Source organism: Chionomys nivalis, chromosome 6 (genome assembly GCF_950005125.1).
Source record: "Chionomys nivalis chromosome 6, mChiNiv1.1, whole genome shotgun sequence".
In the NCBI taxonomy this organism is placed as follows: Eukaryota; Metazoa; Chordata; class Mammalia; order Rodentia; family Cricetidae; genus Chionomys; species Chionomys nivalis.
The window spans coordinates 102418329-102537680 of NC_080091.1; the positions used below are offsets into that span (position 1 = coordinate 102418329).

The 119352-nt window shown below is 39.5% G+C and overlaps 2 protein-coding genes across 3 annotated transcripts in view; both read left to right on the plus strand.

Annotated features, from left to right (window-relative positions):
- Window positions 1–7376, plus strand: part of LOC130876201 (guanylate-binding protein 6-like) — a 22031-nt gene extending 14655 nt beyond the window's left edge. For both annotated transcript variants that reach the window (XM_057772661.1, XM_057772663.1), the window contains exons 6-11: window positions 771–1016; window positions 1153–1433; window positions 2092–2298; window positions 3707–3809; window positions 4130–4323; window positions 5127–7376. In XM_057772661.1, coding sequence (XP_057628644.1) covers window positions 771–1016; window positions 1153–1433; window positions 2092–2298; window positions 3707–3809; window positions 4130–4323; window positions 5127–5336 — 1241 coding nt within the window. In that variant the 3' untranslated portion in view covers window positions 5337–7376. The remainder of the gene's footprint in view (window positions 1–770; window positions 1017–1152; window positions 1434–2091; window positions 2299–3706; window positions 3810–4129; window positions 4324–5126) is intronic.
- Window positions 7377–25705: 18329 nt separating this feature from the next.
- On the plus strand, window positions 25706–83280 carry LOC130876097 (ATP-binding cassette sub-family G member 3-like). Its single transcript, XM_057772524.1, has 13 exons — window positions 25706–25908; window positions 28234–28293; window positions 28890–29004; window positions 29373–29525; window positions 33590–33726; window positions 36760–36911; window positions 38238–38339; window positions 41627–41877; window positions 52305–52387; window positions 69162–69286; window positions 72213–72367; window positions 82360–82449; window positions 83191–83280. The coding sequence occupies exons 1-13, from the start codon at window positions 25706–25708 to the stop codon at window positions 83278–83280; spliced, it is 1716 nt and encodes a 571-aa protein (XP_057628507.1).
- The last annotated feature ends 36072 nt before the right edge of the window (window positions 83281–119352 follow it).

The window sequence follows — 119352 nt, forward strand, 5'->3', positions numbered from 1 at the left end:
AATTGCTAATGTTGCTAATTTTTATACTCTATTATTCTTTATTTGTGGCTTTTCTTTTGGGTCACAACAGCTCCTTTGCTACAAAGGAGCAATTGGGTCAGAAATCACATTAAAACATTTGCTGTTCAGTCAACAGGGCACACAACTGCAGTGTGGTGTGGGAGGTCCTTCTGTCTATGTGTTGCTTTTATTGGTTAATGAATAAAGAACTGCGTTGAGCCTATGCAGGGAAGAACAGAACTAGGTGGGGAAAGTTAGGCTGTATGCTAGGAGGAAGAAGGGCAGAGTCAGAGAGATGCCTTGGAGCCACAACCGGAGATAGATGTGCTGAAACTTTGCTGGTAGGCCATGATGTTGTGGTGATACACAGCTTACTAGAAATGGGTTAAATTAAGATGTAAGAGTTATCCAATAAGAAGCTAGAGCTAATGGGCCAAGCAGTGTTTTGATTAATACCATATCCGTGTGATTATTTAGGATCTAAGCTAGCCCGGCAGCCAGGAAGAACAAGAGGCCCCTCCTCCAACAACAGTATGCTTGATGCCATGTTCATGCCTGTAGATTTCAACCATATGCTCTTCCCAGTGGAGTCAAATGTCCCTGAACTATTTCACCAGATGTCTACCAAGTACAAACTTGGTATACTTTTGACCCGTAAAGAAGTGTTGCATGTTTATGGTAGAGACCTGTGAGTACAGAGACAAGGGCCTCCATCATTTGCCCTCTGCTCTAAGTCTATTCCCATTGCTTTGTGTTTCCCTTAACACTAGGCAATAGTACCAGAATCCAAGCATCCAATCTGCCCAGAGAGTGCATCAGACGTTTCTTCCCTAAACGGAAGTGTTTTGTCTTTGACCGGCCAACAAATGACAAAGAACTGTTATGCAAAATTGAGACTATCTCAGAAGACCAACTGTATCCTAAGTTCCAGGAACAAATGAGGGCTTTTGTTTCTTACATCTTCACCGAGGCAAAGATCAAGACACTCAGAGAGGGAATTAAGGTCACTGGGAGTCGTGAGTAATTTTTATCGTGTTTATGCTTCTGAGTGTGCATGTGTAGTTGTGGGAGATTAGAAATGTAGTCTTAAAATCTTGGATCCCATTCACTTATAACTTCATATTTATCCCCTAAAACTTCTGGTTTGTGAAGGATTGGGGACTCTGGTGACGACCTACGTGGATGCCATCAACAGTGGAGCTGTGCCTTGTCTGGATGATGCGGTGACAACTCTGGCCCAGCGTGAGAACTCAGCAGCTGTGCAGAAGGCAGCTGAGCACTACAGTGAGCAGATGGGCCAGCGACTGAGGCTCCCCACAGACACGCTCCAGGAGCTGCTGGGTGTGCATACAGCCTGTGAGAAGGAAGCCATTGCTGTCTTCATGGAGCACTCCTTCAAGGATGAAAACCAGCAATTCCAGAAGAAACTGTTGGTAAGTGTCATTAACTGTCATACCTGTGCCTGTTCAAGGCTGTGGTGTTGCTGTGCCTTCATTGACCCCGGTTATGTGACTCATTCTAAGACGGGCACTCTGTGTGTTTATTGTGAACACAGTTGTGAAAGACTCATGTCCCCTTGCCAGACTTCAGGTGCTTTTTATCCCGAAATCTCTAATGATTAGAATAATGAGTATATAGTTTCCTAAGTCCTTCAGGCAGTTAATGTTTGTGGATTGCAATCCTGCCCAGAACACCTATAAGTCATCCCTAAACTTGCTTTATTCTCCTGTTCCTATGAAACAGTTTCTCACAAGAGTCCCACTGCAGGCCACTGCTCTTCTATTGCTCCTTGTCATATCATTGAAGATGGAATTACAGGATGTGACTCCAACATGGATCCAGAGATTGTAGGTGAAGAGCCATCTTTTTCCAGAAGGTTTTGAGGGCTAAGAACTTCATGAACATTTACTGTGACCTTGTACAGATTTCTTAGAATCTTAATTCAGGCATTAGCATTTCACATTCTTTTGTGGTCTTATTACACTACAATATTTTCTTGTAGGTAATAGGCTGACTCTTCTACAAACTTTCTTGGAACCTTATCTCTTCTATTCCTTCAATGTGTCAGATCTCTGTCCATTTCTCTGGTAGGAATTAATAGATGAGAAGAAAAGCATGTTCATGTTGAAGAATGAAGAAGCATCAGATCAATACTGCCAGGAAGAACTCAATCGTCTTTCAAAGGCTTTTATAGAAAATATTTCAACATTTTTTGTTCCTGGAGGGCACAGGCTCTACATGAAAATGAGGAAGAAGATTGAGGATGACTATTGGCAGGTGCCCCGAAAAGGGGAGAAGGTGAGAAGTAGGGAGCATGGGGAAGGGATGAGGAGTAGGGAGCATGGGGAAGGGGTGAGGAGTAGGGAGCATGGGGAAGGGGTGAGGAGTAGGGAACATGAGGAAAGGGTGAGGAGTAGGGGCCTGGGGAAAGGGTGAGGAGTAGGGAGCTTGGGGAAGGGGTGAGGAGTAGAGAGCTTGGGGAAGGGGTGAGGAGTAGAGAGCATGGGAAAGGGGTGAGGAGTAGGAAGCATAGGGGAGGGGTGAGGAGCAGGGAGCATAGTGCTCAGAACACAGGAAACATGTCATAAAACATGAGCACACAGCACTGCATAAGAAAAGATGAGGATAGCATGGCATCTTTAGCTTCATGTTAGTGTTGGCAACCAAAACCAGGGCTTTGCAATGTAAGGGAATTAATTGCTTTACCTTCAAGCTCCATCACCAGAACCATGCTTGGCCCAAAATGACTGCTATTTACTATTAATTCTTGGAAATACATAAAAATTCTGAGTCTGTCAGGATGAGCTACCTATGGAGTGCTAATAAATCTAAGAACACAGCTAACATATTACTCAGTTGTTGCCAATGACACCATAGTGGGTTCTTTTTAATCCTTTCTTTAGTTATCTAAAATGCTTTGGGTGATGCCCCCCCACTACTGGGAGAGTTTACATATCTGTACCATGACGCCCTGGCAGATAGAGGGACTTGACCATAAATACATCCAGCAAGATCAGTATTGTATGGAGGCTGCTTGTTTTGTTCCCTGCTGCTCAGCCCCAAAATAATCACACAGAAACTATATTAATTGCAATACTGTTTGGCCAAGAGTTTAAGCTTATTTCTGGTTAACTCTCATATCTTAATTTAACCTATCTCCATTAATCTGTCTATTGTCATGAGGCTGTGGCTTACTGGGTAAAGTTCAGGCATCTGTCTTCGGGGGCGGGGGCCTACATGGCTTCTCTCCACTCTGCCTTCTTTTTCCCTGCATTCAGTATAGTTTTCACCACCTAGTTCTACTCTGTCCTATCAACAGGCCAGGGCAGTTTCTTTATTCATTAACCAATAAAAAGCAGCACATATATAGAAAGACTTCCTACCTCAAAGCAGAAGAAAGTGAAGCCCACACATTTATGCAGCATTTTACATGGTGATACAATATTTGAAAGCATCATAGGTTGCATTGAGCACATCTGCATGTGATGTGAACCAGCTGGATCTGGGAGCAGGAGGTAGCAGCTGGCCCTAGTGAGATAACTGGGGAAGCCATGGACCCAGAAGTATCTATTGCCAGTGAAGAGCATGGGCAGACTGCAGGCTTCACCGTAGCATTTTAACAGTGAGGCACAGTGGAGACCGTGTTAACTCACACAGGTTTTCTCCCAGGATCCATCAAGGTCTTTGCTCCTTCTTGGTCCTGCAGGCAAGTGAAGTCTTCCAGAGATTTCTGAAGTCACAGGCCACCATCGAGAGTTCCATCCTGCAGGCAGATACAGCCCTCACAGCTAGGGAGAAGGCCATTGCAGGTACAGGAGCATGTCTCTTGGCTTTCAGGAGGGGTCAGGTTCCCACAAGGCTTCCTGATAGACATCACAGTTAGCCCATCCCCTTGTTAGCAGCTCTCCACCCTTCTGTGGATGCTCACTCTGAGAGCATCAGGAAGTCAGTCTGTGTTTTAGCCAGGTGGGCAGGGTCTCCTTCATCCCCTCCAGAAACACTCTCTCCATTGTGTGGACCAGTGTGGAGTCTGGTTTCCTTTCAGATCTGAATTGCTCTCTGGGTTCTGGAATGTAGACATTTTACCTGACCCATCACTTTCTTCCCTCCCTGAATGTTCCTGGGACAGAGGAGCGGGCCCAGAAGGAGGCAGCAGAGAAGGAACAAGACCTGCTTAGACAGAAGCAGGAGGAGCAGGAGCAACTAATGGAGGCTCAAAAGAGAAGTCACAAGGAAAACCTCGAACAACTGAGAATGAAGCTGGTGCAGGAGAGAAAGCAGCTCATAAGAGACCAGGAAAAGATGCTGGAGAAGCAGCTGCAGGTGGGACTCCTCATCACTGTAGTGATCCTCATACCCTAAGTGGCAGGGAAAGTTTGTAGCCAGGTTCTGAGAGGAACATCTAAAAGTATTGTTGCTAAGGAGGTCTTCCTTCAGGTTTTCAGTTGCTCCTTTAGTTTTTTTTTTTTTTTAAATAACTGTACTAGTTTGATTTACCAATTTAGGGTATTTAGAAATGACCTCACTAAACAAACTCCCACCAGGCAATTTACTAAGGCTTGCAATGAGTCTTGTTATCAAGGCCCAGAGTATCAGGCTTCTGACACACCCCCCTCAAGTCTGGGCATGATCTCTGCTGGCAGAAAATTGAAAGACATGTCCAGACAGAAAAACGCAGGGAATTGGCAGCTTCTGCAGGTCCTGTAGCTGTCTCCAGGGTGGACAGCCTGCTTGAAGCAGCACAGGGCAGTGGAATGATTTCCTCATTGCCTATCTGCAAGCAAAACAGCAACTGATGGGTTGCCACTCTCTTCATGATATGGTTGCCACACTGTGTCCATAGATCAAGCTCTACACAATTCAACCAGTGGCATTTCAGTGGGCATGAATGTAGAAATATCTTCACGCCTCTGCCAGCATTGTAGCCAAAACATGATGGATCAACATCAGTGAAGTTTCAACTATCTTCCCTCAAAATGTGTAGGTCTGACTCAGATTATCTTCTTCATGGTAAAGGAAATCATTTAGGGGTACAGTAAGGACCATTCACTATAGATTTGAAATTATAATTGGTGCTATGTTTGTGTTTAACAGTATTTACTTCTTTTTCATCTTCACTGTTTTAGGATCAAAAGGCTTTGCTTGAAGAAGGATTTAAGAAGAAATCTGAGAAAATGAGTGGAGAAATAGAGCGATTGAAATCTAACCTCAAGGATATGAAGGAAAACAGTGGTTCCATTTTAGAGAATATTCTAAAAGAATTTGCTAAAGCAATCTGTGGTCCTTTTTTCTTGATCATGGACATTATAGATGGCCTTACTTCATCATTTAAATAGGATTTATTTAAATCTTTTTTAAAAAGTCTTCTTTGGATGAAATGATGATCCATGAATATATACTTTGTCTTTCTTTGAAGCTTCATGTTTTCATTTTCATTCAGCCAACTAAACAGAAGAGTGTGGATTAGAGGACATCCATGCCTCACCTGAAGTACATAGAACATGCGTACACATGATGGAGGAAGGTCATTGGCTAATAAAGAAACTGCTTTGGCCCATTTGATAGGCCAGCCTTTAGGTGGGTGGAGTAATGGGAGGAAGAGGAAGTGAGCTCAGACTCGACAGCTCTGCTCTCTGGAGCAGACTCCATGCTCCCCTCTCCCCGGCAGACGCAATAAAGCTCCGACCCAGGGTGGACGTAGGCTAGAATCTTCCCGATAAGCACACCTTGGGGTGCTACACACATGAATAGAAATGGGCCAAGCAGTGTTTAAAAGAATACAATGCATGTGTTGTTATTTCGGGTATAAAGCTAACCATGCGGGAGCCGGGCAGGACGAAAAGCAGGCCTGCAGCTCCCTACTACATACACACGTTTGCACAGTGTTTGCTTTTAGGGGACAAATTTTGAAACCATTTGTATGAAAGTGATGTGATTAGTTATTGTACACTGTGACAGTTACTGTTGGCCAACTTGACTGGGTACAGAATCACCTAGGACACAAGCTCATCTGCACCTGTGAAGACCATCTCATCTAGGTTAGCTTGTAGGGGCATCATCTCAGGTTACTATGGTAGGAAACCCACCTCATGGGTGGGTAGCACCATCCCTCTGGACTTGGGACCTAGTTAGAAAGTAAAAGAAAGCAGGACACTAACGTCCATCACTTGTGACATACCAATGGGATGCCATGTGATCAACCAGCCCCCAGTTCTTTCTGCATGCCTTCTCTACCATGCTAAATATATCACTTGCAGCCATGAGCTCGAACAACCCTTTTTTTTTTCTTAAGTTGCTTTTGTTGGGGTATTTTGTCATTGATAGTTGGTGTGGGAGGTTCTTCTGTCTATGTGTTGCTCTCATTGGTGTAATAAAGAAACTGCTTTGGCCTTTTGATAGGGCAGAACTTAGATAGGTGGAGTAGACCGAACTAAATTCTGGGAAGAAAGGCAGTGTGGCAGACACCATGAAGCTCCTGCCTGAGACCGATGCTGGTTAGAATCTTTCCCAGTAAGCCATGACCTTATGGTGATACACAGATTGGTGGAAATGGGTTAGATCAGGATGAGAAAGTTAGCCAAGAAGAGGCTAGATATAATGGGCCAGGCAGTAATTTAATTAATAAAATTTTCTATGTGGTTATTTCAGAGGTTAAGCCAGGACACAGCCCACTCCTTCTACAACAGATAGTGTTGTAATGGTGATAAATTTGGAAACTACTTAAACATCATTGAATAAGATTGGTAACAAATTTTAATGTCTTGATCCTGGGTTACTATATAGCCAAGAAACAAATGTCAATCAAGCTTCCTGTATACTAACGTAAATTCAGCTTAAAGATTTCTTATAAAATAAAGTGGAAACTCCATGTTATAGTGTGATTGATATTACAGATGCTCCTATCCCACGCAAATGCACAGGAGCACAGATCAATTGCCTCCGGAAGATTAATGGGATACCGATCCTTTGGTTTCATCTCTGGAGAACAAATTGGAATCAAAACTTGAAGAGACATATGTATTTCTTTATGTACTAGTCTTTTAGGTTTTATAAAGGATGCTGGGAAAACAGTATGTTTGCATTTTAAATGGGTGATAAAGGAAAATGCACTATTTCTTGATGGCATTTCTGTTTCTAGAAACAGCAGAAGCTTTCAGACGATAGCTAAGATGAGGACTTGATTGCCAGGAAGCAAAATGTTGGCACCTTAATGATGTTTTTCCTTTGAGGCTTTTAATAAAAATAATTTATATAACAATCTTATCTAACCCAATATATCAAAATATTATTTCCATGTGAAGTCAATATAATTTGTGCATGCATGCCATCTTTTAACATTATATTTATTTAGTTGCAAAGTAAGAGGAAACTGTATTCAAAGAGAAATGATAGTACAGAGTGTAGGAGAATCCATGGGTAAGTGCGAGGTGGACAGCTCAGACATGTCTCAGGGGTCAAGAATGCACTGACCGCTCTTCCAGAGAAGCTCAGTTCACAGCATCCATATGGGGCAGCTTGCAAATCCCTGTGACTCCAGCTTCAGGGGATCTGACTTCCTTTGCTGGCCTCCAAGGGCGCCAGTACTGCCATCCCATATCCCTGTTGATTGAGAGCTCTCTGCTTAGTTCCACAGCCTAATTTTTATTGTGTCATTTCATTCTTGATGTTTTCAGGTTTTTTTTTTTTGTATTTTGGTTATTATTTCCCTTGTCAAGGTTGTAGCTGGTAAGGGTTTTCTCCCACACATGTATCCAGAGGACTCTGTCTCCTATTACAGAGATATTTGCCCATCTCTGTTCACTGCTGCTCTAGTCACAGTAGAGGAAATGGAAATAGCCTAGATGTCCAGTGTTAGATGGCGCTGGTGATGAACATAATGGAAATGTGGCACTATAATAAATCCATGCAGGAAGATACAGATCACCACACTAATGTAGACAATCAAGCTTATAAAGTACTTTAGTTTTGGCCATGATTAACAGCATGCTCATGCCTCAGGCACGCTGGTGCAGAAGGTCAGAGGTACAGCATTTTCAGGGCAAAGCATACACTTTCACTGATACTGGATGAGAGGTAAAGTTACCTTGCATGATTTGTTTTGATAGAGCATAGTTATTTCAGACACAGCAATACAATCACTTTTGACTTATACTTCTTTGGTTGTTTTAGTTTATGTTTTTATAGCACTAATTATTTAGCTTAACACATTTGGGTCACAGTGGTCATGGGAATCCCAAATGTGTTTCTAAGGCAGACATCACTGTTGCGGGGAAGGGGACTGAGAAGTGTCTGAGTTGACAAAATGAACATAGGACAAGATGGCTTTGCCTTAGTCACTTCAGTACATGTATGGTGTGGGAGGTCCTTCTGTCTATGTGTTGCTTTTATTGGTTAATGAATAAAGAACTGCTTTGAGCCTATGGCAGAGAAGAACAGAACTAGGTGGGTAAAGCTAGGCTGTATGCTGGGAGGAAGAAGGGCAGGGTCAGAGAAAAGCCATAGAGCTGCCCCAGACAGATGCTGGGAACTTTACCCGGTAAGCCACAGTCATGTGGCAATATATAGATTAATAGAAATGGGTTAAATTAATATATAAGAATTAGGCAATAAGAAGCTAGAGCTGATGGGCCAAGCAGTGATTTAATTAATACTGTTTCTGTGTAATTATTTCTGGTCTAAGCTAGCCGGGCAGCTGGGAACCAACATGCAGCTCCCTCCTTCCAATACATGTATGTGATAGAATTTTATTCAGTTGTAAAGAAAATGAAATTTGTAGAAAAATAAATGGAACTGGAGAATACCATGCCAAGTGAGGTAATACAGGCCTGGGAAGACAAATGTTCTCTCTCAAATGGTGGTTCTATCTTGAAATTTTTACATTTGTGTGTTTAGATCAGAGCCAGGCAGAGTGAAAAACACCATTGCTGGGGAGGGGCAGTAAACGCGTGTTATATGATAAAGAGGGAACGCTGGCAGAGAAAGGGTTACTTGGGGGTAAGGGAGGAGGAAGGAGGTGAGGGGTGGAGGGAAGTTCATCTGAAACTAGATCTGTGTGAAAAAGTCATGTGGAAATTTACAATTTTGTAAGCCAATTAAACAAAAATACTTAAAAAATGAGGGGATAACACTGCTCCCAGAGTTATGGGTTCTTAAAAAAAATCGTGGCACAGGTGTGGGATATCTCCTTGTGAGTTGTTGGTCCAGGAGTCTCAGGTGCCCCATAAGTGTAAGGCAGTGTCACAGAAACACTTAGGTTTAGCGTAAAGCCAGAATAGGGTTGGGGGCGAAGAGAATCAGCTAGAAAATTGATTACAGAAGCTTCTCAATTTCAGGAGGTAACATTTATTAATTGTTGCTCTCAGTGTCTGTGCTACTTGGGTTATATTTAGGAAGTGGTTTCCTGTGCCAATGTGTTCAAGTGTATTTCCCATTTCTTCTTCTATGAGGTTCAGTGTGGTTGATCCATTTGAACTTGATTTTTGTGCATGCCAATAGATATGGATCTATTTTCATTCTTCTACATGTTGATATTCAGTTCTGCCAGCACCATTTGTTGAATATGCTTTCTTTTTTCCATTTTATATTTTTAGCTTCTTTATAAAAAATCAGATATTTGTATCCAGGTCTTCAATTCAATTCCACTGGTCCTCCTGTCTGTTTTTATGCCAATACCAGGCTACTTTCATTACTATAGATCTATTGTAGAGTTTGAAGTCCTGTATTGTGATGCTGTCAGAAGTTCCTTTATTGTACAGGATTGTTTTGGCTATCCTGGTTTTTTTGCTTTTCCATATGAAGTTAAGTATTGTTCTTTTGAGGTCTGTGAAGAACTTTGCTGGGATTTTGATCTACATTGAATCTGTAGATATATTTTGGTAAGATTGCCATTTACTATGTTAATTCTACCTACCCAAGAGTATGGGAGATCTTTCCATTTACTGGTGCCTTTATCAATTTCTTTCTTCAAAGATGCTCAATCATACCACAAAGACATGTGCTCAATTATGTTCATAGCACCATTTTGTTTTGTAATAGCCAGAACCTGGAAACAACCTAGATGTCCCTCTACTGAATAATGGATAAAGAAAATGTACATTTACACAATGGAGTATTACTCAATGGTAAGAAATACTGACATCTTGAAGTTTGCAGGCAGATAGATGGATCTAGAAAAAACCATATCGTGTAAGGTAACCCATATCCAGAAAGACAAATATAATATGTATTCACTCATAAGTGGCTTTTAGATATAATGCAAAGAAAAGTCAGCCTACAGTTCACAATCCCAGAGAAACTAGACAGCAAAGAGGACCCCAAAAGAGACATACAGGGATCTACATAGGAAGGTGAAAAAAACAAGATCTCCTGAGTAAATAAAGATGGGGGTCACAGGAGAGAGTAAAAGGGGAGAGGGGAGGAAGGGAGGGGAAGGGAGAAAATGTATAACTCAATAAAAACAATAAAAAGAAGAAAGTTCATCACATAGTTATCAAATCCTCGGATTTGGGGATGTACTCAGTGTCATACCTGGGCCAGGCCTGAAGCCCTGGGTTAGGTCACCAGCTCTACTACATAATAGAAGTAAAAACTAAATAGAAGTAGACAGCAAATGACAGAAGTAAGAATGTGGTGACCTCTGGAGAGGATGGCCACGGTGGAGCTTGAGGGAAGCCCTGTGGTTCTGTCTTTCCTCTGTCTCACTGCAGCTCTCTCCCCTTCCCCTTTTCTCTCCACCTCTGTCCTTTTCCCATTCTTCCCCTCTCTTCTCTTTACTTTCTGCTCTTCTTTGTTTCTTCCAAGGTAGCGCACAGAGGCAGTTTTGCTTTGTAGCCCTGGCTGGTCAGCAACCTTTATGTAGCACAGGCTGTCCTTCAGTCTGCCAGCCTTGGGCCTCAGGCAGAGTGTCTGAGATTACCTGTGTGTGCTCCTATTCCCTTTCTGAGGTACTCCAAGTGTTCTGAAATAAAAAATAAGAAATTTCACAAATACAAATGTGTCACATTGTAAGTGTCCATCAAGCTGTCTGGTCATATTTCCTATAATTTTGCATGTATGTGCATGCGTGGCTGTACATGGGTGTACATACCTGTGGAGGTCAACACTAGTGTTATCCTCACTCACACACTGAGCTTGAGGAATGAACCAGGGCTTTCTGATGACCTAGAATGTCTGGTCCTCAAGTGCCAGGGATCCCCTGCCTCCCCCTCCCACTATCAGGCTCTTTACCTGGCCCTGGATCTGAACTCAGGTCCTTATGCTTACAGAGACAGGCCAGTGCCCAGCATGCTCTTTCTCTGTATGTATCTCATACTCTGATAAAAGTTAATGTCAGTAAAAACTTGTACAATTTTTATTCTTTGAGAATTTTGAGAACTTCATACATACGATGCATTTTAATCATACTTAGCCTCACTCACCCTCCATGACTACAACAGAATTCTCTCCCAACACCTCTCCCCCCATAATCTCTTCCCCTCCCTCCCTCCCTCTTCCCCTCCCTCCCTCCCTCCCTCCCTCCCTCCTTTCCCTTTCTCTTTCTCCCCTTCTTCAATAATTCACTGAGTCCAGTCAGTGCTGCCCATGAACACATATGATTAGAACATTTCTCTGAATAGTCGACACACCAAGGACGCACTCCTGAAGAGAACCGACTTTCCCTCTCCTGGCAGTCATCACCTGTCTACAGCTCCTCAGATGAGGGGGAGGGCTCATGTGACCCTCCCCCACTCATGCTAGAAGGTTAAAAAGACAGAGTATGAAACTGACTTACTTTTCAACATTAAATTTCTGGTCCGTGAAGTGTCCTACACTGCACACACTGACTGCAGGTTAACAGTCTATACATAGTTTTTCCTTACTTCTTCTTGTTCATTAGGGATAGAGTTCCATATTTAGCTCAGGCAACCACAGACCAAATTCCCCTGCCTAACCTTTTCGGTTATAGGGCTTACAATTGTGAATAGTGGGTTATTTCTCAATTGGTCTCTTCAGAAACAAAATGAAGCTATAAATCAAAATATTTAACAACGTTGGCTTTTAAGAAGCCATATCCTTGACTGTCCTGACCCCCTTGCTGTGTTAAGCATGAATTCTGTTTATTACTCCCACCACAATCTATTAAAAAAAAGTAAGAAAAAATACAGAGAGACATACATACATACAGACAGACATACAGGCAGATGTCTTTGCTTTCCTTTTTTCTATTTTTAGGGCCTGTATCCCCAACATCCAGATGATGTGGTCCTGATTTAGGGCTCAGTGCAGACTGGAGGCTTCAGGACAACCTAGTACACGAGAATCCCGATTTACCACCAGGTGGCGCTAGCTCCACTCCTCTCTTCTGGCACCACCCAGGCTCACCTTCCTTCCCTGAAGTTCCTGATGCAGGCAGAGGCTGAGGACAAGCTGAACAACAGCCTGAGAGGCTCCTCTTCCCCTACATCTGACAGCAGTGAGTGTGGGCAAGCTGGAATGGCTTTCTTATAGTATAATTAGCATCACACACCTCACCGACTTACAGTGCACAGTTGTGTGGCTATGGGAATATTCAGAGGTGTGCAAACATGTTTCCATAATATACTCTGCTTATTTAATCCAGAGATGTTTTCCCACAGCTTCTCTCGGTATTTTCAGTGTGTGTGTGCGGGGGAGGGGGGCGGTTAAGGGCGCCAGGAAGAGGGGAGATTACTAGGGGTAGGTTCAATGTGTGTAGAGACCACAGGATAACTTTTGAGAGTCAATTTGTTTCTTCCAACTTGTTGAAGAGATCTCTCCTGTACTTTGTTCCATGCTGGGTGTTCCAGGGTAGCTGGCCCTCAGCTTCCAGGTGGCCTCCTGTGCTCTGACTACAAAGGTATTCTTCACCAATCTTGTGCTTCCAGCACATTTACCTGCAGAGACATCTTGCTGGACCCTGGGTGGTTCAGAGCCCTTTTCTTGGTATGTGGTTCAGAGGATCAAATCCAGAGCCTTCCATATGCTAGGCAAGTGCTCTGATAGCTGGTGGAATTTTCAATATATAAGCATTTCATCCACAAATAGGGTAATTTGACTTCTTCCTTATCTGTTTGTAACACTCTTTTTCTTCTCTCATTTTATTTTTCTGAAGATCCAAACTCTGTATTAAATAATAGTTGAGGAATGGTCACTCTTGGGTCTATCCTGCATTTAGAGAAACTGATTCAAGTTATTCCCTATGCAGTATATTGTTGGTAGTGTTATCTCAGTGCCCTTTCTCGTGTGCAGGTATAAGTTTTCTCTTTCTGTTTGTTCAGGGCTATAATCAAGAATGAGTTTAGTTTTTAAAGGACTTCCCCCATCTATTGAGATTAGAATATTAGTCTTATCCTTGATCATGTTATGTGCTGAATTTCTTTTACTAATTTGCATATGCTGGACCATGCTTGAAAAAACACAGTGTTCGTTCACCATGTGTTCCCGTGCTTTCTCTTGCCGTTGACTTTTTCTACAATTCACGATGATCTGAATGGATACAAGAAATTATCTTTTTGATTTGTTAAAAGTTTGTGATGGAGTGTTCCAATTATTAACATGGTTATCTTTATTTTTCCTAACTTTGGCTGGAAATCTGCTTTGTCAGGTAGGAGTGGAGCTTTCCTATCTGTTTGTTTAAAATGCAGTTTTTCATCCTTTCACTTTTAGTCTTCATATGCGTGGCCAGCTAGTTGAGTTTCCCACTGCAATAAACAATTTGTTATTGTTTTCTGCTTTTCTATTCAGCCTGCCAGTTGCATCTTTTACTCCAGAATTGAGACCATTTATATTTAGGTTACTGTTAAAATGTTTGTTCTGGCTGGGTAGTGTGGGTGCATGCCTTTAATCCCAGCACTTGGGAGGCAGATGCAGGTGGATCTCTGTGAGTTAGATGCCAGCCCGGTCTACAGAGTGGGCTCCAGGACAGGCTCCAAAGCTACAGAGAAACCCTGTCTCAAAAAAGTAAATAAATTAATAAATACATACATATATAAATAAATAAAGTGTTTGTACTAAATGAAATCCTGGTGGGCTTTTCTTCACCTTCTGATTTTCTGATTTGACTTCAATTGCTATGTGATATTTTCTTTCTCTCTCATCTTGGATGTTTGTTGGCTCACTGGCGCTTTGCTTTCCATTGCTGTGATAAATCATCATGATAAAAAGCTACTTGGGGAGGAAGAGGTTTATTTGGCTTACACTTCCACATCACAACCCACCACTGAAAGAAGCCAAGGCAGGAACTTAGGCAAGAACTGAATCAGAGACCATGGAGAAACATGATTCACTAGTTGCTTCTCATGGCTTGCTCAGCCTGCTTTCTTAAGTATCCTAGGACCCCAAAGTGGGATGGGTCCTTCCACATCAATCATCAATCAAGAAAATGCCCCTCAGCCTTGTCAATTGATGCAGGCAATTCCTCAACTGAGGATTCTTCTTCACAGATGACTCCAGCGTGTGTCAAGCTGACAAAAGCTAACCAGCACACTTCCTGAGTTACTGCTGTTGATTCCTTAGAACTACAGGAGTTATTTTATCTTGTAGCAATCATAGCTTTCTGTCTTCTTCCTTTGTGTTTTTATTTTCCCGTGAATGTCTTCTTCACTGCTGCTTTGGTAGTCATGCTTTAGCTGTGTTCATCTTCATGGTATTTATAAAGGACGAATTTTCATGTAGTAACATTGATTGTCCGTTCTTTTCTTTGAGGACTCAAAGTACATAGTTGCATGCTCTTGCCTTTAGCCTTTCTGTCAAGAAACAAGCTGTTTTTCTGATTGGTTTTCCAATCAGGTCCATACTAATAACTTGGCTTATCTCTGTAATTATTTCCAGCATTCTTTCTTATTCTGTACTCTCTGAATTTTACTAACAGTGTGATATGACAAGATTATTTTCTGGTCCTATCTATGTGGTAGTTTAAATTACCTCTGTGCCTGAATGTCCTAATCTCTCCGTAGATACAGGGAATTTCAGGATATTACTTCAATGAATAGGTTTTATATGCCTTTAGCCTGTATTTCAACATCCTATTCAAATAAAAATATTCCTGTATTGTCTGTCTGTCATGTCCTGGGATCATCATAATTTTTTCTTTATTCCTCTCAAATAAAGATGAATGCAATAATTCTTTAACCTAGTATTTGAAGTACTGGTAATTTTATCTTTCAGTTAATTTAGTCTGTTGGTGGTGGTTTCCCCTGAATTTTTAAAAGTTTATCTGCAAAATTTCCCAACATTTACATTTTTAAAAATTCTCTGTTTATTGCACATATCCTATATTGGTTCGCTTATTTCCCTCAGCTGTCTATCTTTTTGAAGTTGCAATTCTTTGTAACTAAACCTGCTGAATAATTTCTTCAGCACTCTATCTAATTAAATACTTTTTTTTGGATTCAGTTGCTGACAAGTTATGATCCTTTGAGAAAGTTTTGTTTCCTCACATTCTTGTGTTTTGTTATTGTGGTTTGTGCACCTGTGGGAGAGAATATGGTTTGCACACTGATGTGAGGATTTGTACAGTAAGCTTCTTTCTACAGAGGGCACTGGTCAGAGTGCAGAATAAACCACAGTAACAACACCAGAGTCAACTTTCCACAATAATCTTAATAGGAATAATGAAATAATGGACAGCAGGTGGTGGCACACACCTTTAGTCCCAGCTTTTGGGAGGCAGAGGCAGGTAGATCTCTGAGTTCATGGCCAGCCTGGTGTACAGAGTGAGTTCAAGGACATTCAGTGCTTCAGAGAGAAACCCAGTATCAAATAAACAACAACAACAACTAAAATGTATAGAAAGTAAGGTTAGGAAAAAGAAAAGGAGAATGAGAAAAAAGAACAATCCCTTAAAATCTGTGTAGAAACAAAATACCATTCACACTAAAGACTTCCTGTCTTTGTATAGTTTTCTCCACAGCTAGTGCCAGGGGTCTTTTTGGGCTGTGGTTCAGGTAGGAACTTCTATTTTTGGGTTTGTCTAAATGAAGCAGTGTCTCCTGGATGCTTTGGATGGCAAACAGAACATGGAGAAGTTCTTGGAGCTGAGCTGTTTGCCTAAGCATTTTCAGATCCTATGCAATAAGAAAGAAGCTGTGAAAATCGAGTAATTCTTTTACTCAGGTTCAAAGTTCTCAGCTCTTGTCTGCTGCACACAAATTGCACTACGAGTTAGTTTTAGAAACCAAAATGGCTCTGTACCTTATGTGTGCAACTGTTTAGCACAGACAGTAAGGCATAGATTGATAAATAACTCATTAATACAAATAATGCATACAAATTATTCCTACCTGGTTGTGGGACACTGTTCTTATACACTGTAAAGGTTTTTTGTTCATATTGTTTTAATAAAATGCTCATTTGCCAATAGCCAGGAAGAAAGTATAGGCAGGGCAACCAGAGTAAGTAAATTATTGGAAGAGGAAAATGAGAGAATAGTCACCAGTCAAATACTTTATAATTAATATAAGCCTATCTGTGTTTCTTTTTTTTTTTTTTTTTTTTTTGGTTTTTCGAGACAGGGTTTCTCTGCTATCTGTGTTTCTTAGGGGCTGAATGACTGCAGGACTGGGTGGGACAGAAACTTCTGTTTACACTAGCTATAAACCTAACAGGCCAGGAGCACCTAAACCCATGGATGTTTGAAGACCTTTTCTGAGAAACCAAGCTTGTGTGCTTATCTTAAACACCAGAGCAATGGGCGCTGCAGTGCCTTCACTTGGTTCATACCCACTGAGCCATCATTGGGCCATCTATTGTACGCATCACTTAAAAAAGAAAAAGGAAACAAACTCTTAACTCTGTCCCCAGGCCTTCTGCTCACATGACTAGCCCTAATTGAAGTATCTGACTTGAGCTCCCATTTGTTCAGACCCCCATGCCTGGATTCAGCCCTGTGCTTTGAAGCAATCTGCCCCATGAACCATCTCTCTATCTTGAACTGACACCGTGCCTTGAACCAACTGAGTATTTATTGGCCTCTCTGTTCCAGAACATCTCTCTCTGCTGCATGTGTATCAGCTCTGTTTTCCCTTCCACAGTCCTGCTTTAACCCTTGCAGCACTGTAAGCCTTATGGGTGACTCTGTATTATATTCTCAATGCAGTCTGAGATTTGAGAGACATTGTTGGTCACTAGGATTGGAAGGAAATAATTTACATTTGTCAAAAGCAATAAGTCTCAGAAGAAACAAAAGTGCCTGGGAAATTAAAGACAAGAAAGTTGATGCCATTTATGAATGCCTTGTTATTCAATAATCTGACATGTGGGTGATGTAATTGTATCCATGCATGTTTTTCACATGGTATCCCCATGACAGTGATTGATTCAGTGAGTTTATTCCCAGTACCGCTTTGCCATCCAGGAGCAGTGTCAGGTCAAATATCTGCAGTGGAAAAAATCATTTCTATTCTATGAATGTGTTACTCTCATTTGTTAATAAAAACCTGAGAGGCTGGTAGTTGGGCAGGAAGTTATGTCAGAAAGTCAAACTGAGAATGATGGGAAGAAGGAGGACAGAGTCAGGAGAGAAGCCAGTCAGCTGCCAAGCAAGCAGGATGTGTAAAAAATGAGGTAACAAGTCATAAGCCACATGGCAAAGCATAAATAGAAATATGGGTTAATTTAAGTGAAAAAGTTAGCTAGTAACAAGTCTGAGCTATCAACCGAGCATTTATAATTCATATATATTTAACCTCTGAGTCAGTTATTTGGGACTGGGCAGTAGGGACAGGATGCATTCATTTATGAATACCCATTCTGGATTAAAGTCGTAGGGGAGTGGTAGGTCTCTCCTGCCAGCCTGTGGTCACCAGAGCAGCCTGTTTCAATTTGGAGTTGCTGGCTGGCCTCACATGCACTGAACATGCACTGACCTGTGCTCTCAGGCCCAGGCCCGTGTTTCTCTATGTGCTGTTGTCTTCTGTATCAGCTCCTATCACAGATGTTCTTGTATAGAAACTTCGGACTCTTTAGTCAAGTCCTGCAGATGCCTTATGCTCCCATGTACCTCTCTTTCTTTCCAACTTGGAGATTCTTTTTCCATATGGTAATTCTCATTCAGAATGGATTTCATTTCAGTATCAGTTGTGGGTTTCTCTAGTTCTTCTTGTTAATTTATTAGTGTTTAAATGCTTGATAAATGCCTTTATTGAAATCTTAATTATTATTGTTTTAATAATAGATTGCATCATGTGAAAAAAAATCTGAAATTCCTTTCTGTCTTTGAATGTAGTGATCAATTATTACATTACTAGTAATTGCTATTCACAGTCTGGATTACTTGTGACCCTCCTTCTATGTTCTCAGTTTAGGAATATTTGATCATGTTTATTGACATGCCTAAAAATTTATAATTGAAATTATGGATAACATTTTTTGAACAAGAGAGGTTTAATATTCTTCCATCAATGTCTGAGCAGAGCACACTGATGTGGCAGAGCTTTAGCTCAATCGTTTGGTTTGTTTGAAATCCCAAAGCCCCAGCCTTCTGGATCTCAAGGCACAGGGTTTAGAGGATACCATTGTTCTGAAGCTCCACATTTGATTGGTGACAGACTGCTAATAAGTATCCTCAAGCATAACAGAGCATCTGACAGATGTGTTTAGCAGGTTTTGTTTTCCTTCCTCTTCTGGAGTAGGCCCTGTACTTGGGTGACTTTCATGGCTTATGGCAGGAAGGGGCTGGGTTTGCTTAAGTGCTCATGTCCCTCAACCCTGGCTGGTTTGGATGTCATCAGAGCTCTTCACACAGCTGCTCCTACCCTTTCTACTTTAAGGATGCTCCTGGAGGAGGCTTGCCTGTGCCACAGGTCCCTCACAGGCAGGAGCACACCACTCAAGACGGCAGATATTAGAAAGGAAAACTGGCTGTGTTGAAGATGGTATTTTAAATTTTTCCACTAGCTTTAAGGACTTACCTTAAAGCAGACAATAAATTGTGAAATTGGATATCTAAATTTCATTTGTATTCTTTTTACTTTAAAGTCTTAAGCTCTTAGCTACTATTTTGGAGTCCCTAATCCCTGTCATTTTAAAATCTAAGTATTCCTAGATTTAAACATACCAATTACAGCAATGATGATGTCTTTGTCAGCAGTTCATCTTCTTGGCTGTCTGAAGATGCCTGACAACCAGAGATGCGATCTGAAGCTGGAAATAGTCAGAAATATCCTGTTCACTGTGCAAGTCCAACTTCTTATTATATTATACCTCATAATGTAACACACACACAGGGCATGTGGTAGTGGTGGTCATGTATTCTGCCTCTGAACTTATATTAATCATAATATACTTTTTTATTTATTTTTTATTTTTTTTATTTCTTAAAGATTTCTGCCTCTTCCCTGCCACCGCCCCCCATTTCCTTCCCCCTCCCCCGATCAAGTCTCCCTCCCTCGTCAGCCCAAAGAGCAATCAGGGTTCCCTGCCCTGTGGGAAGTCCAAGGACCACCCACCTCCATCCAGGTCTAGTAAGGTGAGCATCCAAACTGCCTAGGCTGCCACAAAGACAATACGTGCAGTAGGATCAAAAACCCATTGCACTTGTTCTTGAGTTCTCGATAGTCCTCACTGTCCGCTATGTTCAGCGAGTCCGGTTTTATCCCATGCTTTTTCAGACCTGGGCCAGCTGGCCTTGGTGAGTTCTCGATAGAACATCCCCATTGTCTCAGTGTGTGGATGCACCCCTCGTGGTCCTGAGTTCCTTATTCATGCTCTCTCTCCTTCTGCTCCTGATTTGGACCTTGAGATTTCAGTCCGGTGCTCCAATGTGAGTCTCTGTCTCTGTTTCCTTTCATTGCCTGATGAAGGTTAATATTCAGGAGGATGCCTATATGTTTTTCTTTGGGTTCACCTTCTTTTTTAGCTTCTCTAGGATCACAAATTATAGGCTCAGTGTCCTTTATTTATGGCTAGAAACCAAATATGAGTGAGTACATCCCATGTTCCTCATTTTGGGTCTGGCTTACCTCACTCAGGATAGTGTTTTCTATTTCCATCCATTTGTATGCAAAATTCAAGAAGTCATTGTTTTTTACTGCTGAGTAGTACTCTAATATGTATATATTCCATACTTTCTTCATCCATTCTTCCATTGAAGGGCATCTAGGTTGTTTCCAGGTTCTGGCTATTACAAACAATGCTGCTATGAACATAGTTGAGCATATACTTTTGTTGTATGATAGGGCATCTCTTGGGTATATTCCCAAGAGTGGTATTGCTGGGTCCAGGGGTAGGTTGATCCCGAATTTCCTGAGAAATCGCCACACTGCTTTCCAAAGTGGTTGCACCAGTTTGCATTCCCACCAGCAATTGATGAGTGTACCCCTTTCCCCACAACCTCTCCAGCAGAGGCTATCATTGGTGTTTTTTATTTTAGCCATTCTGACAGGTGTAAGATGGTATCTTAATGATTTGTATTTCCCTGATCGCTAAGGAAGTTGAGCATGATCTTAAGTGTCTTTTGGCCATTTGAACTTCTTCTGTGGAGAATTCTCTGTTCAGCTCATTGCCTCATTTTATAATTGGGTTGATTTGCCTTTTACAGTCTAGTTTCTTGAGTTCTTTATATATTTTGGAGATCAGACCTTTGTCAGTTGCGGAGTTGGTGAAGATCTTCTCCCGGTAGGTGGGTTGCCTTTTTGTCTTAGTGACAGTGTCCTTTGCTTAACAGAAGCTTCTCAGTCTCAGGAGGTCCCATTTGTTCAATGATGCCCTTAGTGTCTGTGCTGCTGGGGTTATACATAGGAAGTGGTCTCCTGTGCCCATGTGTTGTAGAGTACTTTCCACTTTCTCTTCTATCAGGTTCAGTGTGTTCAGACTGATATTGAGGTCTTTAATCCATTTGGACTTGAGTTTTGTGCATGGTGATAGATATGGATCTATTTTCATTCTTCTACAGATTGACATCCAGTTTTGCCAGCACAATTTGTTGAAGATGCTCTCTTTTTTCCATTGTATACTTTTAGCTCCTTTATCAAAAATCAGGTGTTCATAGGTTTGTGGGCTAAAGTCAGGGTCTTCTATTCGATTCCATTGGTTGACTTCTCTGTTTTTATGCCAATACCAAGCTGTTTTCAATACTGTAGCTCTGTAATAGAGCTTAAAGTCAGGGATGGTAGTGCCTCCAGACAATCCTTTATTGTATAAGATTGTTTTGGCTATCGTGGGTATTTTGTTTTTCCATATAAAGTTGATTATTGTCTTCTCAAGATCTGTGAAGAATTTTGGTGGGATTTTGATGGGGACTGCATTGAATCTATAGATTGCTTTTGATAGAATTGCTATTTTTACTATGTTGATCCTCCCAATCCAAGAGCAAGGGAGATCCTTCCATTTTTCTGGTGTCCTCTTCAATTCTTTCTTCAAAGACTTAAAGTTCTTGTCAAATAGATCTTTCACTTCCTTGGTTAGAGTTACCCCAAGATATTTTATGCTATTTGTGGCTATCGTGAAAGGTGATGCTTCTCTGATTCCCTCTCTGCTTCCTTATCCTTAGTGTATAGGAAGGCAACTGATTTTTTGGAGTTGATCTTGTATCCTGCCACATTACCAAAGGTGTTTATCAGCTGTTGGAGTTCTTTGGTAGAGTTTTTGGGGTTGCTTATGTATATTATCATATCATCTGCAAATAACGAAAGCTTAACTTCTTCCTTTCCAATTTGAATCCCCTTGATCCTTTTATGTTGTCTTATCGCTATTGCTAGAACTTCAAGCACTATATTGAAGAGGTATGGAGAGAGTGGACATCCTTGTCATGTTCCTGATTTTAGTGGGATGGCTTTGAGTTTTTCTCCATTTAATTTAATGTTAGCTGTCGGCTTGCTGTAAATAGCTTTTATTATATTTAGGTATCACCCTTTTATCCCTAATCTCTCCAAGACCTTTATCATAAAGGGGTGTTGAATTTTGTCGAATGCTTTTTCAGCATCTAATGAAATGATCATATGGTTGTTTTCTTTCAGTTTATTTATATGGTGGATTACATTGATAGATTTGCGTATGTTTAACCAGCCCTGCATCTCTGGGATGAAGCCTACTTGATCATAATGGATAATTTTTCTAATGTGTTCTTGGATTCGGTTTGCCAGTATTTTATTGAGAATTTTTGCGTCGATGTTCATGAGTGATATAGGCCTGTTATTCTCTTTCTTGGTTGGGTCTTTGTGTGGTTTTGGTATCATGGTAACTGTAGCTTCATAAAAGGAGTTTGGCAATGACTCTTCTGTTTCTATATTGTAAAATACATTAAGGAGTATAGGTATTAGGTCTTCTTGGAAGTTCTGGTAGAATTCTGCATTGAAACCATCTGGTCTTGGGCTTTTTTTGGAAGGGAGATTTTTGATAACCGTTTCTAATTCTTTGTGACTATCAGGTCTATTTAGATCGTTCACCTGGTCTTGGTTTAGCTTTGGTATATGGTACTTATCTAAAAAAATGTCCATTTCTTTTGCATTTTCCAGTTTTGTGGCATACAGGCTCTTGTAGTAAGATCTAACAGTTCTCTGAATTTCCTCTGTGTCTGTGGTTATGTCCCCCTTTTCATTTCTGATCTTATTTATTTGCGTGTTCTCTCTCTGTCGTTTAATTAGTTTGGATAGGGGTTTGTCGATCTTGTTGATTTTCTCCAAGAACCAACTTTTTGTTTCATTGATTCTTTGGACTGTTTTCTGTGTTTCTATTTTGTTGATTTCCGCCCTCAGTTTGATTATTTCCAGTCTTCTACTCCTCCTGGGCACGTCTGCTTCTTTTTTTTTTTCTAGACCTCTCAGGTGTGTTGTTAAGTCCCCAATGTATGCTTTCTCCGTTTTCTTTAAGTTGGCACTTAGTGCTATGATCTTTCCTCTTAGCACTGCTTTCATAGTGTCCCATAGGTTTGACTATGTTGTCTCTCTGTTTTCATTAAAATCACAGAAGACTTTAATTTCTTTCTTAATTTCTTCCTTGATCCAGGTGTGTTTCAGTAGTTGACTGTTCAGTTTCCATGAGTTTGTTGGCTTTCTGGGGGTAGCATTGTCGTTGCCTTCTAACTTTAATCCGTGGTGATCTGATAAGACACAGGTGGACACTGATATTTTTTTGTATCTGTGGAGGTTTCCTTTGTTTCCGAGTATGTGGTCAATTTTCTAGAAGGTTCCATGAGCCTCAGAGAAGAAGGTATATTCTTTCCTATTTGGGTGGAGTGTTCTATAGATGTCTGTTAAATCCATTTACTTCATTACCTCCAGCTATTCTCTTAATTCTCTACTAGGTTTCTGTCTGATTGACTTGTCCATTGGTGAGAGAGGTGTGTTGAAGTCTCCTACTACTAGTGTGTGTGGTTTGATGTCTGACTTGAGTCTTAGTAATATTTCTTTTACATAAGTGGGTGCTTTTATATAGGGGCATAGATATTCAGGATTGAGACTTCATCCTGATGAATTGTTCCCGTTATGAGTATACAGTGTCCATCTCGATCTCTTCTGATTGATTTTAGTTTGAAGTTAGTTTTGTTAGAAATTAGTATGGCCACACCTGCTTTTTTCTTAGGACCATTTGCTTGAAAAACCTTTTCCCAACCCTTTACTCTGAGTAGATGCCTGTCTTTGTGCTTGAGATGTGTTTCTTGCAAACAGCAGAATGTTGTATCCTGTTTTCGTATCCAATCTCTTAGCCTGTGCCTATATTTATTTATTTATTTTTGGTTTTTTGAGACAGGGTTTCTCTGTGGTTTTGGAGCCTGTCCTGGAACCAGCTCTTGTAGACCAGGCTGGTCTTGAACTCACAGAGATCCGCCTGCCTCTGCCTCCCGAGTGCTGGGATTAAAGGCATGCGCCACCTCCGCCCGGCAGCCTGTGCCTTTTTATAGGTGAATTGAGACCATTAATATTAAGTGATATTAATTACCAGTGGTTGTTTACTCGGTTATTCTTATTGCTTTTGGTAGTAGAGTTTGTGTGTCTCCCTTCTTTGAGTTGTGCTGTTGGAGGGTCGCTAGATGCCTGAGTTATTGTAGGCAGTGTTGGCAATGTTGGATTCCTTGGGTTGTGATTTTCCTTCTATTACTTTCTGTAGGGCTGGATTTGTGGCTACGTATTGTTTAAATTTGTTCTTATCCTGGAATGTCATGCTTTCCCCATCGATAGTGAACGATAGCTTGACTGGGTATAATAGTTTGGGTTTGCATCCATGGTCTCTTAGTTTCTGCAGGACCTCTATCCAGGACCTTCTGGCTTTCATGGTTTCCATAGAGAAGTCAGGTGTAAGTCTGATTGTTTTACCTTTATAAGTTACTTGCCCTTTTTCCTTTGCAGCTCTTAATATTCTTTCTTTAATCTGTATATTTTGTGTTTTGATTATTATATGGCGAGGGGATGTTTTTCTTTGATCCAGTCTGTTTGGTGCTCTGTATGCTTCTTGAATATTCAAAGGAATTTCTTTCTTTATGTTGGGAAAGTTTTCTTCCATAATTTTGTTAAAAATATTTTCTGGGCCTTTGAGCTGTGACTCTTTCCTTCTTCTATCCCTATTATTCTTGGTTTGGTCTTTTTATTGTGTCCCATATTTCCTGAATGTTTTGTGATGAGAATTTGTTGGTTTTGCTGTTTTCTTTGATCAGTGCGTCTATTTTCTCTATGGTGTCTACAGAATCTGAGATTCTTTCTTCTATCTCTTGTATTCTATTGATTATGATTGTTTCTGTAGTCTCTGCTTGTTGACCTAGTTTTTCCATATCCAGATGGTCCTCAGTTTGTGTTTTCTTCCTTGCTTCCATTTCAGCTTTCAATTCTTGAACTGTTTCCATTACCTGTTTGATGGTTTTTTTCTTGGTTTCCAAGGGTATCATTTACGTATTTACTCATTTCTTCAAACTTTTTATTATACTTCTCATCCATTTCTATGAGGGCGTTTTTTTACGTGTTGTTTAAGGGACTCTATTGCTTTCATAAAGTCCATTTTTTCCTCTTCTTCTGTGTTAGGGTGTTCAAGTCCTTGTGTTGTAAGATCATTGGGTTCTGGTGTTTTCATTTTGTTTTTCAGATTGTTCGGTGAATTCTTGCTTGGCGTCTGCCCATTTCCTCCCACTGATGCTATCTAATGGGTTTGATTTAATTGTAGTGGGACGATCTGCTCTCAGTGTGGGCTTCACTGTTCATGCTTGGACTATCCTGCATCTGCATCTCTGCCGCTTGGCATGCCGGTGTCTCCACTGCCTGTGCCTGCCTGCGTGCCGGTGTCTCCACCGCCTGGGCCTGCCTGCATGCTGGTGTCTCCGCCACCTGGGCCTGCCTGGGCCTGCCTGGGCTCCGGTGTCTCTGCTACCTGGGCCTGCCTGGGTACGGGTGTCTCCGCCGCCTGGGCCTGCCTGCGCCCTTTGCGAAATCCTCAGACTGCAAAGAGCCATAATATACTTTTGAAGTAAGACAAATCTTCCTCCTCATCTTTTCCTGCCTTCCTTTATTAATTATGTATAACATTTATACTCTACTTACTAGGTCTCATTTGTTTCTTAGGAATTTGGTGTCTAAGGGGAGTCTGTATTCTGTTATGTCTGCCTCTCATTGGGTCCTCAGAGAATCACAGAAATATGTACTGTTCATCAGGAAGGAATCTGTCTTTGACTGCACAGTTTAAAACAATCAAACAATCCCTAAGTGTGCTGTTCTGTGTAATGTTGTTGTTTGTATGGACCATCAACTTACTGTTGCCTTTCCTTCTACAGGAAGGAAGACATCTCAAGATGTCTTCCAATAATGACCCTGTTGCAATCCCAATGATAGAAAGAAATCCTCATGACCTTCCTGGAATAGACACCAGTGACCTGAACACATTGACTGGAGAAGCTGTGTTAAGTTTTCATAACATCAGTTATCAAGAAACAGTGCATTGTGGCCTTCCATTTTGTAAAAAACCATGTGTAATAGAAAGACTATCAAATATCAAGTATGTGCATGAACTAGAAACCACATCATTGAACAACTTTCCAACAAATACAGACTTTCTCTGTTGTCAATAAGTTGTGTATATGTGTGTGTGTTTGTGTGTGTACAAGTGTATATATATGAGTATTCACGTGTGTAGATGTGTGAATGCTATAACATACCATGACATAAGGCAATAACAGGACAACATTGAACATTGATCTTCACATTCTACCATGTAGCAGAAAGAGTCTTTCATTGCTCACTGCAGTGTATGCCAGGCCAGCCACCTGCATGTGTCCTGGGATTCTCCTGCCTCTGTCTCCCATCTCTCTGTAGAGCATGGATTTACAGGTGCCCACCACTGCACCCAACTTTATGTGAGTTCTGGGGGTTTAACTTAGGTCCTTACCCTTGTACAGCAAGCACTTCACCCAATGAACCCTCCCCAGCCTCACCTTGTTATATAGACAGATAGATCCATGATCACAGTGAATTTAATGCAATGGAGTCTGAAGAACAACACAATGGATGAATGGACCAAAAGCTGGTTCTTTGAAAGCACAAACAAACTTGATACATCCCTTAGACATACTACCAAAACAACAGCAACAAAAGCCCTGAGAAATAATTTTAATTCAATAAAATAAGGGATGAAAATATAATATCAAAGACATACTATTAAAGTCAAAGGAAACAGAGGAAATGTTGAGAATTATTTCCTAGAAATTAGAATGTATAACAGAATTGTGTACACATATATGCACACATCCCTCCCAAAACCAAAGTGAGAATTTAGAACAAGGTGACTGGGTCAGTTACCAGTGATGAGATGGAAGCAATGAGGAAGTCCTAACAGCAGAAAGTCTGGGTCCTCAAATATTTTCTCAAAATTCATTAAGTGATAAAAAGAGCTAAAGCCAACACTCCACACATTTTTTTCCATGACTTAGAGAAGCCATGTTTACAAACACATGCTAAGGAAGGAGCACACATACCAAGATTTCCTCGTGCAGTCTGCATAGACTCTTCCTCCCGACCCCAACCATAGTTCTGTTCTTGGGTATTGGTTCTGCTCCTCCATCTAGAACTTCCATCATTTTCTTACTAAGAAGGGAATGGGAAGGACAAATGATTGACACATTGTCTGAATATGAAATAAGAAATGTGAACATAGCTATGTTTCCTATAAGAATATGCCTTTTTCAATCTGAATATTCACTACTCTGAATCAGTCAGTTTCTTGGACATAGTGTGTGTTTGTGCTGTACCTATACACCAGAAAATAATGTCCTCTACTTAAGGGATGTCTCCCAGTCCTAGACTGAGCATATTCTAATATCTTTATAAGTGAGGAAAATCAAAATTTTGTAGGAGTGTATTTAGATTTTTCTATTTTGAATAAGGTTGTTTTCTTTTAATTTATTTTGAGTGTTAAACTTGGCAACACTCTCCTGTCCTTTGGGTGTTTCTTTATGGTATTTTAAATTTAACTTGAGATACATTGACTATGGTTTTATCCTATTTTAATAATATAAACAATACTACTGATAACCCATGAATCATTGGTTACTTGTTACGAGGTCTAGAGGCAGCAAGCAGGGCTATATGACTATACTGCTCATCAAAACATCAGCAAGAAGCTATTATATGCTTGACACATAAAAACTGCATGTGTAATGGATTTCTCCTGAGAATCTGCTACTTGCTTCAAGGACACAGAACTTAGATGCAACATGTTTCAAAAAAAGACTAATCTTTAAATAATAAACACCAGGGGTTTTGTGATATCTGAGGCATTTTTCTGACGAGTTACCATTAGAATTGAATATCTTTATAAATAATAGACCTCAGGTGACAGTTGTACAGCTGGAGCAGACTGTGAGGCCACTAGCAATGAGACCAGGATTTATCCTTATTGCTTGTACTTGCTTTTTGGAACCCATTCTCTTTGGAGGGATACCTTGGTCAACCTAGATATAGTGGGAAGGGTCTTTGTCCTGCCTCAAAACGATGCGATAGAATTTGTTGACTCCTCATGGAAAGCCCTGCCCTCTCTGAGGAGTGGATGGGGAGTGAGATGGGGAGGGGGAAGGTGGAGGGAGTGGGAGGAAGTGGGAACTGGGATAGATAAGTCAAATGAGAAAAGGGTTTTCTTTTAAAAAATAAATTAATCATTTAAAAAATAAATAATAGTCCTCTATTAATATTTTATTTTTCTTATGAGTTTGTGCTTATTTTCTGTATACAAATTCATGCAATGTCAATAGCATATTCAGAGTAGACCCTACATAAATATAACTTCTTTTAAGTCAAAAAATTAATGAGTATGATTTTGTGTTTACAGTGGGATCATGAAACCTGGCCTCAATGCTATTATGGGTCCTCAAGATGGGAGCAGATCTTTGTGAGTATAACAGAGAGCATATGCAAGCTCTTCGTATCCAGTTTCTGTGTTGTAAAAATCACTTCTATGGGACTTATTTAAATATTGTGTGGGTTTATCTATTCTGATCCCAAGTACAGGTTACAATGTGCAGGAGGGTGCTTCCTAATATTCAACCAAGAACAGCAAGTCTTATTAAAGCACTTTACTGATAGGAAATGATAGAGCGATTGGCATATGGTGTCAGGTCATATTATTATTATTATTTAATGTGGGGGAGATAGTATTAAAATTGGGAAGGTGAAGCAGAAGTTTTATGGAGACAAGAAAACATCACCAGGCCTAATTCTCAAACTACAGCAGCACATTACCAGTTTGAGTCCCCAAGGTCAGATCCCAGGGAGGGGAGGTCGTGTGAGTTACATTCGTAATTCTGGGCTGTATTAGAGCACACACTGCTCAGAAAGGTGTGTGTGTGTGTGCGTTTGTGTGTGTGTATGTCTGTGTGTGTGTGACTTCAGTTAAACTTATGCAGCATTTTTATTCTGAGCATCTGAGAGGTGATAGCTGTTACTGAAGGGAGGAAATAAACCACACAACATATGTAACCCTTTTAGGTTATTAGATGTCTTAGCTGCAAGAAAAGATCCACGTGGATTATTGGGAGATATTTTGATAAATGGAAAACCTCGACCTGCTAATTTCACATGTACTTCTGGTTATGTGCCACAGGTAAGTACTGGTGGGTTTGTAATTTTAGATTTCCCTAATTATGTGTGGTTAGATGCTCAACTTATAGATTTGTGTGTTTTCAGTTGGGTATATGACACATATATAGGTCCTACTTTCTCCATTGCTTAGAAGTTGTTTTCTGAAAATAATTGCTGGTAGCAGTCACCAAAACTTCTGTGCACTACTTGGAAAGAAAGTGGGAGGGGAATGGAAGCTACTGCATCAGCCTCTGTACCTGAAAAGAGTGAACCTGAAAGAATAATTTTAAGAAGAGCATTGGGTGTGCTTTATATGTGACCAGGTTATATATTTTAGAGTGATGGTCACATTAATAACTATTTGTAATTAAATTTTCACTTAACCTTAAGAATGACATAGTGATGCACACGGTGACTGTGAGAGACAACATAGAGTTCTCAGCAGCTCTTCGACTGCCAATGACTATGACAAGAGATGAAAAAAGAAGACGAGTTAATGAGGTCCTTGAACTTCTGCATCTGGATAAAGAGTCAAATGTCAAGGTAATGTGAAGAAAAATATTGAAGGACAGACAGAGGAGGGAAGAGAGAGGGAAAGGAAGAGAGAGCAAGAGAAGAGAGAGAGAGAAATAAGAGATTCATGTATGGATTATATATGACCCTCTGTCAACAGCTCCATATAATGTGTGTGGTCAATGCGGCTGCTCTCTGTATTAATGGGTAAGTGACTGGTTACATGCTGTAGAGTGGAAAATGAGATGTGAAGCCTTTTTCTTTACAATGGCTATACCTGAGAATTGAGCATGATCCAGTAGGGAAGAGTGTTCCTCACATGGCCATTTCCAAGTGTTCCTCATGTGAGCATCCTCTTCCCTCAGACTTAAACTCTTGATTCATCAGAGAATTGAGCAAGTACTTTCTTCTCTCTATTGTCTCTTCCCAAAGAGGACTTGTCCCTTGTTGTTTCAGAATGTGCTTCTGGACAGACTCAGGACGTGAGATGGAGAACTCTAGCTCTGAGTTCACTCTGTATTTATTCCCCTCCAGGGTTGTCCTTGGCCTCTTAGCATTTACTAACATTACTGCATGCTGTTTTTTCTAGCCTTTTTGTATTTTTGTATCATCCTGTCTGTGGTTGCTAGTTTTAACTGTCAACTAGATACAGTCTAGAATTACCTAAAATCTTCTAGAAGAGAGTCTCAATAAGGAATTATAGTCAGGTTGACTTGTGGACAGTTTTGTTTGTCAGAAATCAGACAAGGCATCTGATTATCCATATTAAGCTAAGATACATGGAAAGACCTAACCCACTTAGGTAACACCATTCTTTGGGTTTTGGTCCTGGGTGTCATGAGCATAGGTAAAGTGAGTTGAATGACAGGCATAAATGCATTCATCCTCTCTGTGCTTTGGACTGTATGTAGCCGGCTGTATCAACTTTCTGTGCTGACTGCCCTGCAATGGTCAACTATCCGTTAGAACTGTGTGTCAAAATAAAACCACTTAGGCTACTTGTTTATCTTTTATCTTAGCAAATGGCCAGAAACTAGGGTATACTTTGCCCTTGCCCCTGATTCCTCATCTTCTACTTTTATTTATTCCCAGACCCTGTGTAAGGTTTGATAGATACAACCTTGGGCAAATGTAACAATAAATGAATCAAGTGATGCTTCCTGTTGAGACTTGTACAGGATTAGGAAGGGTAATGGATAAATGGTGAGCTTCACAACTGACTATTGTATAAGTTACTTTCTTACTGACATATTAGAAAGAATATTGAAAAGTGTTTCATCCCAGAATACTCTTTTTTAGTCATGAAAAATAAGGACATTTGCTTTTCTTAACAATTCCATTCTTAACTATCAAAATGAGCAAAATCTTGATAACGTCAGCCCTGACAGGTTACAACTATTCACATTCCCCAAATGTTCTTACAATAGCACTGCACTGATAAAATAACCTGATCAGGCATTTAATTTATTATATGCCTAGAGTTTTTCAACATTAAGGTTATTTCCCTCTTCTTGTGTTCTCCACACCATCCTGACTCTCACAATGACATCAATGCATTTAGAAGATGTTGTAAGAGATGCTTGTTGTTCATTTCCTGGCCACCCAGATTCCTGAAATAATCACACAGAAACTATATTATTTAAACCACTGCTTAGCTCACTAGATTTAGTCTCTTATTGTCTAACTCTTAATATCTTAATTTAACCCATCTCCATTAATCTGTGCATCACCATGAAGTCATGGCCTATCAGCAAAGTTTCAAAGTGTCTGTCTCCAGCATTGACTTCATGACTTCTCCCTGACTCTACCTTCTTTCTACCAGCATTCAGTTTAGTTTTCCCTGCCTAGCTCTCTTCTGCTAAGCAACAGACTGAAACAGATTAATTATTAATTAATTACAGAGGGAAATCCCACATCACCTCCCAAAAAAAGGTTTCAAGTAAGAATTACAGTTACAATTTTTATATCTATTTAATCTTTTATCATAATTTAAGGAAACTATAACTATCTATTCTTCAACTGCATCAAAGACTCAAGAAGGATATAATATTACCAAAGTAAACAGGACATGCATTGTAAGCAACTTCCAAAACTATAAAATTGACAGAGACATCTCACTGCCTGCACAGTCATCCAAAGTTCTTCTGTATTGTTGGAGCATCCATCTTCAGCCTACAGGCCCATAGCATCCGGCAGACTTTTCCATCAAGCAGGAAATTTTAAAGACACTTCCACCTATACTGGCACTTTGTCAGTTACTTTCTTCTTTGTCCTGCAGAATGTCAGGCAGACTTTTTCATGAAGCAGGAACCCCAGAGGATCATCTCACCTTTAGGCAAGTTCAGCAGTCATTTTTCTGTGGGTCCTGAATGTCCAGTTCATACAGCATAGCATCAAGCAGTCCAGGCAAGCACAGTTTCTTGCCCAAGTGGCTAATAAACTTCATGAGGTGTTTCTATGTGTTTCCTTGTGATGACCCTGACTTCCCTGGATCATATAATCCTTCTTCCTTCTCCTCAATTGGATTCCCCAGGATGGGCCCAGTGCTTCACTATGGATCTCTGTGTCTCTTTCTATCAGTTAGTGAATGTACGTGCTCCAATGATAGTTGGGGTAGTCACCAATCTGATTATAGGAGATGGGCAGTTCAGGATACTTATCCACTATTGCTAGGAATCTTAGCTGGGGTTGTCCTTATAGATTTATGGGAGTTTTCCTTATATCAGGTTTTTACCTGATCCCAAAATGCCCCCAAATGTGTGTACATGCACACGCATGGAGGTCATAGAACACCTTTTTCATTAGGCTGTTCTCTCCTCCCACCTTGTATTTCAGGCAGCATCTGTCTTGTTTGGCTGATGCCCTACACATATGCTGCTCCTGATTCAACTCTCAGCTCATCTTGATGGAATTACAGTTGCATTCTACTGCATATAGCTTCATTTGTGAGTTCCAGAGATTAAAACCAGTCTTCAGGTTTGTAGGGCAAATGCTTTTCCATGATAAAACTTCTCTTCAACCTTTCACAAGATTTTGATTTAAAACATGTAGAAGCAATATTTAGTTACTGTGTTAGATTGACTGAATAGCCAGCATAATCGTGCACTTGATAATACCAGCCCACTGGGCTTCTTAGTGTTTACAACAGCATATCCATAAAACTGTTTCTCACCACAGCATTTTTAACAGAACATTAGGTAGTTCCTTACTCCCAAGTACTTACTCTTCATCCATAAAAATAAGGGCATCTGCTTACCTAGAAACTCTATACTTACCTATCAAAATGAATAGCTCCTTTATTCTCAGTCTTGTCATGACCACATTCATGCATATTTCCCAAACATCCTTGTTGCTTGTTGCCATTAGGGCTTGATCATGGTTTTGGTTATCATGTTTGGAGAGCATTGTTCCCTAGTTCTCTGTCCCCCTAAACCTTGCTATTCCCTCTACCTTACACAATGATGTTGACTAGTACCAAGACTGCGTCAGTTTGACCTGTAGACTATGCCACATTTGAATTTGTCTACAAGAATGAGTCATGAATTCTGTGATGTTGTACAGTGTAAATAATGTCAATTTGCAAAGTTGTAAGGGATTAAAAGTGCCCAATAAGGCAATGTGGAATTTTTAATAAAAAGCAGTATGTGTCAGTGTGTTGTATTCTCTGAGTGTTGTGTAGAGTGTGTGCAATGTTGTGTTGTGTCAATTGTCTATGTGTTGTGTGTGTTGGGATGGTGTAAAATGACTACTAAATTACTAGAGATACTTCATATTTTCCTGTCCCATTTTCCTCATTCCTTAGACAGAGATTTCACTGAACCAGACTTGTAGTGTGATGACTCATTACCCTAGAATATGTGACTTGATAAAGAACAAATAGCAACTGTCATTACCACAAGCTTCATGTCAAGTCTGACCTGAGTCTCTTTCTACTCACTTGGAAAAGAAAAACTCCCTTCTTCTCCCAGGTGCACATATTTTTGCTTGTCAGAATAGTGATAGAACAAAATCTTTTATTGCTGAAACAGGCTCATTCACCAAATGACAGTGACTGTGGGTGTTCTTTCAGATAATGATGGTTGTTGGTGCTTTAGCCTAGGTCTAAAGAGCTTGAGAAAAGAACCAGTATAGCAATGGAGTTGGTTGCGGAGCATCCCATTTTGTTCTTGGATAACCCCACCACTGACTTAGACTTGAGCACTGCTACTGATGTCATCTCGGTCCTGAGAAGGTAAGTCTTGAAGGACATTAACTTTTATTCTCTTAATACCTGATTATATGTGTGTATTTTTGGTGCAGGAGATTCAGAAGTAAGCAAAAGAATTCCTTTTTTTATTAGATGGAAAACTCCACTAACAAGGAATACACATCAAGAACAATGAGACAAGAGCATAGGGAAGATGGCTATGGTGAAGGTGCAGCACTGCTTTAAATAGCATGTCCCCATAGCACTCAAGCCAGTGTCAAGAGAGCTGAGTGGGTGAGATCCGAACAGAGTGCAGGCTGGAAGGAAAATACATTTGTTCTGTGACATGGCATATTTGATATGTCTGGAACGTTAAAGAGATCAAGTTGACTATAACCCAGTGGTCTGAGGGGATGGCAATTTGGCAGTGCACGGTCAAAGACACCATAGAATGAGTGACTTGTTAGAAGTTAAATTCCTTACAATTCTGGATCCTGGAAGCCAAATATTGAGGTCTTCACAGGTCATGTTTGCTGAGACTTGGGTTACTGAGTTGTGGATGGTATTTTCTTTCTCTTCGTGTGTCTATGCCCTGATCTCTTAAATGAACACCAGTTACATTAGGATTCCCTAGTAATTTCATCAAAACTTAATTACCTTTTAAAAGACTCTGTCTCCAATTATATCCACATTTTAAGCTTTTAGATGTGAAGTCTTCAACAAATGGGTTTTTGGAAGGTTACAGTTCTGCTCTCCACATTTGGAGTTGAAGTGAGGTTTCTTTGAGTATAGATTGCCTAGACCACCTGAGCCAAACAACTAAAGTTTTCCATGGCAGGGATGGATGTGAGAAGGCTTCTGAGTTTAGAGCAGAGCAATACATCATGAAGAAGGTTGTGCAGTTGCTCTGTGGGGATGTTAAATGTCAGCAGAACGCTTAGTTATGTTGGTTCCTTAGCTAGCACTGGTGTATTCTATGTAGCTTTGAATATAGAGTAAGTAGGATTATCTTTGGGATTAGCCCTAGATGTGATGACTGAGGGAATGATTCCTAAGGTCTAGGTACTGAACAAGGGGAAGAATGTAGTAAAAAGAATATTTTCTTCTCTCACAAAATAAGTCTGTGGATGAAATACTTATAGAAAATTTGTACAGGTTAGGCTTTACACATTTTAGAAATCAATAGAGTTTCAAACTGACTGAATAATTCCAAGAACTGTGTAAGAACTATCATATTCCCATGATGTAAGCTCCTGGCTGTTGAACTTACAGCCTTTTCTGTCTTTCCTTCCTTCCTTCCCCTTATTCTTTGTTTTGTTCTGACATCATGGTCCATCACCATAAATACTGTTGCCTGTCCCTCAAGAAATGAAGATCACTCCACCATTGTACCTTCCCAGTGATGAAGTCAACAGCTGGGGCCTTGCCGCTATCTAGCCTGTAGACTACTCAGATGTCACCACCTTCCCTGTCTGTTCCTTTTCCTGTCTGCTTCAGGATACACTGTAAGATCAGGTTTCTGCTCATTTTCCAGTATAGAATGCTACCCTCCTTCCCTGCGTCTCATGCCGTGGGTAGTCAGTGCATTGCATGGGGTCATCCCCAGTGTGGTTTCTCCCATGCCTGGGAGCAGACTCAGGCCCTGATATGCTATGTCTCCTATGTCTTCAATACTCCTGGGAGTGGCATCCTACTGGTAGAATTATTTTTAAAAACATTTTTATTATGTGTGTTTTTGAGTGTGTGTACATGTGTACCTGTATAGCATGCCTGTAGAGGTCAGAGGAAAACTCAAGGAGTTGGCTTTCTCCTTCCACCAAGTAAGTGAGTTCTAGGGACTGAACTAGGGTCTTTAGACTTTGCATCAAGTTCCTTTACCCAATGAGTAATCTTGCTTTCTTGTATAGAATATTGATCATTTAGTCAGGCTGGTGGTTGTTGGGTAATATGATATGAAATTGCACGTTTCATTTTGTGGTTTATTAATAGTCTCTCAGGGAAAATAATTGGTTATAATGCCCATTATTCTGCCCTTATCTTGTCTCTACAAACCAGTTGTCCTGGTGGAACTCAAGATGTGCACTCACCATGCTCTTTTCCTTTCTCTCCCTCCATCTTTTTCTCCCTCCCTCCCTTCCATTTTCCTTCCATTCCTTCTTCTCTCCCTTCCTTTCTTATGTTCTTCCCTCCTTTAGTATTTCTGACCTTCACTACCTACTCCCTCTTTTCCTATTCCTCTATTTCATACATCCTTTCTGTTTGTCTTTTTGAAACAGGGTCTCACATAGCATAGGTGGGCCTTGAAGTACAGATCCTCCCAAGTGCTGGAATGTTTCAGATATGCCACTATACCCATATTTTATGAAGATATTTTCATAGCAGTTTTAAACACTGTTTTTGGTTATTGGTGCTCATACAGATTTTCTGAAATTGTAATTCAACTTATTTTTTCCCATCATGGAATTAAACCAATGATCAAGTCTCCGGCTTGACCCTCTCTAGCTGACCATTTGGTTTATTGCTTGACTTTTTGAGCCTTATCAACAGAAAGGGGGAAATTATATTAGATTTGCCTTATGCCTAAATTGAAAGTTGAATGAGGTTATTGCTGAAGTGTTTAGGGAGAGCAAGTGGTTAGGAATGTGAGTGAAAACCAGTTCCTGAAGAGACAGAAAGTGTGAACGATTGACGGGAATTGTGCATACAGTCACAGCTGTAATGTTTGCTCTGTCATTGCTTCTCAAGCTTGGGTGGACCTGTCCATCACCTCGACTGCCTGTTCATGGTATGGATTCCCTGCATAGACTCCCAGATATTTTGATTCCGTGTCTGAGAAGACCACCCAAGGATCTATGTAGTAACACTTGAGTGCACTACTGGTGTCTCACATGTTAGAAGTCTTAATTTTTTAAATAAAGGCTTGGATCTTGCATAACACAAGTGAGACAAGGTGTTTTTAAAGAGAATTCAAGTTGAAATGGAAACCTAGATTATAACTTCAGGAATAAAATATTTTGTGGAGAATCTTAAGGTTCTCTCTATCCAGTGACTTATTATTTTTTTCCCCTTTAAACTTAGGATGTCTATGAGGGGACGGACCATCATCTTCTCCATTGATCAGCCTCAGTATTCCATCTTCAAGTTTTTTGACAGCCTCACCTTAGTGGCCTCAGGAAAAGTCATGTTTCATGGGCTTGCACAAGAGGCTTTGGAGTACTTCACATCTACAGGTATGGCTGGCTTTTGCTGTGGGACTTCTTTCATTCATGGGATCTGGGGAGAAAACAGGGGTTCTCAGGAATGCTACTAGACACTCATGCATTCCTGTGTGTGGGATTCTCTATTTTAAATACCTTTGGTTAATTTGGTTACAGGATTCTGTTAGTTGTGCAACACAGACTTTTTGCTGTTCAGGTCTCTTCCTTTCTCCTGTCCTGTATGCATGCCTGTGTTACAGGATTTTTACTGAGTCTCTTGCTCTGCTTCCCAGTTGTGGTGACCCTCTTCACTAACTTGCTGGGCTCAGGGCCATTTATCCATCATTTCAACAGCATTGGAAAGGTCCAGCATCCTTGAGTTCTTGCTCACACAGCAGTCGGTGATTTTCAGTTTTCCCCTCAGGTGACATGACTCTGAGGAGCTATGGAAACCTTACTTTACTTACTTAGTAGCTTTGCATTTCAGGTTTAGGTGATGATTGAGGGCTGTAGTGGCTTAAGTCTGGCTTCTGCAAACTCATGTGTTTGGTCTGCCTGTTTTCTTTTTTTTACAGTCAGATTGGATGATGACATACTTTTTAATGGTTCTTGCCTTCAGCTTCATCTTAGCAAAATATTAATATAGTTATGGTTGATTCTCTTTGACTACAAAAATAGGTTCAAATATTTGGTGCCCAGTATTCTTTATTCGTTTTTGATTAACCTTTGTCATTTAATAATGTTCAAACATTTGTGTGTCTGTGGAGTCCAACAAAAATTTAGGACAAATTGAAATGATCATATCACAAGAAGAGTTCATATATATATATACATATATATATATGTGCATGTGCATACATACATACATATATATGTATACATGTGGTATATGTCTATATCTATGCCTCTGTGTAGTCTAAATCTATGTTCATGTTTATGTCCATGACTACATGTATGCCCATGTCCATATCTATGTCTAGGTTCATGTCCATGTGTACGTCTATGTCCATGTACATGCTTATGTGTAGTCTATATCTATGTCCATGTCTATACGTATATATATGCATGTATATGTATATATGTATATGTCTGTGTCTATGGATATGTCTACTCTGTCTATGACTGTGTATTGTTTATGGGTATGTGTATGTATAGCATCAACATAAACCCATACATGTATACAATAAATTGTGAAGCAGAGATTGCTGAAATATTATAAGTTTATATTTAATAGAAAAGAATAAGTTGGTGGGGGATGTGCAAAGAGAGAAAGAAGTTCTTAGATTCTGTCTTCTCTCCCCGTCCCACTCTCTGAAAGAGGGTCCTCACATTTGTATTCATGATCTACTTTCTTCATAGGTTACAACTATGATTCCCACAACAACCCTGCAGACTTCTTCCTGGATATCCTTAATGGAGGTTTCTCTGCTCTATTAGACACAGAGGAAGATGGCCATGAAGGTATGTGAGCCTTCTACAGTCACAAATTTTTGTCTAGTTGATTTCGTTAAAACACAATCATGTGTCTCAATAGAATATAGCTTTTATGTTAATTTAGTATCTAAAATTAGCTAATAGACTTTACTGTATGCTATTTCTGTGTGTTTTTTAATTTAATTTATAAAAGAACATTTTTATGATATTATTACAAGGGAAATTTCTTTTAAAAAGCACCTATTGATTGTCATGTTTTTTTCTGTTGTTTTTGATAGGGTATTCTTATATAGCCAGACTAGACTTGAATGTGTGCTCTTTCTAAATCACTTCCCAAGTATAAATATTACACGGCTATGTCACCATGCCTGGTTTTGTTTATAACATTTAAAAACAAGATATTTGGCAGTTTATAGATTTACATATGCATTCATGTAGATGGACTTTTCTGTCCTGCTTGGTCCTACAGCTGTTCAGTCCCAACAAAACTCACAGAGGCTTATATTAATTATAAACTGGTTGGACTATTAGCTCAGGCTTATTATTAACTAGCTCCTCCAACTTTAATTAATAAAAATTAAATCCATAATAATTATCTATGTTTAGCCTCGTGGCTTGGTACCTTACTAAGTAAGGCATTCTCACTTCGCTTTCTCTGTATCTTGCTTTTGAATGCAGACTGAGCCTTTCCTCTTCCCAGAATTCTCTTAGTCTGATTTCCCCACCTATACTTCCTGAATTTAATTAATCAGTGTTTTATTAAACTAATACGAATGACAAATCTTTATAGTGTACAAGAGGATATCCCACAACACTTCTCCTTTTTGTCTTTTCAAAACAAAAAATCTGAATCTAATTTCCTTTATTTAGCTTTTTTTCCTGACCATTATCCATAAGAACTTGTAACCAACACTCTAAACAATGACAAACATCTATAATCCATTTGGGGGGAATGTGGGCATAGTTTTCTAGGCTATATCCTGCTGACTGGGAGCACTGATGATCTTTTGGGGACTCAAAGAAAATTTAGGATTATGGTCAAGATCTGACTGGAGTATTCCGTGAGACAGGATCATATCAGTCAGCAGTCTTGAGGCTGTGCTGTTCTGGGTGTAGAACTCAGAGGAAACTGCAACAGAGGTGCTCTGAAACATTGGATCATCTGGGCCATCGGTTACAATTGGAGATTTTTCAGGTTATCTTCCTTAATCAAACCTTAATTTTCTTAACCCAGAATGACTCCACTGCCTCTCATTTCACATGGAAACAAAAGCAAAACCTCTTTTCCAAAGTAACACATCTTTTCATTTAAATTTTGAAGTCAAGGCATTTTCAAAATTTATAGATTGGATTAATTCAGCAGCATTTATAATCAAATGTCTTTTAGCAGCTGTTGCTTCTTCATCAGCAGTGAAACAATTCAAAGACAACATAATAATATACAGTACCCAGATTCTCTGTGTATTTTCCATCTTTATATGGCTTTAGATTTTTCTACTCTATTTCTTTTATTTTTATTTTTATTGTTTGCTTTTTCAGACAGTTTTTTTTCTGTGTATCTTTGACTTTCCTGGAACTCACTCTGTAGACCAGGATCCCCTTGAACTCAGAGATCCACCTGCTTCTTCTTTCTGAGTCCTAAGATTAAAGGCATGTGCCACCACCCCCAACTACTCTATTTTTTCTTTCTTTTCAAATGATTTTTTTCTATTCTTTTTCTTTTTCTTCCTGAGCCTACATATATTTTTAAACACACTGTAAACTATTTAGAGGTTTTTTTCATCTGAATCTGTCTTTACTTGTAGATCTCTCTTTTTTGACCACATGAGTCTTTAATTTCCTAAGTGATATGGCTAGGATTAAGGCAGTGGCTTTGGTGACTGGAACTGGCCCACTCTTACTTCCTGAAAGTCTAGATTTATAGCAGAAGTACTGGAAGGAGCCACATTTTTACCACAGCTCTGTAGAGTTTCTAGGTCCGGGCTACTACCAAGAAGCATGTCAGCTAGTGCTCATAAAAACCATTAAAGTGTTTGGTGGCAGGGCCTCTTAAAAGAGCTGTGAGGTTTTTGTTGCTAACACTGAGTAAGGAAGCCTATCTTAAAAGAGATACACTTTGCCTCTAGCAAAAGAGCCCATTTAAGAAAATGCTGCTACCAAGAAGCCATGCTTAACTCTGTTATTTTGTGCTTATAAATTCTTCCCAAGCTCTCTCAGATTTTATGTGGATGTAATTGCCCAATGTTGGTGCCATTTGCAGATGAAATTTTCTGTCTTGTTCAGTCCCATAGCTGTTGAGTCCCAATAAACACACAGAGGCTTATATTCATTATAAATTGGTTGGCCTCTTGGTTCAGGCTTGTTATTAAGTATTTATATATTAACCCATAATTCTTATCTCTGTTTAGCCACATAACTTGGTACCTTTCTCAGTGAGGCATTCTCATCTTGCTTCTTCTGCATCTGACTGGTGACTGCAGACTTGGCCTTTTCTCTTTCTATCATTCTCCTACTCCTACCCTGTCTATACTTCCTGCCTGGGTATTGGCCAATCAGCATTTTATTAAACCACTACAAGTGACAAATTTTTTTTTTTTTGGTTTTTTCGAGACAGGGTTTCTCTGTGGCTTTGGAGCCTGTCCTGGAACTAGCTCTTGTAGACCAGGCTGGCCTCGAACTCACAGAGATCCGCCTGCCTCTGCCTCCCGAGTGCTGGGATTAAAGGCGTGCGCCACCACCGCCCGGCACAAGTGACAAATTTTTACAGTGTACAAGAGCACTTCCCACAGCACATTCACATGTGGCAGAAGCAGGGACCAGACTCTTTTCAAATATTAACTATAGATCCATAGAGTAAGGAAGACTATGTTAAGAATTAGGGTATAGATGGGGAAAAAGGCCATACAGTTTGCTGAATTCAAGGAATAATGACAGTAGTCAGGACAGTTAGGGACACTTTTCTAATCTGTGATGGAATTACTCAGGAGTAACTTTTTCTCAAAGTTTAGTGGAGCTCAGCTGGTAGAGTGCTTGCCTAGCATGCACAAAGCCGTGAATTTGGTTCCTAGCAGCACATAACTGGGTGTGAAGGTGTATGCCTGTAATCCCTGCACTTGAGACAGAAACAGGAGGACTTGGAGGAGTTTAAACTCACTCTTGGCTTCAGAGCAACTTCGAGGCCAGTCTAGGGTACATGGCCCTCTCTCAAAGAAAAACTGATACATAATTTTTGTCTTCTTCCTGTGTACTGTCCCAGAAAAATCAGTTAAATTATTGTCTAATGTTTCTTGCCTTTATCCACTTTTATCCCAAAGCTGATGAACATATAGATCTTTCTGAGAGACAGTACCAAGTCAGAGAAAACTTAGCCAATATGTATGCCCAGTCCTCCATCTACAGTGAAATGAGAACTGAACTGGACTCACTCTTGGGAGAACAGACGTCAGGGAGGAGCTCAGCCTTGGAAGAGATCACGTGTGTCACCCCTTTCTGGTATCAGCTCTGGTGGATCATCTGTCGTTCATTCACAAATTTCAAGGGTTTTCCATGGATCACTGTAATTCGGGTAATCTGATTAATTATTTTAACTGTGAAACTCAAGTGTGAACAGTTTCTGAGTCATTCTACTCAAGTCCACACTTATCTTCTGCTTCCTTCCATGTGTTTGTCATCTTCACTCTCCTTGACATAGAGAAATATTCAATAGAGCAAGTAGAACACAATTAAATTTTTACTTACGGAAAGCCATATAGTGATTATCTTTTATTAGAGAAACAATAATGACTAACCCAAATAGAAAATTAAATTCTCAGAATGCAAAAAGAATTTCAGCACACCTGGGAGCTGCTCACACCTGTCTACATTATTTCACCAGTGCATTTTACAAGTTCAAAGTCCAGGAATGAGTAAAGTAGGGAAAGGCTTTTACCTGATGCAAATTTTCATGTGGGTGGATGGATGGTAACTGGATAAGCAGATAAAACTGTAGCCTGTCAGATGAAAGAATGAACTTGGAGAAAGTTTAAGTAGAGAAGGGTGGAGATGACTGGAGAGGGAAAGGACGCTTGATCTGTGGTTGAAATCATGTGGTGAGGAGACAGGGCCATAGAACAGCTCTGAGGGAGCCTGAGCATCCACTGCCTGAGATAAGCCAGCCGTAGAGTGCTGCTCCCTCATCAGGAGTCCAGTGTGTGAAAGCAGTAGCTACTCAAAGAGTGCAGCTCACACACACAGTAACTGGACTGAACAATGCTCTTCCCTGTCAGCCAACTGGAACTTGGAGGAGGTGAAGTTCTACTTTTCTTCATACTGATTGTGTAACCAGGATCATCATGCCTTAAGGTTTTCTTTATTTTAACATAATTGTCACACAGAAATGTGGTTCTTCCACTACATTGGGCCATCATTTATTATGTTATATTTTATTTCATGACATTGATGATTCTGCTGTGTTAGTGTTTGATCATGGGGCTGTAGCCCTTAGAGGGCAATCACTCTTACCATGGACCTAGATCCCTGTCTCTGCCCAATCAGAACTTAAAGTTAGTTCTGCTGTTAGTGTGTTGCTATTTTATTCTCAGGCATTTGGTTTCTGTTGCAAACTGAAAGGTCATGTGTTGTTTTTGTGTAAACAAACACCACTTTCTTCTTAATATCTGTGCTACCCATTTCATATTTAAATATTGCTTCCTTCCCTGTTTGTGTGTCTGTGAATATTCTTACCATTTGAGTTATACTGCCAGTTGCTCTGAATACTTTGGCTTTTGTACTTGGGCATTTGTATCATAAAAAAAGCATTTTTTAAGTCTTTTTTTTTTTTTTTTGCCAAGAAAGGAGGAGAAAATCTCCCCCACCCTTTCAAGGTTTTTAATTCTTTCCTTTCTCACTTAAGGATTGTCATGATGATTGGGAAGGAGACAGATTGGCGACAAGTTACTGAGACTTCTACATTTCTACAGATGTCTTTTACCATAATAATAGTTAGTATTATCATTGCCTATTGCCAGAGTATAGTAGATGCATGTGATCATAAATTTAATGGGTTGTATGAAAAAATTTTCAGTTCCCTTTAATTTAAATGCACTGTAAGACCATTATATGAGACAGAATCTGTCAGTATAAATAAAATCAGTTTCTATTTGTTTTATAGCCTAAAAAAGAAATAGTGTAGTGAAACAGTGTAGTTATTTTAATGAGGCAGGCAATTGTTAATAACTATTGACCAAGTGATGATATTTCTATTTGAAAATTTAAATTCTATTACATGGAACAGTTATTTAACTTGTACAGTTTGACCTCAAGAAGTAAAGCTAAAATCCACAAATATTAGCAGAAACAAGCTAGTCTTCATAGAATTTGAAGACTTCTAGGAAAAGATCATTTTAGTTATCTCAAGGAAAAGATTTGATGTAAAAAATTAAAAGTTACTAATTCATTCATACTTCTATGGGTTTAGCTATTGGTTTTGTAGACAATTAAGCAGGAAGAATATTCTTTGGATATGGTCTGTGTTGATTATTTGCTTAGATTCCCTCTCACCCTCATATGTAGTCTCTGTATTTTTTTATTTATTTTATTCTTTTTTAATTAAAATTTCCGCCTCCTCCCCGTTTTCCATTTCCCTCCCCCTCCTCCCATGCATTGCCCCCTTCCCCCACTTCCCTCCCCCTCTCTCCACTCCTCTCCCCCTCCCCCCACTCCATTCCCCCTTCCTCTCTATACTGAAGAGCAGTCCAAATTCCCTGCCCTGCGGGAAGTCCAAGGTCCTCCCACTTCTATCTAGGTCCAGGAAGGTGAGCATCCAAACAGGCTAGGCACCCACAAAGCCAGTTCATGTATTAGGATCGAAACCTAGTGGCATTGTCCTTGGCTTCTCATCAGCCTTCATTGTCCGCCATGTTCAGAGAGTGCGGTTTCATCCCATGCTTATTCAGTCCCAGTCCAGCTAGCCTTGGTGAGCTCCCAATAGATCAGCCCCACTGTCACAATGGGTGGGTGCACCCCTCGTGGTCCTGACTTCCTTGCTCATGTTCTCCCTCCTTCTGCTCCTCATTTGGACCTTAAGAGCTCAGTCCATTGCTCCAAATTGGGTCTCTGTCTCTATCTCGATCCATTGCCAGATGAAGGTTCTAAGGTGATATGCAAGATATTCATCAGTATAGGATAGGGTCATTTCAGGTTCCCTCTCCACAGTTGCCCAATGTACTAGCTGGGGACCTCTCCCTGGACAACTGCGAGCCTCTCTAGAGTCAAGTCTCTTGCCAACCCTAAGATGGCTCCCTTAATTAGGATATATATTTCTCTGCTCCCGTATCCACCCTTCCTATATCCCAACCATCCCATTCCCCCAAACTCCCCCCATCCTCCCCTTCTCACGTTTCTCACCCCATTTCCCCTTAGCCCCATGCCACCTCACCCGCAAGTTCCCAGTTTTTGCCCGGCAATCTTGTCTACTTCCCCTATGCAGGCAGATGACTATACGTTTTTCTTTGGGTTCACCTTCTTATATAGCTTCTCTAGGATCAGAAATTATATGCTCAATGTACTTTATTTATGGTTAGAAACTAATTATGAGTGAGTACATCCCATGTTCCTCTTTTTGGGTCTGGGATAACTCACTCAGAATAGTGTTTTCTATTTCCATCCATTTGCATGCAAAATTCACGATGTCATTGTTTTTTACAGCTCAGTAGTACTCTAATATATATATATATATATATATATATATATATATATATATTTCACACTTTCTTCATCCATTCTTCCATTGAAGGGCATCTAGGTTGTTTCCAGGTTCTGGCTATTACAAACAATGTTGCTATGAACATAGTTGAACAAATGCTTTTGTCATATGATAGGGCATCTCTTGGGTATATTCCCAAGAGTGGTATTACTGGATCTTGAGGTAGGTTGATCCCAAATTTCCTGAGAAATCGCCACACTGATTTCCAAAGTGGTTGCACAAGTTTGCATTACCACCAGCAATGAATGAGTGTGCCCCTTACTCCACAACCTCTCCAGCAAAGGCTATCATTGGTGTTTTTGATTTTAGCCATTCTGATAGGTGTAAGATGGTATCTCAAAGTTGTTTTAATCTGCCTTTCCCTTATTGCTAAGGAGGTTGAGCATGATCTTAAGTGTCTTTTGGCCATTTGAGTTTCTTCTGTTGAGAATTCTCTGTTCAGTTCAGTGCCCCATTTTTTAATTGGGTTAATTAGCATTTTAAAGTCTAGTTTCTTGAGTTCTTTATATATTTTGGAGATCAGACCTTTGTCTGTTGCAAGGTTGGTGAAGATCTTCTCCCAGTCAGTGGGTTGCCTTTTTGTCTTAGTGACAGTGTCCTTTGCTTTACAGAAGCTTCTCAGTTTCAGGAGGTCCCATTTATTCAATGTTGTCCTTAATGTCTGTGCTGCTGGGGTTATACGTAGGAAGTGATCTCCTGTGCCCATATGTTGTAGAGTACTTTCCACTTTTTCTTCTATCAGGTTCAGTGTGTTCAGACTGATATTGAGGTCTTTAATCCATTTGGACTTGAGTTTTGAGCATGGTGATAGATATGGATCTATTTTCATTCTTCTACAGGTTGACAACCAGTTCTGCCAGCACCATTTGTTGAAGATGCTCTCTTTTTTCCATTGAATACTTTTAGCTCCTTTATCAAAAATGAGGTGTTCATAGGTTTGTGGGTTAAAATCAGGGTCTTCTACTCAATTCCATTGATTGCTTCTCTGTTTTTATGCCAATACCAAGCTGTTTTCAATACTGAAGCTCTGTAATAGAGTTTGAAGTCAGGGATGGTAATGCCTCCAGAAGTTCCTTTATTGTATAAGATTGTTATAGCTATCCTGGGTTTTTTGTTTTTCCATATAAAGTTGATTGATGTCCTCTCAAGATCTGTGAAGAATTTTGATGGGATTTTAATGGGGATTGCATTGAATCTATAAATTGCCCTTGGTAGAATTGCCATTTTTACTATGTTGATCCTCCCAATCCAAGAGCAAGGGAGATCCTTCCATTTTCTGGTATCCTTCTCAATTTCTTTCTTCAAAGACTTAAAGTTCTTGTTGAATAGATCTTTCACTTTCTTGGTCAGAGTAACCTCAAGATATTTTATGCTATTTGTGGCTATCGTGAAAGGTAATGCTTCTCTGATTTCCCTCTCTGCTTCCTTATCCTTTGTGTATAGGAGGGCAACTGATTTTTTTGGAATTGATCTTGTATCCTGCCACATTACCAAAGGTGTTTATCAGCTGTAGGAGTTCTTTGGTAGAGTTTTTGGAGTCACTTATGTACACTATCATATCATCTGCAAATAATGAAAGTTTAACTTCTTCCTTTCCAATTTGAATCCCTTTGATCCCCTTATGTTGTCTTATTGCTATCGCTAGAACTTCAAGCACTATATTGAAGAGGTATGGAGAGAGTGGACAGCCTTGTCGTGTTCCTGATTTTAGTGGGATGGCTTTGAGTTTCTCTCCATTTAATTTGATGTTAGCTGTCGGCTTGCTATATAGCTTCTATTATAGTTAGGTATGACCCTTGTATTCCTAATCTCTCTAAGACCTTTATCATAAAGGGATGTTGAATTTTGTCAAATGCTTTTTCAGCATCTAATGAAATGATCATATGGTTTTTTCTTTCAGTTTATTTATATGATGGATTACATTGATAGATTTATGTATGTTGAACCAGCCCTGCATCCCTGGGATGAAGCCTACTTGATCATAATGGATAATTTTTCTAATGTGTTCTTGGATTTAGTTTGCCAGTATTTTATTGAGGATTTTCGCATAAATGTTCATGAGGAGATTGGCCTGTAGTTCTCTTTCTTGGTTGGGTCTTTGTGTGGTTTTGGTATCAGAGTAACTGCAGCTTCATAAAAGGAATTTGGCAATGATTTCTCTGTTTCTATATTGTGAAATACATTAAGGAGTATAGGTATTAGGTCTTCTTGGAAGTTATCCACATTGAAGCTGTCTGGACCCAGGCTTTTTTGGGTAGGGAGGTTTTTTATAACAACTTCTAATTCTTCGCGACTAACAGGTCTATTTAGATTGTTCACCTGGTCCTGGTTTAACTTTGGTATATGGTACTTATCTAAAAAAGTGTCCATTTCTTTTACATTTTCCAATTTTGTGGCATACAGGCTTTTGTAGTAAGATCTAATGATTCTCTGAATTTTCTCTGTGTCTGTGGTTATGTCTCCCATTTCGTTTCTGATCTTGTTAATGTGCGTATTCTCTTTCCACCGTTTGATTAGTTTGGATAGAGGTTTATCAATCTTGCTGATTTTCTCCAAGAACCAGCTTTTTGTTTCATTGATTCTTTGGATTGTTTTCTGTGTTTCTATTTTGTTGATTTCAGCCCTCAGTTTGATTATTTCCAGTCTTCTACTCCTCCTAGGTGAGTCTGCTTCTTTTTTTTCTAGAGCTTTCAGGTGGGCTGTTAAGTCTCCAATGTGTGCTTTCTCCGTTTTCTTTAAGTGGGCACTTAGTGCTATGAATTTTCCTCTTAGCACTGCTTTCATAGTGTCCCATAGGTTTGAATATGTTGAGTCTTTGTTTTCATTGAATTCAAGAAAGACTTTAATTTCTTTCTTTATTTCTTCCTTGATCCAGGTGTGGTTCAGTAGTTGACTGTCCAGTTTCCATGAATTCGTAGGCTTTCTGGGGGTAGCATTGTTGTTGAATTCTAACTTTAATCCATGGTGATCTGATAAGACACAGGTGGTTACTAATATTTTTTGGTAACTGTGTAAGTTTGCTTTGTTACCGAGTATGTGGTCAATTTTCAAGAAGGTTCCATGAGCTGCAGAGAAGAAGGTACATTGTTTCCTATTTGGGTGAAATGTTCTATAGATGTCTGTTAAGTCCATTTGATTCATTACCTCCCTTCATCCTCTTATTTCTCTGTTAGGTTTCTGTCTGATTGACCTGTCCATTGGTGAGAGAGGAGTGTTGAAATCTCCTACTATTAGTGTGTGTGGTTTGATGACTGCCTTGAGTTTTAGCAATATTTCTTTTACATAAGTGAGTGCTTTTATATTAGGGGCATAGATATTCAGTATTGAGACTTTGTCCTGAAGAATTGTTCCTGTTATGAGTAAAAAATGTCCTTCTCCATCTCTTCTGATTGATTTTAGTTTGAAGTCAACTTTGTTAGAAATTAGCATGGCCACACCTGCTTGTTTCTTAGGTCCATTTGCTTGCTAAACCTTTTCCCAACCCTTTACTCTGAGTAGATGTCTGTCTTTGTGGTTGAGGTGTGTTTCTTGTAGACAGCAGAATGTTGGATCCTGTTTTCGTATCCAATCTCTTAGCCTGTGCCTCTTTATAGGTGAGTTGAGTCCATTGATATTAAGTTATATTAATGACCAGTGGTTGTTAACTCCGGTCATCTTTCTTTCTTTCTTTCTTTCTTTCTTTCTTTCTTTCTTTCTTTCTTTCTTTCTTTCTTTCTTTCTCTCTCTCTCTCTCTCTCTCTCTCTCTTTCTTTCTTTCTTTTTTTTTGTAGTAGAGTTTGTGTGTTTCCCTTCTTCGAGTTGTGCTGGTGAATGGTCATTAGATGTCTGAGTTATTGTGGGCATTGTTGGACTCTTTGGTTTGTGATTTTCCTTCAATTACTTTCTGTAAGGCTGGATTTGTGGCTACATATTGTTTAAATTTGTTTTTATCTTGGAAAACTTTGTTTTCTCCATTTATAGTGAACGAAAGCTTGGCTGGGTATAGTAGTCTGGGCTTGCAACTATGGTCTCTTAGTTTCTGCAGTACATCTATTCAGGACCTTCTGGCTTTCATGGTTTCCATAGAGAAGTCAGGTGTAAGTCTGATAGGTTTACCTTTATAAGTAACTTGACCTTTTTCCTTTGCAGCTCTTAATATTCTTTCTTTATTCTGTATGTTTTGTGTTTTGATTATTATATGGCGAGGAGATTTTTTTTTTTTGATCCAGTCTATTCGGTGTTCTGTATGCTTCTTGTACCTTCAAAGGAATATTTTTCTTAAGGTTGGGAAAGTTTTCTTCTATAATTTTATTAAATATATTTTCTGGACCATTGAGCTGTACTTCTCCTTCTTCTATTCCTATTATTCTTAGGTTTGGTCTTTTTTATTGTGTCCCAGATTTCCTGCATGTTTTGTGATGATAATTTGTTGGTTTTGCTGTTTTCTTTGATCAGTGTGTTTATTTTCTCTATGGTATCTTCAGTGTCGGAGATTCTTTCTTCTATCTCTTGTAATCTGTTGGTAGTACTTGTCTCTGTAGTTCCTGTTCATTTACCCAGATTTTCCATCTCCATCCTTCCCTCGGTTTGTGTTTTCTTCATTACTTCCATTTCATTCTTCAAGTCTTGAACTGTTTCCCTTACCTGTTTGATTGCTTTTTCTTGTTTCTCTTCGTTTTCTTGAGTATCTTTGAGAGATTTATTCATTTCCTCTACCTTTTTGTTTGTAATCTCTAATTGATTATGGCAGTTTTTCACCTCCTGTTTAAGGTCCTCTATTATTTTCATATAATTCACTTTTGAGTCGAATTCTTCTAATTCTTCTGGAATAGGGTGTACAATTCTTCTTATTATATATCGGGATTCCTGGATTCTGGTGATGTCATGTTGCCTTTCAGGTTGTTGGAGGAATTCTTGCATTGGCGCCTGCCCATCTTTTCCTTCAAATGGAGCCAGGAGAGGCCTGGTGTCTTGGTCCAGTCTTTGCTGTGACTAACTCCCTGGGTGTATCTCCTCAGTGTAGGAGCAGGAACCATTCCCTTCTAGATGGACTCCTCAGCACCAAAACATGGATGCCTGGTAGTCCAATGACCAGCAAACAAAAGGACAAATGTGGGGGGTAGGGCGGGGTTGAGTAGAACACAGGAGACCCTGCAGCACAAGCTGAAGGTGCCTGTGCTCCCTTTTGGGGGACCTTGAGGCCTGCCCGGTAGGCAGGCTCTCATCACTCTGAGTGGGTAGCCTTAGTGTAGGAGCAGGAAGCTGTTCCTCAGCAAAGGACCTTGCAGACAAGGCAGGCTTGCGGGGAGGGGGGGGTCGTGTGTAGGAAAGAAAGCCCTGCAGCAGGAGCTGGGGGAGGGGGATTTGTGCTCTCTTCAGGGACAGTCCGCCCCTGGATAGCACACACTCACCGGTCCAGATGGAACTCCTCAGCACCTAAACAGGGACGCCTGGTAGCCCAATGAGCCGGGGACAAAAGGAAGAATGTATCAGGCAGGGCGGGGTCCAGAAGAGCACAGCAGACCCTGCAACCCGAGTTGAAGGTGCCCGTGCTCCCTTGCAGGGGACCTTGAGGCCTGCACTCTGGGTGGGTAGCCTTAGTGTAGGAGCGGGAAGATTGTTCTTGAGCAGAGTACCTAGCAGACAGCAGGGCAGGCTTGGGGGTGGGGAGAGCTGGGGGGGCTGGGTCGTGTGTAAGAAAAGGGGCCCTGCAGCAGGAGCTGGGGGAGGGGGGTTTGTGCTCTCTTCAGGGACAGTCCGCCCCTGGATAGCACACACTCACTGGTCCAGATGGAACTCCTCAGGACCTAAACAGGGACGCCTGGTAGCCCTTAAGTCCACTTTTTGAGAACAAAAGATTTGATATGATTTGAAAATAGGTGATTTACATTCACCACTTTGGGTTATCCACTGTTTAGTGGTGAGGCAATATCATGAGGTAAGAAGTGTGTGTGTGTGTGTGTGTGTGTGTGTGTGTTAGCAATACTAGAATTGAAGACTATGTTTTTAAATATTTATTTATTTATTTATTTTTTGTATTTGAGTGTTTTGCCTGCATGTATGTATGTGCACCATGTGCATGCCCATGGTGGCCAGAAGAAGGCCTCTGGAACTGGAGCTACACATGGTTGTTAGGGTTCTGGAAACTGAGTATCAGGTTCTCTGCAAGAGCAGCAAGTACTCTTAACTACTGAGCCATATTTCCAAGCCCTGGGATTTTTATTTATAATCTATCAAGTTACATGCTATTATGCTATTCCTTAACTCATAATATCCTATTTTTAAAACAATATCAGAGACATAAGAGAGTATTTCAAATAAGTTACAGAATCATGTAGCCTTACACATTTGCTAATTGAAGCACCTTTTAAAGTGATTTTAACCCAAAATCAAAGCAGTGCAGGCTCCTTATTACAGTCTGTCCACATTGAGTAGATGGAGGTCAATGAGGGTCTGGAGGATCTGGCAGCTTAAATGAGACTTAGCCCAGGCTGCTCTGGCTGATGCTGGTGGAGCTGCTGTGACAGAGATGATGGGCAAGGGAGCATCAAGGGACCCAGAGGATGCTGTATGATCACTTTGGTGACAGCAATAGTTCTGGTTCCCACACAGGCACAGACTTCCAAGAGGTGACACACAGGTGAGGACCAGTTCACACCTTCTTAGCACACAAAATCCCGTTGCTAGGAACTGTGTTGTGAGTCATTTTAAATTTTGTTATTGGGTTCGCACATGAGGGGATTAGCATTCACTGTATGTTCTCCACTGAGCTGTCCCCCTGGCCTGGGGTGCATCTGTTTCTAACTATAAGAGCAAATAAACCCCGAATTCCCTTTAGTGACTTGAAGTAAAAAGCTGCACATGTTCGCTGGCACCAGAGTTGATATCTCAGTTTAGGTGAAGACTTTCTATCACTTACCTGAGCTCCCCAGGCGCCTGCGTTCTCTCCCACCCTGTGTCATCCAGGTTTTAGTACATGAACTGAGTCCTTTACTGTCCATCCCTGGTGGAGCACTGGGGGAAGTCTTAGCTTTTCCAGGGTCTGCATGTTGGAGCCTCAGATTGCAGAGATTTTCATTTTTAATTTAACACACAAGCAGTCTAGTAACACGTGTGTTTTATATTCTTACAGGCACTGTGGCCAAAATATAGTATTTATCTCACTAGAGAGATCTGATTAGGAAACTATATATATTAAAATAATGGACAATGTGTAGGATACTACTTTCTCCTAATGGAATTTTTTCTTTTTTCCTCTATTTTTTTGAAAGGCAATTATCTCAGTCTTAGTGGCTGTGTTTATTGGTACCTTGATCTATCTTGTAAGAAATGATTGTGCTGAAGTCTATACCAGGTAAGCAAACTTGGATCCTGATTCTGAGAAAATGCTGTTACTTTGTTCAAGCTTATAGAAATCCATTAAGAATTAGAATTCATGATGAGAGTAGAGTAAATGTTTTATTATATGGTAGAGTGTGCATTGAAGGCTGAGTGTAGAGAGTAGAAAACTACTCACACCACACATTTCACATTTTACCCATTTAAGTGTGTGGGGTAGATTCATGTTATGCAACTATCTCCACATTTGAAATATAGGTCGTTTTTCATCTTCCCTAAAGGAATACCATAGCTCTGGAGGAAGACTGCCCATACTACCCATTTCTGATTCCTGGCATCAACCATTCTATTTTCTGTCTTTGAAATTACTTCTGTGGGAACCCTGATTGGAGTCACACAAGTATCTGTGTTATGGTGTTATTTTGGTTTTTTACTTCTTTATTTTGGCTGATTTGTTTTCATTGGTGTGATGTCCTCAGGGATCAAAGTGGGGTGTGTGTGTGTGTGTGTGTGTGTGTGTGTGCAAATTTCTTGGGCTCTGGAAGGCAAAATAATAATCTATTGTGTGAATATGCTATGTTGTTTCCTATTCATCTGTGACTGCAAATGTGGTTTGCTTTCATCTTTGGCTTGCTATGAACCATGCTTCTGAGTGTGCAAGTGCATCTGTTTGAGCCCTGGACTTTTGTTATTTAAGGTAGAAAGATAGAGCTACCAAATCATAGGCCATTGGGTTAATTGTTTGAGGAACTTCTGTCCTGTTTCCAACTTGACTGTACTATTTTATATCCTCACCAGCACAACACAAGGGCTCCAATATGTCCACATCCTCACCCTTCTTGGTTTGAATATCTTATTCAAAGATATTAAAGAAAAAATAAACCACAATTTATTGGATATTTTATAAAGAGCCTGTTGAACCCAGTTTCCCATTTTAAGTTTGAATGTTTCCTTTCATTCCACAAATATTTATTTCTTTACTTAGTATGTGTACATATGAGGTCATACATGTGGAGCATGTATGTGGTGGTCAGAGGACAACTGAGAAGAGTGAATCCCTCCAGCACATGGGTTTCAGGGGTTGTACTCAAGAGAATTATGCTTGGCAGCAGTCATCTTACACACTGAACAATCTCATGGTCCATAATTTTTCCTTGCTATTAAGTTATAGGTACTTTCGTTTTTGTGATTTGAAAGTTTGAATTCCCCCACCAGATACATACATGATCTACAGCTATTTCTTCCCTTCTGTGCATTGCCTTTTTATTCTGTTTATAATGCCTTGGCACATAAATGTTTTTCGCTTATCCTATTTATCCCTTTGTTTCGCTGGTGCCAATTTTCTTGAATATATTAGGTTTATTTGAATGTGAGTGTGGGTGATAGAATGGGACTGTCTTTCCTGACTTGTCTTCCAGATTGTCACCCTTTGGGTTCTTTTCTAGTTTGAGATACAATGTGGCTTTAAAGATATGCTTTCATGTTAAAACTTTTCAAGGACTACAGCATGTTCCAAACATAGCTTCTCATCAGGATCACAATTTTCAGAATTTTTACTGTAAATTATGTGTGGCACAGCACTTTTTGTTCAACCGGGCTCCCTGCTTGACACCCACAGCCTCAGGATACTGCCCAATGGCCAGAGAGTTTTGACCATGGAAGTTCTGTTGACTTGATTTTTCTGTGAATGTGTGTGTGTGTATGTATGTATGTATGTGGATGTGTGCATGTGTGTTAGTGTGTGTAAGTATGTTGTGTGTTATATGTCCAGGTTTCTGTGGGGTACATTCATGATTAGGTGGGTGTCACATATGTTGTTGAGTTGTAAATGTTTATACATGAAGGCCAGAGGTTATGCCGGGTTTTCCTTGAAGACCCCATTTTCTTTTTCAAGGCAGGTGCCTCACTGAACCTCGAGCTCACTGGCTTGGCTAGGCTGGCTGGCGGATGAGCTCTAAGCATCAACCTCTATACCCTTCATCTCTGGAGTTACAGATGAGAAGTGCTATACCAGGGGACTTTTCCATGTGTTCTAGCCATCTGAAATCAGGTCCTTTTGGCTAAATGGCAGACACTTTGCTGAGTGGGTCACCTTCCAGCTCCACAAGTCTGTTTTGATATATGGAAAGCACTAACTAGTTTTGAAAGATAGAATAAACATAAAAATCAGTTCTGTGGTTTCCTTCCGTGTGGATCAGACAATAGTCTTCAGTGAGATGATCATTACAGCTATCCAGACTGTCTGCTATTCATCTTCCCTGAAGGCCAGGATCTAAAAGCTTTCCTGGCATAGCCATATATGGAGGGAAAGGCAAAGGTCATAATGCCAGCAGAGCTGCTTGACAAAGATCCAACAAAGCTGAGCCACATGAGTGCCAATGCTCCACTTCTGTTTGTGATCTCTATGTGCTGTATGCTTGGGTGGTGTGCGAAGTCCTTCTCTATATGTGTTGCTTTTATTGGCTAATGAACAAATAATCTGTCTTGGCCTGTGATAGGTAGAGTAGAGCTAGGTGGGGAAAACTAAACTAAATGCTGGGAGAAAGAAGGTGGAGTCAAGAGATGCCAGGTCGCTGCCAGATGGGAAAGACATGAGCTGCTAGCTGGAACCTTGCTGGTCGGCCAGGAATTTCGTGGTAAAATATAAAATAATGGAAATGGATTAATTCTAGATGTAAGAGCTAGCTAGCAATATGCTTAAGCCATTGACCAAACAGTATTGCAAATAATATAGTTTCTATGTGTTTATTTTGAGGCCGAGTAGCTGAGACCAAAGCATTGGCCTCCTACAACACTTGGGGAACTTTAATAAGTGTACAATTTGGGGATATTGTACTGATGGAAATTTTCTCATGATTCATTTATGCCTTCTCCCAGGAGAATTTCTTCTATGTTTTCCCAGGAAAGTCCTGAGCATACTACCCTATCATTTTTAAGGAGATATCCTTATCCACTTGACTGTCTTTTTTATTCCTTGGAGGTTGTGAAATATTAAAGAAGGCAGAGATCTCTTTATTATACTCAGAGATATTCTTTAGAGTAGGATACAAAAGTCATAGATTAGATCAGGTCTATTAAAGGTTGAAATCAATACATTATACTCATGAATACTGAATGAAACTGTGTTGACTCAGTTTCTGTCTCACCCAGTCCTTGTCCTGCCTGATTCCTGCGGTTCTTAAGTCCCAAAGAAATCACATAGAGGTCTATATTAGATATAAACTGATTGGCCCATTAGCTCAGGCTTCCTATTAACTCTTATAACTTATATAGCTCATTATTAACCATTATTCTTATCTGTGTTAGCCATGTGGCTTAGTACCTTATTCAGCAGGGCAGTCACATCTTGATTCTTCTGTGGTTGGTTCAAGACTGCCAAGTAATGGGCTTCCTTCTTCCCAGAATTCCTTGACCTGCCTCTACTTCCTGTCTGGTTGTCCGGCCTCTACTTCCTGCCTGTCTAATGATCAATCAGCATTTATTTAAAAATATAATTGACAGAATACAGACCATTCTCCCACACCAAAATTGTACCTTTTTATTTATAAGGTACATGGGTAAGGTATGGAGAAAATCATCAAGCCATGGCTTCAGCAGGCCCTCCACAGTCCAAGAGAAGGAGGCTTCTCTTCTCCTCTGCTCTTATCTGGTCAAATATCTCCAGAAAAGACCACATTCACTGGGCCAAGCTGCTATAATACAATAGGCTATAGATCAAGTTCCTACAATAGTTCTTAAAACATCTGCCCCTGTAGTGACTCAAGAACACGATAATCAAAACAAAGTAAACTTAAAAGGTCACCAAGCTTCAGGGTTTAGAGAAGCTGGCCATAGATCAGATTGCAAGCCTTTTCCCACTTACTGCACTCAGATGATTACATGGCATACACAGAAACAAAGTGAGATTAATTGAAGATACCTCTGACCATACAGGGGCTTTTGTTGGGCAAAGAATAAAGATGATAGAAGAATGAGGTGTCAGGACCCCATTTTTTAGAAAAGTTAGCTCATGCAGAGGCAGAGTGGTATCTTATGATCAAAGAACAAAAGAGTGCCAGGATTAAACATACAGATGAATTATATAAAGATGTAAAATGTAAACATTCTATTATGTCAGAAATAACTGCAGCAGCTGCCAGGTGGTGGTGGACATCTTTAATTCCCTCAGTCAGGAGGCAGAGGTAGGCAGATCTCTGTGAGTTCCAGGCCAGCCTGGTCTACAGAGTGATTTCCGAAATAGCCAGGACTATCCAGGAAAACTCTGCCTCAAAAATACAAAATAATAATAATAAATGCTGCAGCAGCTTTGAACTGAGAAATTTTTTGGGCAGTCTGGCTGTTAATAGTTAATAATATACTGCTCAGGAAATGGCAAACTTCTTGGACTGGCTAACATCCTTGAAGCCACAAAATCTGGCAACCTGAAAATGGGCTGTCATGTGCCTCTAGATTCTTAAAATTTGGGTTATGGGGTTGATGAGTAAAAATTACCATAAAAGATAACTCTGTTTATAAATGATGACTAAACTCATGACTCCAGATATGCAAGAGATAAACCCATGTCTGGAAACAAAAATGATATAATCTGAGTTTTGGAACAACATGTATCTATTTCTAATCACCTAATTCTCTCTGAATAAAGAATCATTAATTTGACTAGTTAGTCAGGCTGTGAGAGTCTCACCACCACTGTGGGCTAACTCACTGCTTCCCTCACTTACCCCCTGCCTCCTCTCTGGAACCTGTCAACCCCTGGGCCTGTTGTTTCTATCTGTGGCACAGTAGCTGCACCTGATTCTATTGATGCCTCAGTTGCTTTCTGTACCTCAGCAGCCTCTGCCACCACCTTGCCACTAAGGTCTCAGTCCGGGGGGCCTTTGCGTCCTGTCCCCACCACTACCTCAGCAGCCTCCATGTGTGGAGACAGATATGGTTTTAGCTAAAATTCTCACTTTTTATTTTACCAATAAAGACTCTGGTACCAGATGCTGGGGTGAAAACCTGCTAGCTCAGAGACAGAGAAAGCAGCTGGCTGACCTTTCTCCTTTGATGTTGTCTCAAAAAGAGCTCTCTTCTATGCAGTCTGAAACAATCCTTCTCCACTGCATGTCACTTCCTTCTACTTCCTCTCTCTCTCTCTCTCTCTCTCTCTCCTCTCTCTCCTCTCTCTCTCTCTCTCTCTCTCTCTCTCTCTCTCTCTCTCTCTCTCTCTCTCTCCCTCTCTCCCACCTCTCTCTCTTTCTGACCTCCTCACTTCTCCTCTCTCTATAGTCACTTCCAGTCAGCTGCTTGCTTGCTCTGCCTCTTGATCTATGGCTGATTTTATTTAAATAATGTAATCTCAGGGTTCAGCGTGTGATCAAATAGCCCTCAACAGGGTCTGGCAGCAGCACTTTCCAAACCCAGTGGTACTTGATTTGTGCCCTGTGTGGACAGCACAGCATGACCACAGGATACAGAGTGTAGACACTGTCACAGGAAGCATTTAAACATGAACTCCAAAAACCCTGATGCAGATATAAAGAAGAGTTCTATTAGCTGGTTCTTCATATTGTGAAATGCTCTTTGTAATTTTAATTCCCTTTGCTAAGAGGTTTCTTTGCTAAGAGGTTTTTTTTTTTTTTTTTATAAGATGTTGGACTGGGTGACAATGGCCCTTTGTGTGTGGTTTATTCCAGTTTCCAGTCTTCCTGATTAGTGGTTGATCCTTTTGGATAGTGTCCTGGTTAGGTTTGTTTTTGTCAACTTCATATCAGCCAGAGTCATGTGGGAAGAAGGAACCTTGATTAAGAAAATGCATCTATTAGGGTGGCTTGTGGGAAAGTCTGTGGGGGCATTATCTTGATTAATGATGGATGTGCAACCCCTGGGCAGGTGGTTCTGAGTTTAATAAGAAAGCAGGCTGAGCTAGCCATGAGGAGCACTCCCCTAAGGTCCTAGCTTCTATCCCTGCATCCACAGTCCTGCCTTAAATTCTTTTTTGACTTTTTTGGGGGAATGGACTGACCAGGGCTATATAAGCCAAATAAATCTCATTCTCCCTGAGCTGTTTTTGATCAGGATGTTTATCACAGCAACAGAAACCTGAGTAGAACAGTTCAAAAACACTTCCTCAACATAATTTAATAAAGCTATTAAGTTACTTTCTATGGTAATATTTAAGATATTCATCACTCTGACTACAGGGCAAGGCCAGTTCAGTCCTCCTCTTCTCTATTGCTTTGGGTCTTAGCTGGGGTCATCCTTGTGGATTCCTGGAAATTTCTCTAGTGCCAGGTTTCTTGCTAGCCCCATAATGGCTCCATTAATCAAAATATCTCTCCTTGCTCTCATCTCTGTCCTTTCTCCATCTTGACTATCTGTTCCTTCAAAATTCTCTTTCCTTTTGCCTCTTCCCTTCCTCCTCCCCTTTTACACTTCCTTCTTCCCCACACCTATGCTCCTGATTTTGTAAGGAAATCTTGTCTATTTCCTTTTCTTAGGGATTACCTCATTCCTTAGCTTCTCTAAGGTCATGGACTATAGGCTCAATATCCTTTGCTTTACAGCTAGTATCTACTTGTAAGTGAGTACATACCATGTTCGTTTTTCTGGGTCTGGGCTTCCTCACTCAGGATTTTTTTTTCTAGTTATATCCATTTGCATGCAGATTTCAAGCTGTCATTGTTTTTTACCACTGAGTAGTACTCCATTGTGTAATGTGCCACACTTTCTTTCTCCATTCTGCAGTTGAGGGGCATTGAGGTTGTTTCCAGGATCTGGCTATTACAAATAATGCTGCTATGAACATAGTTGAACAAATGTTACTGTAGTATGATTGAGCATCCTTTGAGTATATGCCCAAGAGTAGTATTACTAGGTCTTGCAGTAGGTTGATTCCCAATTTTCTGAGAAACTGCCATACTGATTTTCAGAGTAGTTAAACAAGTTTGCATTCCCACCAACAATGAAGGAATGTTCCCTTACTTCACATTCTCTCCAGCATTGGTGTTTTTTATCTTAGCCATTCTGACTGGTGTAAGATGGTATAATCTCAGAGTTGTTTTGATTTGCACTTCCCTGATGGCTAAGGATATTGAACATTTCCTTAAGTGTCTTTTGACAATTTGATATTCTTCTGTTGAGAATTCTCTGTTTAGTTCTGTGCCCAATATCACCATAGAACTTTCATCCAGCAATTGATGGAAACAAAGACAGAGACCCATAGCAGAGCACTCTGCTGAGCTCCAAAAGTCCAGTTGAAAATTGAGGGGAGTGAAGAACATGAGCAAAGAGGTCAAGACCATGATGGGGACACCTACTGAAGCAGTTTACTTGAGCTAATGGAAGCTCACCAACTTCAGCCATACAGGGAAGGAACCAGCATAGGTCTAAACTAGTCCTTCTGAGTGTAATTGACAGGTGCATGGCTGGGGCAAACTGAGAGGCCACTGGCAGTGGCACCAGGATTTGTTCCTACTGCTTCTACTGGCTTTATGGAAACCTATTCTCTTTGGATGGATACCTTGTTCAGCCTAGATATAGTTGGGGGGGCCTTGGACATTCCCCAAAACAAAGTGCCTTATCTTCTTTGAGGAGTGGATGAGGGGGTAGGTGGAGAAAATGGGAGAAGGGGAGAGAGTGGGAACTAGGATTGATATGTAAAATTAAAAAAAGATTGTTTCCTTTTTAAAAAATAAAATTAATTGAAAATAGTAATGAGCTTTAAGGTGATAAAAAAACTTACTTTCAGGGTCAATGTTAGTATTATTTTTATCATCAATGACATTCTAAAGTCCAGATGATACTTCTCTTGTTTTGATCCAGCATTGCCTTTTCACTTTGTTCAACTTGTGTAACTAGGAACTGGGTTTGAATTTTGTGGCATAGGAGTTCCTTTGGCTTAACAGCATTATAGGGTTGAGGCAGCCAAATATTAAGGAAACAGCATTACAAGAAGTAATTAGACCTAAAAATTTGTTCTGTGCAGACTAACAAAATAACTGAAATAATTTTCCCCAAATGTATGAGAAGTCTGATATTCATTGGAGCCCTACACACAGTAAGCAAGTTCAGGAACTTAAGTGTCTACCAGCAAAAAGCTGGTACAGAAAATGTGACTTGCAATGCTGCTTATTTTCAAAATAAGATTTTATGACAATATGGATAGAACTGAAGATTTGAGGAACATCATGCAAAGTAAAATAATCTAAACACAAAAAGACAAATGTGCTTCACTTCTATGTGGATTATGAAGCAATTGTCCTCCTGGAAACAGGAAATAAAGTGATGATTGGCAGAGACAATGTGGAGAGAAGACACACATATGGGCAAGGAGCACAAAATTAGTTACACAGGAGAATAGGGTGCTTTTTCTTTGAGATCAATTGTACAGCACATTCAACTTAAAAAATATAATACACATTTCAAGGTTTCTGAGAATATATTCCTGATACACTAGTATAAAATTATGTATTTTTATATTGATGAACATCACTTAATATAGTTTTATATAATTATTTTACAAAACTGCTCATGCATCATATTCGTTTTATATCTTCAACTTGTGGTATAGGTTGTCAATCTATAATTATAAAATCTAAAACAATCAGATAAGTATTTAGATGTGACATATATGGTTAAGTGAAGCCAGGGTCAAAAATTCCCTTTTTAAGTTCTTGGTTTTGTTGATAACCATATATGAGAGTAAACCCAGATGGGAACTTGAGGACAATTTATTGAAGGCAGAAAAAGGGAGAATTTCCTGAATACCAAGGAACAGGTGTGTATGGGCGTGTAAGAGTAGTGAGAAAGAAAGTTGTGCATCTAATAGAACAGAGCCTTGAAGGCAAGACTGGCTCATTAGGAGGGGAGGAGAAACCCAGGTCCTCTGCTCTATTGCTGGGCACATGGTGCTCAGCTCCTCCATTCTATGGTTGGTCACGTAGTCCTCTGGTTCTCTACTCTTGTTTGTTCCTTTGAAGCTGGGGCACATCTGTGACCTAAGAGGTCTAGAACTTGTTATGCAGCCCAGGCAGGCCTGAGTCTGTAGTGATTCTCGAGCCTCTGTCTTTCAAGTTCCAGGAGTTTGAAAGTTAAGCTTCCTGATCTTCTCAGAATCTTTCCTGTTCTCAAGTTGTCTTTTTCATTTTTAATATTTTGCTTTAATGGGAACTTTGGTAGATTATAAAGTGAAATTTTTCTTTAATGTAGGAGAAAACTTGTCTCCACTAAATTCCTCCCCCTCATCTGTTCTGGATACCTACCCAGCCCTGTGTACCTAGATAAAGAGAGTCACTGACTTCTGTCAGTTGAAAAGGTGTCATATAGCTAGGACCCAGCCATGCCATCTGTCTCAGAAAACCTGACATGTGTGTCCAGGAAACAGAGAAATGCAGAGGGCCTTTTATTCCCCCTCCTCCTGCTTACCATCCCCTATCAAATGAACACAATTGTTTCTTCATAAATAAGCATGACTGACTTCATTTCTGAGCTCTTTGAAAGCCATGCATGAAATTGTTTGGTTATTTTAGGAATAATCATCAAGATGGCTTTAAAGATGGTTCTACAGTCAATATCTGTAGTAAGCTGTTGTGTAGGGATTTCCAACTGTTTTATGTTTTAATATTTAATCTTCTGTAAATCAATACAGCCAATGAAATATAAAAACTTTTCAGATTTTTATTTATCTTGATATTTCTTTTTATACATTAGGATTGATGTTTACCAACTTTGTTAGTTAAATTATAGTGAAGTGTTGGGCTGCCATGACTAAATACCACAGGCTCAGTGAATTTAAATCAAATATGTCTCCACACTGCAGTGTGAGAGCCTGAAGTGAGGATTCTCTCCCAGGCTCTTCTTGTCTGGCCTCCTTCTCTCTGCCGTCTCATGATAAACACTGCAGTGCTGTCTTTTTCCATGATGAGGACACAGATGGCATCATGGGGTTCCTCTCTCATGATTCCATCTAAAACCAACTAACTCCTAAATTATATACCCTAGGATGATTATATTCAGGGTCATTACCACATTGTTGGATTTTAGAGGATGCAGATATTGCAGTGGAGGCAGAGAGGAAAATAACTCAAGGGACTGATACTTCTTGACCTTTATAACCAGAACAGTTCTACATTTTCCTTCTTTTTTAAAAAATAGTTATTTTATTCTTATGTACATGAATGTTTGTCTGCATGGATGTATGTGCACGATGTGTGTGCCCTGAGATCTGTGGAGATCAAAAGAGGGTATCATATCCATGGGGACTGGAGTGGCAGATGCTTGAGATCCACCATGTGGGTACCGGCAACTAAACCTGGGTCCTTTGTAAGAACAACAAGCACCCTTTACTGCTGAGCCATCTCTCCAATACCGCTTCTTTGTTGTCATTTTCATTTTCTTTTTTAAAAGAAAAATCTATATGATTTTATTTAATGTACAGAACAAGCTCTGTTGTAAAGAAACCATTCCAATGTTGAGTTTTCTGTTTGATTTTTCCTCCATTTTTTTTCTGCAGATCTGTGTTCCTCTTCTTGCTTACAAGTGTTGAATGTATCACAGGCATGTCTGCAGGGGAGCTCTTCGTGATTGACAGGGATCGCTTTGTGTGAGTAGCCCCTAATCCAGAAGCAGGCATCAGGTGATGGTGACCATGTTGATTATATTCATAGTTGGGCCTAGGATGTTATTGCGTGAAATACTAGTATTTTTCCTTTTTTTTTTCTTATTTGTTTAGTTGAAAAGTAAACGAATATTGAAAGTTTGTGTTCATCATTGTGGCCCCATGCTTTTTGAAGTATGTAAAGAGATTATTAATATTAATGAAAAACTGGTTGGGAAATCAAGAACAGAGGTGTCTTATGCTTAGTAAAAGTTTCAAAATTTTGGGTGTGGTCACCAGATCCCAGTGCTGCAGATACAGTTGTAGGTGACTGAGAATCACCGGAGGATCCTGAACCCCCAGGGAAGGATAACAGGGGTTTCATAGAGCTTAAGTGTAGCGGGTTCAGCAGCACGTTGAAGCTAGAGAGGGACAGCTGCACAAGAATCAGGGTCCTCTTGATGCAGGGCTGGAAAGAGCCAGACAGCAGCTGCATAAAAAAGAACTGTTTATCTTCCATGTTTGAAAAACATGGAAGAACCTTTTCCTGGTGACCTGTACTTGGGATTTCCTGCTCTCAAAGATGAACAAGATTTGCCCCTAAATACATGCCAAGGAGGGGAGTCATCAGAGAGGAGCTGAGGGGCCTCTCTTGAAGCATGATTAATAAAAGCTCGGAGACTAAATATGGGGCCAACTAAAAGACCAAAAAGTAAGCCACCCTGCCTCTGGCTCTTACCTTGACCTCAGTTTGAAAGGGTGATCTGGACTCCAGGAATCTCAAAATGAGACTGTTTGTTGAGTGCTATTTCCTCCCATTTTATCATCTTCTCTAGGGCTGGGATTAAAAATGTGCACCACCGTGATTAAAGGCATCAACCACCTGGTTTTTAAGGTAACCAGTGTGGCAACTAGGATTAAAGGTGTGTGTTACCACTGCCTGGTGTAAGGCTGACCAGTGGGGCTGTATTACTCTCAGATCTTCAGGCAAGCTTCATTTATTAAAATACAATTGAAATGCCGCTACATTTTTCCTTTTTGCCTAAAATAAAAAGAAAGCTATAACTAATACAAAAAGACAACATACAATAAGTACAATGACTATATAAAATATACACAGGTAATAAATATATCAACAATATCTAGTTCATTTGCATTTGACAAATTCAGAGAAAATACTTCATATCTATCCTATCTTGGTGAGTTCAAAGTCTTGTATCTAATTTACTTTCTATCATAACTTGCTTTCTGCGTCTGATAAACTCTAACTAACTAACCTTCAAGTATCTCAGAGATGTAAGAAGGAAATGATATTAACTGAATAAGCAGGAAGTACAAGCAGGTAACTTCCAAAAGAAAATGTGAGTAATGACAGAAACAGCTGACTTCCTGGACAGTCACCCAAAGATCCTCTGCAGCGATAGGACATCTCCATCTTTGGCCCACAGGCCTAGCATATCCAACAGATCTTTCTGTGAAGCAGGACATTCTGAAGGGCTGTCCCTCTTGGTCTTGACAATGCTTGGCAGTTACTTTCTTTCCTATCCTGCTTGTCCAATTAAAACAGCATGCTGTTAGCAGTTGAGGCAAGGACATTTTCTTGCCCAGTGTCTTACTTTTTGCCACAAAGAAAGCAAACTCCATGTGGAGTTTCTTCTATGCCCATTATCTTCTCTGAAGTAGAAGGTTACTGCTTCCAGGAGCAGATATATCTCATTATCATGAAAAAGAAAACCTAGATTATTAAAACATTTGAAGTGCAATATTCTGTAGATCTCTTAAGTGCTTGAAAATGACCTGTCTATCTAAAATATCTTTTTTACCTTGAGAAGATATTTTATGTGACTACAAGTTCGATTATACTAGGTGATTAACTACTAACCTGTATTTTCTTATTATCCTACACAGTTGGTGATAATAATTTTCAAGGAATACAAATTTGTATAACATTATTAAATGAGTTGTATATATTTTATATATGTAAAATATGTTTTAACAAAATTAATCTCAAATTTGTATCAAAATGTAAAATTTGTATACAATATACAAAAGTTCAATCCAATGTAAAATGTTTAAAACTAATAATTGCTTTTTAAAAGTAGATTCAATAATCTACCCTTTTAGTCTATCATATCTATACCATTGAATAACCAAAAACCACCCACCCCACCTCTTGGGAATGGGATGACTATTCTTAAATTAACTTCCTGCTGTCTGGGGTGATGATACCTTTAGGGGATCCTGAAAGAAAAATTTGGGTTAATTGTCAAGTCCTGGGAGAGATAGCTGTATCATTCAGTGTTTACATAATGGAAAAGGGCAGAGTTTATCTCAAGTTCTGACTAGAGTAGTCTATGAGGCTAGATCATCTCAACTAACCATCCTGAAATTGTTCTGAGCAGTTTGTAGTTCAAAGCCTATCTTTAAGTAATGTAATCAGCTGAATGACATCATATGAATCAGGTGGAATGATTGTTGTGGGGTCCCAGGCATACTTTTTTTTTTTTTAACCTGAGATAGAGTTTTAATTCCTAACAATTGAACATTTTCTTTCTGTATAGCCCAATTCAGATGCCATGATTCTAGAGTAATAGTACTTACATCTGCACCTATGTCTAATAATTTTTCATTATAATGGTATTTATTTATACCCTCAGCTTTGACCTTTGATCATTTATAGAAATCTGCCAAAATACACATTTTCTATATTTTACTGAAATTTTAATTTATTCTCATGGTTATTCTATTATTTAGAGGAGTACAGTTTTATATTATGGGTACTGCATTTTCTAATTTTCCTGGGTAGGCATGTCCTCCAAAATGACTGGGAATTACTGGATCACGTTCAACCTAGGTGACTACGAGAGACTTCTCAAGAAGTTTCCCTGATTGCAATGGGTTGCTTTGTTTGTCTCTTTTTTCATTACCTTGTCAGTCTTTGCCAAATCTTATGCATATCCCAGAAGGTTGGGGCCTTCTATTTGGGTGATTCCCAGAAGAAACATTATTTTCATGAATGCCCTGACTACAATTCCTTCTCAGATGGCCTAGTCTACCACAATGAAAGCATTTAGTATTTTAATGTCTCTTTATACCTTTGAAAATTGCTTCTCCTAACCAAGCCTCAGTGTTAAGGCTGTGTGTAGAAGCCATTCATCCACAGGTGCTGATCTGACCTTTAATGGCCCAAGTATCTTTTTGCATTCAAAGTTTGCATTTTCAAAAGCCAGATATTCAATGAGTACTCATCTAACTTCTGGATCTGCTACCCCTATTTGTACAACTTTAGTATCTTTGCAAAAAGTCACTAAATGGTACTCTTGGACCTTGCATAACCTTAGTATATGATTTAATTTTTTTCCTAGTTCTTAAATATTGTCCCAAGCATTAAAGGCTGTGGTTCATTGTATATAGCTTCACTATTCAGCTCAGCATAAGGGCCATCACCAAGAATTGATATTAAAAAGCATCAAAACCCCTGACTCTGCCTTGATGTTCAAGATCCTTAGCCTCTTCTCTCCAAAAGATCTTTCGCTGAAGCTGTGGACCAGTACAGCTGAGACTAGTTGAAGCTGATCATGTGGAGTAACCTAATTGCTTGAAACCCATGTCTTTACCAACTTCCTCACATATGGGGAATGCATACCATAAGATACTACCTCTTGCTTAATATCTTTTAGATCTTTCATACATATAAGTTTCCATTAATAATGTGTATATCATTTTGAATATTGAGTATTTGCTGTATTTTCAGAGGTAATAACAGGATAAGTAATTGAAACTTTTGGTGAGTCATGTCTGACTCTGAGAGGTATTGACAATACTAAATATCTACTATTGTCTTTTGTATGTACCTTTTCTTCTTGTTTATCAATTATGATAAGGTCCTTAATCAATTCAAATCTTTTTATTTTAAGGTCTAAATCCCTTGACCTGTGAACATTTCTAATGATTTCTTCAAATAAATTAATTTCTGGTTCTCATTCTGTACATGTGATTTCAAGTTTTAAAAATTTTCCATCAATGTTATCTTCTCATCCTTAGAGATTATTTGGATGACACTTAGATTGCCTTCCAAGAGTGATGTTCTATCTGCTAGGTGTCATAACTTTTAACAGATTTTGATTGTCAATTTCAACAGTATGAATCCTTTCAGATAATCTTTCAGTACCATTTTGTAAAGTTTCATAACCCGTTGACATGGATTGAATTATGCCTGTCAAACCATGTTTATCATTTTTAATGATATTTAACCTTTCAGCCAACTTCTCATTATTACTCTGTATAGTTTTATCATTTCTAAAAGTTTTTCACTCTTGACTCTGTTAACAATCCATTTCTTTAAAGATATAATATGAATTATCTAATTGATGACAACTATGGCTAAGAAGGTCTAAGTCCCAGGTAGGTCATATACCTCCCTAGAAATCCAGTCATAATAGAAACACAAAGGTTATTAAATTCTTGGATGGTGATAATTGAATATATATATATATACACACACACACACACACACACACACACACACACACACATATATATTTAGCAGATGACTTACCTTTGTTATAATCCTGGTTTAGCTGAAACTTTTAAGGTGTAATAATGGTGTGGGCCAGAAAAACCTATAGATTTTCTAAGCAGAGCTCAAAACCATAACTGAACAGAATTTTGGTAAACAGATGCTGATCAGGATAGTTGTGCAGCAGTTGTATACAAACTGTAGAAGTCAGGGGAAACTACAGTAGCTATGTGAGAACCACATAGATGTGCCACTGAGGGAAAACTGCAAAACTGCAGGAGTCATAGGAAACTATGTGGTGCTGAGGGAAATTGTGTGAGTTCCCCATGGGGTGTCAGCAAGGATGGGCCCAGCAGGAGATGTACAGAGCTGGGGTAGATGGGAGTTGGGAGCACTAGTGCTTCTCCTGAACTCAGGTATCCAGGTTTGGGTTCCAATTTCTAGAGCTGGTTTTGGCTAGTGGCTAAAAAGCCTCAGGAAAATGGCTGTTTTTGGTAAATTTGTGCCCCATGTTGGGTGCTTAATGAAGCATGATTAATAAAAGCTCAGAGACTGAAATTGGGGATCAACCTGAAGACCCAAAAGTAAAGCAGCCATCCAATGGTTCTTACCTTGACCTCAGTCTAAAATGGCAATCCAACCTCCAGGAATCTCAGAATGAGATGTTGAGAACTACTTCCTCTTGTTTTATAATCCTCTCTAGGACTGGGATTAAAGGCATGCACCATTGTGATTAAAGGCATGCACCACCTTGTTTCTGTGGCAACCAGTGTGGCCACTGGGATTAAAGGTGTGTGTTACCACTACATGGTGTGAGACTGACCAGTGGTATTGTTTTACTCTCAGATCTTCTGGAAAGCTTTATTTATTAAAATACAATTCAAATGCCACTACACTAACTCAGTTGGTAGATTGCTGGCTATGTATGCATAAAACCCTGAGTTGGATTCACAAAACCCTGAGCATGGCTGTATTTCTGTAGTCTCCGCACTTTTGGCAAGGATAGAACCAAGAGGATGGTCATTGTTGGCTACATATGGAATTTGAGGCCAACCTGCACTAGTGGTCTATTCTCAAAAAAAAAAAAAATAGAGCTACAAGAATACAATGGGAGTGGAAGACCTTGGAATTTGGAATGACTTATAGAAAGATGTCAGGAAGAAAGAATTAGATTTGGTACTGGTAGGATTCATGGTTGGAAAGTGAGATTATTGAAGGATGAATTCTATCCTAATGTGAGAGTAGCAGAAGAGAAACACTTGGTGTCCTAAATCAGCACCTCAGAGTGATAGTGTCACTTTGTCCATCAGAACTGGAAGGAAAGAAGTCTCCATGACCACTGTCTGAGGTGAGGTATGAATGAACTGCTGCTCAAGAAGCCAGCTTCAGAGGGGCAGAGACTCTGAAGAGAGTGGACACATTGGGCTATTTCCCTGGAGGACTGTTGTGTGCGCAGAGTGGACTAAAGAGGGGAGAGTTCTCTGATGGGGAGAATCATAGTGAGAAGGTCATAAGGATGATGGCCTAGAAATGTTGGTTCCTAAGATGGGGACATGTGTGGGAGTCAACCTGGATCACAGGGGACACTGTTCTATTAGGCTCTCTATGGTAGCAGAAGTGAGTGTAGCCAGCATCTCCACTGTGCCTTCTGGACTAATCTAAGGATGTATAATGTCATCTTTGTCTCTGTAGACATGAACACACCAGTGGATATTACAGAGTGTCATCATATTTTTTTGGGAAATTGCTCGGTGAGCTGGTGCCCAGGAGGTGGTTGCCAAGTATTATATTTATCGTTATAATATTCAGCATAACAGGTAAGTTACACATTTGAGTCAATGGAGCAAGATCAATTTTTAGATATCTATATTGATAATGATAATGGAACAAGATCAATTATTACATAACTATATTTATAATGATAATGGAGCAAGATCAGTTATTAGATATATATTCACATGTACTGTAAAGAACTAATTTTTACTCTATGTGTGTGTGGGGTGTGTGTCCGTCTGTCTGTCATGTGTGTGTGCACTAAGTGAATGCAGTGCCTGAAGAAGCCAGAAGAGGACATCAGATCCTCTGGAACTGGAGTTATAAAAGAATTTGAGATACATTTTGGGTGCTGGGATTGTAATTCAGGGTTTTGCACTAATAGCACATGCATTTACCAGTGAGCCATCTCTCTAGCCCAACTGTACATTTTTCTGTGTGTTTGTGTATAAATGTCTGTTTATGTAAATACAATATAGAAAAGAAGATAATATCTCTTATATATGTACATGTGTATAAAATATTTACTGTATACTTTGTCTTCCTCTGCAATCTTACAAACAGGGACAGCAACTTTGGTGTTAGTTCAGATTATATTATGTAAATATTATTTAAAATATTTTAACAGAATAATCTATGCACAAGGTCAGGCTTTATCCTAGACTGTTTAGAATTTCCATAATTTTTACATATATAGAGACACACATGCACAAAGATAAGCACTGATAAACCTTAGTCTGTTTTATAAGACATTTATCTTTCAGAACCAGCCGTATATGGGAGGGTTTTGGGAAATATGTTTGTCCTGCTAGCCAAACAGTCAGAATTTGATCCTCAGAATCCACAGTGGAAGACAGAATCAGTCCAGAAAGTTGTCCTTCAACTCCACATATACACTACAGCACATATACACCATGGCAGATGCACACCATGGCAGATGCACACCATGGCACATGCACGCCATGGCACATGCACACCATGGCACATGCATGCCATGGCACATGCATACTCTGGCACATGCATGCTATGGCACATACACACCCAGGTGTTGAAATACCCAGGATAGCTAAAGGATACAACAATTATATTTTTATTTATTATGGGGGAAATCTTATGAAACAAGAAATGAGAAATCCAAGCATAGCAGTGACCCAGGGGAATGGCGCAGAGAGAGAGAGAGAGAGCACCTGGGCTCAGAGAGAGAGAGTACCTGGGTGGTACACAGGTTTTGCCTCAGGTCCCCAAAACCATGTCTTAACTGGACTCCACCTCTTAAAGATAATTGGCTAACAAGGTTTTCCTCATCATCTCCCCCTTTTGTCTAAACAAGAGTGATGCAAACCCAATACTAAACTATATACAATAAGAACAGATATCAAATATAAAATTACAAACAACATAAGCAATATTAAGCAAGGAACACATGACAAATGTTTTAATAAACATTCTATTCCAACAAGTGTAAATCTTACATCAGAAATAAGCTTGACTAAATCATAAGAGGAAGGTAACTACAACTATCTAATCTTCAACACCATAGAAGGCCTGAGAAGGGAGATAATATTACTTGAGTATGCAAGAAGTGCAATCAAGTAGCTTCTAAAGTGAGCAGAATATGACAGAGACATTTAGCTACTTGAGCAATCATCCAAAATCTCTTTTGCAATGTTGAAGCAGCCAACTTTGGCTAAGGCCTAGCATAACTGACAGACCATTTTCAGAGGCAGGAAATTTTTCAAAACAATCTTACACAGTCTTGGCAAGATTTGACAGTCTTTTTTTCTTGTGTCCTGCTTATCCATTCCAGATACCATGTACTTTGAAAACAGTTAGACAAGGAATTCAGCTCCCCTAGACTCTAACTTGCGTCTTTGTGGCTATTATAGAAACACAGGACTATGCATGACTCATAACGTTAGCTCTATAAAGCTTACAAATCAGCTTGTGGGGCCTGTTGCCTTCCTCCAGAGCAGTTACATGATGACTTCACAGGGAAAACTAAATTTGAAGGCACCTACCTTTCCTCTATATATTAAAACCACTGCAAGGTTATTTAATTCTTGCCTCAGACATCTTGCAGTATATCAAGGAAGGAAGTCAGGGCAGGAACTCAAGGAAGAAACCTAGAAACAAGAAGTGAAGCAGAGGCCATGGAGGAGTACTACTTACTGACTTGCTCCTAATAGCTTTCTCAGCCTGATTTCTTATGGAAACAAGGACTACCTGTCCAGGAATGGCATCTACAGTTGTTTAAAAGCTACCACCATAAATCCATCAAAAAATGACCCCACAGGCTTGCATACATACCAATCTAATGGAGGGATTTTCTTAATAAGGTTCTATCTCCCCATAGTCCTGATGCTATTTTTTCACTAATATGATTACAATAAACACAAGGGAATGAGGACAAGAAAGATTTCTATTGGTAATTCTCCTGTGAGATAATACAGTAGAATTTTGACCAGTTGTGTTCCCTATAGCTGTATATGTCAGGATCTCATAAATGAATCATAATCGTATATAAAAGAGAATAGGTATTATATGGAAAGGTGTTTTATGGCAAGTATAAAAATGAAGTCATATGATGAGGATGGAGAGTTGCCTCATTGGTTAAGAGCACTTGCTGCCACCCCACAGCCTCCAAATCTGGTTCCCAGCACCCTCATCATCAGCTCTAGATCTGATCCCCTTTTCTGGCCTCCAAAGGCAACTGCACACATTTGGCATACAGTAGCATGACACACATAAAGGTACACATGAATTAAAATAGAATGAATCTTTAAAACGGAACTGTATAATGACTTTATGTAGTCACATGGAAGGAAGCAATTAAATTGGAGACCCAGAGTAGTAGAGTGATTCTAAAATAGTTACTAGTCTTTTGGAGATTGAACTATTATTTGAAAACTGACAATATCCTGGATTTCAGTAGTGGGCTGGATTGACACCCCCCCTTTTTTTCTTTCTAAGGAGTACGAACAGATGTGAAGGGTTTCTTCACTATGATATTTACCGTCATTCTGTTGGCTAATTGTGTCAGTTCCCTGCCACTGTCTATAGGAGCAGGGGATAATGCAGCAGCTGTACCAACACAACTGATAGCCATCTATTTTATGTTCATGGTGGTGAGTATGAATTGTTTTTATAAGAGGAAAATTTCCATGTGTTCCTCCTTCCACATCTAACCTGTTTGACACATCAGGACTTGGGACAGAGGCTTTATGCTAAAGCATATTATGGTCTGTAGAAGAGAAGGAGCTGCCTTTCCTTCTAGGCTTTGTGTCTGCTGCTCTAATGTCAGTCCTATGATGTGGTTGGCATGGCCTTTCTAGTGAGCTCTTAACAGACATTTCTTGGGATCATATTACAAACTCATAGTAAATTAGAACTTCAAGAAAGTGGTGTGATTGGCTGATCTCCCACAACAAGACGGACTGTATCCAGTGTGAGAAATTTGAATGCTATTTTAACCATAGCAGAGGTGATTTGGTTTATTTAGTAGTCTCAGGTGGGAAAGCCAAGGTCATGCTCAATGTAATTGTTCAGTATGAGGAGTCTATCTCAGAGTTCACTTGTTCTGAAAACTGTTAGAAATAGTAAAAGATTCCAGATTCCTAAGTACTGACCATTCTCCTGAATTAGCACACTTCTGCTCATCTGTCTGTAATTGATTACTCAGTCTTAGTCTTTAATGCCCATAAATTACACAATTAATGTAAATGAATCAATCAATTAATGGAGTCAGATCCCACATTTTTCCAAAAGGATATCAAGTAATTAGAATGATTAATGTGTGGTAATTGTTCACATTCTTTCTGCTAGTGCAGGAGCATACTGTTGCTTGGCAATGGCAGATGCATTTCATTGAGAAAAAGCAAAGATTTGGTTTTATTCTTATTTATATGGTCATATATGTATGACTATCCTCTAATGTAAAACTTCAACAAATATTAATTTTTGTTTGAGAAATTCTTAAATGCACATAAAGTGTTTAAACAAAGTCCATGCCATCTTCTTTCTCCTAAATCCTTCCCTATGGAATTTTGAATGAGAAATGTCCCTTAAGGCTCAGGGACTTCAACACTTGCTTCAAAGATGATGACATTGTTGGAGAGGTTCTGGAAACATTAGGAGGTAGAGACCTGATGGGAAAGTTTGTCCCTGGGCAGGGGAGGGACTGTGGGTGTCTATAGTGTTGTCCTCCTTCCTCTTCCCTCTCTTTTCTGTATTGTCACATGAAGATGTGTGCATTCTGATTTCTCTCCCATTTCCTTGCCTACTGCCTGCTGCCTCCCTCCCAAGATGGCCTCTTATCTGTCTGAATCATGGTGTTGTGTCTCAGCAGTAGGGAAGTAACTGCTACATTTCCTTTTACTCATGCCGTTCTCCTTTCCTTGTCTCATTCTTTGTTCTGCATTTTGTAAACCACTGGGTCCACTTAGCTGTGCCCATACATGCCTCTATGGAGGGCCACCTACTGGAGGATGGGCAGGCTCTCAGGGGCCACACCCTAAAAAAAAACTGGCTCTCCCCCTCCCTGCAGCCATCAACTGCCTGTAGCTCCTCAGGTAGGGAGTTAGTTCATGGCCAACTCTCTCCTCCATACAGGGATTTTTTTCTGTCTTGATCTTGTACAAGTGTTGCCCATGTTGTCACAACTGCTCTGCATTCATATGTGTCACTATCCTGTTGTGACAGGAAAACACTCTCTTGTTGTAATTGTCCTCTGCCTCTGGCTCTTACAGTCTCTCTAGCCTCTCTATCATCATGATCCTTGATCTTTGGGAGGAGGGTGTGATATCCAGATGTCTCATTCAGGGCTGGATCCTGTGTAGTCTCTTTTCTCTGTGTGTTGACCTGTGGAGAGTCTGTGTTAATCACTGTCTCCTGCAAAAGGAAATTTTTCTGAAGGTCTGAGATGCACTAATTTATGAATATCACAACTCATTCAACGTCAATTTAATACCGTGCCAATTTAGAAGAATAACAGTAGATTCTCCTCTGCGACCAATGACCCCACTAACCACAACATCAGGCATGATTTACATTATTGCAGCCCCAGGAAAGCAGTCTCAGTCTGCAGCATGGCTCAAAGAGATACTCACAGAATCAAAAAATATAGACATTTTCTATCTGAGGGCTTTTTTTAGGGAAACTCTTGGTGGTTACTTGTCTTTATTTTCTCGTGTTGGCTCCTCTTGCTATTACATTCCTTTTATTCCTACTCATTGATCCTTGAATTACTACATTGCTTTGTCTTCTGTGTTTTTTTTTTTTTTTTACAAATATATCCCAACCAATAATTTCAGGCAGTATAAAAGTCATAAAAAGGTCACAGTCCAAATGTAAAGATTGTGCATAGCTTCTAATTATCCAATAACACCTGCAGCCCTCATTTGTGGCTGCAGAGTAAAGTTATCTTCTGTAGCCTTGATTAGTCAGAATTTATTTTCACAAATTGAGGTCAGGAATAGGTGCTAGGAATTCATCATTTGCCAGCTAGCAATCATTGGGCTTTTTTGTAATTACAGCTGAGCCAGATCCTACAGCTGTGTGTCATTCCTCATCTATGATGGTTGATCTTAAAAACAAGACATCTGATCTAGTCTAACACGTTTTTGAAGCTAGTACCACCTAATGGTTACACAAACAACCTGTAACTGCAATTCTCAGCATTAAGATTAAATGGATTTGATCCAGTTTGGCTCCTAGTTAACATTAATTAGAGCTGAGATTTAAAGCTGCTTCTAAGTGTTACTCGCAGACCTTGTGTAACCATAGGCCTAGCTATGAAACATTATTTTATTCACCAAAATTATACAGTTTCAGGAGAAATAATCTTCCTGACAAGCCATGGATATAAATTCCAAGTGAGATGTAATCATGAGATAAACACACTGTAATTCAGGCAGTGGGGAACTTCCCATACCATATACATAGCAGAAGCAACAAGGTGAAAACACAGCATAAACAGAAGACATTCTGGGTTCTGTAGTCTCATAAGCCTTGCTTGAATTCTTGGGGGGCTGACACCTGAACCTCAGTTACCATCTGCTGTTGCTATAATATGTCTGTTGGCTACCAACCAGCATTCCATGTTGTAGAGGAGGTCATAAATATAATCAAAAACTGAATGGTTGGGCACTGCCATTGTAGTAGTCTCTCCAATACCTCCATGTATTTCATTTACCCCAAGAAATATAATGCAGACAGGTGGAAAGGCCACTGTTCTCAATCATACTTGTAACTTCATCCCAGGTCTCCTGGAATTCTCCTCCCCCATATTTCAACAGTTCCATCTCACTTCCCATACTGATATCACTCAATCAAGATGTAAGTCATTACATACAGCAGACAAAGAAAAACTGAAGGAAAGTTCTGCCCATCATATTCAAAATTGGACTTAGAATACTCTGCTAAGGCTGCTGGCCTGGATTGTAGAATAGTTTCTGTAAAGAAAGTCTTGGCATTCTTGTTCTTAGACCCAAAAGTCTCTTTTATTATTGTGCACTCCTGTTGGGGTATGGTGATGATAATTTCACCCAATGATTGTTGGGGAGCTGGACTCTCAGGGGATGGGGCAGCAGGCAAACATGACATTAGTGGGACAGTGAAGACTGTGATAAAAAGAAATCCCACACTAGCTCAGAACTGAGTATAATAAAGCGTTATTTATTTAGGGTAGACTCACAGATCACAGTCCTCTGCTTGAGTGGGAAATAGCAACTGAATCCCACAGCCAGAAGAAAGAGAGAACACGAGCTCTACATGGGCATTTATAGTAGAAGAGGCCACACCCAAGTGGGCAGGTAACTTAAAAGTTACTGGCTATAGGAGTTCCTACAGCACCACAGATAATCTGTAGGAGATTGGCTCTGTTGCCATCTGTAGTAGGAGCAGCAGGCCGCTTCCCGCCGCCCAGCTCCCACATGGTTAGTTTTACCTGAAATAACAACACACAAATTGTATTCTTTTAAACACTGCCTGGCCCATTAGTTCTAGCCTCTTATTGGCTAATTCTCACATCTTGCTTTAACCAATATTTAATAATCTATGTAGCACCACAAGGTGTGGCTTACCAGGAAAGATCTTAACCTGCATCTGTGTCGGGTGGGAGAATCATGGCTACTGCCTGACTCGGCTTCTTTCTCCCAGCATTCTGTTCTGTTTACTCCACCTACCTAATTTTCTGTCTTATTAAAGGGCCAAAGCAGTTTCTTTATTTAACCAATGAAATCAACACAAAAGAGAAGACTCCCACATCAGCCATCCCAGAGCAAGGACCACAAAGCACAGCAGAAACAGCAAGGTCCATGACCATTTCCAGGAGCTCTGCCCATTGTTGGTTCTGGTCCTTCTACCTTAGCGTGTAGAAGGGAAACTTAGTCACCTTGGAGCCCAGAACTGCCTGAGCATTGTTATAGAAGATTTAAAAATGAAATGCAGTTCTACAGTGACTCTAGTGCATTGGTGGAGGGTTAAAGATGACTGAATGTGTCCATACAAATAAGATGGACAAAGTTTGTGTGACCTCTCCCTTCTCACTTCTCATATGTGGTTACATATTTAGGGGGGGTACACAACAAAATAAATATATCCTGGCAAATATATGGCTGGAAATTTCAAAGGTATATGGGATATGATCTTCAACTGTCTTGAGCAAGTTTCCTTACATTGTGAAACAGATTGGTACTTTTTTGGAGTGGGCTGCCTAGAACAACAGCTCTCCCTAATGATGTTGCTCCTGTTGCTTGCTAGCCTTTCCCCCTTGGTTTACATATCTGCTTTTGCTATGGGGAGTTCTTTGGATCCTAAGTTTTATCTGTGTCCACAACAAATATAATCTTTACTTAAAAAATTAGAACTGAGACACCATTGAAAGGAATCTTTCATTGAAAGTGAACTTTTATTCTGTGAACTTTCATGCCTGAGTGTACTCTCGAGAATGTACAGCTCCTCTCAGAGAATCTCATGAAGGGCTTCATCTTGCTCTACCTATATCTTGCTACAGCAAATTGGAAGACAGGCCACTGCCTACTTCCTAGTAGGAAGCAGGCCTCTACCACTTTGAGGCTGAGTGACTTGCTCATCCATAACTAAACTTTGCTTTCACCTTGAAAGCACTTTTTTTTTTAATTTTGGTTTCAGCAAAACTTTGGATATAAAGAACATATTTGATCATTTCTGGCAAATATAAAACTTCAAAGAAATCTGTTTAATTATTTGAATCTCTTCAAAATAAACTTTTAAAATCATGGCTCAAGACTTGCTATCTCTAAATGGTTACTAAGCAAGGTCAACCCTGGGATTCCCAGCCAGCTTGTGGATCCACTGAATACCAGGTCTTGAAATAAAGTCACTGATTATAATACATACTCAGAAATTTGTCCACTGTCAGACAGAAACCTACAGAACACTTCAGCAGCTCTGTGGTCAACAAAAAGCTATGAACAGACAATAAAGAAGTTTCTTTCTCCTATTTCTTTCATTCACATTAGAAAATACAAACAATACAAATTCTTGCTTATTAAAATAAATGATTAACCAATAAACCCTCATTCCATGAATATAGTTCCTAATACATTTTCTAATATGATAAGATAATATGCCAAAATGTGGGCACCATTAAAACAGAAAGCACACATTCCAGCAGCGTCCTTATGGCCTCCAGCATGTTTCAAATATGAAAAAATAATTGCACCCTTTTCCTGCAGCTGACAGATTTATTGAGGTAATTAAACTCACCAACATATTTGAACAGCAACACAAAATCAAATTCTAAACTAGCATATTAATGTCATAGATATAAAAGATTTCTCTTTGCTCTTCTTCTGTACCCTGATGATAAGGAAATAGTTGATATTTAATACCTACTTTCAATAGTCAAACACCCATGATCCATGGAATTTTAAAAAGTAAGAATTTTTTAAAAAAGATTTTAAGAATGTAAAGGTAAGACTGAGCGTGGTGGAATATCCCCTTATCCCCAGTACTCAGGAGTTAGAGGCAAGTGGATCTCTGTGAGTCCAAGGCCAGACTGGTCCACAGAGCAGTGAGATCCAGGGCAGCCATGGTTACATAGAGAAACCCTCTCTCAAAAAATAAAAAAAAGATGACAAAGGAGGTGGGAGGTAAAGATAGATTTTTAATTAAAAAAAGGTTTATGTATGAAGATTAAAATAGATGGAATGGAAAAGAAAACTAGAAAGCTTATACAAGTTTCAATGGTCCAAGTAAGTTATTTTAGAAATATAAAAGATAAGACTTAAAGATGATATACATGATAGGGCAATTTGTGAGTCAAAGGTCAATACACTGATGTCAAACCTGTATTTAAATCAACAAAGTTGTCATGAGGCATTGACCAAGTCATTGTCACATTTATAAACACTGGCTTCTAAAGCTTTATATAACCAATTCCAAATATCACAGAACCAAAACAAAAATACATGTAATAATGATAGTTAATTGTGTTTTGCTAGCAATATTAGATTAACTCCTTAAAAAATAAAACAAAAACAAACAAACAAAAAACAAAAACAAAGCAAACAAAAAAAATAAAACCAAGATTTATTTAAATTTGTTTGTGTTCCTTTGTCTGAGGTTTATCTAAATGTCACATAGAGTTATAATCCCAAGGCTGGTAGAGCTGTCCTGTGTTCTCAGAAGAGCTTACACCCTACAGCAAACGGGACACAGATGGTGAGAGAGGTCAGGCAGAACTTTGGCCATTTTCTTCCTAGCTCAGACAGTATGAAAGACTATCAAACCCCTCTGGTAAATTCTCTGTCTTCTTGATCTGAGAGGTCATGTAGTATGGAGAGAGCACACACTGACCGGCCTATATATTACAATAAATTCTTGGGGGTCAGGCTATATGCAATGGAAAACAGAATTTATAATTGTGTGGGAGTTGTGTTGGTTAGTTTTCTTTTCATCTTGTCATAAGTCTTGGTCATAATGGAGAGGAAACCTCTTCAGGAGTGCTGGCACATGCCTACAGCCAGCCTGGTCTATGGGACAGCCAGAGATGCAGAGAGAAATCTTGTTTCAAGCAAAACAAAACAAAACCAACCTCTGTTGAGAAAAGATTTCATCAGATTCACTTTTGGCAAGTCTAGGGAGGAAGTGTTCTTTTATTAATGATTGATGTGGGAAGTCCCAGCCCACTGTGGACAACATTACAGTGGGAAGGTCATCCAGGCTGTAGAAGCCATGATGAGTAAGTCATTAGGCACCATTCTTCCATGCTCTCTGCTCCAGCTCCTGCCTCCAGGTTCCTCCCTTGAGTTTCCATGTTGACTTCTCTTAATGATAGACTGTGGTCAAGATGGGAAAGTCAAATAAACCCTTTTATCCATTATCACAAGAGTAGAAACCAAATTTAGCTGGAGTCTACACAGGTGGTGTCAATCAAGTATGAGTGTTAATAAACTTGACAAAAGAAAAAAAGGGGGTATGGATATAATTAATAACCCACATGGGAGATCTGAACTGAACCCCTTTGAAGGAATCCAGATGAACTTCTAAAATACCAAAGAGACAAAGAAACTGAAACAAACAAACAAACAAACAAATATGCACTGGTAGGAATCCACTACCTCCTCAGATGGAGAGACATGAACAGTTACATGTCTTCTATCTTTAGGAGTCCAGTGGATTTCCCACCAAGGAAACTAAAATCAATTTCTCATTAACTGTGTCGAGGATCTCTCCTCCACTTTGCTTTCTCTTAGGTTACAAAGTTTTCACCCAGAATCCTCTGCTAAAATTTCCAGTCCATGGTTTTCCTGCTTGAGGACCAAATACTACTGAAATGTCAAAAAATAAAACAAAGCAGAAAACAAGTTGAAAAGGAACTGGGAGGCCCACTTGCTGTGATGTTAACTGAGAACACAGTTCAGAAGGTTAAGGAGGTGGGTCACGTTCCAGCCAAGGGAAAGGCTGCTGATATTATTGTCCCAGGGAAATGGACAATCTTAGTTCAAAGAAAATCTTTAAAATGGACATTTAAAAGTCTTGTTTATTATTTTTACATGATAATAAAAACTTATTAATGTAACAAAAACAGCTTTTCTAACAGTTCATTTTGATGAGTGTCTAGTCTTAACCTTAACTAGAAAACAAAATATACATATAAACAAACAAAAACCAGAAACCTTTCTCTGATGAACAAGTACATGTGCCCCAAATTATCCCCTTTGGATCATTCAGGTAGCCTTTAAAATTCATTCCTAAAAGGACTCTAACAATCCCTCATAACCTAAGAGACATGGAGTTGGTAGCGTTCACTCTGCTTTTACCTTTGCTAAATGTGCTTATAAAACTGAAGTAGACAGCTGAATACTTGGGTAAACTGTACAGTGCATGTGCCCAAGGAGTGATTGCTACATCTGTGTGGCAGGACATCCTCAGGTTCAACGATCCCTTTCCTTTGAGTGGGACGCTGTCTACCAGAGCAAATGGCATATTGCCTTCTGTATGTGAGAAGGACACATGGATTGGTAAAGTTTGCCAGAGTCTGTTCTTGTTTCCAGATGTGCAGGCAGGCCCACTGAACACCTCTTATCAGTAGAGAGGATGAGTTATTCCTCACACTACAGGGGATGGATTCTCTCATCAATGGGTAGTGATAGCTCCAATGGATGATGTTACCTCTGTCAGGTGTATTATTGATGTTTAGTATTGTTCTCCTAATCTGGGTCTTTATTATTTCCTTGTGAAATGTAGTATTGTCTTTTCAATTTCTGTAAATCATACTGGCATTTTGAAGGGGATGCATTGAATCTATTGGTTGCTTTAGGTAAGATGAATATTTTCTTATTTATTCTATGAATTTATTAGCATAGAGATCTATCTTCTTGTATATTCAATTTTTTATCCATGTCTTAAATTTTCTCTTGTACAAGTAATTTTTTTGTTTATTTATGGCAATATATTTCTCCCCTTTCCCCCTTTTGAGATTATTGTGAATGAGGCCAATTCCCTCATTTTGTTCCCATTGTGTTTGAAATTTGTAGTTGGAAAAACTCCTGACTTTTCTCTGTTTATCATGGTGTTTTATCACAGCCACAAAAAAGAACTAAGACAGCTAGTTATTATATAAATTATTAATGTGTATTATATAATAATTATATTATATTATAAAGTTTTTTATTGGACTTTAAAATCTAGTTATGAAGCCAAATGTATTTTCTGTACAATCGTTTGGTCAGGAGCAGTCTGAATGCATGCACACAGTCATTGTTTTGCAATGCTACTGTACTTAAGAGTGAACAGAACAAGTTTTATGTGAACTTCCTTGTTCAGCCCCATCAGTGCCTTATGCCATTTCCGTGTGGTTCTGTGGTTTGGTATTGTTTTTAAATGGGGGATTGGGCACTCTTTCTTCTGCTTTTTACCACATTGTGTGGTTTATCTATTCTAGGCTTGAAGTTGTCTTAAGGTGGTATTTTAAATGAATCCAAAATTACTTCTAAAGTCACAAAGGGAAAGTCAAAACTCTTATACATAACAGGACTTATTGATCCTTGAAACTAAAAGTGGGTATATGATGTTCAGTGTTTGTCCTATTTAGGGTTTCTGTTGCTGTGATGAAACATCATGACCAAAAAGAAAGTTGGGGAGAAAAGGGTTTATTTGACTTACATCTCTATATCACTGTTCATCATTGAAGGAAGTCAGAATCATAACTCAAACTGTCAGGAACTTGGAGGCAGGAGCTGATGCAGAGACCATGGGGTGCTGCTTATAAGCTTGATCAGACTGCTTTCTTATAGAATGTGGGACAAGCAGACCACGGATGATACCACCCACAATGGCTGTCCTAGACCACTGAATAGATTGTGGATAGATTGCAAGCGCTTTTAAAGATAAACATCTCAAGCACATGTTTGACTCATACAGAGAGGGGTGGCAGGTCCTCCGCTTTGAAACCACAAAGAGCCTTGGCTTTGCAAAGAGTGAAGAATTATGTTTATAGTTAACTGAAATAATATTTTAAAAAGCTGATCTGAGCAGAAGTGGTCTGAAGGATGAAGGGGTTTTGAATAGGAAGGATCTTGTCTAGATCTCTAACTCACTGGACTGGTTCTAATGTGTGGTTTGCTCTTTGTAGTTTATCACAGGTCTGTCACTATATTCCATAACCTTCATGCACGACCTCTCCTGGCTTTACTACTTGAGCATTCCACATTACGGGTTTACAGTAAGTTGTCCTGTCTCTTACTGTATTTGGGTTCTCCAACTGTAGCAATTGAAATGATTCCCAGCCAAGTCCTTTCCCCAGCTGTAATCTCTAACCAGCTGCTGCCCAGGGGTTTCCTTTCAGGACCAAAAGATGAGAGATTTCCTGTTGGTTTTAGCCAAAGGTCATCTCGGGTTTTCCCCTGGTCATGTGTTATCTGAGGGAAATAAAGGGTGAGAAAAATGTCAGAGTAAAGGGTAGAGGCAGATGATACAATAAAAATCTTACAGTTGAGATGCTGCTCAATAAGGAAATAATTAAAGGATCAGGGACTAAGATATATAGTTTATATCAGATAATAAAAGAAAAAAAACATGTGATTCCAGAGCCATATTGGCCTTCACAACTTGTTTCAATGAAAACAAGCAAGACTATATTGTTGCTATAATTCAGTATTATTGTTTTAATTACAGTGTTTACGGGGTTATGGACTTGGCAGAGAGGGAGGATCCTGGAGTAGTTTGGTTACAGAGTCCACCTCTTAGTAGTTGGAAAACCCCAACATTTCAATCCGAAAATTCCTGAGTGTGGGGAGGGGACTGCTTTGCTAGACAGACTGAACTTTTTGGGAATTCTTTGTTTAAAAATATATTTTGGAAATTACTGTCAAGATTGAACTTGACATTAAAGCTGTGTTTATTCTTTGGAAACTTATAGAAATATTAAACTATTTACCTTTCCCTGTTCTTGTTTGTATTACAGGCTTTGCTGCACAATGAACTCATGGGACAAAACTTCTGTCCAGAACACAAAACAGAAGAAATCAATAGATGTTATAACTTTGTAATGTAAGCTTGAGTTCAGTGTCACAATGGGGACACAGAATGCTCCTCGACTTAGAGGGGAAACCCATCCTTTCAGGATTTACTCTGTCCTCTACCCATTCCCTAGAGTGAGTCATTGTAACCAATGCACAGGTGCCTGTGTTTCCATCCTAGTGTTCCATGTGTAGATAATGTGCAGAAAGGGTTTGTGGGGCCTTTAAAATAGTTTTGGTGTATTGATTGTGGTTTTGAGTTCCTTGATTCAGAATATTTGAATTTGACTTAGACTGTTCTGTGTAGAAGGAGCTGCGGGATGCATTCCTGCCACCCGGCTCCCAGCCGCCTGGCTAGCTTATGCCCCGAAATAACAACACACAAACTGTATTCATTTAAACACTGCCTGGCCCATTATATCTAGCCTCTTCTTGTCTAACTCTCATATCTTGCTTAACCCATATTTAGTAATCTGTGTAGCACCATTAGGTGGTACCTTACCAGGAAGATTCTAGTGTATGTTCATCTTAGGCTGGAGCTTCATCACATCTGACCCAGAGAGGAGAGGCATGGCAATTGCCTCACTTCCTCTTCCTCCCAGCATTCTGTTCTGTCTACTCCACCCACCTAATTTTCTGACCTATCAGGCCAAGCACTTTTCTTTATTGATTAACCAATGAAATAACAGATTGACAAATGAACTTCCCACATCAGTTCTGATAGTTTACAAAGGCATACAGTTTCCACATGGTTAGATTAGGGTCCCTTTGAACAGAGCCCAAAAATGTGAGGACAGCAAGGACCAGAAGGTCCTGCCAGCATTCGGGGTCTTACCTCTGCCTCACATTCTAGAGGACTTTAGGAAATCAAGGGGTGATGTCTCTCTCTCTCTCTCTTTCTCTCTGTCTCTCTCTGTCTTTCTGTCTCTCTCTCTCTCTCTCTCTCTCTCTCTCTCTCTCTCTGTCTCTCTCTCTCTGTGTGTGTGTGTTTAAGACTTGTCCTGCAATGAAAAACACACATTTCACTAAATTTACTAAAAAGCAGCTGCTTTTCTAACCTGTGTCCAGGGTCCTGAAACCTGCTGTGCTCCAACTGCTACCCAGCCTCTGTCTGAAGTCCTGGACTCCTGGGGATGTTCCATAGTGGAGCATCCATAATTGTCACCATTCTCTTATTCAGGAGCTGACAGAAATCAACTTACTTCTGTCTGAAACCCTGCTTCCCTTCTGGTCCTTGGTCTAGAATTTGATGCTGTGTTCTTTTGCCTGACTGTGTGCACAAAACTTTGATCTCTTAAAGCATCTGTGTGTCATTATATACCTGAGGTTTTCTGCTTAATGGGAACCAAGTACTTCATCCATGCCTTTGCCCTTTGAGGAGAGAGCAGCATTGTAGATTTATAAATGAATGACATGGCTATGTTTACTAAGCCTGCTTCCACTGCTTTTAAATAGATGTGACAGCTATGCCTCTTTGGATGGTTTTGGATATTAACTAAGGGACCTGATTCAAGTAGTTTAAATTGGCATAATATATAGCAAAATTGTAAGTAGATCATTACTACTGCCAATTAAATATAAAGAAGAAACTGTTAATGATATGTTGAAACTATGGGTTTTTAAAATCATGTAACAGTAAATGTATGATAAACTTTGACATATTTTTTATATGTTTACTTACAGATGTACTGGAGAAGAATTCTTGACAATGCGGAGCATCAGTCTCTCTTCATGGGGATTCTGGGAGAATATCGTGGCCTTAGCTTGTATAATGACTATACTCTTATCAATTACCTTTGTACAATTATTAGTTCTTAAGAAAAAGAGACATTTTAAAATTACACTTCCATTTTCTATGAATTATCCTTAAAAACAACAACTAAAAACTTTGTTTTTTTCTGTAAACTCAGTAAAATTAATGGTTACTGGTAGGTTATCGGAGAGAGGCAACCATTGATTTCACGTGTATACTCAGAGGAGAGGCAGTTAGGCTCTAGTAGATATTCACACAGACAGTACTGGTTAAATTCTGTGGGTCACAAGATAAAACCCAGAGTTATGAATGTGGGAAACAGACTTGTAAAGAGGGAATTTGGAAGGGTTGGAAGGGAAAAAAGAAAGGTAGGAGGGAGTAAGATTGGCTGAAGTGCATAATGTACCTATATGAAACTGTCAAATTTTTAAAAATAAAAATTAGAAATATAAAAGGAAACTTCTTGTGTACAGTATCTAATGAAGACTTTTTCCTGTTTGGTTTCTGTCATAGTGTAAATCAGCAGTGATTATTTTTTAAGTTCACAAAATAGTAACATACTAAATTATAATTAAGAGAATCTAATCACCAAGATAATGTTATTAAATATTGCATGTTAGTTCATATCATTGATAATTATCATGAGAGGTAGCCAATCAAATTTGTTTTACCTAGGAATAGAGAATTTATCCTAGAAAACCTTACATTCTTTACATTTTTACACTTTCATCTTTGCAGTGAGAACATAAGCTATCATCCACCAAATGAATTCATCATCGGCCATTATCTGGTCTATAAAAATGTATTGATTCTGTTTTAAAAGCATGGTTCTAAAATATGTTATATAAACCCATGTTATTTCTAAGGTTAAAAAATATCAGTGAACTTGATGTGATTGTGCATTCTTACAGTGTTTTCTCTTGGGAGGTGGAAAGATCCAGAGGTCAAAGTCATCCTCAGGTATACAGTCTGTTTGAGGCTCCCCAAGGCTAAAAAGACACAACTTCAAACCAAAACCAAATCAAACAAAAGACCACACTAAATGAATGACCATAAAAACACCTTTGATGAGCTCATTAAATAAGATTTGTGGATGGTGTTTTAGTTAGAGTTTCTATTGCTTTAATGAAACACTATGACCAAAAATCAACTTGGGGAGGCAAGGGTTTATTTGTCTTACACTTCCACATCACCATTCATCACCACAGAAAGTCAGGGCAGGACCTCAAATGGCAGGAACCTGGAGGCAGGAGCTGATGCAGAGGCCATGGAAGGGTACTGCTTACTGGTTCTTCACATTCCTCTTTCAGAATCTTTCTTATAGAAGCCAGGACCAACAGCCCAGGTGTAGCCACACCCACAGTTGCTGGGTCCTCTGCATTGAACATTAATGGGAAAAATGCCTTACAACTGGATCATATAGAGGCATTTTGTTGATTAAGACTCCTTTTCTGATGACCCTAGTTTGTGTCAACTTACCATAATACAGCCAGGACAGGTGGATACTTCTCTGCAGTGATGTAATATCTCAGTCTTATTGGGGCCTTTGACAAAATTTGCAGTATGAGGAAAGGATGATGTGAGATTCCCCTTTGTATGCTGTGAATATGATTGGTTAATAAAGAAAACTGGCTTGGCCAAAAGAGGCAAAAGAGTAGAGGTAGGCAGGGAAAACTAAACTGAATGCTTGGAGAAAGAAGGGCAAAGTCAGAGAGAATCCATGAAGCTCCACCAGAGATGGATGCCAGAACTTTAACTGGTAAGCCACAGCCACATAGCGATACACAGATTAACAGAAATGGGTTAGTTTCAGATATGAGTTAACTCAGTGGTATAGAATTGGGCAAGAGGCTCTCCTGAGGAACATTGCCGAGACAAAGATGTTGGGACCCTGCCTTGTACATCAGCATCTGTAGAAACTGCCTCTTGGGATACTTGCCCACTCCTGCTCTGTTAGTCTTTAAGATCCTTTGAAGCCCTAGAGATTACAGACTATCGTATAGTAGCTGCTGCATCTACACATTCCCAGATATTTATTTTCCTGGGTTTCTATAATTTATATTCAAACTTTTTTATTAAGTCTTTTTCTGTAACAGGATAGTACTCATCAGCAATATTGGTGTTTTTAAATATCTTTAAAAGGTGATGTACAATATAAAAAAAGGTCCAGTGTGGCTCTTGTTGTGCCCCTAGCTCTTCCTGTTGCCCCTTTCAGTGTTCCTTCTAGCCAATCTGCATTCTTTTCTGACTATGTTGACCCACAGACTCTTTCTATCACACTAGGCTAGTACTCAGGTAGAGATCTTCATCCTCCTTTCTGCCCTCCATTCTGGTCTCTCTAGACTTACACTCAGTCCTGCTGCAGCCTGTCTACATTAGTCACCACACACACACTGTATGTGTCCATCTTCTGGGGACTTGGGTTTTTGTCAATGACCCAGAGAACACAGCTCTTTCCTGCCACCCTAGAGTATTTCCTTCCAGCCAAGCTCTTCTATTCCTCTGTGAGTATCTGCTGACTTTCAGAATAGCTCTCTACCAGGGACCTCACAATTCTCACAATGGTCTGGAACTTAGGGACAACACAGCTGCCACTTATGGCCAGGAGCAGAATGGGACACAAAAACCAAAAAAGAACACCCACCAACAAAGCCAAGACCAGATATGTATAGCAGGAAACACTTCAAATATCATAACTCCAGATTCTTAGATCCAAGTGCAGAAAATAGAAACATGGTCAACCAAGACAGAATGCCACCTCCAGAATGCCCTATTAAAACACTGAAAACTGTTCTACTACAAGATCCAACTAGAGAACTCTTGGATATAGATCCAAAGGGCTCTACATATTATTACAGAGGTATTTTGTCATCTATATTCATTGTTGCTCTGTTCATTAGAGCCAGACATTGGGAACAGCTTTGATGCCCATCAACTGACAAATGGATACTGAAAATGTGGCACATTTACAGGATGGGACACTATTCGTCTGTTTAGAAAAAATAAATTATGGAATTTTCAAGCAAATCAATGCATCTACAAGCACTTTTTCTGAGTGTGGCAACCCAGGCTTCCATAAGACAAATACTGTTTTATCTTATATGTGATGCTGGTTTTTTAAACTTTAGACACATGTGGTTCAATCTGAATAACCATAGAGATTAGGCAGCTAATAAGGGACCGAGTAGGACAAGAGGATCTTCCAAGGAAGGAGAAATAAAAATATAATGTTAAAAAGAGATAAATGGAAAACTAGAATTTGTTTAAGTGGGAGGGAGTGAAAGGGCGAGGTAGAGGAGGAATAAAAGGGGCAATTATGCTAAAGGCCATTTGAACACTTAATTGGAAATCTACTATTGTATAAACATCCTAAAATATGTAAATATGAAAAAATAAAATGGGAACAATAATGGAGTCACCATATAATCGAGGAATTAATTCTCTGACATCTCATGTCACCAAGTAAATCTTGAATGGCAGGAATGGATTATATCATGTTGATTCACTGGCCAAAGGAGTTCCTATAGATCTCCCCAAACATCATAGATTATTGCCAATACTATTGATTGTCACCATAATCTGATAGTAGGACTCTATTACTGAAGACCCCAGTTACTTATGTCATTGAGCACAGAGAAATCAAGCAGGGATGCAATTAGCGGCTTCATCCCTATTGCTTGCATTCATGATGCTAGGAGGTTCTTTGCACCTCCTACAGGAGAAGAGTATTTAGTATCACCTAGGTATAAACTCTGTGACCTCCATCAGTAATACGCGTGTAAGATATTCTGGTACAAATGTCATGGGAGCCACCTTACCAACGATTTTTTTTAAATTGGGATTAAAGTCCCCTACATGGAATGAAGCCTACATCTGGCCCTATTAAGTGGCGAAGGACATGAGTGTAGATGGAGCTGTGGGCCTGCTTTTCTGCCACCCGGCTCCCAGCCGCCTGGCTAGCTTATGCCCCGAAATAATTACACAGAAACTTTATTCTTTTAAACACTGCCTGGCCCATTAGCTCTATCCTCTTACTGGCTAACTCTCACATCTTGATTAACCCATTTCTATTAATGTGTGTAGCACCACGAGGTGGTGGCTTACCGGGAAGGAATCTAGCCTACATCCGTCTCGAGTCAGAGAATCATGGTGACTGCCTCATTGCCTTCTTTCTCCCAGCATTCTGTTCGGTCTACTCCGCCTATCTAAATTCTGCCCTATCAAAAGGCCAAGGCAGTTTCTTTATTAACCAATGAAAGTAACACAAAGACAGAAGACCCACCTACATCACCTGAGACTAGGAGGAAAGCCTGCTACTATGTTTTAGCTACAGAAACAATGTATAAGTAATTCCTAATGATATATTGCTATATCTACAGACTAGAATACTGTTCAGTTCTCATCAGAGAACCTTCTTCTTGTAGAAGATGGTAATTTGTAAAAGAGATTCACAACTGGACCATGTGTAGAGACTGGGAAACTTGTAGCACACAGCGTTACATGGAGTGTCTTCATCAAACCCCTCCCATTGAGGATCAGAGGTCTGTGCATGATGGGAAACCTCCTTCAGCCAAAGGCCTTTGAGAGGCTGGACTAGGTTAGGTGTGTCCTTGCGTACCAAAAACATGCATGCCAGCCCATGTGCGCTCTCTCTCTCTCTCTCTCTCTCTCTCTCTCTCTCTCTCTCTCTCTCCCCTGCTCTTGCATTTGGATGTTGGATTCCATTCCTTTCCCCTGTTGTGATCTGTGAGTTCCCCTTTAAATAAAGAACCTCTTATTATACAGTATTCTGAGCTAGTGTTGGATTATGTTATTTGGCACATTTCTCTTCATCTGGCTGCCCAACATGGCAATGAGTCTATGATCACAATTCCAGGCACACGCTCTGCCCCTACCTCCAGTGGGCACCCAAACAACCTTGCCCACAGCACGCTGCTGCAACCTCTCCAGCCACCCAGGTTTTTTCACATTGTGATCCCTGCTGTGTTACATCCACTGGCTGCACATACTGTGGCTCGTGACTGACAAAAGGCTTTGTTTCTTTCAGATTCTCACCACCAAAAAATAATCTCTTTTATACTTGGTATCTATTCTTATTGCATATAGTTTTGTATTGGGTTTGGAGCTCTCTTATTTACAGAAAAAGGGGGAGGTGATAGGGAACCTCTTTCAGTCAAAGGCTTGTAGGCCAAAGATGGGTGCCCCAACAGTACAGAGGAACTTTGGGTGACTGTCCAGGCAGCAAGATGTCTCTGTCATTTCTAGAATTTTAGAAGTTACTTATTTCTTGTTTGCTTAGGTAATATTATATCCTTCTGGAGTCTTTGATGGAGTTGAAAAATGGTTAGTTATAGTTTTTCTTAGTTATGATACAAGATAAAATAGATATAAATATTGTAACTGTAATTCTTGCTTGATAACTGTTTTGTTATATGTAATCTTACTATGTTAAAGTAAAAGCCTTTCTTTTTTGTTTAAACAGAAAAAGGAAAAATGATGGAGGAGTTAATTTCATTGGTTAAACAAAAAAAACTGCCTTAGCCCTTTAATAGGACAGAAAATTAGGTAGGCGGAGTAGACAAAACAGAATGCTGGGAGAAAGAAGCCGAGTCAGTGAGTCGCCATGATTCTCCCACTCCAGACAGACGCAGGTTAAGATCCTCCCTGGTAATCCAGCTCGTGGGGCTACACAGAATATTAGAAATGGGTTATATCAATATGTAAGAGCTAGCCAATAAGAGGCTGAAACTAATGGGCCAAGCAGTGTTTAAAAGAATACAGTTTCTGTGTAATTATTTCGGGGCATAAGCTAGTCATGTGGGTGGCTGGGTGCACGGGACACAGCCCGCCGCTGCAGCTTATTACAACACATATGCAGACAAGAAGGTTAAAAGGTTTTAATAGCCAAGGTGGTGGACGACTCCAAGGAAAAGGCATCTTTCAGAAACAATGAAACTAATACATATATGAACTCACAGAGATTGTGGTAGCACACAAAGATCTGCACAGCTCAAGCCAGACTGAATCCCAGCATTGAAAAGGGGGAAATGGACACAAAATCCCACCGAAACCCAGGTATATGGGTAATGGGTATCTGCTTGAAAAAGGAAAATCAGTTTTCTCCAATAAAGTGTCCCTGGGAATATCAACTATACTCCAAGGCAGGACCCGTGCCTGGGAAAATTGTGTCTTTTTGAGTTTTATGTTGTTAATTGGCCAACATGAAACATAAATCTTATGGGTTTTATGTAATTTTTGTTTAGTTTTAGTATTTATTGTCTTATTGATTTAGTCTAGTTTGTTTTGATTTTTTTAATTTTTTGAGGCAGAGAGAGAGAACTATCATAGAATTTGGTGGAAAGGTAGATGGGAAGGATCTGGTAGGAATTGGGGAAAGGGAGAGAATATGATCAAAATATACTGCATGGAAAATTTAAGTAAAAAATTAACTACAGTTTGGTGATTTACTTTAAACAAGATACATTACAAACACCACTCTAGGGTAGGAAATGGGTTGTGACTAACATGTGTGAGGTAGTCATGCCCCCTGTACTCAGGACTTTCTGTCTCCACCTGTTGCTTCTGAAATGACACAATGTACACATCTCTGTTTGCCATCAGAGCACTGTTACAGCTCAGTTTTGTTGTCTAACATTTGTAAACATGAAATCAAGTTTTCCATCCACTTCTTCATCAATTTATCTTTTCTTAGTTTATTGAGACAGATTCTTATGCTCATAGGACAAACTTGGTTGAAATCCATGTCCTCCTGATTCTGCCTTCTGACATGCACGAGTTATATGAGTATCCCACTACATTTGGTTTAATGGGTTTAATTTTCAAATAATTTCATGTGGACAGAAATATATGAAAATGGTGTAAAGAGCTCTTTTGTGCCCCTTTCCCATATCTTGCCAACGTACTTTGGAAAAGCTGATAGTAACATTAGGACATTGCTGTTAATTAAACTCAACACTATATTCAAATTCCACCAATTTCCTTAATACTCATGTGTTGTTTGGGGATCTAATATGAGATGTACATTGTATCAAGTCCCCTTCATTAACAAATAAACCCTTAGAAATAAAGAAAGTCTAGAAGATCTCTGAATGTATCCCCATGTGACTGGATTCTTCATATTATTTAGCACATGGTGATGCAGTGCAGCATCATTTCAGCATCTGCCATGCCAGTGCAGCGTGGATGCCGAGACTGGCTTCTGTAGAAAACCATCGGCCAGAAAGAAGAGACATCTAGCTGCTCTGACACAGCAACATCGAACTGCAAATTTAATAATTTAAAGCCAGCTTGATTTAATTTATGTATCTTTTGCATCCTTTTAGGGGCTACTACTAACCGAGCAGCCAGTAACCAACTCTGTAGATTGGCAAAGGTTTTAAAAAGTAGCTGCTCCTCCTTGTAATACTTATTTGCATTTTTAAAAGCCACGTGTTTAATCACAGGCAGAGCTTGATCCGCATCCCACAAAATTTTGCCTGCTAATTGCAGTAAATGGGAAACAAAATCCTAAAAATGTTCAGAAGGCTCTTGTAGTACTTGAAAAAGTTGTTTTCCTGTGGCCTTGTTGGGCAATGCCTTCCAAGCCCGAACGGCATAGGCAGCTATCTGTACATACATTATCTGTGCAGCCAGCCCTGTCAACCTGGATACATTGCTCTTGATAGCCCCCATGCCACAAGGGATAATTTCCACCAGACAGAACAGCTCTGCAAAGCTGTCGCCAGTCACTAGGTCCTTTAGTTGTTTCAATTTCTTAAATGTCAGGGCAACCTGCCCAGGATTATTCCGGTCAAGCATCTTAATGACTGGATAAGCTTGAACCCTGACTGCTGCAGCCAGGCACTGAAAAAGCACCCCCTTTCCAGAGGCATCCTTGCCAATAACCCTGTAGATTCCTTTAGGATCACTTTCATTTGCTGGCGGAGCAGAGGGTAGATTTTAGGGAGGGTTTACAGCCGTCTTGGCACTGGCGTAGCCAGCTCCAAAGATCTTTGATCACTCTTTCGAGCTGCTCTTTCACAGAACCCTCACTCTCAGCACTTTTACTTTCTGAACTGTCATTAGTTGAAATTTGACTAACAGTAACCTCCTTCTGCCGATCCTTGTCCTCATTGGCTTCCTTACAAGCAGGAGGTGCGAAAGGCAACAATACCCTCTTACAACCCAGCTCTTCCTGCTCCTGGCCAGACTCTGCAGCGATGCAATTTGTGTTGCAGCTCCTAGATCTGTTTCTCTAACTGTACTTCCGATTCCTCAGAATCTGCACTAGTTGAACACTCTTCAATAGACATCTGACTGACCGTGGCCTCTTTCTGTAGGACCCTCACCCCTTATTCTCAAAGGGGCGATAAGAAATTTCCTAGAAGAATGTTTTCCCAGGAAGATAGTGGCCTTCCCCTCTCCCACCCGAAAGATTCAGAGCACAAGGACACTTGGCTCAGTCCAGCCAGCCAGCCACCTGGTATGGGCCGATAAAGATGGCCTAATTCAGGAACAGTGGCCTTGCTCTAAAAACAAGGAGAAAGCTGACATAGCAGCATGGGAGGGAGCAAAAGTCCTTGCACCGTGCCAAAGCAGCTTCAAAAAGCCTCTTTGTAGTTATGCCTTTCCAAACATGTTCGTATTATGCTGATTAAATCTTGCTTATTACAGTCTGGGACTCTCTCGTGGTCTCTCTCTGAGGGTCATAATCTGGGCACAACACTTTCATATCCTTATCCTCAGTGCTCACCGAACGTCTAGTTTCCTCTTCTTTCTTTTTTCTTTTTTGGATTTTTTTGAGACAGGGTTTCTCAGTAGCTTTTTGGTTCCTGTCCTAGACTCGAATTCACAGAGATCCGCCTGCCTTTTCCTCCCGAGTGCTGGGATTAAAGGTGTGCGCCACCACCGCTCGGCTAGTTTCCTCTTCTTATATTTCTATGAAAGCCTTGCTAACCTCCCTCAGTTGTTACTTTCACTTTCTCTGTTAGCAATGTGTCCTTCACCAATCTCCACAAAGAGAACGTGTCCATAGGCAAGTGCTCTGGCCTCTGTTTCTACAATTCTCTTTGTAAATCTGACTTGTTCCCAGTCTGGAACATTTAAACCTGCTCCTGTAATAAGCCAGGAGCTAACTTGAGCTAGTTATTGATTGATTGATTGATTGATTTGCTTTTTTTTTTGAAATCTTCAGCTGTCTTCCTTTTTACTTCGGTGCCTTGTTGCTTTAAGAGTTTCAGTTACGTTTTGAGACCTTCAATTCATTCTCCCACCTCTTTATACTGGCTAGTCTTTTGGAGGGTGTCCCTCAGAGTATCTCTGAGGATGAAAAAAAAAAAAACACACATTACCTTCCCCAATACATTTCTCAATTTATCCGGCAGACAGAGTGATACCGTTCAAAAATCTCCACTTTCCAGATCTCTGTGGGACCTTCACTTGCCGTGGCAGTGCAGCCTGGATGCCAAGACTGGTGGAGGGGGAGGTGCCGGGATTAAGACAAGGAGGCTTCTTTTCAGGTGGAAGAACAGCAACATTTATTTTGGCCTGAACTAAAAAGCCTTTTTATACCTTTAAGCAGCTGGCCTGAGACCTGGGGAGCAACCAGAGGTCAAGATAAGGGCATCATGTACTGGGAATGCTTCTGTGGAAAACTACCAGCCAGAGAGAACACAAACATCCTTGTCAGTTACAGAGTACAAGGAAGTTCCACTGTTGGTCAGGGGGAGTGAAAGCAGCCAGATCACAACAAACATCAGTCTAGAAGACATTGCTATACAGTTTTACCTTAATGAAAGAGGGTTTTACCCTTATGACATGAGTATTATTATAATTTACTCCATATCCTGAATATTTTGTTAATATCATGGTGTGTTAGTTAGAGTTTCTATATTGCTAAAACACCATGACCAAAACCAGATGACATTATGGGCTCCACTATTGTAGGTAGGGATTGCTTGTTTGTTTCTTGGATGCCCACACCCAAAATAATTACGAAGAAAGGCTCCCATCCCTGCCCGTTCAACTTGCTTTCACTTACTAAGTATTTTTTTCATAAACCTGTCCCACAACAGTGAAGCTGAGTGTGACAACTTGGAAATTTCCCAAGCACATGTAGCCCCCCACCCCATCCCCACTGCTGCATTCTCTGCTGTGTGGCAACTTGAGCAACTTCCCATTTGTACTCACAGCTCCTGAGCTCTGTGCTTTTTGATCCGCTTATGGAATTGATTTAATTGCTTTTAATTTTTCAAGCAAAGCATTTTTCTCAGTATTTAACCAGCATCAAGGCAGGGAAACTTAACTGGTTCAGGGCTGTTGGTAACACCAGGTTGCACCTCTAGTTGCAACTCTGGAACCATGAAATTTGCTGGGCAATAAAGATTATTACTCCTAAAACAATTTACTGGATTTAATATCAGGTAATTAATAAACAATAAACTCATAAGTTATATGATGACAGACAATATTACCATTGAAACTTTTAGTAACTTTTTGTTAATACTATGGATTATATTCTGCAAGGTTCATATGGTTATGGTGATACATCCATTTATTGGATATTGGGACTCAGGTTTTTCTTCATTTTATATCCTTAAGAAAATGGTTTGATAACAGATCCAAGAATGAGGTACTTTTAGAAATGATATAGTCTTTACGGACTAATAATGAATAGCTAGCTGACAGGATTAATATCATCAGTTACCTGAAAAATTAATACTATTGAAAAGAGTAACATTAATTTGACAGACAGAATTGAATCCATGTCAAAGGATACTGAAAATTATCTGAAAGAATTCATACTGTTGAATTTGACAATCAAAATTTGTTAAAAAGTTATTATAGGTTAGCAGATAGAGTATCTCCCCACGAAGGCAATCTGCAGGCTATCAAAATAATGTCCAAGGATGAGGTGTTATCTTTAAAGGAAAAACTTCAGACCTTGCAATCACATTGCAAAATGAGGACCAGAGGCTAGGTGCCTCAATGAAATCACTAGAAATATATATATAGACAAGGAGATTCAGGCTTTACAAAAGGCAGTAGTAAAAGGATTTGAAATGATTGGGGAAATCATTGTAGCTGATGAGCAAGGAAGAAGGTACCAGGACAAAATTCAACATTGCCAATAGCTGTCAGAAATGACTTACCCTGTGTTTTAGCTTCCTACTCTATAATCTACTCTGACATAGCATCAACTTCTAAAGGCCCAAAAGGATCCAAAGAAGGTAGATGGATACCTTTAGGAATGGATGATCTAAAAGAAATTAAACAAGCTGTCCTAACTTATGACTTGCATTTCTCATTTGTTAGGGAGATGATAAAGACATGGGCTGCTAACATTAAGGTGATATCACATAACTGGCTTTAGTTAGTTTCAACAGTCCTGGATGATGGACCCCATTTGATGTCTAAATGTTATTTCATGGAATAGGCTAAAATTTTAGAACAACAGGGAAAATCAAAAGGACTTGAGACTTCCCAAGATCAAATTCTTGGTGAGGGCTCTTATGCTGACTCACAGGTTCAAGCTCTTTACAATGAACAAATCTTGCTCTTATTGCACAAAGCAGCCTTAAATGCTTGGGACAGGATTCAAGAATCAGGAAAATAAAATGAATCATATACCAGGGTTAAACAGGGGCCAGAAAAAACCCTTTACCCTTTAGTGACTTTATAAAGATTAACTAAGGCTGTACACATAGAAATAACAGACTCAGATGCTAGATGAGTACTTAGTTAATCGCTGGCTTTTGAACATGCCAAGTTAGAATGCAAAAAGATACTTGAGCCTTTAAAGGTTAGATCAGCACCAATGGATGATTGGATCCTGCATACAATGAACATTGAGACATTTGACTATAATACTGAACCTTGTGTAGGAGAAGCAATTTTAAAAAAATGAGGAGACATAAAAATTCCAAATGTTTTAATTGTGGTAGAACAGGACATCTGAGAAGGGAGTGTAGATAAGAAATTCCTAGGAATAATATCTCTTCTGGGATTGGCAGTATTAGGAGGACTCAGCCTTCAGGTATATGTAGAAGGTGTGGCAAAGGCCGACATTGGACCAATGAATGCAGATCAACAAGACAAACAAGGCAACCCAATACCATTGGGAAACTCCTTGAGGGGCTTCTCAGAGGCCCCTAAGCAAAAAGTAGCCCAGTCATTCCCAGTCACTGTGGAGGACATGTCTCACCAGGAACATTTAAAAATCCTGAGCCTTCTGTAAAAGACCATACTGTTCTGGATGATGGAATAAAGATGGAGGATAAATCAAACATTCCAATAGTAAATCAAAAACCCTATATTCTGGCACACTTCTATAAATAATCAAATTCCAAATCTAAGAGTGTGTATAAGTAGCATTGTAATTGTTGGTTTGATAGACACAGGTGCAGATGTGAGTATCATTAGCCCAGAATCTTGCATCTAAATTTGCATCTTCAAGAGGCAGGTGTTCAATTACTAGGAAATGGAACCATATCCCAAGTTACACCAAGTATGAGATGGGTTAACTGCATTGGGCCAGAAGGTCAGAGAGGGAAGCTGAGGCCATGCGTGGCTAATATTACAGAAAATTTATGGAGTTGTGCCCTTCTGCAGCAATGGACTACCCATATTAACATTCATGAAGTCCCAGGAACTCATAAGTCTGTGAGGGATATAAATAGATACTATACACAAAGGTCACCAGCCATTCAGGCTGTACAATAACACCAAGCAACTAGCAAACCTTTAGAGGTATCAATAGCCTTACTTTTAAAATGATTAACTGAGAAATCAATATTGGTTAAACAGTGGCCTCTAACTGAAGAAAAGCTGGAGGCTTTAGAACAGTTGGTACAAGAGAAACTAGATGCTAGCCATATTGAAGAATCTACCAGCCCTTGAAATTCTCCTGTATTTGTTGTTAAAAAGAAATCTGGTAAATGGAGAATGGTGGCAGATCTAAGAACTGTAAACAAGGTAATTCAACCTATGGGTCCTCTACAATTTTAAATTTATCTGCTTTCTCTATTACCAAAAGAATGGCCTCTTATAGTTATTGATTTGAAAGATTGTTTCCTCACTATACCTTTACAAGAAAAGGGTAGAGAAAACTTGTCTTCGCAGTGCCTACTTATAATAATTCTCAGCCTACTAGAAGATATCAGTGGACTGTCCTCCCACAGGGAATGCTCAATATTCCTACATTATGCCAATATTTTGTAAATCAGCCATTGGAAATAATATGTAAGCAATTTCATAAGTCTATAATTTATGATTACATGAATGACATTTTGCTATATGACTCAAACATAAATACTTTAGAAAGAATGTTTGAAGAAGTAAAGAAATTTCTGCCAAAATGGTGATTACAAATTGCTCCTGAAAAATAAATAGGGGAGATTATGGTTATTACCTAGGTTATAAAAGATATGTTTACAGAAAATTAAAACATAAAAGGTAAAAATTAGGAAAGATTGCTTGCAGACTCTTAATGACTTTCAAAGATTGTTAGGAGATGTTTTCAGTCTATGACTTGATGTTGGAATAACACTTGATAGAATAATTAATTTAAACAAAACTTAGATGGTGGTAAAGACTTGAATAGTCCCAGAAAATTAACAGCTGAAGCAGAAAAGGAATTGACAGTTGTTGAGGAAAAATTACAGGAGGCAACATGTGGATAGGGTGAATCCAAATCTTAATTGTATTCTAGCCATATTGCCTTCCAGAGTTTCTCCTACAGGAATTTTAAAGCAGAGGGACAATATTATTTTAGAATGGATATTTAAAAGATATAAACCAAGTAAAAAATTAAAAACTTATGTGGAAAAGTCTCTGAATTAATTATAAAAGGTAAATTGAGACTATGTCAATTAGCAGGTATAGACCCAGCAGAGATTGTAGTGCCTTTTACTACTAATGAAATAAAAATTGTGGGAAGACAATGAACCATGGAAAAGAGCTTTTGCTAATTGGGAGTAAATAATAGCAATTATCCCAATAGTGATAGATTTAACCTAATAAAGAGAACTTCTTGGATTCTTCCTCGAACTGTATGTGATGCTCCAATAACTGGAACCCTTACATTTTATACTGATGTAAATAAATCAGGGAAGGCAGGTTATAAATCAGAAGAATTAAGTGTGGTACAACAAAGCCCCTATAATTCTGTCCAGGGGCAGAATTATATGCTATTCTCATGTTGTTAAGAGTTTTTAAAGAACCTCTTCATATAGTTACTGATTTATAATCTACAGATAAAGATGTTTGCATATTGAAACTACTGAATTTATACCAGATGATACAGAATTGAATTCATTATTCATACAGGTTCAAGATAGAATCAGGAATAAACTTTTCCCATATACATAACACATATCCAATCCCATATGGGTCTGCCAGGTCCTCTAACACAAGGTAATGCAGAAATTGACCAATTATTGATTGGAAGTGTGTTGCAGATCTCAAAATTTCACAAAAAAACATCATGTCAATAGCAAAGGTTTAAAGAAAGAGTTTTCTACTACATGGCAACAAGCTAAGGAGATTATAAAGAGATGTCCTACTTGCTGTTTCTATAACTAAACACTGCTACCTGCAGGGACTAAACCAAAGTGCTGCACCAGCAGTTCCTGGATGCCAATTGGGAGTAAAGGATGTCGGGATTAATGAAACACGCACTCTGGATGTTGCAGAATCAGAAGCCCTTTATTGTACATCACTGAGGGGGGTTTATACCTAACCCAGATAGGTGGGTCAACAGGATGGAGACCTCATTGCTGGATCCTCGGTTAGGGCCAAGGCAATGCGTACTCAGGAAGCAGGATTGGTAAACAACTCTGAGAGCACAGAACTCATAAGTTTCCCGGAAACCCAGGAAACAAGGGCAAGAAAGGTTACCAACAGGGGAGATGAGTAGGAAGGCCAGGACTCCATTAGGTCCCAACATCTCTCCCCTAATTATTTTATAAAAAGAAGATCCTACTGTCTTAGGTCATCTCAGGAGAACAGTACCTTACCTGTCCTTGGGAGGCCTCTTCCCTGTCTTAGGCAGGCCCTCCCCTCTAGAAGTTGCCCATCTACAAAGGTATCCTCAACATTTCTGCATTTATAGACAGACTTGTGACACATCTGGATTCTCAGATGACAGACTCAAAAGAACTTGCTGAGTGACCATGTTTTATGATCTCATGGATTGCTAAATTTACACAGAATCCAGAGACAAATGCCCATGGCTAAAAACCCAGAATAGCCAGCAAGAAAGTCCCTGACCACTGCTAGACCCAGCCTTCCAACTGGGCCATAGCATTCCATCATCCCTTGGCTGAAACAGGGGGCACCCAAGTATTATTTAAAAGCATTGGTTACAACAGAGGGTGTAACACAAGCCGTATGATAAAAATGCGAGCCAGACATTTGTTGAATTACCCACAATGAGTCCACCTGTTCTTGCAATGAGGCAGTTTGCTGATTTAAATTTAAAAGTCCAAATTTGAGTGAGAATTCAAGGCATTTTGTGTTTAAAGGACCTTGCTAACTTGTCCTGCCAATCTATCTGTAGTATCCACCACAAGAGACATTTGGGCCATTGCCAGTCCAGCAACTGTTGCAGTGGCAGCAGAGACTGTAATGACCACAACCACAGCAGCTATTATTCTAATCTTGATACAGACTCACTTCTGCTCTAATGGCCTTCTCTCAGACCAGCAAGAATGATCACTGGTACACAAACTAATAGGGTAGCCAAGAAGCTTCCATCTCAGCAATCTCCCAGGCTGCAGTCTCTGGAAGAACAATCCAGAACAACATCTCCCTCCCCAAAAGTACTATTCGAAAGTCAGCAGGCAAATGGCCATACCACCACATGTTAATACCACCTTTTAACAAATCTGGACTTTGGCTGATACACTCTCCCCAAAGCAAAGCTCCTTGCAGATCAAAGCTAGCTACTGTAGGCCAGCAATGGGGAGCTGGGGTAGGTGTAAGGATAAGTCCCGCCCCTTAAGAGGCATGTTCTCCTCGGGCTAATGTTTCCCTATAAATCTGGCGAGCACACTCACAGCGCTTGCTTCTGCTTTCCTGGTCTCCGCAGGAACGGTGGTTCTGTAAGTCTATTTCCCCATTAAAGCTGTATATATTTTTACAATCTGTCTGCATTCGTTTACGTCGTTACATTTTGGTGTCCAACATTGGGCTATTTTGCCCCCGACTCAAGCGTGTAGCCCACTAGCTAACACAGCATGCTCCCGGGTGCCATTTTTTAGTTTGTGACTCGGGCCCCAGTGCCGAGTCCGAGATACACTAGGCCACACAGGCCCATTCTGCCCCGCCTGCTCGCTGGAGCAATTAACCCCTCCCTGCCTGCCTTGGCTAAGTTTGCAGTGGAACCCCACTGCCTGAATTAGCAGAAGCTCAAGTACCTGTGGTTTTGCAACAAAAGCTGCCACAGCGGCAGATTTGGTCTGATACAAAGTGACTTGACCAGGCGGTGGTGGCGCACGCCTTTAATCCCAGCACTTGGGAGGCAGAGGCAGGAGGATCTCTGTGAGTTTGACACCAGCCTGGTCTACAAGAGCTAGTTTCAGGACAGGCTCCAAAACCACAGAGACCATCACTGGCAGGAACCGGTCATTGCAGGTAAAAAAAAATTTTCTTATATAAATAAAATGTCTGAACACGTTACCATTCAAGAATTTAACAGTTTTTTTAATTGTACCATGTGGGAGATTTTACAAGAGGTGTCTATCACCCCACATCTATGGATCCTTCTGGGATTCATAGTTTTCATTGGCACTAAATGGTTTGATAACAGAAATATGATAAAGTCTTTATGAGACGAATCCAGGATTCTTAAGGCAGAGATTGAATGCTTAAAAACAATTGAGAATGACAACAATCTTCTCAAGAATCAGTTTGAAGTTCTCCAGGAAGAGAACAGATCTTTGTTTAACATGACTAGATCAACCGAGCAAAATTTAAAAAAAGGTACAGGTTGATGTTAAGGAGAAATTCATTACTATGGAAGAGGGAACAGCTGATTTGGATTGTAAGCTTCAGTCCCTTTCTGTAGGAACTGAAACATTAACTGAGAGAATCAAAACTGCTGAATGTGACAATCGGATTTTGTCTAAAGCTTATGACAGATTGGCAGAAACATTGTCAATACAAGAAGGCATGGTTTATGCCATAAAAATTATGTCCAAAGATGAGATGTTATCTCTAATGGACAAACTTCATACTTTAGAATCCTCAGTGAAGGCTTTGGAACATAATTCTGGACAGGAGATTCAGACATTGCAGAAGGCAATGGTGAATAGAATTGAAAAGATTGAGGAATTTCTAAATTCTGATGAAGAGCAAAGGGTAGAAAGGCAAATTTTAACTACATCTGTGGGTAAATCTCTCCGGGACAATTTCCACAAAGCTCTACCTACAGCTCTACCTGCCTTTCCAGTAATAACAACAGAGAAGGTGATTGGTTCCAGAAACCCTAGGGTCATCAAGGAAGATACATGGAAGCCTATATATATGAATGATCTCAAAGAAATTAAACAGGCTGTCATGACTTTTGGGATGCACGCCTCTTTTGTTAAAGAGATGCTAAAATCTTGGTCCACGACAAGCAGAGCAACCCCCTCGGACTGGCTTCAGCTGAGCTCTGCGGTACTTGAGAGTGGACCACAATTGAAATGGAAATGCTTATTCAGGCAAGGGGCTAGACTTTTAGAACAGCAGGAAAAAGCGAAGGGAATTGACATTTCCCTAGATGAAATGCTAGGTGAAGGGCTCTTTGCCAACCCTCAGGAACAAGCTAATTTGGATGAAAACACACTCTCCATGTGTACTACAGCAGCCTTAAGGGCTTGGGACAGGGTACAAGACCCAGGACAGAGAATGGAATCATTTGTCAGAGTTAAACAGAGTCAAAGAGAACCCTTTAGTGACTTTTTACAAAGACTAACTAAGGCTCTACAAATAGGGATATCTGACCCAGAAGCAAGACGTATAATGATTGAGTCTTTGGCTTATGAAAATGCAAATGTGGAATGCAAAAGGGTTTTGGGGCCTTTAAAGTTCAGATCAGCACCCTTGGAAGAATGGGTCTTGCATACACTGAATGTTGGTACATTTGATTATGGCACTGAAGCATGGGTAGAAGAAGCAATTTCCAATGGTAAAAAGAGACACCAGAATACCAAATGTTTTAATTGTGGCAAAATGGGTCATATGAAAAGGAATTGTAGACAACGGATTTTCAGAAATAATAATAATGCATCTTCTAGAAATAACAGAAATAGGAGGACTCAGCCTTCAGGTTTATGTAGAAGATGTGGAAAAGGCAGACACTGGACGAATGAATGCAGGTCTACAAGAGATAGACAAGGCAACCTGATACAGATGGGAAATGTGAGAGGGGGGACCTCACAGGCCCCCATGGCAAACATGGTTCAGTCATTTCCAGTTTCTGCAGAGAACGTGCCTTGTCAGGACAATTAGGAAGCCCCATGCCTACTGTTACAAGCAATAATGATCAGAAAGATAAGTTACATGTGTTTTGGCAAACTTCTATAAATGAACAAAGACCTAAACTGTGAGTGTGTGTAAATGACATTTTTATTACTGGCCTGCTGGACACAGGTACTGATGTAAGTATCATTACCCCAGAATCTTGGCATCCGTATTGGCCTCTTCAGAATGTAAATGTTCAGCTCCTGGGAATTGGAACCCTATCTCAAATAAGGCAGAGCACGAGATAGGTTAAATGTATAGGGCCAAAGGGACAAATAGGAAAATTAAGGCCATATGTAGCCAATATTGCAATGAATTTATGGGGTCATGACCTATTACAACAATGGAATACACAAATTAACATTCCTGCTACTTCTAGAGCCTATATTTCTGAGAATAATATTAAAAGATATTACAAACGGAGAAAACCGGCCATTTGGGCTGTACAAGAACAAGTAATTGATTTCCCTTCAGAGATACCAACAGCCTTGCCTCTAAAATGGTTGACTGAGAAATCAATATGGACAAAGCAATGGCCTTTAGCTGAGGAAAAGTTACAGGTTAGAACAGCTGGTACAAGAACAATTAGATGCTGGACATATAGAAGAATCTACCAGCCCTTGGAATTCTCCTGTATTTGTGGTTAAGAAAAAATCAGGTAAATGGAGAATGGTGACAGATCTCAGGGCCATCAACAAGGTTATTCAACCTATGGGCCCTCTGCAATCTGGAATTCCTTTGCCCTCTTTATTACCAAAAGGATGCCCTCTCATAGTTACTGATTTAAAGGATTGTTGTTTCACTCTACCTTTACAAAAAGAAGATAGAGAAAAATTTGCCTTCACAGTGCGTACTTATAACAATTCTCAACCTTCGAGGAGGTACCACTGGACTGTCCTCCCCCACAGTATGTTAAATAGCCCCTCCCTGTGCCAATATTTTGTGAACCAACCATTGCAAATAATACGCAAGAAATTTCCCAAATCTATAGTATACCATTACATGGACAACATTTTGTTATCTGATTCAAACATGGATACCTTGAATAGACTGTTTGAAGAAATAAAGATACTTTTACCTAAATGGGAATTACATATTGCTCCTGAAAAGATTCAGAAGGGAGATTCTGTTAATTATTTAGGTTATAAAATAGGTTTGCAAAAAATTAAGACACAAAAGGCACAAATTAGGAGAGATCGCCTACGGACCCTCAATGACTTTCAAAGACTGTTAGGAGACATTTCCAGTCTACAACCAGCTATTGGGATAACACTTGATCTAATAATTCATTTGAACAAAACCTTGGATGGTGATAAAGATTTAAACAGTCCCAGAGAATCAACAGCAGAAGCAGAAAAGGAACTGACAATGATTGAGGAAAAATTACAACAGGCACATGTGGACAGGGTGAATCCAGAGCTTGATTGTATTCTTGTCATACTACCATCAAAAATTTCTCCTACAGGAATTTTAATGCAGAGAGATGATATTATCTTGGAATAGATCTTTTTACCACATAAACCAAGTAAGAAACTGAAAACTTATGTGGAAAACGTCTCTGAGTTAATTATAAAAGACAAGCTGAGACTTTGTCAACTAGCAGGCATAGACCCAGCAGAAATTATAGTGCCTTTCACTGATGATGAACTGAAGAAATTATGGGAAAATAATGAACCATGGCAAAGAGCTTGTGCTAATTTTTTTGGGAGACATTAATAACTATCCAAAAAGCAAGAGGCATAACTTCATAAAGAGAACTTCTTGGATTCTTCCTCGAATCGTCCGTGATACTCCAATAACTGGAGCCCATACATTCTATACTGATGCCAATAAATCAGGGAAGGCAGGTTACAAATCAGAAGACTTGGGTAAGGTGGAACAAAGTCCTTATGATTCTGTCCAGAAGGCAGAATTATATGCCATTCTTATGGTGCTAAGGGATTTTAAAGAACCTATTAATATAGTTACTGATTCACAATACGCAGAAAGAGTTATTTTACATATTGAAACTGCTGAATTTATACCTGATGATACAGAACTAACCCCATTGTTTATCCAGGTGCAAGATTTGATCAGGAACAGGTTTGCCCTAAGTACATAACACACATCTGATCCCATACGGGTCTGCCCGGTCCTCTAGCACAAGGGAATGCAGAAATTGATCAATTATTGATTGGTAGTGTGCTACAAGCCTCTGAATTTCATAAAAAACATCATGTTAATAGCAAAGGTTTGAAGAAAGAGTTTTCTATTACATGGCAACAAGCTAAGGAGATTGTAAAGAAATGCCCTACTTGCTCTTTCTATAACCAAACGCCACGCCTGCAGGGGCTAATCCAAAGGGCACCCAAAGGAATGAAATCTGGCAGATGGATGTGTTCCACTTTGCAGAATTTGGCAAATTAAAATATGTTCATCACACCATTGACACTTATTCAGGCTTTCAGTGGGCAACTGCTTTAAGTTCAAAAAAAGCTGATTCAGTAATCATTTATTAGAAGTCATGGCTATCATGGGTATACCTACACAAATAAAGACGGATAATATCCTGCTTATGTCTCTAGGAAAATGAAATGGTGTTTTGATTATTACAATATCAAGCATGTTACAGGTATACCATACAATCCTACAGGTCAAGCAGTCATAGAAAGATCAAATCGAACTATAAAGGATATGTTGAACAAACAGAAAGGGGTGGAAAACACCCCCAGAAATAGGTTACATAATGCTTTGTTAACCTTGAATTTTCTCAACGCTAATGAGAAGGGAACAACGGCTGCAGAAAGACATTGGATAATGGAAAAGTCTACTGAACTAAATCAACCAGTTTATTTCAAGGATGTGCTTGTGGGCCCATATTTTGGTTTGGCACAGTAGCCATTAGCCTGGTCTGAGCTAGTCACATAGCTCTGCAGACAAGCTGTCGCTTCCTTAACAAAAGTCAGGATGTGCTGCTCCTAGTTTCTTTTGTTAGAATGTGGATTACCTGAGAAGAGATGTTGGCTAAAGCTGATGACTCTAGAGTTTGAGAGGTTCAGTGCTTCCTTCCTTTCGTAACTAAGAGGATGTCTTATAGAGATGCTAATTCATGGCCTACCTGACTGCTAGATGAGGACATGACCTAAGCCCAGGCACCTGGTTGCCTAGGAGACAGCCTAATGTGTTTTCTCCCACTGAATGTAGATATAAGATGTTCCGAGAATAAAGAGTCATTCTGGCCTTTTCCAAGATGACCTTGTAAGCTGTGTCAGTTTTATTCCTCGTGACTCCGTTTCAGCTGGGTTAGGGAATCTATGTTGGACCCACATGGGCTCTGACATGTGCTGACCTCACAAAGGAAGCCAGGAGATGTGCTGTGTTGGGGAAGGGGATTTGCTCTTATCTCCGCAGGTGAGGAAAAATTGTGGATACCGTCAAAATTAATAAAGGTTCGGTTTGAAGAAGAGAAGCCACTTGGAAAAGATAAATAACAATTCATTCACAAGGATGGAGAGCATACTGATGGTAAGAAATACAGATAGGTTGGGGGCAGGGTTCTTTTCTTATCTCCACAGGAAAATACTCATCTTCAAGAAATTAAGGGACCCTGAATATTTAATTACTGATGGATGGACACATTTTGTAAATATTATATATATATATATATACATATATATATATGTCTTATTAAACATTTCTTTATAAATATGTAGAGCTGGTTTTGAAGTTGGACTCTGGCTCAGTCCCTCTCCAATTCCAAGCCTGTTAGTAAGAGAAAAACCCAGAGTTTCTGGAGTTTCTGTCTCATGTCAAGAGCCATGATATGGGACAGAAAGAAATATGAGTTTAGAAAACATCTTTGCTTTTCTTCATATGTATCATACTTTTCATTGAATATATCTATCATGCCTTTCATTGAACATATATGTATGTCTATATATGTCTATATGATTAATGTTTAAGTTTTTCACAATGAACAATGAGTTTTTCCTGAAGTGACATTTGAAGTTTCCAGGAAGAAGATGGGGCCCCACAACAACAACTCTACCTGGTTGATATGACTTCATGATACTGATAGCGCTACTACAAGACCTGTTTTGGGTACCAGCTGCACAAGACGATCCCAACTTGGTTAGTCGAAATGGTGCACATCTTGTACAACATTCTGGCCAGACCTCCACAAAATACTCAGAGACTATTTGCAATTTTAAAAGACATTGATCTTGAAATTTAACCATCATTTTACTTTCACAGGATCCCCCAGAAAGAACGTCACCCCCATGACAGCTGGAAGTAACTCTAGAGGACGACATCCCCTCTCCCAGTAAAGTTTGCCCCTGGGTTTAGGGACATCATTTAGGGATTGGGAGATTGGGGAGGAATTTTATAAGCTCAGGGATCATTTTGAAAAAAAAAAGAAGAGGGAATGATGGGATAATAGATTTATAATTGTGAGTTACTGTTTTTAGACAAATATATTGGTATCGATTCTTATATATTGATACAAAGTTAAAATATATTGACCATTGTATGCATGCATGTTTCTACCTCTGTTTAAAACATTTTTTATGTATTGACATATATTGTATTGATATATATATTGTATATATTTATCATATTGCAGTGTACATTTCTACTTCTGATTAAGATACTTATATAATGTTTGTGTATTGATATATATTTACCATATTGCAATGTATATTTGTACAGTGTTTATATTTGGAAGTCATTATCCTCATTTGTTACACAGTTGTTTATTGTCTTCGTCTTTAAGTTAGATAGATATTGAGAATTATATAGATTAATAGTCATCTAAGTTTTTCATTTATAATTAGACTAATCAGGTTCTTTAGATATATAGAGATTATACTCAGTATAGATAGATAATCTCCAACCTCTTCAAAGAGCTGTAGAAAATGGCCTTTAATCTAACTCAGAGTTTCGTGATAGTGAGACACAATTGCTCCTGGCAACACCGCTCTATTCCCGAGAGAATGTTGAGCACCAAAGACACTCCACCTGGAACCTTTCTTTTTGACAGAACTGGCCTTTGGGCAAAGAAATGCCCGTACCTCAACCACTGACAGAGATACAGAGCATGCATCAATGGATAAAACAGGACTGTCATATCCTGCGAAGACAGGGTAAGATAGTTTTGAAAAGTTCCTTGCCTTTAATAATGGTATGTCAGTTATGTTAGGCCTTAGCCAAAGTTGGTTGACTCAACATTGCAAACGAGACTTTGGGTGATTGCCCAGGTAGTCAGTTGTCTCTGTCAATTGTTGCACATTTTGGATATATCTCGTTTGTTAAGTAATATTTATTCCCTTCTCAGATCTTTGACGGAGTTGAAGATTATATAATTGTAGTTACTCTCTACATTATTTAGACTCCTTGAGATAGAATGTTTAGCAAAACTTTTGTTCTCAATATTGTTTGTTATATTTATTATTTGTTATTATTGTATATAGTTGTATTTGGTTTAGTTCTGTCTTATTTAGACAAAAGGGGGAGATGGAGGGATAAGCCCTTAGGGGGCGTGTTCGCCTCGGGCTAATATTTATCTATAAATCTGGAGAGCATGCTCTCAGAGCTTGCTTCTGCTTTCCTGGTCTCTGCAGGAACGGCAGTTCTGTAAGTCTATTTCCTCATTAAAGCTGTATATATTTTTACAATCTGTCTGTATTCGTTTACGTCGTTACAGGTAGGTCCATGCTCATGTGTCACAGTACTTTTTAAATCCTCCTTTCCCCCAACCCTGCTAGATGTATCATTTGGAGTAAAATTAGCCATAGACATCATGATGCTGATGGCACTACTTTAAGACCTGTTTTGGGTACCAGCTGCTCAACATGGTCCCAACTTGGTTAACTGAAATGGTGTACTTTTTTACAACGTTATGGCCAGATCTCCAAATAGGAACCTTAGAAAAACCCTGCCGAATACTCAGAGACTTTTTTCAATTATACCAGACAGTAATCTTGGAACTTAACCATCATTTTACTTTTACAGGATCCCATAAAAAGAACATCACCCCCATGACAGCTGGAAGTAATTCTCTCATCAAAACAAATTTTGTCCTCAGGGTTATGGACATCATTTAGAAGTTGATTATAATTGGTATATGTTGGGTTTGGGGAAAATTATGTAGGCTCAGGCATGTCTATAAAAAAGGAGGAAATTGGATGGGAAAATAGATTAGAGTGAGCTTACTCACATTAATGATAATAGTGAGTAACAGAGTGAATACTTGTGAGCTATTATTTATTGGCAGTTTACATTGGTATAAATTTTTGTATATTGATACAAACTTATATTGAATATGTTACTACTTTTGTCTACAATATTTGTATTTCTATTCTATGCAAAGTTATTTTGTCATATTGTATGCATGCATGCTTCTTCCTCTGCTTAAGACATTTTGTATATTAATGCAATTTTAGAATATATTTATCACATTGGAGTGTACATTTCTACCTCTGGTCAAGATACTTATACATTGTTTACATTTTGAAGTTATTGTCCTCATTTGTTGCACAGTTGTTTATTATATAATATTCTAATATGAAGTCTTAGTCTTTAAATAATATAGGTATTAAGAACTATAGATCAATAGTCATCTATGTTTGTCATACTTATAGTTAGACTAATCAGGTTCTTTAGATATATAGAGATTGTATTCTGCATAAATATGTAATCTTCAACCACTTCAAAGAGCTATAGAATATGGCATTTAAATAACTTTGCATCTGTTGACATGAGACACAATTACTCCTGGCAGCATTGATGTATTCCCTAGAGAATGTTGAGCACTGAAGACACTCCATTTGGAGTATGTTTTCTTTTTGGCAAAACTGGCTTTTGGGCAAGGAATTGCCCATGCATTGACCACTGACAAAATGTATAATGTCTGGACAGGACAAGCAGAATACAAGTAAAAAGACAGTCAAGACTTTCCAACACAGGGTAAGACAGTTTTGAAAGTTTTCTTGCTTCTCAAAATGGTCTGTAAGTTACTCTGAGCTGTTGGAACTTGAACCCCAACACAAACTCTCTTTTTGGACCAGTGTGGAGGCACGGGAATAATTGAGACACAGTTTACACAGCAATATCAGAAGAGAGTCTCAGGTTTTATTTAAATCTTGAAGATAACCCATGTTTGTTTGTTTTTTAAACATCATTTATCCCCCAAGGGAAACTAGGGGTAGTTTGGTGCAGAAGAATTATCTGTATTCTGTTAATCATGTATTTTAATAAAACACTGATTGGCCAGGTAGGATGTATAAGTGGGAAAACCAGACAGGAATTGGAGGTGGATCAAAGAGAACAGGAGTATTCTGGGAAGCAGGAAGCTCCCTCCACACTCCTGCCCAGATGACCGAAGAAGCAGGATGTGATCTGCCCCACTGAAAAAGGTACTGAGCCATATGGCTAACAAAGATAAGAATAATGGGTTAATATAAGCTACAAAAGCTAATAAGAAGACTGAGCTAATGGGCCAATCAGTTTACAATTAATGCAGACTCTCTGTGTAATTTTCTTTGGGGCTTGCCAGCTGTGGGGTGCTGGGTGGGATGGAAACCCCAATGAGCAGGCCCCTTCATGTGCCCAACGTGGATAACTGCATCCATAGAAAGCCTGAAAAAGCTTGGGAGAGAATAAAGCATGTTTTCTTGGTAGGAACAATTTCTTGGGTATGCTTTGCTTGTTAGAGGCAAGCAAGTGCTCTCATCTAAGAGAGGCTTCCTGACTCATGTTTAGCTGCAAAACCCTGCAGCTCTTTAAGAGATCCTGCCACGAAACACTCAAACAGTGTTGACCAAAAGCTGAATGCATGCTTTTTGGTTTTCAGCCATAGCAAAAAAAAGGCTGTGCCATTTTAAAATGCCAGTTTTGTGGGCCATCCTGACAGGGAAAACTCTGACTCTTTGAGGCAAGAGGTCAGCTACAGAGAGAACATTTGATTGTTGCAGCTTCTTTGCTGGCAGGGACCTTGAACTGCCACAGAGTTGTGGCAATAAAAATGGCTCCAGGCAGTACCTCTGCCATGAGGCTGGAAAGCTAAGGAATGGGCTGTATCCAGCAGCCAAAGCCATGGCTTTAGTCCTACCGATATTGCTTAGCAAATTAAAGACTCATGTGGTCAGAAAAAGATATATATATATATATATATATATATATATATATATATATATGATAGATACAAAGTTGAAGAAAACCTCTAAATGGTTTACAGTGTATTAAAAATATTTGCAGGCTAAAGGTTAAAGTTCTTTAAAAAAGAGAGAGTAGTTGGGTATGGTGGTACACACCTTTAATCCTAACACTTGGAAGGCAGAAGTAGATTGACCTCTGAGACTTCAAGGGGCAGCGGTAGATTGACCTCTGTGTCTTCAAGGTGTGGTAGCACATGCCTTTAATCCCATTGCCTGGGAGGCAGAGGAAGACAGATCTGTGAACTCAAAGTGTGGTGGCAGATACCTTTAGTGCCAGCACTGGGGAGGCAGGGACAGGTGGACCTCTGTGAGTTCAAGGACACCCTGGTCTACAGAGTTATTCCAAGGACAAAGATATACAGAGAACCTGTCTCAAAAAGTAAAAATAAAAGAAATACTGGTTAAAATAAAGCCAAACAAAGATGGAAAATACACAGAGAATCTTGATACTGTATGTTATTATGCTCTCTTTGAATTGTTTGAATGATGAGGAAGGAGCAACAGCTGCTAAAAGATATTTGTTTATAAATGCTGCTAAACTAATCTAAGATAGGTATTTTGAAAATACCTTGCCTTTAAAATTGAAGTCAAAAAGTATGTTACTTTGGAGAAGAGATTTTGCTTTTTTTTTCCACAGAAAATGAGAGGCTGTGGATTCATTCTGAGTTAAGAAAATTCCAGTTTGATCAAGGAAGACCACCTGAGAAATCTCCGGTAGGAACAGATGGCCTGGATGTCTGAGTTCTTCATCCAGATCAGATTCAAAACTGCTGCCTGAGATGACCAAGACTCACAGGATACTCCAGTCAGGACTTGATTATAACTCTAAATTTTCTTTAGGTCCCCATAAGATTATCAGTGCCCCCAACCAGCAGGAAGTAGCCTGGAATACTACACCCACATTCCCAAATAATAAATTATGGATATTTTCCTTTGTTTAAAAAAAAACAAGGGGGAAGTGGTGCAGGAGAATTATCTGTATTCTGTCAATCATGTATTTTAATAAAATGCTTATTGGCCAGGCAGGAAGTATAGGCAAGAAAACCAGACAGGAAGTAGAGGTGGATCAAAGAGAACAGGAGTATTCTGGGAAGCAGGAAGCTTTCTCTGCCCTCCTGCCCAGACAACCAAAGAAGCAGGATATAATCTGCCCCACTGAAAAAGGTACTGAGCCACATGGCTAACATAGATAAGAATAACGGGTATGCTACAAGAGCTAATAAGAAGACTGAGCTAGGGGCTGGAGAGATGGCTCAGAGATTAAGAGCACTGATTGCTAGGTTAAGAAGACTGAGCTAATGGGTCAATCAGTTCATAATTAATGCAGATTCTCTGTATGATTTTCTTTGGGGCTTGCCAGCTGTCTGGTACCAGGCAGGAGTGTTATCTGTCTAAGTGTTACTTTCATTGGTTAATAAAGAAACTGCCTTGGCTTTTTGATAGGGCAGGATTTAGATAGGTGGAGTAGACCAAACAGAATGCTGGGAGAAAGAAGCAGAGTCAGGCAAACACCATGAAGCTCCTCTCCAAGATGGATGCTGGTTAAACTCATGCCGGTAAGCCACAGTCAATTGGTGATACAGATAATTAGAAATGGGTTAGTTAAGATGTGAGAGTTAGCCAAGAAGAGGCTAGATATAATGGTCCAGGCAGTGTTTAAATGAATACAATTTCCGTGTAATTATTTTGGGTATAAACTAGCCAAGTGGCAGGACAGGAGCCGCCACACCCTATTACAACAGATTGGCACCTCAACATGATCGGCTAAATTTACTTAAAAACCTCAGAGAGCTTAATTTTAAACAAAGAAGAAACAGAGTTTAACACAGTTTTTTGCTGTTTGCTGGGATTTGCTGTAGAGAGATTTCCTGATTCAGCAAAAGCAAAAGAAAAAAGCCGTGCCATTTTAAAACGCTGCTTCCTGGGCCCTACCGCTGGTGCAAACTCCAGCTATGGTGCATTTGTGGGCCTGGGTGTTTGTGTGTCTGCTTGGGATTGGGAGCCACCATGCCCGTGGCTCAGCTCTTTCTGCCTGGGTAGGCAGCGGGTGTCAGGTCTACTAAAAAGTGATGGTTTTAAAATACCAGTTTCTGGGCTGTGCCACCAGCACGACCTTTGGCTCCTGTGGGAGACAGAACATTTGAATGGGGTTTTGTGACTAAAATGCTATGGCTTCCTTGATGGCAAACTGGATTTCCTGTGTGCCTGAAAGGGGAGCACTACATGCGACTCAGAGGCACAAGTGACTCAGAGGCACAAGCAGCTCCACCATGTTAGCTGTGCTGTGTGAATGGCTCAGAAGCATGAGTGGAGAGGCTCTGCCATGCTGAACTGTGCTGATCTCAGGCAGAAACCATAGTAATTATCATAATAACAGTAGAGTTAAGGTTTAGACTGGACAGGAAACAGGCAGTACCATATTACCCCTACATGGCACAAGCTAAAGTTTTTAAGAAGCGCTCACATTTTAAGAAGTGCTTCTGGATAGTAAAGAATTACAGATTCATAGTAGGACAGATTCAGACATAAAAAAACCTCTAAATGGGTCACAGTGTTAGATATATGTAGGCTTGGGAGAAAAGGAAGATAGAGAATAAAGTTAATGCCTTAAAAAGGGTAAAAGTCTTTAAAAAGACAGAGTACAGATAATTATAGATTAAAAAAATAAAAATTAGCCACGTAAAAATGGAAAATTCACAGAGAGTTTGGATTCTGTATATTGTATTTTCTTTGAATTTTTTGACTGTGAAGGAGCTAAGTACAGAGAGACATTTCATTGTATGGGCTGCTAGACTAAACCACCATGTGTATTATTATAAAAGTATTATAACTTCAGAATTTGGGTCTAAGGACATGATGCTTTGGAAAGGAGGATCTTCTTTTGTTTTCACAGAGGATGAGACTCTGTGGATTGCTTCTATTCCAATATGGTTTAATAGACACACCCTCCTGAAAAGTTGCTGTGAACACCCTCAAAAAATTACTTCACTCAACTGCCGACTGAGATGAACCTGGCATACAGGATACACCATAAAATACCTGATTAACAGCGCCCCTATACAGCAGGAAGAAGTTTGGAGAGAAATAACTATGTCCATATTTCCAGATATCATTTATAAATGTTCTTTTACATTTAAAGGGGGATATGATATAGGTATGAATAATTTACATTGGTATAAATTTTGCTTATATGATATAGATATGAATAATTTACATTGGTATAAATTTTGCTTTGTTGACATAAGTTTAAGGTCAATTTTGTTATATGTATATGTATTTCTGCTCTTGATTAAGGTATTGTGATTGTGTAGTTCATTTAAAAATGCAATGTATAATTAGGAAATGTAGGTTATTAATGGATAATCATTAATAATAATCAAGCTTGTAGTCATGTTAGTTAGATTTTTCTAGATATATAGAGATATATTTCAGTTAAATAGGCATTATTTATATCTTTCAAAGACTATAGAATATGGCATTTAAAATTTTAGTAACTTAGAGTTTTTCATGACAATGAGACACATCTGCTCCTGGTAGCACCGGCTACTTCAAGAGGAAGATGGGCATTGAAGAGACTCCTTATGGAGTCTGATAACCATTTGGGCAAGAAACTGCTCTTGCCTGGACTGTTGCATAAACTGGACATGAAAAACCCACAGAGAGAGGACTGCTGAACTTGCCTGAAGGTGAGATGTTCCTTTGGGCTTCCTGACTCATGAAAGAGTCTGCTAGACATTCTACAGGACACAGCAGAAAGTGACTGAACTGTCTTTGAAATTTCCTGCTTCATGGAAAAGTCTGCTGGATACTATGGGCCTGAAGGCTGAAGATGGATGCCCCAATGGTACAGAGGAACTTTGGGTGACTGTACAGGCATCAAGAGGTCTCTGTCATTTCTAGAGTTTTAGAAGTTGCTTACTTCTGGTTTACATAAGTAATATTATATCCTTCTGAAGTCTTTGTTGGAGTTGAGGAATAAATAGATAGTTATAGCTTTCCTTAGTTATGATAAAAGATAAAATAAATATAGATATTGTAACTGTAATTCCTGCTTTATAAATGTTTTTGCTATATGTAATTTTACTATGTTAAAGTGAAAGCATTTTTTTGTTTAAACAGAAAAAGGGGAAATGATATAGGAGGGTCATCTGTCTATGTGTTACTTTCATTGGTTAATAAAGAAACTGCCTTGGCTTTTTGATAGGGCAGGATTTAGATAGGTAGAGTAGACTGAACAGAATATCGTCAGAAAGAAGCAGAGTCAGGCAGATACCATGAAGCTTTTCTCCAAGATGGATACTGGTTATACTCATGCCGGTAAGCCACAGTCAAGTGGTGATACAGATAATTAGAAATGGGTTAATTAACATGTGAAAGTTAGCCAAGAAGAGGCTAGATATAATGGGCCAGGCAGTGTTTAAATAAATACAGCTTCCATGTAATTATTTTGGGTAAAGCTGGCTGGTGGCCAGGAGCTAGGTGGCGGGAAGAGTCCCGCTGTTCCTTCTACAGTAGTTCAGTGGCAGGACTAAAATTATGTCTGTAGCTCTGTCACTAGCTTGGAATTGACACCTCTTCTCAGGCAATCTCCATAATTACAAAGAAAGAAGCAGCATATCCTAAGCTCCAGAAATGGCCAGTCTGAAGATACTTTTAGCCAAATAAATTCTTTCCTCCCCAACTTTGTTTTTTGCTCACAGTGTTTCTTTGTAGCTACACAAACTGCAAGATGCCATCCATAAATATTACTTAATGAGTTCATTAAAGATGTTTTATGGTCACTCATCATGTTTTTTTTTGTTGTTGTTGTTGGTTTTTTTTTGTTTGTTTTGAGGTTTTGTAGCCCAGGGTAGCCTCAAACATTCATCTACCTGAGAATAACACTGAACCCATGAACTTTCTACCTCTTAAGTTTGACACTATATGCATGTACCACACTACATCAAGTTCACTGATTATTTTAAAATTATGTTATTTAGAAGTAACATAGGTTTTTATAACATGTTTTAGACTATGATTTCAATCAGAATTGGTGCAGTTTTTATTGATCAAATAAGGGCCAATGATGCATCCATTGACTATTACGTTTGCTGGATGATAGCTTATATTCTCACTGTAAAGATGAGTTGTAAAAATGTAAAGAATGTAAGATTTTCTAGGACAAATTCTCCTTTTCCAGGTAAAATAAATTTGATTGGTTTCCTCTCATGATTATTATTATTAAGATAAACTAACATGCAATACTTAATAATATTACCTTGTCACTTAGACCATTTTACTTATAATTTAGTTTGTTACTGTCTTGTGAACTTTAAAAGAAAATTATCTGTTGCTTGATTACAGAATAAAAGATGCCAAATAGAAAAAAATCTTCATTAGATACTATACACAAAAGTTCCTTTTTTACAATTTGTAATTTTTTAAAGAAATTTGACAACTCCAAATATGTACATAATGCATTTCAACCATTCTCCCTCCCTCCCACCGTTTTTGTTTCCTTTCCAATCCCTGCAAATACCATCTTGATAAATTCCCTTTCCATATTTATAACTTTGGGTTTTTTCTTATGACCACAGAATTTAACCAGGGCTATTTGTGTAATCTTGAGTTTTAGACTATCCACAGGAGCTTATCTGGCTCTCCCATTGAGTATACATGTGAAATCAATGACTGAATCTCTATTATAATCTACAAGAAGCAACAGTTCAGAAGAATGGTATATGGTCCAATTGAGTCCTTCTCTGACCCTTGATGTGTGTGGATTAGGGACCCAGTCTTGTACAGTGGGCTATAGATGTTATGAGACATGCTGTGTGGGATAATGCTTTTTGTACACTGTAAAGATTTGTCACTCATATTGACTTAATAAAACAATGACTGGCCAGTAGCCAGGCAGGAAGTATAGGTAGAGCAATAAGATTAAGAGAATTCTGGAAAGAGAAAAGGCACAGAGTCATTTGACACCAAGACATGGAGGAAGGAAGATGAGGATGCTGCACTGTTAAAAAGTACCAAGCCATGTGGCTAAGCATAGACTAGTAGAAATGGGTTAAATTAAGAAGCAAGAGCTAGCTAGAAATACGCCTGAGCCATCAACCAAACAGTGTTGTAATTATTATAGTTTTTGTGTGATTATTTGAGTCTGGGTGGCTAGGAAATTCAAGCACAGTCTCTGTCTACAGAAGGCCATGTGGCAATGGCTGTGTCATGTCCACAATATAGCATTTCCCAACATTCTTCTCATCTTTTGGCTCCTATACTCTTTTCATCCGTCTTCCACACAGTTCTAAGCCTTAGATGTAGTGGTATAGGTGTCCCGCTTAGGTTTAAGCACTCAAGTGTCACTTACTCTGGTCTTTTGAGCAGCCATGAGTCTCTGCATCCACCACAGTTCATTACAGTGGGAATATGTCCTGGGTAATGCTGGCTTGTAGCATGTGTACAGGAGTAGAATGTAAATATTTAGAAGACAGTTTGGAATGATACCTCATTAAACAACTGTAGAAAATTTCTACCATAGAACCTAAGACCCCAGGTGCTCGTTTAGAATGGATTTACAGAACTGCAGCAACAACAAATTCAGGCTTGCTGCTTTAGAGATCATCCCTCAGCAGCTCAGGAATTGAAGGGGAGACACAGACCAGGGGATCAATTACTCCATTGACTTTTATATCTGAAGTAGTAAAACTTAGATTTCTGGAGCCAGTGAAAAATATAAACACACACACACACACACACACACACACACACACACACACCTCCAAAATGTCAGGATCTCACCTAGGGTGCTGATGGATGGCAAGCCTTTAGCAGATCAGAGAAACTCAAGAGGAGATGCAGAGAAGGCAAACTACTGGACAGAGAAAGAGATACATGAAGGACTTTTCTGGAAGCAAAAACTTAGTTCTTCATTTCATTATTGTTTCCATTTCATGTTCTACTCTATTTTTTCTGATCTGTTCTTCTACCCTGATGTTTCCCTTCTTTCTTGTTCCTAATGTCTTCCTTCTCACTACTTCCTGATTTCTTTCTTTTCACTACTACCTGATGTCTTCCTTTTTGTCTACTTCCTGATGACTTCCTTCTTCTCTATTCCTGATGTCTTCCTTCTCACTACTTCCTGTTATCTTCCTTTTCACTACTACTTGCTGATGTCTTCCTTATCCTCTACTTCCTGATGACTTTTTTCTCATGAATTTCTGCTGGTTTTCTTCTTCTCTACTTCATGATGTCTTTCTTCTTGTTATTTATTTTTCTCTTACAGCTTATACATCCAAGAAGAATCTTTCAAGCAATATAAAAATGACAATGTAATTATAACCTATATTTAAGTGAACAATTACAATGAATACAAGTAAAAATACAACATGCTTCCTATTTCCATTACATTATTAAAGATTTTATGTATTACAGATGACAAACAAATTGTCCCCAAGCACTCACATATAGTTAAAACATTTATTTAAAAAAATTCTCATCAGGGCTTTTAAGTCATAACTGTTTATATAGGCAGTAGTTTTCATAATTGCCAGAAAAACAGGTTGCTAATTTTGCTTTTCATATTTTAGAGTCCTGTTTAACTACCTTAATTAACCATCCACTTCTTTGTTTTCTAGTAGAATAAAATCAATTTTTAAAGCTTTGTGTTAGCTGTG

Coding starts and splice junctions, on each gene's coding strand:
- LOC130876097 (XM_057772524.1), top strand. CDS start 25,706: ATGTCTTCCAATAATGACCCTGTTGCAATCCCAATGATAGAAAGAAAT. Junction 25,909..28,233: donor GAAAGACTATCAAATATCAA/GTATGTGCATGA, acceptor TTGTGTTTACAG/TGGGATCATGAAACCTGGCC. Junction 82,450..83,190: donor TTCCACATTACGGGTTTACA/GTAAGTTGTCCT, acceptor TTTGTATTACAG/GCTTTGCTGCACAATGAACT.